Below are 143,659 nucleotides of genomic sequence, written 5' to 3'. Positions count from 1 at the left end.
CAATTACAGGTTGTTTTCAAGTCACAGGCACATCCCAAAAAATGTTTAAAATTGAATCCCCTTGTTGGATCAAAACCAACCTCCATCTAATGAACTCATTTCAAACAGAAGTCAGTTAGATGTAAGAAAAACGATGGCCTTAAGGGTTTGCTTTTAGCAGGTGATATTCAGAGGTAAATGGAGGCTTTGGGCAAGCCAACATTCATTCACAGAACTAGCCTTCATAAAGTTTTAGGGTGTTCTTAAAGCCATCACCACAGGATGGCAGAAAATTTCATAGATCAATTGCACATTGCTCTAACACTTTCTTCAAATCTTTTATGCATGGAAAATTTAGGTGAGGTAGCTTATTGCTGAAGAATCACTTTGAGTAAAAAGGAATAATAAATAAATAAATAAATAAATAATAATAATAATAATAAATTTTATTTATATCCCGCCCTCCCCAGCCGAAGCTGGGCTCAGGGCGGCTAACAATCAAAATAGTCCGACATTCTAAAAACATTCATTATAAAATTAATTAAATCAAATTAAAATCAAATTAATGGCAACCATCAAGCAAAATTCTGTGCAGATTGCAGATTGCCAGAGGAGGGGGTCAGGCTGCGCCCTGACCAAAGGCCTGGTGGAACAGCTCTGTCTTGCAGGCCCTGCGGAAGGATGTCAGGTCCTGCAGGGCCCTAGTCTCTTGTGACAGAGCGTTCCACCAGATTGGAGCCGCGGCCAAGAAGGCCCTGGCTCTAGTTGAGGCCAGCCTAACCTCTCTGTGGCCTGGGATCTTTAGGATGTTTTTATTTGCAGACCGTAAATTTCTCTGTGGGACATACCAGGAGAGGCAGTCCCATAGGTACGAGGGTCCTAGGCCGTATAGGGCTTTAAAGGTTAAAACCAGCACCTTAAACCTGATCCTGTACTCCACCGGGAGCCAGTGCAGCTGGTATAATACCGGATGGATATGATCTCGCAGCGAGGACCCCATAAGGAGTCTCGCCGCGGCATTCTGCACCTGCTTAATACACTCTAGTGTGATCTTTTGGTTAATAAAGCCTGTTATGTTATTTACATAGAAAGCCATCTTTAAACAACACCATACTTGCAATGAGAAGTAGTCTCTCCGCTTCTGCTTCTTCTTGTGAACCCTTCCCATGTTCCTCATCAATACAACAGTTTAGAGCTTGGCTGGCTTGATGTATTACTGTTTGTTGCAGATTGATTTCATTATTCAGCTCCTAAACATGTAGTCAGATAAGTAGACTTAGTAAAACCTCAAACCATTATTTTGTCACATTTCCTTCAGTTTCTTTGGAAACACATCCACCCTGAAGTTTCTCATCAGCAATTTAGGCTGGTGCAGACATAGCTCATGTTATCCAGTTACAGGATTGGGCTGCAGGATTATACACTCCCCTCCTTATGAGTAAATTCTCTCAACCATGGACAATCAGCCATAGTTAATTCTAACCTGGCATTCAAAAACTATGCTGAAATCCAAACTGCTAGTGGCCCCAGGTAACTTCATTTTTACTCCTGATGTATGTATGTTGGCAGTTTATAATCATTGTAGGAAAAATTAAATAGATAGAATGATCAATCAGTTTTCTAGGATTGGAAGGCAGCATTCTAAGCACCTGTAATTTGCGTTTGATGTTAATTTGATCAGACGTTCCATTCCTTCTCTCCTCAAGCCTGGAAGAAACATCTTCTTTACGAACAATCACTTGCTTTATTGAAGGACGATCTACTTCTTTAAATCGCTGTGATCGATAGGCGTCGATACTTCAAAAGGAAAGTTCAGTTTTAGAAAGATACAGAGCAAAGTATTTGACCAAATAAAGTTAAGAAAGTGAAGAGGCAAGAAAGGCTTTACAACAGAGATTGACTCATCCTGACCAAATTGAGATAGAGGCACAACCAGCTTTTAGGACCGCCCTTAGGAAGATTATAGCAATGTGGATTTCTTCAAAGACACAATGATGGCTAGGTTAATTTATCCAGGAAGTGCCAAAGTGCTGCCCTTCTATATTTCCCATGAGGCCATTTTCCAGAAAGAAATCTAGATTAGCCTTAAATCAAGCATGGGGAATATCAGGCCTAGGGGCTTCTCTATCTGGTTCCCAAGACTCTCCATAAGCCACAAGTACAATGCTGGCTCTTTCATCTCCCACCACTGACACCTGAATCCACCCTTCTGAATAAGGTTTCCCAGAAGTGTATGTAGCCCTCAGGCTGAAAAAGGTTCCCTACACTTGGCTTAGCTGTTTTAGTCCTCTCTCTGCATTGTACTAAAATTTAAGAGGCCGAATAGAACGTTTAGCCAAGTGGTTACCTATACAGATTACGCTCCTCTGACAAGGACCCAATGCTGCTTCCAGATTCAGTTCTGCAGACAGATGTTCTTTGAAACTTGTTGGACTTTGGACTATCATCACTTGCATTGCTCCCCTCATCAACCAATTTACATGGGGATGCAAAAACCTGGAAGAGACATAGATCTTTGGTCATTCTATGTGTAATTAAAATTCAAAGAAATACGCTATAATGTTGAGAATTGGATTTTAATATCAAACTGAGAATTACAAGTTTGAAGGTGTGTTTTCCTCATTTTCTAGAATTTGAGTCTATGACAACCTGGACATACACATTAAATTAAGCATCTGTTCTTACCTCTGGACTTGCAACCGCAACAGACTCTGTTAAAGGTGTTAGGAGGGACATTGAGGAAATATTCAGCGGCTCCTGTTCATCCTCACAATCAGCTTCCAAGGTCATACTCATCTCTTTTTTAAGTTTCTCTATGTCAGGCCCATCCTCTTGAAGAACTTCATCAAAGATGTCACTTATCACCTGTGAACTATTCATTTCGTCATTCGCTTCAGTCTCGGGCTCTTTGTCTGGAAAGTAAAACAAAGTCTTAACTTTATTTATTTTTAAAGGTAAACAAAAGCCTCCACATATTGACAAGGGACAGGAGGGACCAGAAGACTGTTGTTACTATTATTATTATATATATATATATATATATTATTATTATATATATGATAGTTACTGTCCTCACAAAAGTGACTCAAAGCGACTTACATTCAAACCAATGGAAACAAACACAGGCAACAAAGTCTAAAAACCGATCTAGGTCTTAGTGGCCTCATGCCCATAAAAAAGGCCACAAATATCTGAAACCCTTCAACTTAAGGGCCAAAAGCCTGGGGGTAAAGAGGAAAGGTTCAGCCAGGTTCCTACAAATAAATGTGGCACCAGGCATGCCTCCCATGGGGAGAGCACTGCATGAGCAAGATGGCGAGGCACCATTGTTCTTGTATCACCATCCTCCAGACCAAAGAAGGGCCTCAGATGACAACTGCAGGGTCCAGGTCAGTTCATGTGGGCAGAGACAGTCCTTGGGGAATACCTAGGCTACACAAGCCTTTACAGGTCAAGCGGGCATTTTGAATTGAGCCTCAAATAGCAACCAGTGCAGTTGTTCCAGAATTGGCATTATATATTCAGACCATCCTGCACAGTTCAACAATTTGACTGTCAAATTCTGCACCAGCGGAACTTTCCAAAGCATCTTTAGAGATTGTCCCACATGTAACATATTGCAGTAATCAAATCTAGAGCTTGCCAGAGTATACACAACAGAAGTTAGGCTGTACCCGTCCAAATAAAAGGCACAGCTGGTCCTCTAACTCTAAGCTGATGGACAGTACTCCATGCCATCGAGGACACTTGACCCTCAAGCAATAGTAATAGCTAAAGATGGAATATAACTCCATCCAGACCAGGCCAAATCCCATCTGTTTGTTCAAGAGAACAACCCATTAACTGTGTCTCTGTCTTGTCTGGATTAAGTTTTAGTTTATTGGCTTTCATCCAGTTCATTACTGAGGCAAGAGGTTAAGCTAGCCCATACATTGTCACACCTGCAAATGTAAAGGAGCAGAGCTGTGTGTCATCAGCATATTGTTGATAATGCACTCCAAAATTATGGAGGACCCCTATTGACACTGAATGCCGACAGCCTTTTCTCCCTAACTTTCCTTCTTTGGAAAGATAATGTTAGTGCCTTTCTTCACACAAATACTAAAAACAGGTCCAGTGACTCAAGTTTTGTTTTTATTTGCCCTCCGCCATGAAGGGTATGATATAAACTTATAGAATTGTAGAGATAGTAGGGACCCCAAGGGTCATCTAGTCCAACCCTCTGAAATGCAGGAATCGCAACTCAAGAATTCAGAACAGATGATCATCCATCCTCTGCCTAAAAACCTCCAAGGAAGGTCCACCACCTCTCCTGGGAGTCTGTTCCACTGTCAAACAGTGCTTACTGTCAGAAGTTTATTGCTGATGTTTAGTCAGAATCTCCTTTCTTATAACTTGAATCCACTGGTTTGAGACTACCCTTCAGGGAAGGAGCAAACAAGCTTGCTCTATCTTGCATAAGACAGCCCTTAAATCTCAGTCTCTTTTCCAGGCTACACATATCCAACTCCCTCAACTGTTCCTCATAAGGTTTGGTTTCCAGACCCTTGATCATCCTTGTCCCCCTTCTCTGCACACCTTCCAGCTCAAACTCATTCTTAAATTGCAGTACCCAGAACAGGATACAGAACTCCAGGTGTGGTCTGACCAAGGCAGTTTTCCAGATATGCATTGTCACTAGGTAATATTTTCCAATCACTATCAAGGAACCTAGCTGCCACCAGTCGTTTAGGGCTAAGACAGACAACCTTTGAAGCACAAAGCCTAGATTAACTAGACCAATTTAGTACAAAGAATTAGGAAATACAAACCTTTCTGTTCCTCAGGAAGTTGCTCAAGGTTTGAGTTGGAAAGTGTTTTTACAGGAGTCTGTGGTGAAACGATTTTCAACGGACTGAGCTCTTCTGTCTTTTCATGTTCTGAAGCGCCTGTAAATTTCAAGGAATAAGTTACTGAAGTAGAGCAAGCAGTTATTAAATAAAGTTCATAACTAATCTATGTTAGGCCATTTTACCATGGACTTGTACTAGGCTAGACTTTGAGACACGCAGCGTCTACTTGCTGATGAGAAATCTCGCTCCTCAGGCAGCAATATGTAGTAGTCCTATTAATCTGACATTTCTATCTCAAGTTCTAAGTGGCACGCCTTACGATTCTTAGTAATTTGTATAAATATTGGAGATAATAGACAATATAGTGAACACACACACGCCCTTCCCAACTTGCCCATATGTCATTTTCATACTGAATTTGGAAAGTTCCAAGTCCCAGGGATGGAAATCACAATTATCCAATCACCCAGGCCAGGCATTATTTTCTACCAAGGGAGAGGATGGATGGGGGCAAATGTATGTCTCACATGGCATTTACAGAAGTAGTGGAAAAGTTGCAGCTGTCCAGGTAATGCTGAACAATGACTCCTGTAATCTGACAGAGGCAAATGGAGTCCAACAGCATATAGAGTGCCATACGCTCCCCACCCGCCGTAAGGGAAGCTATTGGCACTTTGAAACATAAATTAGGCTTCTATCAAACAATTTACTAGTCATGTTTTAGACTTATTCTTTCACGTTTAGATAATTTTACCATGGAGCAGTTTTATCATAGAGCATTCTTACCAGAAGTTATGCCTTCTACGGCTATCTCTACAGCCTTTTCTTCGGCTACCTGTGAGCTGTCATCAGAATTGGGAAGGTGCTTTGAGTTAACCTGAACCAAACTCTCCTAGAAAAGTAAGATAATTCAGGCCTTTAAGTCAAGTCATCAGGGTATATTAGACTGGTGTCCAATTAGTTTAGTTGTATTCAATATTACCCGTTATTATGTTCAATATTTGGGGGAATTTTTACTGTATTTTTTTGATCTTTGGATGAATAGTGATTTAGAAAGAAATTTAATAATAAATAACCTAAAGCAGTCTTACAGATTCCCTTACAACAAGTTCCAATATGTTACCGATTTTGTTTCTAGGTGTTTTTTCTTGGAGTTCTCTTTTCTTTCAGCGCTCCACAAGTTGCCCCTGTCAAAGCGGCCTCTGATGCATGCAAGTTCTTTTTCACGTTCCTAAAAACATTCAAGACAAAAGTGGATGCAGTCTCAGCTTATGCACTCCATCTCCAACAGATGTCTAATATTCAAGTCTAATCATTCCATGTTCTTACAGACAAGTAGAAACTCATACCTGTTTGAGCTGCTGTGCTAAACTAGCAGTAGAGGATACTTCATTCTGTCTGAAGAGTCTTTCTTGGATTGTCTTTGTATTTGGAGTGATAATGGGAGTCCTGTGTCCTCCAGTGATAACAGGACTTTGTGTACTACGCTCCTGGCAATGCTCTCCAAAACGTTCCAGAAAAGGCTTAATCCCTGATCCTCCTAGAAGAACAATGGATTTTGTTTCATTAATGAGTTAGGTTCTTCATTATTTAGAAGTAACACTGAAGTGCAGCATTATTCTTTTCTTCTTCATACACATAGTTATACAACTATACTAGATTCCATATCTGAACATGTTCTGATGAGAATTGGGGCAATTAAGAAGTACTTCCCAAAAGACTATAATTATACACATAAGCATCATTCTGCAGCAGTATCCAACTAAGTTGCACTCATAACCCCATTGAAATTAATGGTCTGAAGTTAATCATGTCCATTATTTTTAATGGGTGCACTCTGAGTGGGACTAGGGTTATCTACAGCCCTTTCTATCCATCCCAAAAACTTTTAATATAAAAGACCCTAATTTTGCAACTGAGGTAAGGTACACAAATTCTCAATCTAGGTCTCTGAAATCCCTAACAGATGAGCTTTCCAAAGCGTTAACAGAAGTGCTTTCAAGCTGTCACCCATGGTTCAACAAGAGTTAGTTTCATCCAATTTAGTTCAGAAGGTCAGACATCCATAACCAAGTGAGAAAGCAGATTTATTGTAGGAAATACTAAGCTGCTTAACATTTTTAAAACTTTTATCATTTGGAAATGCACAAAATTTTCTTAAAAGCTGCAGCCCAATATCAAATACCACCATGCAGAATCTAGACACTCTTTTATCTTGGAAGAAACCTAATTGCACAGGCTGATGTAACTGTGTGAAACTAGTTTTGAATAATGCTCAGATAATTATTCTTCGTCTCCAAAAAAAAATAAATGGAACCTTTTAAATAAGTCTTAATTCTTATGACAAAGAGGTCTTCCAGCACAGTAAAATAAAAGAATTTAAGCGATCCCGAATCAAAAGGCATTACCCCATAGTATGTTCAAATTAACACACCAGGAATTGCTTCTAAATAAACATGAACTAGATCAGAATAGGTGGAGATAGAGAAATTAAGGGGTCTGACACAGTAGCATGGAGGCTACATGGTACCAATACATTTGAGTAGATTTCAACAAGTCATCTCTTAAGTTGCCATCAATTCATGTGTAGAACTACACGAAACTTTACTCACTACCAATTAACATATATGCAGATGGAGGATCTGTTTATTTAAAGCTCATTTTTGCAGTTCTTTAATACAACTTATAAATTGTGAAATTACAAAAAAAATATATATTTTTTTCTCATGACTTAGCTAAAACTTTGCACACAGTATATTCCAGGTATGCTTAAACCGTTCAAATTTCACTCTGACATGGCCATATCACTTACGTCAGCTAATTGCAGAAATCATTTTCTATACAAAATTCTGGTTAAAATCTCTACAGCATATGCTGCTTTAAATAATGGTGCAACCCTTCACCTGGTGTGGCTGGTTTATCCTTAGAATCAAATTGTACATGTGTTCCCTTGAGTCGCTCCTCTTTGGCAGAAAGTGGCTGAGATAATGCAGATTTCAATGGTGGTTTAAGGTTGGCCTTTTCCTGCAGCAGTCGTTTTGGTACCTCAGTCTCCTTAGAATGGTTGCTAGTTGTTCCTGAAGATTTTGCTATGGAATTATTAGTTCCCTGAAAGGGGATTAGAGAGAACAGTTAGTTGTCACTCTCAGCTCAGAAAGACAGCAAAGATTATTATCCACCTAATTTTTTAATGTTGCCAATGGATTTCCCAGATGCAGCACTAGCAATTGTGGTTTTGCTGCTCTAAATTATTCTACTAGGATAGCTAAACAAATGCTTCCATCTCCTCCACTGCTGTTTTCACTAACACAGCTAAAACAGCCATTTGCAACAGGATCAGAACTTTACATCGTCTCTGTAATATCTTTATGTGCATCCCTTAATACTTGCCATTTACAAGAGGATCTCAGTAAGTAACTACCTGGTGAAGTATGCTTAGATATGATTTTATAATTGACACTAGACTTTTCAGCCTCGTTTATCTTTTAAACATGTTACAATTGTTCACCAATTCCCCAAAGCCTGACTCAGATTAGGATTTTGCTACATTCTGATGTCTGTTAAGGATTGCACTCTACAAACTCGTATTTCCTTTCCTGAAACTGCCACTTCTATAGCACCATCTTAAATGTGCTAACTGCTAAAGTAAACTGTTTTCAATGGGGCCAATTCTCTAGGAAGGGTTGCAAGGCTACATCTTCATATTGTCAGCCTCTCCACTGTATGATAGAAATAAACATCAGATTAAATATGATCACTTACCAATATCTCAGAGTTTGCCGACTTATTCACAGATGGCTCAACAGCCCTTTGCAAACAGGATGCAGCATCCTGCTTCACACTGTCGCTATTGATTCTAGCAGATGCTCCACTAGTAGTGGACAATTTGGATAAACAAGTCGTACCAGGCTGTTCTTGTGTATTGTTTTGCCTTGCAGATGGATGACTTAGGTCATTTTCCCAGGAGCCAATTGTAGCAGCAAGGTTAGCTAAACGGCCTCTTCGACCTATTGGGGTATCAGTTGTAAGGGGAGGTTGTTTGGGTGGGGAAATGACGCATTTGTTTGATTCAATAGGAGAAATACAAGAACTTTCAGACACATCTGAAAATTAAGAATACAGAGAAGCAGAGTTATGAAACTATATGACACACGACTATTAAAGCAATTCTTACTAAAAAAAAAATACCAAATGAGATAAAAAATGTTCTGAAGCAAGCCAGATTGCCCAACTACTACTAAACATTTCTATAGCCATCACCTGTGGAATATTACAAGAACCCACAGGGGAGAAAGGCTACTTTGTTCTTCTTGCCCTCCCAACAAGTGAGACAAAGATGTTGGGAACCATGAGAGAACTCACACTTCATATTTGACCTATGTACCAGAGGATCCCATGAAACTGAATACAATAGACATAGCGCAGGTTTGTGTAACAACCAAGGATTAACCTGTGCTAAAAGTATGGGATAAACTTTCACAGTTGTCTGCATCAAGTAAGAATCGCCTTGAGGCGATCAGACAATTTTTTTATGAGTTGGAAATGACAGCTCCTTTTCCTTTCAAGTCACTGATTCATGGTACATATGTGACTAGTATAGCTACTTATGGGCAGGCAAGCCAAACTAGCTTGAGCCAGAAAACAACTTCTTACCCCACCCAAGGAAAACATTTTACACATATGAAATTTAGATGTATGGATGCCTGCAATTAGGTATCTCTTTTTAAACACCACAATGGCATGAAGACATACTGAACTTTCCCTTGCTTATGTCTTGTGCATGATATGCATAGCTTAAAAAATCTCTGCAAATACAGACATACCATTGTCCCAGCAGCGTCGTTGTTCAGCCAACTTTTGCATGCGTGTTTTAACTGAAGCAACAGGAGTTTGCTCAGATTTCACATCCTGCTCTTCAGTCTCAATGGATGGGGCAATAATCTGAGAGGTAGGAGCCATTTCAGAAGCAGCATGGTCCATTGAAGAAGAGTTAATTGGATACCTATTCTCTGAATTAGAAAGTGGAACATCCACATTGTCCGAACAACGTCTTTTGGATGGTGATGGCTTTGTACTCTCCTTTGTTCCAGCTGTTTTGGGGGAGAAAGGGAATCAGCTGGGTTGGCTTTTAGGCTAAAGCTACAATGGCAGTAAATACAACAGTCAGTTAAGAAGAAATTTAAAATTATCAGACAAGAACAAAAGTTTACCCTCCTTTTATTCCCCTCAGACAATTTCCAGTTATTACTGTCTCCTCCTCCTTTATCTTGCTTTAAAAATGATTTAATGAGTCAAACTGTCTGCTTAGAAATTCTAAATACTGAGTACTGTAGTACAGTGGTGCCTCGCAAGACGAAATTAATTCATTCCGCGAGTTTTTTCATCTTGCGATTTTTTCGTCTTGCGAAGCACGGTTTCGGAAAAGTTTTGGAAAAGCTTCAAAAATCACCAAAGTCTTCAAAAACCTCAAAAAAGGCTACCACACCGCGTGCTATGAGTTGCTCCTCGAAGTCAAGTCGCAACTGTATTAACGGTGTTAAGAAAAAGGAAACAAACTTGCAAGACGTTTCCGTCTTGCGAAGCAAGCCCATAGGGAAAATAGTCTTGCGAAGCAACTCAAAAAACCAAAAACCCCTTTGTCTTGCGAGTTTTCCATCTTACGAGGCATTCGTCTTGCGAGGTACCACTGTATATAAATACTATGATACAAATGAATAAACATGTGACAGTTTTGTTTATAAAATGCCTGATATAGTTCAGCATTAATTTACATGGTATTTGTTACACTTTAGTTCCAGAATGCAGCTCCATAATTAACCAAATGAGCTTTGATATTACTTCATAATGTTTATTATTACTAGATATCAATATCATTTAGCTACTAAATGAGAAGCAAGACAACTGAGCAAGTAACTTTACAAGTTTGCCCACACAAAACCCTGTACACCTGAGTATAATCACACACAATCTCATGCAAGTGAAAAATACCTTCTTCGCTAGGCTGAAGCGGTTGGTTACCAGCTTCTGACAAAGGTTCTCTGCTCCTTTTCGTTTGTGTTGTAGGCCGCACTCCTGCTGTGGGCCGCCCAGCCATCTTCTTCTGCAAATTTTCCCTCCTCGCACGGGTTCGCTCTAGAAGTTTCTAAATATTACACAAAGATTATTATGGGTAAGTTGATAATGGGACTGCACTGCTTTCAGGTTGTTAATACAATCAGTTCCTTGATGAAAGTGGGATGTCAACAAGTAGCATGTTAATTTCTGCAGCTTCCTACAAACAAAAGCTTTTTTTCCCCCTTGGTCCAAGGAGGAGATAGGCAGTTTCAGTGCATAAACCAACTGGAATGTCTTAGTTGTGTTTTGAGTGACACCGTTGCAGGTGGCTCTTATTCACACAAAAAAACCTGAGTGGACGAAGGCAAATCCCATGCTCTTAAACCCAGCTCATTATTTTATGCTGTATATCATTTCAGAATATTATTGTTTTTAATGAGTGTGTCCTGCACGTTATCCAAAATTTGGTAGAAGATTGGGTCAGAAAGAATTAAATACAGAACAAGTACAACCAGCAGGGGGAAGTATTTGCAAAATGAAGGAATTTTCCAGTTCAGGAAAGCAAGACAAGCTTGTAGGCAAAGGTTTTTCTCAAATTACTAGGAATGTAAAATAGTGGCTCTAACTGTTTAATGCTGGTCTACTTGCATGTTGAAGACTATCCAGATGTGAGATTAAATAGCAAATATGTTGCAATGCAATAGCTAAACAATAGCAATTTAAAGCTGGGAAGCCTGCCAGTCACATTCCATTTGGATCCATCAGCCTATTACTTCCAATTATTTTAGTCATTACACATCAAACGTCATTTATTAGGAATTTTCAACTCTATAAAACTGGCCCGGAACTGCAGAGCTGAAGCAAAGGGACACTCTGGCCTCTGCCGCCAACTACGGGACTAGTGTCCCAGGAAGAACATCACAGCAAGGAGAAAACCAACCTGGCCCACCCACCAACCAATTAAGAAGCATCTGCTTTCCTGCAAGAAAAGACACTTAGTTCCAAGTGCCAGTTCCCCTGGGACTGCAGAGCTGGAGGGAAGCATGATCTGGACCTATCCATCAGCTAAGGGCAGTATGCATTTTTGGGGAGGGGGAGGTTTGTATTAATGTAAGCTGTTGCTTGTAAGCTGTCTTGAAGATGATTTGATTGAAAGATGTGGTATAAATCTTTAGAACAAAAATGCAACTTTCTAGACCTTAAGCAACCTTAGCCTCAGGACAGTTGTCAATACAATTCAATTATCAATCAGAATCACTTGAAACCTACATAAATAAAAGTAGCACTCGAAAATGCTCATTTCTTTATTTACTCAGAAGTCCCAGAAGCTAGATGCAGTTATTGAAAGAGCCCCCATTTTCCTATTTTGGGTATACTGGGTGCAGTAATATGTGCCCCTGGCTGACTAATGATCATAACAAAACACAGGTCTCTGTGGCTTGTGGAGCCCAAACTGCTGGGAGCTGAATATCTAAAATCAGCAGGCTAGAACCCTAGAAGCAGTGTCATTATTTGGTCTAAATGACTAGACACTTCATGTAGAAGTAGGCCAACACGTTGAGCGCAGAACCACTGGCAGAGGAACGGGGGGGGGGGGAGCACCACCATTGGGGAGGGGGGTACCATCACGGCCACGCCCCCGCCGGCAGCATGCAACGCCCCCATCTGCTCTCCTTCCCTGGTGTCAGAGCATGTAGCTTCACCACTGCGTAGAACTGAAGACAGAATATGATGCAGAAATGCTCCCTTTTTGCTTCCCTTCCATTCAAAGTTTGTCCATGGTGATACGTGTAAGGGCACAACTTTCTCCGTCTCTTTTCTACCACCAGACCTCCACCCCTGAACACACTCATCCTGCTGCTGAATTGGGACACAGGGCAGAAGAGAAGCGGCATATAGGATATATCTTTGCACGCACCCATACCGATTCTCAGCTAATCTGGAGAACTGTAGAGATATACAAGAACATAGGAGCCTGCTGGATCAGGCCAATGTCCCATCTTGTCCAGCATCCTGTTCTCACAGTGCGAGACGCCTGTGTGAACCTTGCAAGCAGGATTCAAATAAAAGAACACTCTCCCCTCCTGTAGTTTCCAGCAACTGGTATTCCGAAGCATTACTGCCTCCAGCTGTAGAGAATAGCCATCATGGGAACTATCCACAAATGTGCATTATTAACAAACTCTAAATGAGACCTATAAACAAGTGGAATGCATCAACGGTACTATATCTTCAAGCATGAACTCAAGTCATAGTGTGCAGACTGCTTTACAATCCTTACCAAATCCCTATGAAAAAAGGCCATTATTGCCATATTACAAGGAGGAACAAATATTATGAGTTAGTGGGCATCTGGAACAGAGCTTGAAAAAATTCAAGGTCAAAAGCTTTCATTTGAAAACTGCTGACACTGCAATATCAAGAGTTAAATACAATATGCAAACCAAGCGATGAGAATTCAGGTCCAAGTAGATAGAAGCAATACTGGACTTCAGTGTAGATTATGATGATGCCCAAGACAAAGGAAGCAAGAAGAATATGAAACCCAACTATTAATTCAAAAATTAAAAATGCACTTTTCTATCTTCTAATGCAGTATTCCCATCTCCATAAGCCAGTTCTTGAATTTGACTTTAATAGTTTCCTGCTAATTAAAAACACTATTTAGTTATTATTCCAAAATGTGTACAAGAAAGTAGAGCTTACAAATGTGTAAAGTATTCTGCTTTACTTCTCTACATTAATACAAAAGTGTAAAGAAAGACTGCATGCAGAAATCAAGATACTACTTTTTCCATGTGTTGGGAGTTGTTTTCCTTCACATCAGAGAACCCCACGGGGAAAAGCATAAGGTTTCCTTGAGGCAATAAGTTTTAATAAAAGCTTGCCTGTCAAAGCAACCTGCCTTTTCCATTGTATTGGAAGGAGGACTTTTGGCAGAAGACTGGCATGGTTATTAAAAATAAGATGAAGTTGTAAAAGTAGTGAAATTTCCTTTTCAAGTTCCAGGTGCTTTAAAGATTAGCACAGCATCCAATACTGCAAACAATTTTAAATCAACAATTCAAATCAGGTTTGATTGCTCTGAACTCAAAAAGAAGTACAACTGCATCTCTAAGAAGGGTGTGGATCAGCTGGAAGATTTCCAACACATAGCACACTGAAGTTGTTTAATAGAACTTGAAAAGGGGATCTCTTCAGAACTAGTCTCATCAAGTCATTCACTTCCAATTATGGAGAAAAACCGAACGTTTGAATGCAGCATCAGAAGCAAGAAGATAACCGTCGATTCTGACACACCCCTCATTGTGTAAGCTGAAAGACCGCTTAAATATAATTTAAATTCAGTTAGCACCGAGCTGCTGAGGGCACCTTGAGAGTGCTCCACATATTTACTCAGAGTTAAGTTGTGCTGTGTTCTGTTAGCCTTACTTTCAGAAGGACTACAGCTTTGAAGTAGTAAAGAACACAAGGAATTTGTGAAAGTTTCAAATTTCTTAAGTGGTTTTCTTACAATACAGACTTTATTTCAGAGGTTTTGACATTTTAGAGATCTGTCAATCCTATGCACTTTCTTGAAGTAAATCCCACAAAGCTGCACGGGACTTATTTTAGAGTAAACACAGTATTGCACTGTAAAGCTGTTTCAAATTAAAGACAACATAATGCATCAGTACCTTCCTTTCTGTTTAAGAGCCTGTAGACAGAGACAGTCTTACCTTTATTTATTCAGCACTTAGTATACTTTGGGCACTTTTAAGTGGTAAAGAGTAATTTTCATGCTCTGTATGCAGACACTAATATCATTTCATTCCACATTTGAATGTGACACGTGTAAAGGTCAACAGGTGTTTTTTTTACAGAAATGTATTTTTACATGACACCTAGTAGAAGATTACCGTTTTTAAAAAATAAGCATTAAAAATAGGCTGTGCTTGATTACATAGTTCCAGAATCTCATCGACTTCCCAAATGTTTAAGTTACTTTTAGAAGCATTTAAGTGAACTCTTGGAATAATTCAGGAAAAAGTGAGAGCGACATCGTTTGCTTCTGTATTCCTGCAATCATTCTGAGGAGCGCAAAAGAACAGCTCTTTGGAAATGCCACACCCATTAAGTCTCATTTCCCTCCTCTGAGTCACGGCAAGAGAAAAGAGGCAGTTTGGAAAGAAAGAAAGTGAGAAATCAACGTGCTTGGAGTTAGTTATTTGAATTATGTTGCTTTGCCCTTTTCCTTTGCTGGCTATTGTATTAGGACCCGGAGCAAGGAATACGGCCAGGGATTCAAACAAACCAACCAAGAGCTCCAGGTCCCCAGGAGTAACCAGATCCTCAAACCCTCTAAGCCAGATCACTGACTAAGCGCCACTTTCTGCGGGGTCGACTTTCAGCTTTACAACTGGGATTCGTTTCAGAAGCATTACTTTGTCTTTAACCGAGGGGGACATATATCGTGTCCCAAAAGCCCCCCGCGCCCCAGGCCAGGCAGAGAACGGCAAAAGGCACACAGACTTGGCATTAAAACCAATAAAACTTTCCGGGGGCGGAGAGGTCTAACTAAGGGGCGGAGAGAGGAACCCAAACTGAGCTCAAGGGGGCTTGCAAGCCCAGAAAGGCAGCCTCGTTGGGGACCAACTAGGTTTACTCAGAGGTGCTGCCACGACTCCAATGCTATTACTCTCGAGTAGGGACGCATCGCAGCAAATGGGCCGCCAGGGCGAAGTCCACTTTCCAACATTCATTATTATTTACTACATTTGTTACTCGCTGTATATATTATATGTTATTATATTATACTTTCTATACTTCAGGATCAAATCCGCTTTCCAACATTTAATTTGGTTTATTAAATCTGTTAATCACCTGATTATGATGGACTGGCTTTCTATTCCGCCCTCCATCCGAGGGCAACCCGAAGCGACTTGAAAGCAACCCCCCCCCCCAAAAAAAAGACCCCCCCACCTGGGCCCAATTAAAGCCAAGCGGGAGGGAGAGGAATGCCTTGCCCGCCTCCTGCCCTCTTCTCCCAGGGAGTTAAAAGACCCCTCGGCAAAGCTGAGGCGCCCAGAGAGAGGGGACGAGGCGCCCCGCTCCCTTACCTCCCTCCGCGGGCGCCGCTCACCTCAGTGAAGGGGTCCATCTCCGCCACCGAACTCCCTCGCCGCGTCTGGCTCCCGAAACAGCCTCTCCCTTTTGAGCCTCCGCGGCGGCAAACCGCCGCCCAATTTTGAATTTCAGCGCCTGCCACAGCCGGGGCGCGCACCGCGCATGCGCCGGCTCCGCCCGGACCGAAATACGCCTAAGGTTAAAACTCTCAAGAGACTGTAGGCGGAGGGGAGGGGCACTTCCCCGAGAACGCATGCGCATTTCCGCCTCCCCGCTATTCCGAATAAAACAGCGCGCTCCGCCTGAAGGGAGCGGGTGGGTGGGTGAAGAGGATGACGGACGGGAGCGTTAGCCATTCAGGCGAGGCTGTTTTTACGAACTTCGTTGCAGGCCTGGCGGCGTTGGACTCCAACTCCCATCAGCCCCAGTGAGCGTGGCCAATGGTCAGGCGTGATGGGAGCCGTAGTTCAAAAGGCCTTGCAAGCTCTATCCGTCTCTTCGCAAGTCTAGGTTTAGAAACTGACATTTAAGGTTGTTGTTTTTCTAACGAAGCGCGTTTCCTTCCAGGAGGGAGAGGCACAGTCCAAGCCTAAACCTGTTTGTTGTTGTTGTTGTTTAGTCGTTTAGTCATGTCCGACTCTTCGTGACCCCCTGGACCAGAGCACGCCAGGCACCTCTGTCCTCCACTACCTCCCGCAGTTTGGCCAAACTCATGCTGGTAACCTCGAAAACACTATCCCACCATCTCGTCCTCTGTCGTCCCTTTCTCCTTGTGCCCTCAATCTTTCCCAACATCAGGGTCTTTTCCAGGGAGTCTTCTCTTCTCATGAGGTGGCCAAAGTATTGGAGCCTCAGCTTCACGATCTGTCCTTCCAGTGAGCACTCAGGGCTGATTTCCTTAAGAATGGATGCGTTTGATCTTCTTGCCGTCCATGGGACTCTCAAGAGTCTCCTCCAGCACCATAATTCAAAAGCATCAATTCTTCGGCGATCAGCCTTCTTTACGGTCCAGCTCTCACTTCCATACATCACTACTGGGAAAACCATGGCTTTAACTATACGGACCTTTGTTGGCAAGGTGACGTCTCTACTTCTCAAGATGCTGTCTAGGCCTGTCATTGCCCTTCTCCCAAGAAGCAGGCGTCTTTTAATTTCGTGGCTGCTGTCACCATCTGCAGTGATCATGGAGCCCAAGAACATAAAATCTCTCACTGCCTCCATTTCTTCCCCTTCTATTTGCTAGGAGGTGATGGGCCCAGTGGCCATGATCTTCGTTTTTTTGATGTTGAGCTTCAGGCCATATTTTGCGCTCTCCTTTTTCACCCTCATTAAAAGGTTCTTTAATTCCTCCTCACTTTCTGCCATCAAGGTTGTGTCATCTGCATATCTGAGGTTGTTGATATTTCTTCCAGCGATCTTAATTCCGGCTTGGGATTCATCCAGTCCTGCCTTTTGCATCTTGAATTCTGCATATAAGTTAAATAAGCAGGGAGACAATATACAGCCTTGCCGTACTCCTTTCCCTATTTTGAACCAGTCAGTTGTTCCATATCCAGTTCTAACTGTAGCTTCTTGTCCCACATAGAGATTTCTCAGGAGACAGATGAGGAGTCTCCTTCTTTGGAGGTCTTTAAGCAGAGGCTTGACAACCATATGTCAGGAGTGCTCTGATGGTGTTTCCTGCTTGGCAGGGGGTTGGACTCGATGGCCCTTGTGGTCTATTCCAACTCTGTGATTATATTATATATATATGATCAGGCACTCCCATTTCTTTAAGAACTTACCATAGTTTGCTGTGGTCGACACAGTCAAAGGCTTTTGCATAGTCAATGAAGCAGAAGTAGATGTCCTTCTGGAACTCTCTAGCTTTCTCCATAATCCAGCGCATGTTTGCAATTTGGTCTCTGGTTCCTCTGCCTCTTCTAAATCCAGCTTGCACTTCTGGGAGTTCTCGATCCACATACTGCTTGAGCCTTCCTTGTAGAATTTTAAGCATAACCTTGCTAGCGTGTGAAATAAGTGCAATTGTGCAGTAGTTGGAGCATTCTTTGGCACTTCCCTTCTTTGGGATTGGGATGTAGACTGATCTTCTCCAATCCTCTGGCCACTGCTGAGTTTTCCAAATTTGCTGGCATATTGAGTGTAGCACCTTAACAGCATCATCTTTTAAAATTTTAAATAATTCAGCTGGAATATCATCACTTCCACTGGCCTTGTTATTAGCGATGCTTTCTAAGGCCCATTTGACTTCACTTTCCAGGATGTCTGGCTCAAGGTCAGCAACCACACTACCTGGGGTATATGAGACATCAATTTCTTTCTGGTATAGTTCCTCTGTGTATTCTTGCCACCTCTTCTTGATGTCTTCTGCTTCTGTTAGGTGCTTTCCACTTTTGTCTTTTATTATGGAAATCTTTGTACAAAATGTTCCTTTCATATCTCCAATTTTCTTGAACAGATCTCTGGTTTTTCCCATTCTATTGTTTTCCTCTATTTCTTTGCATTGCTCGTTTAAGAAGGCCTTCTTGTCTCTCCTTGCTATTCTTTGGAAATCTGCATTCAATTTCCTGTATCTTTCACTATCTCCCTCGCATTTTGCTTGCCTTCTCTCCCCCGCTATTTGTAAGGCCTCGTTGGACAGCCACTTTGCTTTCTTGCATTTCCTTTTCATTGGGATGGTTTTAGTTGCTGCCTCTTGTATAATGTTACGAGCCTCCATCCATAGTTCTTCAGGCACTCTGTCCACCAAATCTAAATCCTTAAACCTGTTCCTCACTTCCACTGTGTATTCATAAGGGATTTGACTTAGATTGTATCTTACCGGCCCAGTGGTTTTTCCTACTTTCTTCAGTTTAAGCTTGAATTTTGCTATAAGAAGCTGATGATCTGAGCCACAGTCAGCTCCAGGTCTTGTTTTTGCTGACTGTATAGAGCTTCTCCATCTTTGGCTGCAGAGAATATAATCAATCTGATTTCGATGCTGCCCATCTGGTGATGTCCATGTGTAGAGTCGTCTCTTGTGTTGTTGGAAAAGAGTGTTTGTGATGACCAGCTTGTTCTCTTGACAGAACTCTATTAGCCTTTGCCCTGCTTCGTTTTGAACTCCAAGGCCAAACTTGCCAGTTGTTCCTTTTATCTCTTGACTCCCTACTTTAGCATTCCAATCCCCTATTATGAGCAGAACATCCTTCTTTGGTGTCACTTCTATAAGGTCTTGTAAGTCTTCATAGAATTGGTCAATTTCAGTTTCTTCAGCACCAGTAGTTGGTGCATAAACTTGGATTACTGTGATGTTAAAAGGTCTGCCTTGGATTCGTATCGAGATCATTCTATCATTTTTGAGATTGCATCCCAATACAGCTTTCACCACTCTTTTGTTGACTATGAGGGCCACTCCATTTCTTTTACGGGTTTCTTGTCCACAGTAGTAGATATGATAGTCATCCGAACTGAATTCGCCCATTCCCGTCCATTTTAGTTCACTGATGCCCAAGATGTCAATATTTATTCTTGCCATCTCATTTTTGACCACATCCAACTTACCCAGGTTCATGGTTCTTACATTCCAGGTTCCTATGCAATATTTTTCTTTACAGCATTGGACTTTCCTTTCGCTTCCAGGCATATCCGCAACTGAGCGTCCTTTCGGCTTTGGCCCAGCCGCTTCATCAGCTCTGGATCTACTTGTACTTGTCCTCCGCTCTTCCCCAGTAGCATGTTGGACACCTTCCGACCTGAGGGGCTCATCTTCCAGCGTCATAACTTTTATATGCCTGTTGTCTTTGTCCATGGAGTTTTCTTGGCAGGGATACTGGAGTGGCTTGCCAGTTCCTGCTCCAGGTGGATCACGTTTGGTCAAAACTCTCCACTATGACCTGTCCATCTTGGGTGGCCCTGCACAGCATAGCTCATAGCTTCTCTGAGTTATTCAAGCCCCTTCGCCACGGCAAGGCAGTGATCCATGAAGGAGATCCCAACCTGTTTACTTGGGACTAAATCCCGCATTAATTAAATTTGTATACCGCCCTGCGCCTGCAGGCCTCAGGAGGGTTCACAACATAAAATCATATGCCACACTAATGTCTCACAACAAATGAAACTGATCTGTAGAAAACACAACTTGAAAAAAGAGACAGGGTACGTGTTTTTGTAAACTAATAAATCTTTAATAAAAAAATTTTGGGGGAAAAACCCACCACATAAAATCACAATATAAAAACACAAAATACGTCATCAAAATAAAAAGAACCCCATAATTCCCCCTGACACATTTTAAAAGAGCATTGCATGTCAATCAGTGAAAGGCCTGTTTAAAAGAGGGCTGTTTTTGCCTGTTGGGAACTCTAGCTCTGTGAGAGGAAATCGTCGTCACCTAACGCCTCTCAGCACCCTTAACAAACTGCAGTTCCCGGGATCCTTTGGGTGCAAATGGGGCGGGTGATGCTTGAGGAAACCACAGTCCAAATTAGGTGTTTAAATTGTTGAAAAATTAATAAATATTATTTTAAAAAAAACAAATTATGGCCTTCAAGACAGATTGTAACTGCAGAAACCTCCATGGTTTCTCTGACAGTGCAACCCTGTTCTTGAAGCCATTAGAGAAATCTGAATATAGGACAAAGAAAGAAAAAGAAAAAAGGAGAGAAAAATGCCATGTTCAATCAACCTTATGAAAATACATTAAACAGTTGCTTATCATCACAGATTCCTAAGGTAAGCGGTAAAGATTCCTGCCTCCCATCTCTTGCATTATTTTTTAAAAATGAACAATGTCCATCATTTTCTGTTTTTTCTTCAGGTACAAAAATATCTATAACACAAGCACAAGAAAAGGAATGTATTCTGCTAGGAATAGCTAGCTGCGCGACCAGGTATTATGTTCAATGTTACTCAGCTGTTTCCCTTGGAAATAATGTTTTGCCCAAAACCCGACATCGACGTCAAACACCAGCAAATTGCCCCCTGCAACGTTTGGCCGTAGAAACCCTGACTTTCACAGTAGGCGATAAAATGAGCCCTCGGTGCCCTAACTCGTCCTTTTAAAGAGGTCTGAACGAGGCTTACTTCTGCTGGACTCCATAGCCATTTTACAAAGATCCATAGCCATTTTACAAAGATCTCTGTACAGTCGTACCTTGGAAGTCAAACAGAATCCGTTCCAGAAGTCCTTTCGACTTTCAAAATGTTCAAAAACCAAATTGTAGCTTCCGATTGGCTGCAGGAAGCTGCTGTAGCCAATCGGAAGCTGCAAAAGCCCTGTCAGACATTCGGCTTCCAAAATAACGTTCGAAAACTGGAACAGTCACTTCCGGGTTTCGATCGTCCAGGAGCCAAAACATTCGAGAACTAGGCTGTTTGAAAACCAAGGTACAGTTGTATTGACTCTCTATTGATTTACCATTCATTAGATAAAAGGCTAGTGCTGCGGGAGACAAAAAAACTACTTGCTGAGGTATAAAATTTTGCTTTCCATTCTTTGTCATTCATCAAAATAAATTTTGCTGACTTTACTTGGCATGCATTCATGGTTCAACCAGAAACAATATAGTGCCATTTCTAAAACAGCATTGCACATCTGTTTTCCTCCCCTTTAATCAAATTATGATGATTTATGTATCTAAATTTGCATTCATAGAGCTTTGCCAGTGTAGGTCACACAGATTAATCATGGGAATGTGCCTTTCAGTTCTATAACGGTCTACTCTCACAATCAGTTCAGTGTCTGAATGGCTCCACTTGACCTTGGCTCTCCAATGCAGTGGAGTCATTCAGGGATATGAAGCTGCCAAAAAGCATTCTTTATATAATCTTGGGGATGGTGGAGGTGGGAGGCATCAATGCAATCACTTGATCAGGAGTGCATACATTTTGGAAGAGGTCATGTTTCATGTTGTGCATATTAACATGTTCCACAAGGAAGAAACATAAGAAGAGCAGCTATGTGCAAACAATGCAGACAATTGTTTCTGTGAAGCGACAGGAGCAAGGTCCCCCCTCTTCCCGCTACTGGGGCATCTCCCTGCAAATAAAATAACAGAACAAGAGCCGGGGGAGAGCAGTGTGCACTTGATTGTCTGCTTCATGACGGACATTTCCTCACATCCCATTCAAGTCAGAGTAGTGGGGGGAAATCAGCAAGGCTGGATTTCAAGCTGTCAGTTTCGTGCGCACACTCACACAAGCATATAGAAAGTGGGAAAGAGTTTTTTTTTTAAGTGTTCTTGAACGCAGCACTTTTTGGAGAGGGATAAACCTATTTATTATTTATTTAGAATGCCTGTGTGCTATCTTATAACCCTAAGAGGTTCTCAAAATGTCTTGAAAAAGATTCCAAATAGACATGGTCTATTAATTCTTTGGAGACACGGGTGGCGCTGTGGGTTAAACCACAGAGCCTAGGATTTGCCGATCAGAAGGTCGGCGGTTTGAATCCCTGCTACGGGGCGAGCTCCCGTTGCTCGGTCCCTGCTCCTGCCAACCTAGCAGTTCGAAAGCACGTCAAAGTGCAAGTAGATAAATAGGGACCGCTCTGGTGGGAAGGTAAACGGCGTTTCCGTGTGCTGCTCTGGTTCGCCAGAAGCGGCTTAGTCATGCTGTAGGCTGAGCCTAGTCCATGCCAGGGAATCGTTAGCCCGCGTCCCCAGATCCAGAGAGAGAGCAAAAGAAAGCACCAGGAAAGATTCTTCTTTGGAGGAAAGCAGTTTATTCTCTGTGCACAGAGACAGCCAGCAGAATAACTTCTGGAAGACTGGCTGCCCAGAAATACGCCTCTGCAGACTTTCTTATACCTTGAGAAAGCTCCCTCCCTCCTCCCCCAATCGCCCTCCAGAAACTTCCCCAATCAGCTGGAAAGTTTTCAACTTATTTCTTTATATGGCATGTCTATATTGCTAGCCCTCTAAGCAGCCCCCTCGCTGGCTAAGCGTCCTGCATCCCCTCCTCCCGTCTCCTTCATATGTGTCTTTCTTATCTTGCATTCCTAAAATAGGAAAGCGAGGGGCCTCTTTTGCAGGTCTGGTTATCTTTTGCTAGCTGCTAGCTGACCTTGCATTCCTAAAATAGGAAAGCGAGGGGCCTCTTTTGCAGAAATCAAATTAGCCCAGAAATTTACTTAGATCCAAGGTACAGAGAATATAGAAAATCCTTCTTAGGTACAAGGTATAGAGAGCATATAGAAAGCAACCCTTCCCTCTCCCTTCAATGCTGGCCACATGACCCGGAAGCTGTACACCGGCTCCCTCAGCCAGTAAAACGAGATGAGCACCGCAACCCCAGAGTCGGCCGCGGCTGGACCTAATGGTCAGGGGTCCCTTTACCTTTACTATTAATTCTTTACACACACTTTTTAATGGGCTGTGTGAACACTGATATGTGAACATGAGCCATTTGCTCCCACTAAAAAACAGGTGTGTTATTATTGTAATGCTTAAATAAAGTTCCATAAACTATCAAAGGCATGGGAAAGTGTTGATCATTGCGGGAGTGCCTCCGCAGATGGAAAGACAATCGCCTCAATGTATATATGCAGTATGCACATGTCTCTTTTGGAAGTGATGGTCATACTTAGTTTGCAGAGTTCTGCTTGAAGCTCTAAGAAGCTTGCAAAGGCATTCTGATCGAAGAGACTATCAGGACAGAAATAATTAATGTCTTTACAATGGGCAAGGATAGCTCTACAATGTTGCTTTCAAGTCTGAGAAAAGCTATCAGCTGCACCTAGTCTAGGTTTACATAAAAGCCTTGTGACGTGGCTCTATTCTCCCAGCAACCAGGGTGAGTAAAATGCAAGTCATGATATATTATAAGTCGCATGACACAGTCTCTCTGGCATTTAGAGAATCCTCGCTTTCAGAGTGTATCCAGCTTTCAAAGAGGAAGGTCTGAAAATTTGTGAGTGTATGTATAAACTACCCTGCTATACAAAGGTAATGCAGTATTTCCATTCATACTTCTGCCCACCTTTGTTTCTTCCTCCATTCACCACTTGTGTGTGTGTCCTGGGAAATTACTCAAGAGTTAACGCTGCTCTAAAGTTGAAATATGTTCCTTTTTCCTGACCCATAACCTTACGAATGTACATTCTGAGCTGACTTTTTATTTGATGATATGTTAGTGGGTTCCTTTCTTTGCAAATGCACCAAAAAAGTGTACAAATTTTGCAGAGTGTAACACAATAATAAAAAATATGAAATAGCTACGTCATAATGTGATTCTTTATTATACTCAAAACCATTAATGCAATAATGACATGTTTACACCAGAAGGCATTGAAACAATATCCTTTTTCATATTTCAAAATAAGTAACTGTAGCTGAACTGAAGCCAAAATGATAAAGTTGAAAGGATGAACATTTTCTATTATTTGAATCAATTCAGATATCCTTTATGAACATGGAAGGTAAACTCCATCTTTGTTTCACCTGTCTCTGAATTTTTCCGTATTTGTACACATACACATAAAGAAATCCGTAGACAAGCACTGTAATTATATGCACTAATGATAACATAACATAACATAACAGTTGTATGAAAACTTAAGTTGGCATAGCTTTCCCATTAATATATGGTGGAGAAAACTATCCTTTTCAACTTTTGCACATTCTTCTTCTACAAAAAGTACTGAGCCCCTGTAAGAGAGCAGGGAAAGTGGCAATTATATCAGAAGTTTGTCTTGTGTGTCTCTGCAAAAGGCAGGGGAGAAAAGATATTGCAATCCTTCTCTTTACTTACATTCTTCAACAGCCTTTTTAAATACAATGGTTCACATCTGAAACTTTAAATATAGCCTGGGTTTTCGTTGGCCAGTTTTAGAATTCCCGAAGACGGGATAGAATTCAAAGACATGCTGGCTAATTTCTTCTGTGTTAGTTTGTTTCTCTTAGAATCTATTTGCCAAACACATTCCAGTGTTTTCAGTAGTGTTGGTTTAGTAAGGCCATTTGGCAGTTTAAAAAAAAAAGGAGAATTATTGTGACTCAAGTGATAGGATGTGGTAGGATGAAGTCACAACATGACATCATAGAAGCTTCAACGCAGTGTTCTAGAAAAGCAGGTAGAGAGAGTGTCAGTTAAGATACATGGTCAGAAACTAGCCAGCCGGTAACACTTTAGAAGACCTTCAAGTCAACCGGTAGAGAAATAATGAGGACTTTGAGCCTGTTCCCAAAAATGGCAATCCTAGGTCTGGTCTAATATTTCAGTAAATGCAAAATAAACACAAAGGAGGAACTCGGGAAGAAGAAAAAGAACTTGTATTCAAAATAATAGTTTTAAATACAAGGTTTGCTAATTTAACAGGTAAAAAAGCAGAGAGGAATAGAATGTATCTCTGCAATTCTGGACTTCATGTATTCCAGAAAATACTGCTCCTGCAAGAGTGTTATATTAATTTGGTGAACTAGCCTTATTGTGCTCCGGTAAGTAAAATTTCGTCCTAGGCATCTGTAGCAAATATTGTTCCTAGAGACAAAGACTCTGTTGTAAGATGGGGGTGAGGTTTTATCACTGCATTTCTATGTTTGTCTACCAAGAAGTAAGTTCCACTGAATTCGATGGGGCTTACTCTCTTAACAGATTGCTAAAGCAAAGGGAGGAGGACATACAATACCATCAAAAGAAAGGAAAATGAAAATTAGGAACAATAATTATTAGGAGGAATGGAAAGCTAGCTTTAGGCTCAGAAAATCAGGAATGCTATTTTATTTAGATTTTAACAGTAACTATTACAAGACTATTTAAAATGTACATTTGGGTAGAGAAAGGAGGCAGGTTTCCTCATATTTATCAGAATGAGATTTAGCACAAATGAACATTTCCTTATAAGGTTTGTAGCAGCAAAGCTAACTGCCGAATAGAGGTGATAAATTTTCAAACTATTTTAAGATCAAGACACCCTCCAGAAACTTACATGAGCCAAATAAACGCTACTGGATCTCACCCAGTAATAACAAGGGGTTGTGAGGGTAGACTACTGGGAGGCAGCTTCACAGTGAAATGAATTTTATATATTTATTTGATGGAACATTTGTTAACAAGTGGCTGAACTATTTTAACTACGTACAATGAGAGCAAATTTTGTGATACAGCTGGACACATCAATATACGTCTCCTACTTCTAAAAATGAAGGGGTCTGTTCCTTTCCTAGGCCATTAATTGCATCCATTGTAACAATCTGGCTCAGTTCTCAACATCTGAACAAAGCCACAGGTTGTATTGCTTCTTTTGTTCTTATGATTGCCTGAAGAGATAACAGAAATTCTTTTAGAAGTACATATGAAACCAGAGGTGATAAATAAAGCATGTGCTAATTAATCATCTATGGGTTCTCATATTACACCAATAGCACAACCCTATGAATGTCTATCTACTCAGGGGGGGAAATATCCTGCTGAGTTCAGTGAGACTTCCCCTTGGAACATGTGCATAGAATTGCAACCTGAACTATTTTCCAAACACAGCCGAATGACACCTGGTCTTCTCGTTCTGTTTAGGTGCTTTATCCATGTCTTGGAGATTTCCAAAGTGCAAAACTACTTCTAGAAAGAAACAAGGTACCTACCATAGAGTGATGACATAGCACACTTGCTTCATCTAGGACCAGGATTGCAGTGGTACCTCAGGTTAAGTACTTAATTCATTCCGGAGGTCCGTTCTTAACCTGAAACTGTTCTTAACCTGAAGCACCACTTTAGCTAATGGGGCCTCCTGCTGCCGCAGCGCCACCAGAGCACAATTTCTGTTCTCATCCTGAAGCAAAGTTCTTAACCTGAGGTACTATTTCTGGGTGAGCAGAGTCTATAACCTGAAGCGTCTGTAACCTGAGGTACCACTGTATAATGTTCATAAGACCATAATTACGTGGAACAAGTCTGCCAGTATATATTTCATAGAATCATAGAATCATAGAGTTGGAAGAGACCACAAGGGCCATCGAATCCAACCCCCAAACAATTGGTTCAGAAGATTCATGGATCTCACTTAAAATAGGGTCATGTATACACAGTGCTTTTTTCCCCCAGCCAGAGTGCTGTTCTGGCACCTTTCAGGTGGGTGCCTTTGAGGGCTGGTGCTCCCCACATCTGCTTCTTGCCTTTACGTACTTTGGAGAAGCCCAAAATGAAAATTTCAAACTTTATTTTTTACCTTAAGGAAACCAAGATAAGATGCATATTGGTAGCACTCTGAAGAGCTGCTAATCTGGCAACTGACATTAGGTTTACATACATATTTACCAGGCATGCATGGAAAAGGTTTCTTCCAGTGTAAAGAAATGCTACTCTGAAGGGTACGATCAACTTTGAGTTCAGTGTTGAAAAACGGAAGCTGCTTAGCATGTACGAGCATAGGCATAGCCAGGTGGGTGCTAAATCAAGCAAATTAAAAAAACAAACTTAACTAACTGACCAATTGTGCCACAGATAACTTGGTTCTGCCCCCCCCCTAACATAATGCCTGCCCCCCATAAATCCTGGCTATGCCCATGTGTGTGAGTCTATATTTTTTAGATCTATGATTGCACCTAGCTCCTAGCCACAATAGGTCAAGCTATGGGGCAGGGCCATTTCATATTTCCTTTTATTCAATCCATTTCCCATGTAGCAGCGGCGGGTTTTAAGCTTTCCAGGCAGGACTCTACCTTTGCACGTGTGTTCACATGAGGGCCCTTCCAAGCTGCCCTGAATCTAAGAGAACAAGGGAGGCGGGGGCACATTTATTTGACCTGCACCAGGGGGCAGCCATATCTGTTCAGGGCTGCCCCAAGTCACCCGGCGACTTACTGCAACAACTTCATGGTGAGTTTCGGCATCTAATTTTATTGCAAAAAAAAGGCACTGGGTATACAGATATAGCATATAGGGAGAGGATGCCTTGAGTCATTTTGAATCGTGATTTTTGCAGAATGGTAAGCTAAACTTTGGCATACTGGGACCATGCCAAACTTCCGGCTCCCACAAAAGACCTCCCAGCTGCTTGGTGCTCCCCAGTGTTTTTCAAACTAGAGGACATACCTTGGCAACAGCTCATGGTTAGTGAGGAGGGAGCTGAACCACAAGCTTGGCTTCAGATGACATGCTAAGCCAGACATTGACTTAGATCAGCACAGTGCAGGAATAAAAAAAAAGACTGGAAAAGGAGCGTTTTGGATTTTGAGATATCTACAGATACTGCGCAATACCGCTGGAATTCCAGTTATTGAATTGTAGCAATCTTGATTATTTCCTTGCTGCTGTCTGCTTTATTTATATGCTACTGTGTTCGCAACGCACTGGTGTTTTTTATATTTTATGGCAACTGTGATTATTGTGAGCCGCTTTGAACTTTGTCCTTGGAGAAGCGGGATACAAGCCAGACCAAACTCCCTTTTGCTTCCCCATCTTCTGCAGAGCCTAGGCTCGCTCCTACAGGTTCGCACCTTCCCAGACTACAAACCCCAAGATGCTCCCAGGCGCGCCTCGGCGCGTTGCATCTTTGGGAAGCGCCGTCTCCGTGGAGATGCCTGCACTGCGCATCCATTGCGCATCTGCAAACTCGCGTCGCTTCTTCCCCCCGCTTTATAAGGTTGTGTGCTATATGTTTAGGCGGAAATGGGAGCGGGTGTCCTAGCAACAGACAGCGCCTCTCTCTAGCCGGAGTCTGCAAAGTCTCCTTATAAAGCAGCAGCGGCAAGAGGGAGGCAGGATGGCGGTCGGTGCTGGTGGTGCGCCATGGTGAAGGCAGCGGGGACGCACGGTGCGCAAAAGGCGCGGGCACCCTTTTTTCGGTTTGCGCTTTATCCCGCGGCTTCAGGATTTGCATTAAGCCAGTGCATCTAAGCAGAAGGGCTCGCTCGCTCGCTCGTGTGTGTCTAGCTGTGCATGCACGAAGAGGCAGGAAGGACTTTTGGGTGCAAAGGGGCTCGGTTTGGGTTGGCTGGGGAGACCCGAAGTGCTCGAGGCGAAGGATGCTCGAATCCATCCGTGTCACTGGTGAGTAATCACGCTCATTGCTTTCCTTGCTCCGGTCCTTGCAGCTGCTGACATTCTTCCACCGCAGCAAGGCAGGGTCTGTGCGCGCCCAGGATTTGCAGCCACGGAAAATGGAACTTGCATCCAATCAGAGATAGCATTCTGCACGAGAGTACTTAAAACGCGAGGGTTGTCGCTTTAATGTGATGTAGCAAACACGCTTGGCCGTGGTTAAAAGAGAGTTTCTGTTTACAACAGAATAAATATACCCCCCTTGAACAAAGAACCAAATACATAGGCTATGGAGTAAGATGACTTTTTGGGCAACTGATCTTTCGCTTTTGAGCATAGCCTGCCTTTCTGGAAGGAGATGCCATGATGAAAAATTGCTACTCGTGTTTTTCAAGACTGCAATAAGGATTTCAGTTTTCCTATAAATATTTATGTACATTCATTTCACCATTTTTCTAGCTTGGGTCTGCCAAAGTAAGGTGTGTGTGTGTGTGTGTGTGTGTGTGTGTGTAACAAATGTAAAAGGTGCGTAAAAGGACTTTCTTTTCTGACCATTAAAATCAATAGTAGTGCTCTCATGGAATCATACAGAACTCTGTGGTGGGAGAAACTACATTTTATGGAGTTTCTTAAATGCTGATGGTTCTTACCATTCACTTTGTGTCCCTCATTTGCAATGTCTGTCCCTCATTTGCAATACTGAAAGGAAAATTGACAAATGAAATGAAAAGTTCAGTAATATTGCAGATATTTTGCCTCTGAATCACGCGTTTGTCTTCACCACTGATTAAAAGGAGACCACCCAAAATGTAAAGGATGAAAAAACACAGCACAGATAGAGACTGCTAGTTGATTTTAAAAAGTGCAAGCCGTAATGCTCTTCTACAGAAAAGACTGTTGCTAGAGTAAATATTATAGAGCAATAATTGTATAAACCACAGCGGCATAGAGACTACAAGCTAATAATATAGCTACAATAATTTGTATTTATTTATGATAACATGTAAATTATACACTTCTAGTGTTGTTGCTATATATATATTTAAAGATAGCTTCCCAAAGACTTCTTTCCAAAGCCATTTTGATGTTGGAAAAGCCTGCTCAAACAGGGACAGATGTAATAAGTTAATAGCCCACTTTGACAGGATGTCATTATGATAATTTCAATAATTCCTGAAGTGATTACATGTACAGGACGGCTTTGGGTTGGTAGTGTTACAAAAGCATAACAGTGTTGGAGATGCCAGTACCAGGGATCTTAAATGGAGCTGATAAATACCAGAGATTCAATGGGACAGATAACTAGACAATATTTAATTCAAAATTAATTTTGTCTGTGTCACAAATAGTTACTTATTTTAACCTAATCTGCTGCAGCCTGCAGATTAGAAAAAGCAAATTTCTAGCCCTCATCATTTTGACAGCTTTGAGATATTTTTTATTTCAAAATCCAGTTTTCAAGGGGCCTTACGCCTTCCATCCCTCTTCCCCTGTGTGGGGAACTGTACCTGAACCTCGCTTACCTTTGATCTCCTGTCACAACAAACACTTCTTGTGGAAACAAATAGATTCAGTTATGTAGTTCAGGTAAGACATTCAAATAGAATGTGTATTAAAATCAATGTATCCTTGCATAATTTAGTTTGAACATAGTACCATATTCAGGCTTCCTTGACAGGCTACATACACACTATACCTTTAAAGTGCATTTGAAGCACATTTGTTCCCTAAATAATTTTGGGCACTGCAGTTTGTTAAGGGTTGGTGGGAACTGTGTTCCTGCGACTGGTAGACTACAGTACCCAGAATTCTTTGAGGGGGACGTGTGTTCTTACCCCACTCTCCCTCTGGGATGGCTACAAGGATTTTGGAAGTTTTTTCTTCGGTTTTTGCTGAACCACAGCATGTTGTATCACTTGTGCCAACAAACTGTGGTTAATATTAACTATGGTTTGTTTAAACATGCCACATTGAAACCATGCATTAAGGAGACAGCTTGCTTCTGCTTTCATTAATCTTATCTATGGTTAATGAAACAAACCAGCTTTATGAACCGCTTTGAAGTTGCTTTGTTTCCACTAAACATGGTTAAGAGCTAGCATAGTTTGTCTGGGTTTGAGCGGCATGGCAAGCTGCAGTTGATCTAAAAAAGAAGCAAGAGTGCCTGCAGTCCTTGCAGCCACACTGGAGGAGGAGAGGGGACCACACACTTCAGATTCACTGCAGCTTGTCTTCATAATGCTAAAGTGGTTTGTTGTGGGATGGGAAGGTATTTGTGAAACCATTACAGTATTAAGAATCATTGGTGCAGTCCCATCAGTGCACAGTGCTAAGCAGAGTAGATTCTAGCCCCAAGGACATGACATATTCTAAATTTCAACAGCAAGAGAAGCAAGGATAATACTGAGGAGGATTGAGAGGGGCAAGAGTGCTCTTTAGCATGTGCAAAGTACACTGTAATCACATACCTACCATTAGGAAGAGGGGCTTTTAAGTTGAGTAGGCATGTTTTGCATGTTGTAGGATTGTGGGGAAAGCCAGTGTAGGCCTCATATAAGTTATATTTTGAGCCATCATTCTTTCCCCATCGGAGTTACTTCCTTCCATTATAGTTTAAAATGGCTCTGTACCACATATTTCCATTTGAACGTATCTTTCTATTTACTTTATGTCTCATGGTGTTCCTTGAATAGCAGGACTCAGTGGGAAAGTTCGGACAGCATGCATAACCATAGTTTCGTGTGACGTCAGTGAGCCACCATGAAGCTCTGTCTCCTAGTCTCCCTCTCATTGATTCTGGCACAGGCACCAGAAGGATTTGGGAAGCTTTCATTTCGGTTTAAGCACCGTTCATTGAGTCCCCTGACCTGACAAAGTCTGGCAACTGTTAACTATTAAACAAGACAACTTTGAATGTGGTTTATGAAGCTGGCTTGTTTTAGAAAAACAGTCAATATTAACCATGTTTTAGGGCTTTGATGAAATGCTAAACTGTGGTTAATGGCAAATGGAAGTAGACACTTTGAAACACCTTCTCTCTGCTGTGATGGATGAGGGGAGACCTGTGAGCTGTGGCTTGTTCTCGTCACATTAAACTATGGCTTATAGTTCCATTCAAGCAAGATCTTCCCCAGCGGAAGTTGAGAAGTGGCTCTTACAGTGCAACCCCACGCATGTTTACTCAGAAGTAAGTCCATTGGACATTCTTGTTTTCAGGTAAGTGTGCACAGGATTGTGCTATTAGATCCCCAAAGGGTATTCTGACTGCATTGTTGTCAGGAGATTTTTGCTGATGATTGCTAGAATGGCAGTTTGTCAAGTCCTCTGGTGCAGGCCAAAGCAAAACACTCTGGGTAAGCACTTTTGGGCTGACGCTGACTAAAATGACCAAATCAGACTTGAACTGTTATGCCCTGTGGTGCTTTGCTAAGCATAAAAGTGAATGTTTCTCAAATTACCCTTCGAGCCAAACTAACATCACACGTCATCTTGCACATGATTGAATTTAGCACTTCTTAAACACCTTTGCAGTGTTTAAGGGAAACACGAACGTAAAATATTGCTCCCCCCGACTCTTCTGAGGTATTTTATATATTATGCATTGCATACAACAGCATGGTATGCTGATCTTACACTCGTTGTGTTGGCAGCTTTGACAGCATTTTAATGCAAGAATTTATGGGGGTAAAGTAATTACACTGAAGTCACAGGAATGAAAGCTTTCACAGTGTTTTGTGTTTGCTGGGAAAACAGAATCTACTACCAGAAATTTCATTATCCCATTCTGTGAGAGTTTTGCTTTTGGGCAATGCATTCCATAATTTCATTCACTGAGAACAAAATAGCCCCTTTCACTAGAGCTCTTCTATAGCTAAATGTGGGCCTAATCTAAAGAAGCATTTCTCAGTCTTTTTGAACTCTTCCTTCTTTGGATATACTCTTATGTTTCACCCACACACGCCAAAAGAGGATTGAGGCAGTGGTTCTATTATACACAGCTGTAGAAGTGCCCTCCATGTAATAGGGAAACATTTCCCAGCTTGAAGGTGTTACATAGATAGATAGATAGATAGATAGATAGATAGATAGATAGATAGATATATTTAAGAACTGTATTCAGTCTCAAAATACGGGGTTTGACACAGGTGAATTCAGCCCTTTGTTTGTATGCAATGTATTCTTAATGATTGTGCATTGAGGTGCCACAATCCAAGCTCTTGGAGATATGTTTGTATTAGTAAGTATATATATTAAGGTTGCCTTTGTGTGTTTCTTTGTGTGATCAACCCAAGCATGGTTTCGTCTACAGGGTCCAGCTTGGGGCAAATAAATGGTTCTGGAAGTTTAAAGCAAGAAACAGCCGTGCACGGCACAGATTAGCTCCCCACCTCCAATTCCTTTTCCTCTCCAATATCTAGAGCAGTTGCCTTTTAAAATTCCAGTAATGGGCAAGCAGATGGATAAATGTATTCATGTGTTTAATTATTATTTTTAATGTGGAGCTGAAGTATTGAGCATAAGGACAACAATTTAGTGCTGAGCTAGGGCTGGATTCTGTGGCACGTAAGCATGGAATTTCCATGTGGAGCTGGGTTCTTCCAGTGGTTAAGAGACAAGCAGGCCAGGAGTTTTCATCCATTAATCTTAAGACTGGAGTGGGCCAGTTGTTTCCAAAGTCCACTACCTGGATCCAGTTTGGGAGCTGTGGGCTTCTCTTGTACACAACCACACTGTTAAGCAATGTCTTTTCCATTTTTGAGCAGGAGGAGGGAGATGCCAGCTCTATTTTTGAAGTTTCAAGAATAGCCACAATTTGCTCAACTATTTATTTTATCCAGCAAACACAAGAGGGGAAATTACTTGTGCACAATAGCTTTGGAGAAGCAGGAACTGCCAAATGACACTTGTGCCAGAAAGGGCGGGAGAGGAAGTCCTTCTCTCGTCCCCACTGAGAGGAAATGTTTAGTGCATAACATTCTTTCTGTGTAGAACCAAGAGGCAAATAAGGTGACAGTTTTATGACTGTTCCAATAAAGTGGGTAGAACAATTTTGCTTTGCTTTCTCTCTTAACCCCCCCCCCCGGCTGTGCAGAGATATTTGTGGCACTTTCAGGACACCCCATGTAATAGGGAAACATTTCCCAGCTTGAAGGTGTTATATAGATAGATAGATATATTTAAGAACTGTATTCAGTCTCAAAATACGGGTTTTAACACAGGTGAATTCAGCCCTTTGTTTGTATGTAATGTATTCTTAATGACTGTGCATTGAGGTGCCACAATCCAAGCTCTTGGAGATATGTTTGTATGAGTAAGTTTGCCTTTGTGTGTTTCTATGCCTGCACGTTCCTAGTTGCACAGAATCTGAAAACGTCATGTTGGATTGGATTGATTTTCTAGCCCTTTTCTTTCTTCTTAATTTACTGCAGAAAAGCTTCACTGGCCAGAGCAAGAGCTCTCAAAAAAGACAGTCTTGAGTCCGGACGAGTACAATTTCTTTCCTAAGAATGAAAGCAGCAGCATTCGGCGCCTGTCCCAGTCAGGAATCCTCAAGGACACATTCACCACGGGGACCAGCAGCTACAACGTCCTTCTGCAGAGCAAAGAGGAAAAAAAGCACCTTCTCCAAAAGCACCCCTTGGCCCACCACAAGAGACACCGGAAGCCGGCCAAGCCCCCTAATGCTTCGCGGGGCAGCGAGCGCCAGAAGATCAAGGCCCCACCGCCTTTGCCCCGGAGTGGGTGGTGTGGCCTCAGCCGGCAGCCGTCCCTCTTCATCACAAGCCCAATACCCAGCGGCATCAAGTTGGCACGCAGTATTTCCGTAACGGGGAGCAGCATTGGCTTGCCCAAGACCAAGGCGAAAAGGCATTCCTTCTCCAGCCTCGCCAAGCCAAAACCGCTGCAGAGATCCAAGAGCTATTTAAAAGAGGGAGACGCCGCTGGGCGGAAGTTCTGTATCCTCACTGCCATCAAGCCTTCCAACGTGGAGAAGGAGAAGATGAAGTTCTTCAAGTCGGACTTCAGCTACAACCCGCAGTTTGAATATGCAAGCTCTGCATTGTCCAGCGTGATAGCAAAGCACAGCCAGGCGTCCAGCACGTTTCTCAAGCAGGTAAAGGTGCACATACTGCTGCTTCGCTTTTCCCTTGGGTTTAGGTCTCCTGCTTCTTAAACGTTTAACTTGCTTTGCACTCTTAAAGTCACTCTGCCTTTTGCCCTCCACCACCACCTAAAGACGGGACGCAGGTGGCGCTGTGGGTTAAACCATAGAGCCTAGGACAGGGGTCTGCAACCTTTAAGACAAAAAGAGCCACCTGGACCTGTTTCCGAAGGAAAAAAAACCTGGGAGCCACAAAACCATTGCGACATTTAAAGCATGCGCGCCGCTGCCCTCCGATCTAACAGTGGGTGGGAAGGTGACGTCGAAATGGTGCATGACTAATGCACACACTGCCCCCATGCGACGTCACAGCCAGTACAGCGGCCGCCACAGTGGGGAGTGTCGGGGCGCACAATGCGCCTCCTCCCCTCGCTAGTATCCACCCCGGAGCCGCGGCAAAGGTGTAAAAGAGCCACATGCGGCTCCGGAGCCGCAGGTTGCAGACCCCTGGCCTAGGACTTGCCGATCAGAAGGTTAACGGTTTGAATCCCTACGTCAAAGTGCAAGTAGATAAATAGGTACCGCTCTAGCGGGAAGGTAAACGGCGTTTCCGTGTGCTGCTCTGGTTCGCCAGAAGCGGCTTAGTCCTGCTGGCCACATGACCCAGAAGCTGTACGCCGGCTCCCTCGGCCAATAAAGCAAGATGAGCGCCGCAACCCCAGAGTTGGTCACGACTAGACCTAATGGTCAGGGGTCCCTTTACCTTTACCTTTATCACCTAAAGAATATTACCACCTTCCAGTTTCCATCATCCCTAACCACTGGGCATGCTGTTTGGAGCTGAGGGGAGTTGGAGTGCTAAGCTGCTCTATGCTGTGACCCAAAAGGCAAGAAGAAAGTGACTCGTTCTTCAAATGTTGAGTTGGCTTTCAGGAAACAGTCCCCTGTGGTTGTCTTTCCTCCAAATGAGGAAAGGAAGCAAATCCAGGTTTTGTCCTCTTTTACCTCCCAGGTCGAGAGGGCGACGGTTGATTCCTATATTTCATCTTACTTTATTTATTCAAGTTATTGGTTAGAGGGGAGAAAAAGAGAAATAAAGAGGCAGGTTCATAAAAGGGTTTTTCTGGTATAACAACAACAATAACAACAACAATAATAACAATAATAATAATAATAATAATATATTGATGATGCAAGAAATCAGAGAAGGAAACTGTATGCTGATGACTGGCTGCCTGCAGTCAGAGTTAGTATTGATTTTGTTGTTGTTTAATTAACTTTGGAGAGTTTTACATAATGCATTTTGTTGATTTAGGCAGCACAGAGTCTTCTTTGCCCTTGACTTTGACTGAAATGTGGCAGGGACTGGTTAGTAAATAAGGTTGGGTCTGTGCAGATCAGTTATTGTGTAGCCAGAACATTTCAGAAGAGAAGCCCTGTTTCCCCCTCATTTCCATTGTGATGCATCCCCTCAAAGAGATCCACATCTCCTTAGTTAGAAGCAGCTGGGCTTAGGATTGCAGCCTTCATACAAGAGCCTTGTTCCTGCAAAGGTGGGCTTCCTCATTTCAGTGGAGGGGATAGCGCCACAGAAACATAGGTTTCAAGCTGCCTTCTGCACTGAGGTGGATGAGGAAGACCTTGCAAGACCTCCTGAGGGGTGGAGAACCAGTGTCCCTCTAGAATGCCAGCAAGGTGTATTGGTTAAGCGTGTGGGACTGGGACCTGGGAGACCAAGGTTCGAATCTCACTGAGTGACCTTGGACCAGTCACGGTCCCTCATCCTAACCAACCTCAATAGGTCATAGAATCATAGAATAGAATCATAGAATCATAGAGTTGGAAGAGACCACAAGGGCCATCGAGTCCAACCCCCTGCCAAGCAGGAAACACCATCAGAGCACTCCTGACATATGGTTGCCAAGCCTCTGCTTAAAGACCTCCAAAGAAGGAGACTCCACCACACTCCTTGGCAGCAAATTCCACTGTCGAACAGCTCTTACTGTCAGGAAGTTCTTCCTAATGTTTAGGTGGAATCTTCTTTCTTGTAGTTTGGATCCATTGCTCCGTGTCCGCTTCTCTGGAGCAGCAGAGAACAACCTTTCTCCCTCCTCTATATGACATCCTTTTATATATTTGAACATGGCTATCATATCACCCCTTAACCTCCTCTTCTCCAGGCTAAACATGCCTAGCTCCCTTAGCCGTTAGGTAATTGTGGGAATGAAATGAGGGAGGGGAGAACCATGTACACCACCTCAAGGTCCTTGGAGGAAAAAAGGTGGAATGTAAATGCAATGAATAAATGAAATGTTGTTGCTGCACTCCAGTTCCCATTATCCCTGACCTGACCATTGGCCATGCCAGGTGGGGTAGATGGGAGTTGGAGTCCAACAACATCTGCAGGGCCACAGGCTCCCCACTCCTATTCTAAGTGCACATCTGGCTTCCCATAGCCCACCGGTACCAAAGGATCTAGGTTAAGGCTGATATTGATGTCTCATCATCTACAGACATCAAGTTAGAACGATGTATGTTTTCATTTTCACATGGGGAAAAAAGTTAGGATTGAATGAATGGGTGGTTCACATGTAAAGGTAAGCCATGGTTTAGTGTTAGGAGGAGAAACCTCAGTAATTCCAAGAGAAATGTCAGGCACAAACAGTGCCTTTCTCATCCCATGCAGCTGAGAGGAGGACATCTCCCAAATTTGCTTCCAGTTTTCAGCTTGGTGTTAAATGGGGAGAAGGGGGAGAGGCAGGGCATGAATCTGCTGCTTTGCTGGAAACCTGTTGAGGCTCATCCGAGTAGCATTAATCCATAGTTTAGCGTTGCATGCAAAAAAACATGTTAAGTTGGCAAATGGATGATAGACAGCAATAAATAAACGATCCAACTAAGCTGATTTTGCAGGAAGAAACACATGTTCCCACTGACAAATTTCCTTTCCTATCCCCCCTTCAACAAGTCTTCCATATCCTGGATTCCTCAGTCAGCTTAAGTGCTAAGCAAGCCAAAGTTAAATCACGCAAACCTTTCCCAAAAGTTTTGCTTTAGGAATATTGGATGTGATGCTTCCTTGTTTGTTTTCAACAGAATACAGTGGATGATGGTATTTCTTTTCCTTTCTACTTCTTGCATGCTGCATAAAGGAAGCCCAGTTCTTATGAAAATCTCAGTTTCACCGCAGAGAGGGATTTTCCAGATGACTGAAAACAGAGTTGGTTGCTGATTAATTCTTCCAGTATGTTAAGGCTGCAATCCTATACAGTGGTACCCCGCAAGACGAATGCCTCGCAAGACGGAAAACCCGCAAGACGAAAGGGTTTTCTGTTTTGGAGGCGCTTCGCAAGACGAATTTCCCTATGGGCTTGCTTCGCAAGACGAAAGCCCATAGGGAAATCTCCGGGGACCTGTTTTAAATTGCTGGCGGTCGGGAGCAAAGACTTTCGCCCACAGCCGGCCTTCAGAAGAGGTCCTGGACCTCTTCTGAAGGCTGGCGGGGGGCAAAAGTCTTTGCTCCCCCCCGCCTGCCTTCCCGGGACAGCGGAGACTTCTCCGCTGCCCCGGGCGATCTTAAAATGCTGGCGGGCGGGAGCGAACGCTTCGCTCCCGACCCCCAGCATTTTAAAATCTTTGGGCGAGTGTCTGCAAGCCTCGCGCGCCCGGCAGGAGGTCCCGCCGGGTGCGCGAGGCTTGGGGCGGCAGCCTGTCACCCGAAGCACGGGGAGCCCTCCGGAGGGCTTCCCCTGCTTCGGGCGAGTGCCTGCAAGCCTCGCGCACCCGGCAGGAGGTCCCGCCGGGTGCGCGAGGCTTGGGGCGGCAGCCTGTCACCCGAAGCACGGGGAGCCCTTCGGAGAGCTCCCCTTGCTTTGGGCGAGTGTCTGCAAGCCTCGCGCGCCCGGCAGGAGGTCCCGCCGGGTGCGCGAGGCTTGGGGCGGCAGCCTGTCACCCGAAGCACGGGGAGCCCTCCGGAGGGCTTCCCCTGCTTCGGGCGAGTGTCTGCAAGCCTCGCGCACCCGGCAGGAGGTCCCGCCGGGTGCGCGAGGCTTGGGGCGGCAGCCTGTCACCCGAAGCACGGGGAGCCCTCCGGAGGGCTTCCCCTGCTTCGGGCGAGTGCCTGCAAGCCTCGTGCACCCGGCAGGAGGTCCCGCCGGGTGCGCGAGGCTTGGGGCGGCAGCCTGTCACCCGAAGCACGGGGAGCCCTCCGGAGGGCTTCCCCTGCTTCGGGCGAGTGCCTGCAAGCCTCGCGCACCCGGCAGGAGGTCCCGCCGGGTGCGCGAGGCTTGGGGCGGCAGCCTGTCACCCGAAGCACGGGGAGCCCTCCGGAGGGCTTCCCCTGCTTCGGGCGAGTGCCTGCAAGCCTCGCGCACCCGGCAGGAGGTCCCGCCGGGTGCGCGAGGCTTGGGGCGGCAGCCTGTCACCCGAAGCACGGGGAGCCCTCCGGAGGGCTTCCCCTGCTTCGGGCGAGTGCCTGCAAGCCTCGCGCACCCGGCAGGAGGTCCCGCCGGGTGCGCGAGGCTTGGGGCGGCAGCCTGTCACCCGAAGCACGGGGAGCCCTCCGGAGGGCTTCCCCTGCTTCGGGCGAGTGTCTGCAAGCCTCGCGCACCCGGCAGGAGGTCCCGCCGGGTGCGCGAGGCTTGGGGCGGCAGCCTGTCACCCGAAGCACGGGGAGCCCTCCGGAGGGCTTCCCCTGCTTCGGGCGAGTGTCTGCAAGCCTCGCGCGCCCGGCAGGAGGTCCCGCCGGGTGCGCGAGGCTTGGGGCGGCAGCCTGTCACCCGAAGCACGGGGAGCCCTCCGGAGGGCTTCCCCTGCTTCGGGCGAGTGTCTGCAAGCCTCGCGCACCCGGCAGGAGGTCCTGCCGGGTGCGCGAGGCTTGGGGCGGCAGCCTGTCGCCCGAAGCACGGGGAGCCCTTCGGAGAGCTCCCCTTGCTTTGGGCGAGAAGTCTCTGCTGCCCCGGGCGATCTTAAAATGTTGGCGGGCGGGAGCGAAGCGTTCGCTCCCGCCCCCCAGCATTTTAAAATCTCCCCGGGACAGCAGAGACTTCGCTCCCGCCCGCCAGCATTTTAAAATCGCCCCGGGACAGCAGGGGCTTTTAAAATGCTGGCGGTCGGCAGCAAAGCCCTCCTGTCCCCGGAGCTTGCGGGGCGGGAGGTGGGAAGAAGGGCTTTTTTTCCCACCGCCAGCCTTCAGAACAGCCTTCTGAAGGCTGGCAGTGGGAAAAAAGCCCTTGTCCCCCCCCCCCAGCCTTCAGAAGAGGTCGGGGAACAGACTGTCCCCGGACCTGGTCTGAAGGTGGTTTCCCTAGGAACGCATTAATTGATTTTCAATGCATTCCTATGGGAAACCGTGCATCGCAAGACGAAAAACTCGCAAGAAGAAAAAACTTGCGGAACGAATTAATTTCGTCTTGCGAGGCACCACTGTATTCACTTCCCTGCAAGTAAATCCCATTGAGCCCAAAGGGATTTACTTTTGATTAAACATAGGTAGGATTGCTCTGCAATTCAGTATTGTAGCAAGAAGGAAAATAGCCCACCCATTGAAGATATCTGTTTCGGCAGATGTTTGCATAACCTGATGCTGTTCCCTCAGTGGTTTACTGGTTCAAATTCACATTGGCTCTAAGAGTTTTGCTTATGCCAAACTAAACCTAAGGGTGACTTACAACAGAGTGAGGAGAGGTCTTTTTTAACAACAGGTGGGGTGTGGGCGTGAGGGGATTATATCTTCCCTTTTTCCATAGGCCCTCCTTTTCTCCCTGCTTGACAATGCAAGGAAGAAAAGGGTTGTGCTGGAAGATGAAATATTAAAGGGAACCGTCTATTTAAATGAAGCAATTAATTTTTCTCCCCAACAGAAACTGGATCTGTGTAATGAGCAATGGGTGTTCCAAATGTCTCTCAAAGTTCTAGGACTTTGTTAGGGAAACTGGAGAACTATCACTCTGAATTATTTAGGTGACACATTGCAAAGTACATTGCCCTCCTGCGTCACAACAGAGCACAAACTTTCCTGTAAGTCTCTGGTAGATCACAGACATACGTGTCAGAATCTGAAAACGGATGGGAAACTCACGAAATGGAAATCAAAATAGTATTCTTCTACTTGTGCTCATGTCCAGAAATTTAACATGTAAGCATGGGAGGTTTGGGTGTGTATGTGGTGTTCCTCTGCCTGTAAAGGAAGCCCTATTCCCCTCAGTGGGAGGAGACAGTATTTTGTGTAAGTCCTTTTGCAATTGCCAGACCGCCTCTTCTTTTGAAGTGAACTGTGCAAAGCCTCCATGTGCATTCTGGAGTGCACAGGTGACTCTACTTGGGGCAGAGATGTTTTCAGGATAATGGCAGACTCTATCATTTTTGTATTTGTTGTGAAATATCTATACAAACTTCTGATATTGTGCACATTGCCTGTGTATCGGTGTCCAGCACAGGAAGTGCGAGGGAGCTCTGGCACTGCTGCAGTGCAGGTGGCCAAGGGTGGCACTGCCGGCTGAGCAGGAGTCTCATGACATGAAGGGCCAGTGGGATCCTGCCCAGAAGCTGCCTAGAGCCTCAAGATGATTTGTTTTGGGGAATACCCATTGTCAGGGCTGGAGTCGGATTCAGGGCTCCGTTGCCAGTGAAGTTAACTCTTGGGAACAGCATACAACTCAGCAATACTTCACAGCAGGTCTTGTGAAGGTTCCTGCCTTCTTCCCTGACTTGTCCTCTTCCAGATGTATCCCAAGCAGTCTCAAACTGCATCTGTGTGCCTCTGGCTTTTGTTTTGCCCTCCTCATCATTCTGCACATTATTGGAGACCGAGGGGGAGGGTAGCTTATCACAGCAGGAGGGGGAAATTCCCTGGATTCTTCAGCAGTCTCTTGAGCCGCCTCCTTTGCTTCAGCCTCGGGGTCTGAACTGCTCTCTGTCTCCAGCTCTACCTGCTCACTAAGCCCCTGATCAACAGCTTTTGCTCTGTTTTTGTCTCTCGTGCAGGCCATCAAAATCATGGAACTGACTTTGCAAAAGTATGGAAGCTACGAAAATTTTGAGCAAGCCACCGGAGGCAGCCTCCTGCCCAGAAGTCGTATCTGGAACCATGTCAGGAAATACATGATGAAAGAAGGCTGCCTAGGCGAGGTTGGATCACTTGTAACAGCATTTATCTATTGATCGATCTATCGGTTTATCGATCTATCTAACACCATAGAGTCAGGGTCACATGCCCCAGTCTTATCCAAGTTAAGGTATCTGGGAACTTTAAGAAGAGAGGAGAGGAGCTTCTACTGCAGCCCTGCAGCATCTGTCACCTGAGGCATCTGCCTCTCTTTGCCCAACACTAGGGCCAGGTCACGACACATTTCACCTGGACATCCCAGTGGCAAAGGCCATGCCAGCAGGGAGAGAAATCTCACCCTTCCCGTAACTAAATTGGCTTTCTAGGCTTTCATTCATACTGTTTTACTTCAGCTAAACCCAGCAGGGGAAAAAATATAATCCATAAGAATTCACCAGTATTCATTGTTCCCAACAGAAATAGCACCTCTGTCGCTTTCTTTTCTGTATTCTTGGTTATTTCTCGCTGGATGCTCAGAGGCCGGGTGCCCAAACAGCCCCAGATGGGTCCAGCACAGGATTGCTCTGTCTGGGGCCTGTATTGTGCAGTCTGTATTAGACATGGTTGTGACTGGGTGCTGGACTAGTGAATCTTCACTGACCCTTTGCAACAGTCACTTCCTGTTGTATCTGCAGTCCATTGGCATTGCGTTGGGTGAATCGACATCTTGAACTTTTGGTTCACAATGACTCTATATATGTGGTGGTCTTGTAGTGAGGTTAAAGCTCACTGGGAAATGATATATAATGAATTGAAAAAGATGTTTAAAATAACGTTTGTAAAAAAAAAACCCAGAAGCTTTCCTTTTGGGAATTATAAGGACAGAACTACCCAAACAGTATAGAAATTTATTTATGTATGCGACTACAGTGGCAAGAATGTTTGTTACCTGTCCAAAAAATGGAAAGAAGAAGAACTCCCAGGAAAAGAAGTATGGATGCAAAAACTTATGGAATATGCAGAAATGGTGAAACTTGCCAGAAAAATAAGAAATCAAGATAACAATATTTTTAAAGAATGGAAATGGTTTATTGAATATTTACAAACAAACTAAACAGATAAGAACATTGGCAGGATTATTGTAATAACCTGCAGTTTTATAAGAATATATATTTAAAGTAGATGAATAAATGAGCAAATTAAGCTCATTTGGATATGCAGAAAATACTAAAAATAAATTTAAGGAACCATAGAAAGAGGGGGAAAGAAGTCAAGTTTTGAAGTGTTAAAATGATTGTAAAATGATTGAAATGTATAAAATTGAAAATCATAAATTAAAAAACCTGGCAATGACTCTATACAGAATTGGAAATGTGTTGCTGGAGCTAGGAATGCAAAACCTTTGATTGTTTAAAGGTTTAATATCTAATTTCTCTTCTTTTTTATTCAGATTGTGGTCCATCTCTCCGAAGACTTGCTTTCTCGAGCCTCGATGACGGTGGTGAACGGCCGCCCAACTCTTACCATCAATATTGCCACGGCACGTGAGCATTGGCTGGAAGGAATGCTGAGGCACGAAATAGGTACGCACATAAGGGAAGCCGTTGCGCAGATAAGTCGTGCAAGTATGCCCATCTCTAGGCATTTCTTATGCGACTTGCTAAGCCGGATGCTGTTGAGAAGGGTGCTGATATTACCTATCATGGCTGAATGGCTGAATGGTTACGATCCCAGTCACCTGACAAAGGATGAGGGAGGTCTTCTGGTTTGGAAAACCGGAAGCCGTGGTTGCCATGCAAGGAGGCAGTTCCATCTGCAGATGAGGAGCTGACAAGGGATGGTGGAAACCATGGAGGTCAGGTCAACAGAGAAGTAGCTTGCCGACTAAGGACTTTAAGTCCATCACAAGACTAGACCAGGAGCCAATCAGTACTGAGGGATCTTCTGATCAGCATATAAGTTTCTTAAGGGTCTGGGTGAAGATAGTGCAAAAAAATAAAATAAAAACCACCTGGTCTCCATCCAACCGTTAGCAGTGTGGTGAGAAAAAAAGATTTCAGGAAAGTGCTTCGCATTAAATGATGCCTCTCTTTCCTTGTTCCTAATGATATTCTTGTTCTGTAAAGCTCATTGGGCGACAGAGCATTTACTGAGGACGTGATTGGACAGGAAGAGAGCGCTTAACCCTTTGCCCACCCCCTGTCAATTTTTTAACCTCCCTTCCCTCAGCCAGGGGGAAAGTAAGTGTCAGTGACCTAAAAGTGTCAGTGACCTAAAAGAAATATTGGGCGATTTGCAGGGGGAAGTCATTAGACACAGGAAGACGTAAGCACATATACACAAGGCCACATGGGTTCTCCTGCAGCTATATTTGGATTACCTCAGTAAATAGAGGGCTGGAATCCTCCGTTTGCCAAGGCAACGCAAATGTGCCCTTAAGCAATGGGTGCAACCCACCAAGTCAAACTCTAGCACAGGGTTCAGAAAACTTTTTCAGCAGGGGGCCGGTCCACTGTGCCTCAGACCCTGTGGGGGGCTGGACTATATATTTTTTTTTTGGGGGGGAATGAACGAATTCCTATGCCCCACAAATAACCCAGAGATGCATTTTAAATAAAAGCGCACATTCTACTCATGTAAAAACACGCTGATTCCTGGATTGTCCGCATGGATTCAGAAGGCAATTGGGCTGGATCCGGCCCCTGGGCCTTAGTTTGCCTACCCATGCTCTAGCACAATTCTTACTGACATGAACTTGAGTTCCAGAGGCAGAATGCTTGCCCACAGTCAAAATAACTTGCATTTGTCATCTCTCACTGTCTTGAGAAGTTCTGAACTTGAGGCTAAATTTGGTTATGCTTGGGTTTTGGGGGTGGTGTTGTTTTTTTTGCCGCGGTAGCAGTTTGCTTATTTGTGGCTAACATTCTGGCAATGCCTGCATGATTGTGCGTTTGTATTCTTTACAGGAACTCATTATCTGAGAGGCATTAATAACAACAGCCAGCTGTGGAGCACCTGGAATGGGCGAAGAAAACATGGCCTCAAACCCATCAACCCCACGGAGGAAGGCCTGGCAAGTATCCACAGTGTTCTCTTTCGGAAAGATCCCTTCCTGTGGAGGGCGGCACTTCTGTATTACACGGTCTACCAAGCGAGCCAAATGTCCTTCCAAGAGCTCTTTCAGGACATTGGGAAGTTTGTCACAGACCCCAACACTAGATGGGACTATTGTGTTCGAGCCAAGAGAGGCTGGACCGATACTTCTATTCCAGGTAAGCCTTTTTCCCCCTCCCCTTCGGTTTGAATGTTTTCTTTGAAGCTCTGGTTCTTTAAAAAGGCCCCCTGAAAGCTCCAGAAGCAAAAGTTCAGGCTAGGGCAGAAATTGTTCTTACAAGTCTTTAAAAACGGGAGTCATAAAAAGGTAAAAGTAGAAGGAATCTCTGTTGGGAATGAGATCTAGGTACAAAAACGATACAGAATATTCAAAATAAAGCTTTGTTAAGTACAGTTGAGATGTTTGAGCTTCAAGACCACCGTAATAGTCATGCACAAATTGCTGCCTCACAGGTCACAGAAGGAGGTGGCTCACTCTTTGAACCATTTATGATGAAATAAAGAGGATTAGACTTCTGTCCAGGTATATACCTGCATCATGTCATAGTTAGTGATCTTAAATGTTTATGCTAGGAGCAGCAGCAAATTTTAGGTCTGGCATGCTCCCCTTATTTCCTTCAGTAGAATTAAGGTGGGCTATATCTTAAACCAGAGCTTTCCAAATTTCTCAGGTCGGTGACACACTTTTTAGACATGCATCATTTTGCGACACAGTAATTCAGTTTTACTAGCAAACTGGTAGGCTGCTCGCTCCCTTATTAGCCCCAGGAGGAGTGCGGGGAGCGTTTGTGTGACACACCAACACACTGAAGCCGACACACTTCACATGTCGCGACACACAGTTCGGAAAACTCTGTCTTAAACATTTTACTTAGCTGAGGCATGGATTGATCTATTAATCTCCTCATATGCTAACTTAAGCATATTTACTCGGAAGTAATTCCCACCAAGTTCAATGAGACTTAATATGTTTAGGATTGCAGTCTTACAAGCTTGTGTGTGCTTTGTCAGAAGAAAAGCCTGCTGAGTTGTTCCCGATATATATATATGTGTGTGTGTTGTTGTGTAAATATACAAGGATAATTGTCATTTGTGCATTGCTAAATCTTTTGCTTTTTCCTAAAATTGGGCTCGCCACCAATAAATCCAATTACTTTAGGTTGCTTCAGTAAAGATCAGGTCTACTTGGATGGCATCCTCCGGATTCTGAGATACCGACATACCATCGACTTCTGCTTGCTGACTGCTCTTGGAAAGGTGGGTGAAATTGCTGGGTGGAACACTGATCTATAATAGATCAATCACGAATCATAGATTTTCCTGCCAACTGTGTACTCTTGAAGATTTGAGAACATGGAAGTGCAAGTGGGAGATGCATAAGCCGGTTTATAAGCCAGGGGCGGATTTACGTCCATTGGAAAGAAGTGGGTTGGATTCTGACTCTACTTCTAGCACTGTATCTTGGTCTCTTGGGCCATACCTAAGTTGGCCTAAAGTTTCCCCACCTTGCATGGTATCTGCCTTTCCAAGGTTTTCTTCCTGTGCTTTTGGTTTAGTGCTAAAGTGCCAAACTAGGGCATGCAAGGTGGCACTGAGTCCACGTTTGGAGAACTAGATGCTCGCGCTGCATTGAACCCTCTTTTTCTACTATCCAGGTCTCCTATGAGGATGTGGATCGCCTGAAGGATTTAGGAATGATTGAGAACATGAGGGTGCCACACTTCTTGCAAGACCACACAAGGTACATGGAACATCTAGAGAAGATCATGGAAGTCAACGAGCTGTCTGACACGGAGCTTAGGCTTCTTCTGCCCTAAACCGCCACTCTTTTTTTGCTTGACGCCTGCGTCATTTATACCAGACTGGAACGCAGTGAGTCCTGACTCACAGAAGTGGAATAACTAACCTTATTTTTGATGCCTGGCAAAAATCTATATTCTTTCAACCTGCTTCTCTGGTGGTGGTAGGTTTTTTTCAGGGGGTAAAATGCGCAGGTGCAGTCCAGACGTTGTTTACGTTCAAAGGAAAAAAATATGCTCCTTTCCACCCCATTCTCAAGATATATGAAAGATTTTGTAAATTTTTGAGATTAAATTATAGCTGGAACTCGCGGATTAAATTATAGCTGGAAACATCCTTTATGAAATTCTTTGTGTAGATTCTTTCACTGTGGCATTTGCCAGTTCTACAGGCTTTTGAATGATTTCCTTCCTAGCATATTATTATTTGCAACATAATACTTAAATGTTTTAGAATGTAGCATTTTCTAATTTGTTGACCCCATTCAGTTGTTGGTTGGTTTCCGGGTCGCGCAGTATTATAGCTAAGCGGTTTTCTAAGGGTTAAGTAATTTGCATATACACTTTACTATGCCAACTGTTCTTTGAACCCATCTTCCATGTTTCTGGCATCTTCTTCTGAAGAAATATACGTGCAATGTGCATTTCTCAGTTCTAATATAGAAAAGTTGACTACATTCCCCTATTAGGCTCCATTCATGTGTTAGCTAAGATTCTTCATCAATGGTCCCCTAATAAAGGGGCTTTTAGTTGTGGGGTCAGCCTCTTCCCACCCTGATTCTGTGTCAAAACTGACACATCATGACTCCCAGTGTGCTGTTGTTTCTGAGGAGCGGTGGCTACCTACAATGTGATCTGACTTTCAGGGCTCAAGGAAATCTGTGCTTCTTAGCTGTGGCAATTGGAAGACTGCCTTGGAAAACCAGGACACTACAGGCAGCCTGGCTCCATGGGATGCAACTCTGGCCATAGTTTATCATCTTTAATCTGCATGCATACCCTTCAAAGGTCTGGTTGGAATTCGTTGGAACGTTCCAAAAGTAGGTGGTGCAAAAATTAGGTTGTGGTGAAAGTTCACAAGGCAGTTGCAATAGTATAGTCCTGTTGACATCAATGATTTCCCCCCCCCAAAATGCATTTCAATAACGGTGGAGTATATGTGAAGTGGTAAAAGGTGCTTTCTCCCATTGTTCATAATACTCCATTAGAGAGCTCCGTAAGAGGATTTCTCACATATTTCGACACTTTTTTTTTTGAGCGTGCATCAAGAGGAAATCAGGAAGGAGAGTGTTTGGAATTGGAATTTCATACAGTAAGATGCAGGTATCACAGATCGTTATAATTCTGCGGAGCAAAATATCCATTTTCTGTATTGTGAAAATGCTTCATTAATCCATATAGGAAACGTGCAGATATATAAAGATATGTAATTCATGGCCCTTATATGTATAATGCTTTTCTCAATGCAGATATAAATTCATCGGCAATGGCACAACCTTCCTTAGCAACTAGTTTTCTACCTGCCAGGTACAATTGCTGGTTTCATCAGTTTAGCACCTCCTAGGTGCAGCCCCCAAACCCACCTATTCTGCCTTTACACCATCACTCCCTCACCAACAGCCGGAGTGGCCGGGGACAGGGGCAGGAAGCAGCAGAAGTGCTCAGGATCCATCCTAAGCATTTTGGTGCTCAGGACCCATCTACGAGCACCATAAAGGCAGAACACATTTCTCTTCTGCATGTCCAGATCGCTCAAGTACCACAATGCCATTTTTGTTTCTAAAAAAAAAAAAAGGTTTTCAAAAACCCCAGAGGAATACACTAGGATAGAATCTCCATATCCTTCCACTCTTCTACAGAGTTGCTTGCAATTTTTTTTTTAAAAAAAGAGCCTGGAACTCAGATGCAATAATGGCATAATCACCCACCATGAATTCAAGCGCTGTGAAGACCACTCCTGTTTTAAAGTTATAAAAATTGGCTTATAATAGCCTGTCATGAAAATCTCATTTATCATGGGCAATGGAAAGAAATGAATATTTTCCAGTTTAATAATATACGTTGAGCTAGATGCCTGGACGTAGTGTTCTGCAATGGGGTGATGAAGTACAATTTTTAACCAAAATATTTTACAAAACATGGGCCAAGAACACATATGACAGCCTCAATTTTCTATTGTTAGTACAGTTTCTGTCTTTCATTCATTGAATTCAAGAGACTCCTCTTGCTGTAAGTGCATCTAACTCATACAGACTCTTTTGAACAAATTCCTATTCCCCACAGATGTTAGCTTTCATGTCTTTGTAAATCAGCTCCATAACTTAGTGGATGTCACATGGCTATGCGATTAACACAAGTTAACACATCAGCAGCCTTATACATGTATTAATCAAAGGAACAGAGCTTAAATAAGCTTAGTATAAGCCTCCACATTAGTATTTACTGGGTTTTTATAGCCATGTGGGCAATAGGTTGCAGGATATTGTACCAGAAGTTACTACAGCACAGAGCATTAGTAACTTCATAGTATGCTGGGGTAACAACTTGAATGATAACGCGTTTAGCGCATTAGCGGTTTGTACACTCCGGCCGCCTTGGATGTTTACCAAATATGTTGATGTACAATTTTAATACAAAAGCCTTTGTCTCAAGAAGATTGCTGAGTACTGTAAATAGCCGCAACATTAATTATCTGTATTTCAACTAGCACAATGGTTCCTGTATACTATTTGTATCTACCTAAACCTTAGCTACACGAGGTGGATTCACACATTCATGCGCTGTACCTGATCTGTGGTCTTTTCCGTAGCATAGTTGCTGTTAACTTTATTTATCTAAACAATTATGTACTGCCCCTCATTTTAAAAAATCAAGAGATGTTTACAACAATTAATTGCACATGTGGCAATGTGTTGCTGTTTATGGCACAGGCAGAAATCATCCTCATAAGACAAACAGAATAACTACAGTACATAAAGGTACAAACCCTGTGTTCTGTCAATGCAGTCATCTTATTTGCAGTCGACAGCGGGCCTTACCAAAAATTGCTAGTGCCATTTAAATGCTTACTATTCACTTCACATTATTCCTAACGTGTTACGATAGTTCAGTGCAAGTCACAATTCTTGAAGTCAGCAAATCACTTGCCCAGCAAAAAAAAAAAAAAAAACCCACCTCAGGCGATTTTTCCAGCACCAATGTTGTTATATAAAGTGTTGTAGATTTGTAACGGTGCTTTTGTAAACCTTTTGGGATTTTTAAAAATTGTGACAACCTGTTGTTAAGTTCCAAAATAAATAAGGGTTGTATGTGTACGGGTCTCACCAGAAAGTCTCACGCTGTTTATTTATAATTGACAAGACATCTTTGCTATTAGATCTGTAGCTCCTCTAAAATTTAATGGGGGGGAAACTTCAGAGTTTCAATAAAGAGAGCAATTATACCTGCGTTTTATTGGTGGAAAAACCTTATACTACTAACTCAATGACAAGTGTCTCTAATTCTAATAATAATTAATAATAATAATAATAATAATTTTATTTATACCCCGCCCACCTGGCTGGGTTTCTCCAGCCACTCTCCATACTCTTTACCAACAACAGCTGCCCTGTCATCTCTGGTTCATTCAAACGTACAAATATGTCTCAGCAGCAAGTTTATTTCAGGCCGACTTCGTGCTTTGTTCCACTGGGTGGCTATTGATAGATAAACAATTAAATGAGTCTTAAGTACCAGCTATATGTCCTCTTCTGGATGAGCCCTCATCCCAAAGCATGCTAAACCAGATCTGGTTAAGACTGATCTTCAGCAGAAGTTACGCAGTAGTAGAAAATAGTACAAGTTTCAGCTAAAAGAAATAGGCTCAGGTGTTGGCTCTGTGGAATTTGGAGATGTTCCTGATGAAGGTTGAGGCTGATCCAACGTAGTCCAAGTCTTTATATCCCTGATGGGTGTTGTAGTTCAGCATCTGTGGAAGACCAAAGGTTTCCCCGGCCTGCTTTAAAGAGTAAAAAGGTTTGGGTGTGATGGTGGCCCAATTCCGATTCCAAAAGGGCTGAGCTGTCGCTTGGTAACACTTTGGGAAAAAGTCTTATCTGAGACTCCAGCCGCGGCAGATTCACAGGCTGTAAAACCTCATGGGCAGAAATGTCTTAGCTTGAGAGCAGTGTGGCCTGAGTTTCTTGCAGAATAATTTAGGTTATAATGCCATGTATGCCAAATTCGCAAGTCCCTTACTTCACAAAGGATGTTGCTTCATGTTTCTAAAGCCTTTTAACAGAATATTTCAAGAGGAAAAATAATAACTGTGTTTGAAATGCTTTAAAACGAAACAATTCAGCCTCGCATCCTGCCCTACTCTGAAATCTGAAATGGATTCTCTTGCCGGTTATCAAAAGCCTTTGGCCTGCTAATCTGTCATGCTTTCGCCTCATTTCAAGACATGCATCCTTTTCTATGAATATCCTCATCTGGTGTATATCGGAAAGCATATTCGACTTTTCACAGGACCAAACCACCTACGACAGAAAGTTGGTTGTAGCTGCTCAAAAATGAAAAATGGGATGGATTAGAAAGACAGTTGAATACAAATGAAATGACAGGAACTAGTCCCACAAACCTATGATTCCTGGGTGGCTGGTCCTAGGGGCTGTAGGATGTTTTAAATCTTCCCCTCTGGGGGCAGACACAGAGGTCTGACAGCACAGCGCTCCCCCATGCTGCTGTGAAAATATCTGAAGTTTTCGGAACTCAGGGCGCTTCTAGAGGCTGGCAGGAGCCTTGCCAAGGGAGGTATGGCGGTATGAGGGGGCAAGATCGGGGAAGGCGTGGATCTGAAGGATTCATAGCCTTCCAAGTCCCCTGATATGCCCCCAAACCAGAGGGACAACCACACCAGACTGTCAGGAGCTTGTCCTACACTCGAGTAGGATCCTGGCAGAGACACATTCCTGACTGGCACGTTCTCTCCCTCCTGGTCGATTGTTCGGGAGCTTCAAAAGCTTTCTTCAGCCCGAATATCACAGCGACCTTTGCCAACAGACATCAGCACACTAAGGGATCCGCAGTCTTCGCAGCTTGCGTGATGGACCTCAGCAACTCAGCATTTTGGCTAATTGACTTTATTTACATATAAACATACACGGAGCACTGAAACATGGCTCCCTCTCTCTCTAGAATCAGACAGCAAAGAGAGAAAACAAAGGACAATAGTCCCCCTTCACGGAACACAGGAACACAAACATCCTGCCTCCGTCACTTCCCACTTTGTGGAGTCAAAATATACACCGTCATGTGGTAGACAAAAATCCCATGACTGCAGTCATGGAGCAGGAATTCTAACACGGACTAGGAGATGCCACATGTATTTTCCTCCCACTGTTCTCAATGGTGTTGGACTCGGAGGGGGGGAGATGGAGGAGTGCGAGATGGCTGCTCTGCCACCAGCAGGGCACTAGAAATGGCAGATCCTCTGTCTTTGGTTTTCTGTCCAGTTGTCCTTTCGATTACAGCCTGGATAATCAAATATTACCGCATTCTCCCGTCTATAGGACGCCCCCATGTATAAGACATTCCCCCCATTTTGCAGACTCAATTTTAGGAAAATGAGGAGAGATGGCCCCAAATTGTTGAGCCTCTCCCCCCACGCAGCTGCGGGTGGGAAACACTCCCTAGATCGTTTCCCATGCGCAGCGGCATCTGGGAAATTTGCTCTCCCGTGGGAGCGCAACCTCCCCCAATGCCGCCGCGCGGGGGAAACGACCTAGGGAGCGCCCGCCCCACGCAGTGGCGTTGGGGGGGTTTCGCTCCTGCCAACAAGCTGGCTGGTGGCATGCAGCTTCACCCCCCCATGCCACTTTCTGTGTATTGGACGACCCCAGTTTTTGGACGCGATTTTTGAGTCAAAAAACCTTGTCCAATACATGGAAAAATACGGTATTTTATGCCAACCTATGCTGGTGGCCAAAATAAGCGTTTTACAAGGCTCTCTTTTATGCCTCTAAATCATGGGTAGGCAAACTAAGGCCCGGGGGCCGGATCTGGCCCAATCACCTTTTCAATCTGGCCCACGGACGGTCCGGGAATCAGTGTGTTTTTACTTGAGTAGAATGTGTCCTTTTATTTAAAATGCATCTCTGGGTTATTTGTGGGGCATAGGAATTTGTTCATCCCCCCCCCCCCAAAAAAAAATAGTTCGGCCCCCCACAAGGTCTGAGGGACAGTGGACTGGCTCCCTGCTGAAAAAGTTTGCTGACCCCTGCTCTGAACCATCTCGTTTTACTTTTTAATCTAGAGATGAACACATCTAAGCATCCTATAGTAGACATAATCTTCCTACCCCTAAGACACCTCTGCCTTTCAGAGTTTTGGGAGGCACCGAAACTCTCAGATAAGCCTGTTACTGGATTAACATCTGGTTAGTGCCTAACTGATCGTGAGTGCCCAAGTGAACAGTTTAGGGCTCAACTTTTAGGCCATTCAACTTATAATGCTTAAGAGCAAATCAAACCATGGCAGAAGCACTTTATTTATTTATTTATCTGGAGAATCACCCAGACATAATCCAGTTGAATTATATCCATCGATCAAGCTGAGATAGCTGGATACACTGAAATAAATAAGTTAGCTGAATGCCAAAAAGATTCTTTCTATTAGATCTGTTACTAAAAGAGTGGACAGTGCTCACGACTCTCAAATAGTTAACACAAAGTATATGGATTTAAATCAGTTTAGTCCTTTTGAGTCACAGTCCTAGGGCTGGCGTGTAGCTGCGTGCTTTGTGGATTTATCTGATAGATAAGATACTTCCTGATGAAAGATAAACATGAAAGACTTAAACCTAAACCATACATCAGTGGCACCAATACATTATTTACCACACCTTACAACTGTTAGACATGGAAGTTTCACCTTCCAAGCCAGGAGTTCGCAACCTACCCCCATGGGGCAAGGCACTTTTTTTCTTTGGAATTTTTCTTTAGGGCAATTGTTTAAGAAAAACAGAAAACCACAGCAGGGCACCATCAGCATTAAGCCAGTATCTTAGCCATTGATCTACCTCAGGCATAGGCAAACTCAGCCCTCCAGATGTTTTGGGACTACAACTTCCATCATCCCTGACCACTGGTCCTGTTAGCTAGGGATCATGTGAGTTGTAGTCCCAAAACATCTGGCCCCCCCCCCGAGTTTGCCTATGCCTGATCTACCTTAAAAGAGCTCAGTCTTTATGTGTCTTCATACACTAGTGTCAACAAACTATCACAGGAGTTACATGCAGAATTCATCAGTGAAAAGATGCCAGAAGGATATCATGAGCTGCGGTCTAAACCACTGAGCCTCTTGGGCTTGCTGTTCGGAAGGTCGGCGGTTCGAATCCCCGCGACGGGGTGAGCTCCCATTGCTCTGTCCCAGCTTCTGCCAACCTAGCAGTTTGAAAGCACGCCAGTGCAAGTAGATAAATAGGTACCACTGTGGCAGGAAGGTAAATGACGTTTCCATGCGCTCTGGTTTCCATCACGGTGTTCCGTTGTGCCAGAAGCGGTTTAGTCATGCTGGCCACGTGATCCGGAAAGCTGTCTGTGGACAAAGGCCAGCTCCCTCGGCCTGAAAAGTAAAATGAGCACCGCACCCCAGTCACCTTTGATGGGACTTAACCGTCCAGGGGGTCCTTTTCCTTTTCCTTAGTAATTTATGAAGGAATGTCTGTCATATATCTCCAAGTTACTTTGCTAGAAAAGCTTCCATTTTACCAAAATGGAAAAATCTTATCTTGGTATATGGGTTTAACAGGGAGTTATTAGTCTGCAGATCTAAACACAAGGCTGTATTCTGCTCAGCAGGCTTGTGGGTTTAACTTTTTCAAGTTTTAGCAGCTACTCCTTACAAACCATTTTTGCATACCTGCCACTGATGGACATCTGAAGTGCATGCGTAGCCAAAATATATTTAGTTATTTTGCTTTTAAAATTTATCAGCTATGTTTCTAGAAGAACAGGGATATTCCGTGAAGTGAAATATGAAGCCAGAAGTACATTTCAGAAACACACAGTAAAAACCATAGGGCAAATATTTATTTTCAAACAAGTCTTCACTTGTTTCCTATAATAAACAGATCAGGAATGGCTCTGGTGAGCTTGATTAGGAAGAAACTTCAGAGAGCTGAGTTCATGCTAGAGAACACTCAGGACTATTTTTTCCCATCAGTAAAACATGCTGCAGAAGAACCAAAGACCAAAGTTTTCAATGTGAAACTTAGCAAAACTCTGGAGTTCAAATAAGTGAAACTTCCTCCAAACGGGCCCTTTCCATTCAGACCATTTTAATCTTGTGTTTATAAACTGTGTTTATGGAAGGCAATCTTACTCGGCTACGAGTGATCACCAAAGAAGACTACAGGAATAATTCTGGTCAAGTATATTTATGCAGAGATCAATACTTTTGAAACATGCAGGTATTTTTCAAATGTTATAGTTTCAGCTATATAAAATACAGCTTGCAGATGAGAATTGGAATATATGAAGTAGCTCTTATGAAAGCCTAAGTTCATTGTGAAAGTTTATCCTTTTCCTTACAATGCCCTACACGCTCTGGAGCAGGCACCCCCAAACTCAGCCCTCCAGATGTTTTGGGACTACAACTCCCATCACCCCTAGCTAACAGGACCAGTGGTCAGGGATGATGGGAATTGTAGTCCCAAAACATCTGGAGGGCCGAGTTTTGGGGTGCCTGCTCTGGAGGGCTTGACTGGAGAGATAATAGTTGTTCAGGTTTCAGTTTTGCATGTAAATGGAACAAGTTTTTAGAGCAATTGCTTAAGCCAAGTTGCAGACTTGTGTGTTTCCTATTTTGTGAATACTCCCAACACATGTTCAGTATGCTGCCACAATTCCTACTGAAAGTGATAGGATAGCAAACAGACAGCATTCACTAGTCTATCACTAGTCTGTTTATCACTGAAATATATTACATATGCTATACATATGCTATAAATTAATCTGCCCTTTCATGGGCTTCTCTGTATCTGTGATTGTGCGACATTTCATTAGAAATCAGAGAGGGAGATCATGACTGTACAGTATTAAAAAGTGCATTTTATTTGGAGTTGTCAGGTATCCAAGCACATCCGTGTCCACCAAGTCCCCGTAAAAAGTCACAAAACACAAAAGATGGGATACCCTAAAACATCCATTAAGGGACACAGAGGTGGGAATGGAAAAGGGAGATGTTAAAAGCAGAAGCTGATTCTTTTTAAATGAGAAAAAAGGCAGTTCCGGTTCACTGTCAGGCCTTGAGCAAAGGGATCTTCTGACCATCCCTTCGAGGAAAGGACATGGTTTGCATTTTCTTTCATCATCGCTCATGTTTTGCATTTGAGTCGCTGCATTCCACTATCACGCCATTTCCGTTCCGTGTGATCTCCTTTCTGTTCCAGTCCCTCTCGGTGTAAAATTCAGCTAAGACGGGGCAGTGGCTTGATGCAACTCCACCCCACGACCAGTTATCAGGGATCCAGGGGTTCGTAAGACCTTCTCTCACAACTGCCCAATGACCTGTGTAAAGAAAAGTTTACAGAGGAGAAAGATGGATGTGAATACTTGGGGGAAACCACAAATGGCACAAAGCAAAGGGTCTGGAATATGAATGTTGACCTTTGAGTGAATATCTTTTAGGAGCATCTAATGGCTTTGCACCTAACTAGTTCCTCAGAGGACCATGAGAAGACTCATGAAAACTGCTCATGCTTTCAGAAGAAGATCATAAAGTGATAGAAAATAAAAAACCAACCCCCCAAAATGAGTGTATCACTGTTTCTTCTGCCTATAAAGGCATCTCCTAAAGGCAACTAATGCATTTCTTTAAAAATCAGGAGGAAATAGTACATTTCTAGGCACTCTTAAAAGCTACATTTCTAATCTTCGTGACCCTGAAGGAAGTCTTGACAAAGGTAAACGTGTAAACTGAGAAGGAGAGATGTGGATCTGCAAACATGGGGAAATATGTAGAAACAGACCCAGAGGAGCTGGGATGAGTTTCAGATCCCAGTTGTGTGCACGCTATTTTTATAAAGAGACACATCTCTGCTTCATATGTTTACTCCAACAAACACAGATCAAACTCTGTGAACATACACCAATAATGAATATTGTGTATGTTGCTTGTAAAGTGTAAAATAGGCTAGGAGAAGACATGAAATTTGCCACTTAACAAGCCACTTACAACCTTTTGGCTATCAATCCAACCATTGTCATACACATTAAGGTATTAAAAAATATTAATCAAAGCTTGATATTTTAAACTTCCTTCCAAAACGAAACCTTACCAGTGAAAACCTTTTTCAAGCTACGGCTGATCCAGATGTTGTCCACGGACTTGGAGCCCTGAGGGTTCTTTGTGCTGATGTTTGTAAATGTGCTGGCAGGGACCAAAGGATGGAACTTCTCCTTCCTCAAGAGGTCATGGTCGCCACTGTCGGGGGCTTGACTGAAGTCGCCTAAAATGATCATGTCTTTTTCTCCTAGGAGTGCGGAGAGCAAAAATAAATACAGAAAGAGTTAAGTGATAGGATTGTGGAGCATGTCAAGAAAGCAGCTGTATTCTTGGTCCAGGACCTTTATTCCTCAGACTCTGTTAAGGGTTGCTCGATCTTCTGGGTTCCTCAAGAAGTGGGTTGGAATAGGCCTACAACAGGAGTGGGAGGTTGTGGCCTTCGGGGTGCTGCTACACTGCAACTTCCACCAAACCTGACCACTGGGCAATGCTGGTTGGGTCTGCGGGAGTCCAACAGATTTCCCATGCCTGGCCCACAAAATACCCTACCATGCTCTTATTCTTCCACCCTCAACTGCTCAAAGGTCTCTCCAACTCTGCCCCTTTTTTCGTGTTGCTCCCCTGAGCATGGAACTTATGTGACTGTGGGTGTGAGGCCATCAACTCATCCATCAGATCTTTCCACAAAACCCACTGTCAGAGCTGCCCTAGGTCCCAGCTCACAAAGGACCAACGCCAGTTCGTTGTTATATACAAAAGTCTTTATTGAAGTTCAGTTTCGCTTTCACAGCCGCGGCGCGCAGCTCTACGTCTCAAACTCTAGACCGCTGAAGCTCCGTCTGAATCTCCTCCCCCCAGACACCAGTTTAAGACTCTAGCCTTGCTCCACCTCTTCCTTTGCTCTTTCCTCCTCTGGTTCCGCCTGTCCGCTGGGGTCTTGCCCTTCCTAGACTCTTCTGATGCTGAGTCCCCTGAGTCTTCCCCCTGCCTCCGGCGGGCTTTGGGACCTGGTTCCCAATCCGGGTTTTCTGCTGTCCTGCGCGCCTGTACATTCGAACTTGGCGCGCGCGCCCAGCCGGCAACCTTCCTCCTGACCGTTACACTGCTCCTGTCACTGCTTCCCCCTTCGGGGAGGCTAGCTGGATCTGACCTCCCCTCTGTTCCCCCACTCTCCGACAGAGGCGTGGTCAGCCCTGACTCATCTTCTCTCCCTGCTGGAGGAGACGCTGGCCCTGACACATGGGACTCTTCCCCCCCACTACGCTCTGGTGGGGAAGCTGGTCCTGATCTCCCGCTGCTGCTTTGGGAGTCCCCGCTGGCCCCTTGTTTCTGGTGCGTCCCCCCTGGGACCCCCCTTGCCCTGACCATCGGCGCCCCCTTCTGGGAATCTTCTGATTCGCTGGAGAAGCTCATGGAATCTCTCGGGTCACTGTCATTCTGCCCTCCGCTGCCCTCAGATTCTTCCCCTTCGCTCTCCATTTCCTCTCTCCCCTGTGCCTCCGCTCCTGAGCCCCTGACACCCACCTTTCCCTCCAGCAAGACCTCTGGCTTCTAGCCTGCTGTTGTTACGTATTAATCATATTCCACATAGGTCTGAAGGCGATGTACCAAATATAATGAAAAACAGCCAAGAAGCCATTAATGACAGCGCAAAAAGTAACAGAAGGTGGATTTAAAAATGAAGACACTGCGGACACTCGTGGCAGAGGCCTATTTGTCCACCTAGGAAAGCCTGTGGGAGCAAAAATGTCCTTTCTGGAAAGTACAGATATTGGGCACCTGTCACAACCTGACAGCAATGCTGCTCCACAGAACAGGGGCAGCTACGCTGAAGGCCCTGCTTCAGTGGGGTGTTCACATCTACAGTGGTTGCAGACCTCCCAAGTGTCCCTATTTTCCAGGGACAGTCCCAAATTTACATAAGCTGACCTGGTTTCTGATTTGATCCTGGAATGTCCCACTTTTCCTTAGGACATCCCTATTTTCATTGGAGAAATGTTGGCGGGTATGGAGTTATCTGACCCCTGATCCACCTAAAGGAAACTTTTAAAAAAAGTTTAATTTTTTATTATGTCTTTATATGTGTTGGAAGCACCCCAGAGTGGCTGGGGCAAGCTAGTCAATTGGGTGGGGTATAAATATTATTATTATTATTATTATCATCATCATTAATGACATCCATATTTTCATCAGAAAAATGTTGGGAGGGTATGTGGTTGCTCCAAGACTTCATCAAGAACCAATTTTATGTAGACCTTTAACCATCTACAATGCTATAAAAGAACAATAAGCTTCCCTTTCCCAACTTTTAGATTGGTTTGACAGGTCTCATCACTAAAGTGTGCTTTGTACACCTCTAAGAACCAAACCTCTAAGGATATAAAAACTGTGGGACCTCCATTCTTGTTCCAAGTTACACAGGCCGCAGACACACCATACATGACCCCCCCCAAAGGCTGGGAACTGCAGTTTGCCTTATGGGGCTACAATCCGCAGCATTATAGTTCCCATGATTCTTTGGGATGTACGGTGTACACACACCATAGTTAGCTGAAGCCAAGTATCCAAATAGCTCTTGACAAAGATCTGCTGAAATACAGTGGTGCCTCGCAAGACGAAAATAATCCGTTCTGCAAGTCTCTTCGTCTAGCGGTTTTTTCGTCTTGCGAAGCAACCCTATTAGCGGCTTAGCGCTATTAGCGGTTTAGCGGCTATTAAAGGCTTAGCGGCTGCTATTAGTGGCTTAGAAAAAGGGGTGTGTGAAAAAAATCGCAAGACTCGCAAGACGTTTTCGTCTTGCGAAGCAAGCCCATAGGGAAATTCGTCTTGCAAAGCAACTCAAAAACGGAAAACCCTTTCGTCTAGCGGGTTTTTCGTCTTGCGAGGCATTCGTCTTGCGGGGCACCACTGTACCGTATGTCAGTTGATCAATTGCCCAACAAGCCCCTGAATTTTTAAGACAGACAGAGAGACAGACACAGACACAGACACACACACACACACACACACACACACGTCATCCCAACAGTGCAATCTACTCAAAAGTAAGTCCCATTAAGCTTTATGGGGCTTCCCTGGAAGGTGGGTATTGGATTGCAGCCTCTGTGGCTCAAGCCTCCTGTTTCAATTTATGGTGTCCCATGTGACCATATAGAGAATACAGATTTTTAAAAATTCCCTCCGAAGGAACACCACCCACTGAAGATGTTTAAGAGTCAACTTTCTAGTAGCTACTTCCTCCATGCTTAAAACGACGTTGTCATAAATATTTGTAAACTTCCTATAACTAAATACCTTTGGTATATCATTTTATACTTATTTTGTCTTTAGATTTCGATTGCTAAATTTCTGTGAATAACTCTGTTCCTCCAACTGCAACACTGCGGCTGAATTCTAAGTGAGCCTGCTTTGTTTAAATTTGATCTTTCCGTATAATCTCTAGCCAACCCTCCTTTCCCCCTCCGAGTTTCTTCATTTGTTCTCAGAGTGGACAGCGCTGGCCTTCTGCCTGGCAAGACGGAGCCTCATGCTCAGCTCCCAGACAACTCCAAATGACAAGCTCAATAAGGATGCCGTGCTGACAAAAACCAGAGCCTCAAAATTCGATGAACGTCCCTAATTAACATGCTAAGAATCCGTAATACTGTACATTGTGAAATGCACCCACGCAATGCAAATAGTGACTTCTGCTCGCATGATGTTGTTGTTGTTGTTTAGTTGTTTAGTCGTGTCCGCCTCTTCGTGACCCCATGGACCAGAGCACGCCAGGCCCTCCTGTCTTCCACTGCCTCCCGCAGTTTGGTCAGACTCATGTTTGTAGCTTCGAGAACACTGTCCAACCATCTCATCCTCTGTCGTCCCCTTCTCCTTGTGCCCTCAATCTTTCCCAACGTATTGGAGCCTCAGCTTCACGATCTGTCCTTCCAGTGAGCACTCAGGGATAATTTCCTGAAGAATGGATGCGTTTGATCTTCTTGCAGTCCATGGGACTCTCAAGAGTCTCCTCCAGCACCATAATTCAAAAGCATCAATTCTTCGGCGATCAGCCTCCTTTATGGTCCAGCTCTCACTTCCATACATCACTACTGGGAAAACCATGGCTTTCACTATACGGACCTTTGTTGGCAAGGTGATGTCTCTGCTTTTTAAGATGCTGTCTATGTTTGTCAGTGCTTTTCTCCCAAGCAGAAGGCGTCTTTTAATTTCGTGGCTGCTGTCACCATCTGCAGTGATCATGGAGCCCAAGAAAGTAAAATCTCTCACTGGTTCCATTTCTTCCCCTTCTATTTGCTAGGAGGTGATGGGCCCAGTGGCCATGATCTTCGTTTTTTTGATGTTGAGCTTCAGACCATATTTTGCGCTCTCCTCTTTCACCCTCATTAAAAGGTTCTTTAATTCCTCCTCACTTTCTGCCATCAAGGTTGTGTCATCTGCATATCTGAGGTTGTTGATATTTCTTCCGGCGATCTTAATTCCGGCTTGGGATTCATCCAGCCCAGCCTTTCGCATGATGAATTCTGCATATAAGTTAAATAAGCAGGGGGACAATATACAGCCTTGTCGTACTCCTTTCCCAATTTTGAACCAATCAGTTGTTCCATATCCAGTTCTAACTGTAGCTTCTTGTCCCACATAGAGATTTCTCAGGAGACAGATGAGGTGATCAGGCACTCCCATTTCTTTAAGAACTTGCCATAGTTTGCTGTGGTCGACACAGTCAAAGGCTTATGCATAGTCAATGAAGAAGAAGTAGATGTCTTTCTGGAACTCTCTAGCTTTCTCCATAATCCAGCGCATGCTTGCAATTTGGTCTCTGGTTCCTCTGCCTCTTCTAAATCCAGCTTGCACTTCTGGGAGTTCTCGGTCCATATAACTGCTTGAGCCTTCCTTGTAGAATTTTAAGCATAACCTTGCTAGCATGATACCAGGTGGCAAAGACTATTAGGTGCCTGTTTCGGAGGAAATTTATTGCTTTTTGAGTAGGATATATTTTTAGAATATCTCCTGTTGATTCATAAGGCTGTAGGGGGAGTTAGGATGAAGGGCTGTAGCTCAGCGCTGAGAACAGCTGCTTTGCACACAGAAGGCGCCTGGTTCAAGCTCTAGCATTTCCCCATAGGGCAGGGGAAAGACGGCTGCCAGCCTGTTTCTGCAGCCACCTGCTGCCAGTCAGAGAAGCCAGGACATACTGAGCTCAGTTCAAGGCAGCTTCCTAAGTTTCTGCTGCTATGCCGGCCTTCAGCCAGCAGAGGGTGTTCCTACTCAACAACACTATCTAGTATTATGCAAAAACTTCCTACACAGATTGCATTTCTGTGCAGCGGGGAAGCATGCAAACCCTATTCAGATTTCAACAGGTGGCAAAACACACCTCTCTGTGTGCATGGGGTGCACGCTGCGAAATAAGAAGAATGTACAAAACTCCCTGCTGAATGCAACCAAATCTAAACCCAGCCTTGCATCCCTCTGCCCACAGCGGCCAATGAAATGTCTATGAGAAGTCCAGAAACAGTAGGACAACTTCCCTCTCCCCATGCCGCCTCTGTTCCTGCAGGCAGTACACAGTCATAATTACAAACCACAGATACCTGTATACCTGAAGGAGCGTCTCCACCCCCATCGTTCTGCCCAGATCCAGCGCTGAGGGCCTTCTGGTGGTTCCCTTGCTGTGAGAAGCCAAGTTACAGGGAACCAGGCAGAGGGCCTTCTTGGTGGTGGCACCCGCCCTGTGGAACGCCCTCCCACCAGATGTCAAAGGGAACAACAACTACCAGACTTTTAGAAGACACCTGAAGGTGAAGGGAAGTTTTTAATATTTAACGCTGTATTGTTTTTAATACTTGATTGGGAGCCGCCCAGAGTGGCTGGGGAAACTCAGCCAGATGGGTGGGGTATAAATAATAAATTATTATTATTATTATTATTATTATTATTATTATTATTATTATTATTATTGCCTTACAATGCACTCCTGTTGGTTATCCTTTCCTGGATCTTTCCCAGCTCTAAATATCATTTCTGAGACACAGTGGCTGGAACCATCCACTGTATTCCAAGTGTGCTCACGCTATACTTGCTACAAAGGCATAACGATGATGCTCGTTTTATTTCTGACAGGCATGCGATTGCCACATGGGATTTAACTTTCCAATACGGTGGGCTTCTCTAGTCTAATCTTCCAACGTAAATATCCATCCAAAATTATCCTATGACAAAGTAAGACCGATGGGGGAAGCTAGGGGGCGGAGGGGGGGGGACTAAGAAAAAAGAAATCAGTATTTGACTAAGGACCAGTAGGTAAGAGTTTTGTAAATATCACATGGTCTGGTAAATATCCTATTGTCACAACACAGAGTCTTGTAAATATCACAAAGATGTTAAATGAAAAGCGAAGGCACATAGCGGTTTTCAAAAGATATGCACCCATTGCATTTTCACCCTCACAATCTATGGAACACCCATCATTTCATCTTAGGTTTGCTCCTCCTCAGTCGTGTTGGTTTTTTTAAAGGAAAAAAGTGCTGGGACTCAGCATTAATTTGTTACAGTAAGTGTCACACTTTAAACATTTGGGGGGGGGGGAGCTGCTGGTACATTGTACCCATAAGTAAAGGTAAAGGGACCCCTGACCGTTAGGTCCAGTCATGGCCGACTCTGGGGTTGTGGCGCTCATCTCGCTTTATTGGCTGAGGGAGCTGGCGTACAGCTTCCGGGTCATGTGGCCAGCATGACTCAGCCGAACCAGAGCAGTGCACGGAAATGCCGTTTACCTTCCCGCCAGAGTGGTACCTATTTATCTACTTGCACTTTGACGTGCTTTCGAACTGCTAGGCTGGCAGGAGCAGGGACCGAGCAACGGGAGCTCAACCCGTCGCAGGGATTCAAACCACCGACCTTCTGATCAGCAAGTCCTAGGCTCTGTGGTTTAACCCACAGCGCCACCGACGTCCCTTAAGTACCACCCCCTAAAAAAGTACGGCTCTTCCTAACTCTTAACCATGCACACCATTTGACAATAGCAACTCCACATCCAACATGAGGCATGTAACATGTGTGGAAGTAATCAAGCAACATAAAGTCTTTGTTTTCCAAGGTACCACGTCATCCTTGGGGCCCCCCAAAAAGAGATCCCATCTCTCTGGGCTGTCAGATTAGACCATGCATAGGCAAACTCGGCCCTCCAGATGTTTTGGGACTACAACTCCCATCATCCCTAACTAACAGGACCAGTGGACAGGGAAGATGGGAATTGTAGTCCCAAAACATCTGGAGGGCCGAGTTTGCCTATGCCTGGATTAGACCGTTGAAGTTCTTGATGCCCTCCTACAATGGGGTCTTAGGGTAAGGCTTGCCTTCATTGGACTTGGAGGTGGGTGAAATACAGAGTTCTTCGACATTGTAGGAGACTAATCAGATTAGAAAAAAAGATGTGTTTCCTCTTTCCTAGTCATGGATTGGGATCAGCTCCATCATATTTGATCAGATCTCGATGCAGCTGGGCTGGCTCTTAGTAACAGCCAATGTGGCCAAACTGATACACCTGGCTGACAGAAGGAGAGGTGGCTTTGTGGTGCATAAACGTATTATGTGACCCAACCAGATGGGTGGAATATTTAGACATTAGCCAGAATAGCAGGGGGTGGGGGGCAAGGGCTCAAGGGGGGTGCAGGGAGTAGCTGCCCCCCGATCCACAAATATTATTGAAAAGCATTGAAAGTGCTAAATTATCTGAGGTTCTGGATCACCACCCCCAGCAGGTGGTGTACTTTTACCTGTGATTTCCGAAGAAGAGCTCGACAACTTTGATTGTCTAAAAAATGCTGAACACCTTTGGCCCCCACAAAATCTTGGCTACATCCATGGTGGGGAGCAGCCACGAAAGTGGGAGCAACCACCCTGCCCTGGGAATGTGAAAACAGGAAAGCATTTACGCTAACTCATTTCAACGTTCTCCCCTCAGCTATTTAAATAATTTTATTTAATTTCAAGATTTAACCGCATTCCAGATCTGAAACATGTATGTCTGTGTTATAGTGAAGAGTTAGGAATTGTACCAGGCGTGTTACTACAGTGCACTTTTTATAAATTGCCCTCACTGTATGGAATCAAACATTTTGCTTTTGGAAACTGAAGGTCCGCAGAATACAAATAAATTTGACTACGGCTCTTGGGTGGGGGATGACGACTTGAAAATGCAACTTTGCAACCACCATCGTACTAAGCGCCACTGAAGTCAGTGCAACTTTCTTCTGAGTAAATACACTTTGGACAGCGTTGAAAACCTCACAGACCTCAGAATGTTGCTGAGAGTGCTTCCATTTAACAGAAAGGACATTACTATTTTCAACTCCATTTGAACCAGAAAGAAATCAATACTTGCCTAATGGAGAAGAGAAAAACAATTCTGGAAGCTGTTTTCTAACTTTAAAATAAATGTTAAAAAAAACAAACACAACACCAATGGAGGTAGGCACTAATTAAAGTGTGACACAGCGTACTTGACTTCAGCTCCAGTAGCTTCAGTCTTTCAATGTATTACCGAGTCCATATCAGATCTGCAGAACTTTCTATACTTCCCCTCCCCGCTAAAAAAATCTCACAACAGGGTAATCAAATCCAGGAAAACGCAATTGATGCCTCGTAACTCAAAACAAAAATGACAAGTTGAGTATTTGTTAGCTGTACTCTTCACACACCTCTTCTGAAACTGGAGATGGGTGTTGATTCAGAATATTTTAAGCTGCTGACCTTGGGAAATGGAGCTAAGTCATCCAACATTTTTGGCCTTTGTTAAACAGTAAACAAAAGTGCTGGTCACTCCTGTCCCCCAACAGAGGCCCAAGGGCTACATTAACTAAGGTGAAATCAGGATGGCTTCCCAGAAGCTATCTGCATCTAACTTAGCAGATTTAAGGTTAAAAAAAAAAAAAAGGAATAGTTCAAATGCAATTGCTTATCAAAACTGTCATTGACAAGCACCATTTTGAAATACCATTCTATCTTTTCCCTAACACTGGGGAGATGCTATTTTTAAAATCATGCCTCCTAAGACACATGGGTTTGCCATCTAAAAAGGAAGACAACTTTTTTTTTTGAACAACTGTTCCTTCCCATATTCAAATTTTATGCACATTTAATCAATGAATTGACTAAAATGTATGTGATTCATTGACTGGCTTTTTAAATTGGATACCAGTCTACTTGATGTAGATCTTCTGAGGATGCCAAAATGTCACCTCCTGGGTATTCCCAGGGACGTGGGTGGCGCTGTGGAATAAACCACAGAGCCTAGGGCTTGCTGATCAGAAGGTCGGCGGTTCGAATCCCCGCGACAGGGTGAGCTCCCATTGTTCGGTCCCTGCTCCTGCCAACCTAGCAGTTCAAAAGCACGTCAAAGTGCAAGTAGATAAATAGGTACCGCTCCGGCGGGAAGGTAAACGGTATCTTCATACACTGTTCTGGTTTCACCAAAAGCGGCTTAGTCATGCTGCCCATCTGACCCAGAAAAACTGTCTGTGAAAGTGGACAAACGCCAGCTCCCTCAGCCAGTAAAGCGAGAAGAGTGCTGCAACCCCAGAGTCGTTGACGACTGGACTTAACTGTCAGGGGTCCCTTTACCTTTAGGTATTCCCTACAAAGCCAGCCTGCAAAAGGTAAAACGGCTGGTTGCAGGGGCGGTTTGGATCTAGCCTGCAAATGGGCAACTTCTAAAGGGCCTTGTGTCAAAGAAGCACCCCTCGCCAAGGAACTACTGGGGCATATGAAACTGCTGAGAATTGACACAGCTTTTGAAAATAAACAGTGCAATTCTGTGCATATCTACTCAAAAATAAATCCCACTTAACAGGTAAGTGTGTGCAGATTGCAGCTTAAGTAGATGAAGAGTCCCATCTGCTAGTTTTCATTGTTTTTAAGCAAACTGGTTGACGCTGAAGAAAAACATGGCCTTACCTTTCAGTGTTTCCTGCAGCGTCTGTGCAAAGGCTGCTAATTTATGACTATCGTGGTTTTTCACAGCATTTTCTCCCACTGAGGGCAAAGGAGTCAGATGAAGGTTAACCAGAGTTAGGTCATTCAGTCCGACCTGGATGGGTGCAAGCAATGTGTTAGTATTAATTACATTTATTTGTTGCTTACTACATAAAATGTCTTGAAGGAAACACGACAAAAGTGTTGGCAGCCACAAAACTCTGTCGTCTAAGTTTCAAGAAAACTGCTTTTTGTGCCCAGTTATGACATGCACACACATTTGAATAACCCAAATTTGTTCCCTTAAGAATGAAGCCCTGAAACAGACATCGATTCCAAACTTTAAACACAGCACCTTTAAAAAACATTCCCTTATTCACATTCACCCATCAGCAGTTACTATCAAGATGACCATTCCATATGTACAAAGAGACAAGTGTATTATTAAGCAATCAAAAGTAAATGGCTGTTCTGTTTGTATATATATGAGAAATGATATACAGTGGTACCTTGGCTTATGAACTGAATCCGTTCCAGAAGTCCGTTCTTAAAACTAAAACCGTTCTTAAACCGAGGTGCACTTTCCCTACTGAGGTCTCCCGCCGCTGGTGCCCTTCCACCATTCAGATTCTGTTCTTAGACTGAGGTAAAGTTCTCAAACCAGGACACTATTTCTGGTTTTGCGGAATTTGTAAACCAAATCTTTCTTAAACAGGACTGTTCTTAAACCGAGGTGCCACTGTTTACTAATAACAATCTCCATTCTCCAGCATTGGCACCGATTTCTGGCGAGATCTTGTGAGATCTCACAGTTTTGCCTCAAGCCCTTGGCTTGTGTTGACAGACCTTTGACCAAGCGTGGCGCTTGAATTCCTCCCTCGAGGATGTAATATAACTGAGAACATGCCCATGCTCTCGATTTCTTTCACTCAAGAACTCTTGCGCACCGTTACCTTGAAATGTGCAACGTAAGGGTGAGGATACGTCTGCCTCCCATTGCCATTCGTGGGGGGGTTCTCGTGGGAGACGGCATCCTTCAGCTCTACCCCTGCCGTTGTGTCCCACAGGAAGCCGGAATATTCGACGCACTGAGAGGCAAAAGAAAGACAATCCGATATTCAAAGATATATAGGTCCACTCACACTCTGATCCTTTCCTTTCCCCTCAGCCCGCTTAACAATGAGTTTCCAAAAATGAACTGAATTGACAGCAATGTGGTCCAAAGCAAGTATTAGTTGGGTATCCATAGCTGAATCCATGTACAACACAGCAAAACTGAATTTGTATGAGTGTGGGTGGTATCTACTCTTAGCAGACCCATTTAAATTCATGGACCTACATTAGCTGTATCTATGAACCTCAATGGGTCTACTCTGAGTAGGAGAGTGCTTACATCTTATCAGGGTGCTGGGTGTTTTTGTGTGTGTAAATGTATGCTTTTATTACCATCTCCAGAAGGATATCACATATTTATAATGTTATATTTACTAACAGGATATCCTCTTATGCGCAGGTACTTTTTATTAGTTGTTTTCACAGTGTCAGTGAGCCACTAGATTAGTCGTTTCGAAACCCATAAACAAATAAATATACTGTCTGGGTTTGTGGCTAGCAGGGACATTATACGCACAAATACATTTTATATTTAAAATGCATTGACAATAAAACTCTTTGCTTTCCTGGCACAAAACTTGCTGCAGTCGGACAGAAATAAGCATTTCCAAAATCAATAACAAGGTCCAGGAGAAAAGCCAGTTATGAGTAGTCAGCTCAAAGCAGAACTGAAATGCAGTCCTTGGCAAAAACAAAAACCATAGAAGCTTTTTGCTCAAAACAAGGGGGTAGCTATATCCTCAGCTGGACAAAAACACAATGTTGTGGAAAGGTCACGGCATGCAGACTAGAGTACCGTATTTTTCGCCCTATAGCATGCACTTTACCCCCTCCAAAAATTAAGGGGAAATGTGTGTGCGTCCTATGGAGCGAATGCAGGCTCCTTGGCTTCAGCGATAGCAACGGGAAGCCTCCGAAGCGCAGAGGGAGCGCTCCCTCCGCGCTCCGGAGGCTTTGCGTTGCTTTCGCTGAAGCCTGGAGAGTGAGAGGGGTCAGTGCGCACAGACCCCTCTCATTCTCCAGGCTTCAAGGATAGCCGCCTTAAGCCTTCGGAGCGCAGCCTGAGTTCCCGCTGCACTCCGCAGGCTTCGGGTTCCTTTTGCTGAAGCCAGGAGAGTCTTGCTGGATGGATCCCGCTGGCTGTCTTGGTTTCTTTGCTCTTTGGGGCTGGGGGGGGGGGACCCGGGCTTCCCCCGGCAGCCCCAAGAAGCTTTGGGAGAAGTGGACAGCCTGTCCGCTGCTCTTTGGGGCTGGGGGGAAAATAATATTTTTTCTTGATTTCCCCCTCTAAAAACTAGGTGCGCCTTATGGCCCGGTGCGCCTTATGGAGCGAAAAATATGGTACCTTGTGAGGCTGGCCTGAGGGCTTCTCAGAAACCGCTGTCTTCCAGCATCCTCGAGGGCCCTTCCATTTCCGGATGTTTGGCAGGGTTGGCTGGTTCAACTCCATGCAAAACTATAAAGGGACCAAGCAAACAAATAACAGCCATTACATATGGGGAGACATATCTTGTGAGAGAGGAGAGGATTAACCCAGGCTACCTGGTGAAGAATATTCCCAAAAGCTTCATTTTTTAGCTGGCTCACATCCTTTTTCTCCGCGCGCAATTTTGTCAGCATTGCTATCTTACGTTCGGCATCGCAGACCTTCGCGTTGAAAGCAAATGGAAAGCCTTTAAAATTGCCTCGATTTGCAAATTAACAGGAGGCCAGAACGTTTAAGGAAAATAAATAGGTGTAAGAAAAGCTACAGGGAAGCGGAGAAGGAAGAAAGGCTTCACAGCAAGAGCATCAGCGTCGGGTTTTTTTAAATAAAAAAACCCCCGATTCAACAAAATTCAAAACACTGGGGAGAAGAATAAAGCTGCAAAGGCAACTCTACAGTTTTTCAGTGAAGCGGCGCTGCTTTATGTCAGGTAGAAGGCCAGACTGAGGATTGTGAGGCGACCTCCACAGTCAGAACAAGCCGAAGAATAAAGAGACTGTTATTTAAAATAAAAATAAAAAATGAATGCCCTCTCCATAGGAAGGGGAGCTGGCTAGTCTCCCAAGTGTTTCAGTCCAGGCTCATGCTCTCTGAACATCCCACCCAACCCTTTTTAAAAAGAGCTGGCTGCTAGAATATTGAATATTGCCGACTGGGCTCAAAAATGGGATTCTCAGTTAAGTCAAGAGCAGTCAGTGATAAATGTTAGCCACTAAACTCCTAGCATCCATTTCTGGCAACATAAACCAAGGTCACCTCTCTTCTTAAGTCTGATCACCAGGACTGGGTTTACGCTGAACCAAAAGCTACCAATTTATAAGAAATATAGACCTGGATCCTAAATTGCTCCTTTATTCACTGGGGGGGGGGGATTTCCACCAACTCCTGCCTTCACCTGAAGCCCCTCCCACAGCATATTCTACCCCATTCGCAAGGGCCCCCCAACTTTCACAAGCCGATTTTCAAGGAGACCATAGAGCAAAGAGAAAGAAAGGCTGAAAAGAGCAGTTTCATGAACTGTGTTTTGTTGGTGGGAGGAAAGTAAGGATCCAAGCCAAGCTGAGGATTACTGGAATATTGTCATTAATGTACAGTGTGCTTTACACAAGACACAACAAAGGAAAACATGTTCCTGCCCCAAAGATGTGTTGTCTGTTCTGTCCTAGGCCATAAGTGACGTGCAGTGCTAATGTTAATGGCTCCAAAAATAAAATAAAATAAAACATCTCGGAAAAATGATACAGGGACACATATTGGCACATCATGAACTCTGTGAAGCAATGCTAGCCATCCTTGGGAGTTACACTCAGCAGCAGTTCAGATCAGCATCGCTGACACATTTCTGAACTTCAGGAAAGACTGTCGGCTGTTACAAAGTGAATTCTGCAGCCCTGCTGCACAAGAAGCATTGGCAGATTCAGGGGAACCTCAAAGTTTGTAGGAATAGCTCCCCCCCAAAAAAAAACCATGGCAAAGAAAGCTGGGAGGAGCAAGGAATCAAAACAGCCCCATAACAACTCATTTATTTAATTTATTTGGTTTGTTTGTTTATTTATTTATTGTAAATGCTTTTCAACAGCTTATTATTACAGCACATAAACACACGGCACTTAGAAAACTAACTACAAAAGAAAACACAAAACAAATGATAAACATATATCCATAAATCCGCAAGTATCTGCACACGGACTTACGTTATCCAATCTTTAATTCTTATTCTATTCCAATAAGACTTCCTCCCTCCTCAACGCGGGTCTGATTTTGAACTTGATAAACTGTTTCTTTCTCATTTCGTCTTTTCTACCCTTCTCCGTATGTTGTATTTGTAAACCGTAATTTGTTTTGCAAAAATAATTCGAAGCAAGTCCAGGGTTTAATTTGAGGGCACTGTTTTTTTTTTAAACAATCTCTGTACGTTCCCCACTCTTTTTGAAATGTTTGTTTAGACTGTCCCTTAACTGCATCCGTCATTTTTGCCAACTCAAGGTAATCAAATAATCTTTCTTGCCACTCTTTTTTCACTTTTCCAGTTTTTTTGCAATTAGTATTCTTGCTGCGTATGAGCCCCATAAGAACTCAATAGTGGGGAATTCCGGGAGACGAGGGGAGTTGACAGCCAGAGAGAAGATTAAAAGTTAAGAGCAAGTCTTTGATTCTGTCGTCCCCAAACTCCTTCAGCCACACACTCAAGGTAACACGCATTCACCAGGGATGCCCCTCGTCACCCCTCTAATATTTAATGATTTTATGGCGCACAGAACAAAATTTGAGATAAGGCAGCTCCGTTGTAAATGGGAAAAGGGAATGTCCTTATCTTTATGGTGCAGGTGCCTGAATGAGCAACCCAGAATACAAACCAAGAGACATTTGACTGCTTTCTCTCTCTCTCTCTCGCCATCTGTCACTACTATGAAGCGCACCTGCGGGCTACACATCCAAAGACATTGGTCTGAACAACAGGCTGGCACTTTTGAAAAAAAGGAGACCGGTTTGCTCACAATGGATGGAGAACGAAAGATAAATCGACGGATCCAGAAAAGAACATCTATTTCTGTCAGACAATATCAAAAGAGACTTTGATAGCTGTTTCTTAGCAGCAAAGAAAACTCCTTTTCAAAGACCCTGTTAGGGAAATTTTTAATATGATGTTCTTATTGTCAGAGGCCAGGATAGAGAAAGCGCGACAAGAGGAACCTTAGCTGAGTGGTTGCTGGCATGCTGAAGGCCTCGTGTTCAACTCCTGCCAACTCCAGCTGAAAGGATTGGGTTGCAGGTGATGCCAAACACCTTTCTGCCCGAGACCCTGGAAGGTCACTGCCAGGCAGGGTAGACCATAAGGGGCTAGATGGACAAGACTTTGACCACTTAGACCAGACGCAGCCAATGTGGTGCCCTGGTTGGATGACAAATCTCACCCTCCCTGATTATTAGCCAGGCTAACTGAGTCTGAGATGGAGCCCATTGGATCTGGAGAGTAAAATATTGATTAGCCCAATCTAGACTATTAAAGCAGTTCTCAGAAAAGAAAAAGCTGACGGTCCTTTCTCCACCCCAAGATGGCTTTTTCCTAGTCAGCTGGAAAGCACAGACTTTTGTTGTCTTGGCTGGCTATATTCCAAATGCCAAAGTGTTCTTTGCCAGTTCTTACCCAAGCAGGTCAAACGTCTTTGCTATTTTATAGCCATCAACCATCTAAAGTCATTAAAGAAAGATCTTTCACTGCTAGATACACTAGAGCCTAGAGGTGGCCACCTTTTCTCTCGATATCACACAATGGCACTCCTCTTACAATATCCTCGCATTTGTCATGCCTGGTGCAGTGAAGGTCAATATGACCCGACTTTACTCTTTATTTGCTTGTACACGTCTTGAGGTTCAAGCCTTAAATTAAAAGTGGGAGATTGATGTAGGCATTTGCAACGATGCAATTTCCTCGGGTCAACTGGGTTTAATTAATTTCAATTCGCTTCAACTTTGATAAACCAGCAAATTGCAGAAATCAAAGACAATGTGTACTCATTCGGTTAGTTTTGGCTGGATGACTAAACAATTAATCTTGGCTAGACGGAACATGCAAGCTAAGTGAATTACACAAGGCTGATGAGAGCATTTGCAATGTTTGCAAACTTTGAAGTTTTTCTCATGTAGTGCAATTTTTAAAAATTTGTTCTGTAATTTCTGCAGGAAACCCATTCTCTTTCTCAGATAGGTACAAGAGGAAGGATTCCAGAGCTAATGCCAGTCATCTGCTGAAGAACAGGTTGGGAGTTCAACTCTTTAAGATCTCAGCTGAGCTAGGGACATGCTATGTTGCGTAGTTACTACACTGGGAGCCTTGTTACAGGAATTTAGTAATCACCATTTCAAAGGGTGACCTACTACCAGGAAAAGACTACCAGGAAAGGCAATCAGATAAGGCATTATTAGATAACCTGCCAGACAAGGATAAACAATGCACTCAGATTTCTGTTGTAGACCACCCTTTCTGTGATGTAGGTATGATGTATCTGGGGGGTGGTCTTGAGCTACACCCCTTCTGTGATATCTGTATAATGTATGGAGGGGTGGTCTTGAGCTCCAGGGCAGGGAATTTAAAATGTCTATATAAGGCCTTGCACGCCATGGTTTGAGGTCCTCTTCCTTTCCTGCATGTGAGGGGAGCACCCTGTTGCAACAGATCAATAAAGATCAGGCTTACTAGCTGCTTTGCTTCTCAATATTCTCTGGTTGGCCTCTGTTATTTTCTCCTACCACTAGGGAACTCACGTAAGGACTCTATACGGGCTCTTGGATAAGGGGAAAAGGGCAGTAAGACTAGAACTTAAGGTCATTCAATGCAACACAACGCTGCAAGATTACGTGCAAAAAGTACTTCTTCTCCGGTTGGCATGACACAGTAAGCCAAACCATTGTTTACCAGGAGGGTGCAACTGTATAGGCTCCCAGAGAAGAGCTTGCAGCTTCTTCGCTCTTCTTGGGTCCTTTTTACCTCCACCCTGCACCAAGCTAAGCCACGCTTTTGCTTAGCGTATGGTCCGAACCTGGGCTTGTCCTTAAGTTCTCTCTTCACGACATACCCTGCCTGCATTATAAATATAATATATACAGGAAGAAGACCGAGAAGCTGCCTAATCAGTCATTTTGTTCTTCCTGAGTGAAAGATGGTCACAAAACAAGGCTGGAAAAAGGAAAAACCTAGACTGGAAGTATCACTGAGAATTGCTTCCGACAAATAAAAGTGTCAGTATAATTTCCCTCTCAGTGAGGTGAGTGAAACCTAATGCAGCAAGTCAACTTGAGCTCTCCGGCCAACTGTGATTCCGCTTCATATCTTTCTTGCTTTTTTGCATTTGGCATTCACCAGTTTGTTAAGCCTGAGACACATGATTCAGCCTCACTCGGTGAAACCCGCTTGGTCGGAAACACCCACAATAAAGGCGAAAAATTGTCAGGTTCCCATAAAAGGTACTGTTGGGACAACTGGCTGACAGGCAGGCAACGGCTCTCCAAAGCAGTTACAACTATTGGCTTCTCCTGCCTGTTTGCTTCGGCAAATGTCGTTGTCAGTTCCAGCCACTGACCTCAGGGACGATGAACTGGGAGGACATACTTTCCAAGGCTGTGTATGCATTATATCCTTAAATAACACTGGGAGCACATTGCTTCCCTTAACGAATTATGGGCACTGTATTTTGCAGAGGGTTGCTGGTTCACTGTAACTCTGTGATGGGAAAACTACAGTGCCCAGAATTCTTTGAGGGAAAGAGTATGCTTCAGATGTGCTTTAAAAGCATAGTGTGTATGCAGTCCAAGTCCAGATTTGGCTATGTGAGTCTATAGCTCCAGCTGGCTCTGATTCCATTTAGCCTTGATGAACTCTTAGAAAAAGGAGTCAGTGGAAGACCAAAGAGAAGACAGTGGTCACTTGGGGGTGGGAGAAGCACTTAAAAGCAGAGGTGGCGTTGAGTGGAGAAGGCTTCTGTGGCTAGGAGATGCTAACTCATACCTACCGTACTTTTCCGTGTATAAAACTACCGTATTTTTCGCCCTATAGGACGCACTTTCCCCCCTCCAAAAATGAAGGGGAAATGTGTGTGCGTCCTATGGGGCGAATGCAGGCTTCAGGAAGCTCTCCGCAAGCCCTGGGAGCTCCGCGGGAGTTCCCATCGGGCTCCTAAGGCTTGCGGATAGCAGCCTGCGCCCCGGGCTTCATGCAGATATCGGGCAGCCCCACAAGCTTGGGGGACAGCGGGGAGGTGCAGCGCTGCCATCCTGCTGTTCCCCGACCTGGTTTGGATCCCCGACCTGGTTTTGGGGGGGAAATAAAGGAAACATTTTTTCCCTTTATTTCCCCCCCCCCAAAAAAAATTAGGTGCGCCCTATGGGGCGAAAAATACGGTATGTTATTATCTTTTAAAATCATGCTAAAAAGTGGGGGTTGTCTTATACATGGGTAGTGCATAGTGTGGACATTTAATTGGTTGCTGCCACAGCTGTCAGTGGCTATTGTGCGTGTAATTGGTTGCTGCGTCAATGGTTCATGTTGATTGGCCGACACGTGCAGGTGAGCAATTTTGGGCACCCCCCCCCAAAAAAGCTCAAAAACTCTGGGCAATCCTTCCCAGAGTGCAACATTGTGCCATCTCCCCTCATTTTCTGAAATTTCATGGGGGGACGTCTTATACACAGAAAAGTACAGTGCATTTAAATTTTAAAGAAAAGCCGCAAAAAAAATCAATTATTGCGGCAATAAAGCCTTGCTATGCACCAGTTCCATTTCCCAAAGTTATTTATCTGCGCATGAATATATACGTTACACACAAGCATGCTGCGTGTGCAGAAAAAGTTATATGTTCTCTCACAGAACTGCCAGGGCTTTGGCACTTTTGAGTCCGTAGAAAGGAGGAGCGTTATTTGGGCAGGGTATAGCTCTCTCTTCTGCTTAACAGTCGTCGCATGAACAGTCTGCTTTGCTGTGAAAGTGATTTAGGACTAACAAAGATAACAATGGGTTTAATCACGATGAAACACTGATCTGGCTGAAATGTATGGAAGTTGATGTGCCGGGGAGACAAGAAAGCCACTGAGAGCGCATTTGTCGAATCTGTTATGTTCCATGCCAGACATGGGAGAAAGAAATGTTCTCTCAGAGCGAGGAAGCTGCGAAATCCATCCATCCTAAACTTGTTTTCACATGTCTATATTTTGTTAGGCGAAGGACAGAAAGCCGGCCAAACGATACAAAATAAGTTTTCGAAACTTTGCAAAACACGCACACACACACCAGTTCGTATGTAAACAAATATACGTTTTCATGCCACTCCTTCTTATAGTGAACTCAGGTGGTAAACAGGAAGGCATCCAAAACGAGGCCAGAAAGGTGGGGAGGGAGAAAGGGAGATAGCAGTATGCTCAGAGGAACAACCATGTTTGCAGAAATACAACATTTTGTCAACAGAAAACCCAAGAGAATCCAGCCTCCTTGCACTCTAAACAACAGCAGCCACGGCCTAATGAGGACTGAGATGGTCACTTGCCATGATCTGTTGATAGACACTTCTAAAAGAAAACATGAAAATGGGGGGTGGTCTGCTACAGAAGAGTAGGACTGGCTGGATGGCATCCTATGGCCCATGGCAATTGTGGGACATTTCCCACAACAATGCGGAAAGCTGCAGAAATCAGGAAGCTTCGAGAAAAGCTAGTTTTTGTACTGTAGCATCTGAAGAGGGATCGAAAAAATCACTTTAGGCAAGCCCAAAGGATTACATGCACCCAGTGGGGATTTTTTATAATAATAATAATAATAATAATAATAATAATAATAATAATAATAATAATAAATTTTATTTATATCCCGCCCTCCCCAGCCGAAGCCGGGCTCAGGGCGGCTAACAACAGTCAAATAGTCAAACAGTCAAATTCTAAAAACATTCTAAAAACATTTCATTATAAAAATTAATTAAAATCAAATTGTTGGCAACCGATTAGGCAAAATTCTGTGCAGGTTGCCAGAGGAGGGAGTCAGGCTGCGCCCTGACCAAAGGCCTGGTGGAACAACTCTGTCTTGCAGGCCCTGCGGAAGGATGTCAGGTCCCGCAGGGCCCTAGTCTCTTGTGACAGAGCGTTCCACCAGATTGGAGCCGCAGCCGAGAAGGCCCTGGCTCTAGTTGAGGCCAGCCTAACCTCTCTGAGGCCTGGGACCTTGAGGATGTTGTTATTTGCAGACCGTAGGTTTCTCTGTGGGGCATACCAGGAGAGGCGGTCCCGTAGGTACGAGGGTCCTAGGCCGTATAGGGCTTTAAAGGTTAAAACCAGCACCTTAAACCTGATCCTGTACTCCACCAGGAGCCAGTGCAGCTGGTATAGTACCGGATGAATGTGATCTCGCAGCGAAGACCCCATAAGGAGTCTCGCCGCGGCATTCTGCACCCGCTGGAGTTTCTGGGTCAGTTTCAAGGGCAGCCCCACGTAGAGCGAGTTACAATAATCCAGTCTGGAGGTGACCGTCGCATGGATCACAGTGGCTAGATCAGGGCGAGAGAGATAAGGGGCCAACTGCTTAGCTTGGCGGAGATGAAAAAATGCCGCCTTTGTTATAGCTGTAATCTGCGCCTCCATAGAGAGGGAGGTATCGAAGATTACACCCAAACTCTTAACGGACGGTGCTGGCACTAATTGCACCCCCGCAAGAGATGGGAGTTGCCCCCTCGATCCCATATCGTCCCGCCCCAGCCAGAGGACCTCTGTCTTCGAAGGATTTAACTTCAACTGGCTCCCACGTAACCATCCAGCCACAGCTTCCAGACATCTGGTCAGTGTGTCTGGGGCCGAGTCAGGATGGCCATCCATCAACAGATAGAGTTGGGTGTCATCAGCATACTGATGGCAACCCAGCCCAAAACTCCGGACAAGCTGGGCGAGGGGGCGCATAAAGATGTTAAAAAGCATTGGGGAGAGAATCGCACCCTGAGGCACTCCACACACCAAGGAGTGACGTGGTGACAATTCCCCCCCAAGCGCCACCCCCATCTGAAGTCCCCCCATCTGAAAAGACACAAGAGTTTCTCCCTATGTCTGTCTGTCTCTGTCTCTCTCTCTCAAACACACAAACACAGTCATATCGCAAGCTCTGAAACTCAGCTCACTTTCAAACGTGGTCTGCTGTGCAGCATTGTCAAAGATCCCGTGAGCATGTTGAAAACTCGTATGAACAGTACATAGTCATGTGGTTAATAATTGCAGTCCAGAGAATGGTAAGAGAAAAAAGAGCAGAATACTCTTACTCTTACTCTGCCTTGGAGCACATAATAATAATAATAATAATAATAATAATAATAATAATAATAATAATAATAATAATAATAATAATTTTTATTTATTTATACTGTGGGTTAAACCACAGAGCCTAGGACTTGCCGATCAGAAGGTTGGCAGTTTGAATCCCTGCGACGGGGTGAGCTCCCGTTGCTTGGTCCCTGTTCCTGCTAACCTAGCAGTTCGAAAGCACGTCAAAGTGCAAGTAGATAAATAGGTACCACTCCGGCGGGAAGGTAAACGGCGTTTCCGTGCACTGCTCTGGTTCACCAGAAGCGGCTTAGTCATGCTGGCCACATGACCCAGAGGCTGTACGCCGGCTCCCTCAGCCAACAAAGCAAGAGGAGCGCCGCAACCCCTGAGTCCTCTGCGACTGGACCTAATGGTCAGGGGTCCCTTTACCTTTACCCCGCCCATCTGGCTGGGTTTCCCCAGCCACTCTGGGCAGCTTCCAACAGAATATTAAAATACAATAGTCTATCACACATTAAAAGCTTCCCTAAACAGGGTTGCCTTCAGATGTCTTCTAAAAGTCTGGTAGTTGTTTTTCTCTTTGGCATCTGGTGGGAGGGTGTTCCACAGGGCGGGCGCCACTACCAAGAAGGCCCTCTGCCTGGTTCCCTGTAACTTGGCTTCTCACAGGGAGGGAACCTCCAGAAGGCCCTCGGCGCTGGACCTCAGTGTCCGGGCAGAATGATTGGGGTGGAGATGCTCCTTCAGGTATACTGGGCATAAGAATGAACCAAATTTCCTCTGGCACTGACTGCATTCAGTTGTCATGTTAAACCATGGTTTAGCACTACAATAATAAGTCTCAACAAACCCTGAGGTTATGCACTGTCTCCTCCCATCTGGCACGGCTATCAGAAGGAGATGAGAAATTTGGATTAACTACAGTTTAACAGCTGGGAGAGCTCAGTTGGTAGAGCCTGAGACTCTTAATTTCAGGGTCATGGATTCGAGCCCTACGTTGGGCAAATGATTCCTGCATTACATGGGGTTGGACTAGAATCTCAGTGTTTCCCAACCTTGTGCCTCCAGCTGTTTTTGGACTACAATTCCCATCATCCCTTGCCACTGGTCTTGCTAGTCAGGGATGATGGGAGTTGTAGTTCAAAAACAGCTGGAGGCACAAGGTTGGGAAACACTGGACTAGATGACCCTCGTGGTCCCTTCCAACTCTACAATTCTATGAATGTAACATGTTATCTGAAACTTAATCTGTGGCTAATCTTAACCATGGTCTGTTGAAACAAGCCAGCTTCATAAACCATAGTTTCAAGTTGGCCGGTTTCCACTAACCACAGTTAAGATGAACCAGTTTGTTCAGGTTCAGACAACATCGCAAGTTGCTGCAAATTTAAAACAGAAATGAAAATGACCAAACTCCTCCTCACAGTTGCACAAAAGAGAAGGGGGAGGAGGTGCGGCCACACAAGCCCAAAGATCACCGCAGTCCATCCTTACCATGTTCAACTAGCATTATATCTGGTGCAATATGTAGTATGAAGTGAAGGGGATCCATACTATATGAATCGCAGTAAACATGGAATCCTATAGCTAAAAGAAGAGTTGTGCTTGAAAAGATGTGTGCAAGCTCTACAAACAGGTGGAAATACCTTTTCCAGTGCATCTCTGTCAACCAGCTCCTGCACAGCCAAAAGCTTGATGCTAGAAGAGAAAAAACAGCAAAAGAAGTCATTTTAAAACCAAGTAAAAGTAGCTCCTGAAAGTTTGAAAACCCTTATACGGCATGCTAGCCAGCCATTTACAACGGTGCAGTCCCACGCAGTCATTAAATACCCATCTATCTTGCAAAAGAATGATCTGCAAGAGCTTACGCTACTTCACTGGACACAGCTGACTTTGACTGCTCTGATACAGTGTGCGCAAGCAGGTTCTTGGCTGAGAACCCAACTATCATACCAGAATGCTGCATGCAAGAACTAACAGCGTGAGGTGGGAGTTGCTTTATTTACACCTGAAAGGCAGCTCCTTGACTGCTAAGTTTGCTTGAAAAGCTGCCTTGCTAGATCAGCCAGAGGAGCCAAGTGGTGAAGCGTTTCTTTGTCAACCTTGGCTCACCAGGTGCTTCTGGGAAGTTCACAAGCAAGACGTGCAGGGGGCAAAACAACCCCTGTGATTTATCCTGAAAGTCAGGTCTTAATAGGTCTACCGTTTTGAACCTAGAAGCTCCGTTTTGCTCTCACAGTTAATCAAAATATATTCACCCCCTACAAATTTGCCTGATCCTTGTCTTTTGGTTTTTTTAAATTTATTTTTTTAAAAAAATTATTTAACACAATTGTTACAAAATATAAGCAAAACACTGCAAATACGTACACTTCAAATAAGCACATATACATAAAAAGGGAAAAAAGAGAGAAAAATAAGATAAGAAAAAATAAAGAAAAAAGAAGAAGAAAAGTTGGAAGAATTTCTTCCAAATTTATTCTACAAATATCACGATATGAAAATAATAATAAAATTTCATTGATTGACTTCCATTACTTACACTGCACTTCCTATATACGTTTTAAGCAAGATTGTATCTGTTATTTCATATTTTCCCCATACAATCTCACACAAATATTCTAATCAGTATGTTTTCTAAATCTTTCATAAGTCTATTCTAAACACAACCAATACCTTACATTTAATCCTTGTCTACATAAAGAATTATTTAGACATTTCCATTGTTTCTGGATTATATTTTTTGGTTTTTGTCTTATCAAATCAGTCAACTTTGCTAATTCCAAGTATTCGCAAAAGATCCTTGTCTTTTGAAGAGTCACTCCAGCTACTGCTAACCACCACTTCTAGGGATAATGGTTCACAAAAGCACATCATATGGTCCACAGAATCACAGACATGGCGGTCAAGGGAGGAGGGCCCTGCCACTGGAGTCCATAAATCTTCTCTTACATACCAGGAAACTTCTCCACCTGGTATTGAGGGCCTGGACCTGGTGCTGGGCATAAGAGACAGACTGGGGATGCTGCTGAAGGCCATCTCTGGCACAGTGGTGGCGAACCCAGGGACAATTGGAGATGAGGGATGGAGTTAGACCAGCTTTGCCCCAGATACCTCCCCAGGAGGGGAGCCCTCTTGGCTAACGGGAGGGCAGCAGAGGCGGCTCCTTGGTGGGTGATACTGGGCTTGGAGTATTCAGCATTGTGGGGCTGAATACTTTTGTGGCAGCCCTCAAGGCATGTCCCTGGGATCTGGGCCTCCTCCTCTCAGCCTGCTGGGGCCCTTCTCTGAGTTGAATTTTTCTTGGGATCCCATCTTCTCATTCCCCAGCCTACTGTGACCTTCCCTGTGGTCATCCACTTCCAGCTTCCTGATAGCCTCTCACTTTCCTTCCTTTCCATGACATCTGCAATAGACTCAGGACACCCTGGAGGAGAAGGTACTTAGTCTGAGGCTGCTTCTAGATCCATCACCGTGGACACAGTTGTCCTCAGCGGCTGGGGTACTGTTTAGCAGCTTTGGCTTTTAAGACAGCTAGGTTATTCCTGGATCTTGATAGTTTGACCACATGCACTGGTAGCCTCAACACTGGATTACTGCAATGGGCTCTTTGTGTGGCTACTCTTGAGGACCTGTAGTCCAGAGGCTACAGGTGCACTGGCAGAACAGCACCTAGGCTGCTTATGGAGACAGACCGGCACCAGCAACAACACCTTGTTTGTGGGATCTGCATGGGCTCCCCATCTGCAGTTCAATATTTTGGTGCTAACATATGAGGTGCTACAGAATCGAGTTGCTTGAGAGACTGCCTTATGCCTTAAATACTCAGAAGGGCACTACAACCTGCAAGGGAGTTTCACCTTCAAGTTCCTAACATACCAAAAGCTCACGCCACAGTAATTTGGAGAAGGGCTTCCCCTGTTTCGTGGAACAGCATCTCTGCTGAGATAAGACAGGTGCTCAAAATCTGTACTTTCCGGAAGAAGAAGAAGAAGAAGAAGAAGAAGAAGAAGAAGAAGAAGAGGAGGAGGAGTTTGGACTTGATATCCCACCTTTCACTCCCCTTAAGGAGTCTCAAAGCGGCTAACAATCTCCTTTCCCTTCCTCCCCCACAACAAAAACTCTGTGAGGTGAGTGGGGCTGAGAGACTTCAGAGAAGTGTGACTGGCCCAAGGTCACCCAGCAGCTGCATGTGGAGGAGCGGGGAAGCGAACCCGGTTCACCAGATTACGAGACTACCGCTCTTAACCACTACACCACACTGGCTCCAGCCAGTGGAAACAGCCAAAGACATTTTTTTAATTCAATTAGCTTTTCCAGCTGGGTGAAAAGATTTCTGCCATAGATGTTCCTTTTTGTATGATTTGTAAACCCAACTTTGGTTGTTTTTCTCCTATTTTAGAAAACTATTTTTAGTTGTTTTTATGCTAGGTTTGTAAACCACCCTAAGACTCACGTGAAAGGTGATTCCTGAATTTATAAAATACTATTAATGACAACAACAGCTGTTATTGCATCCATTTGTCATTACTCGAATAGGCTGCTCTGTATAATTAAACCCATCTACAAAGTTGCCTAATAAAAACCAAATTGATTCTGGCAACCTTTTCTTATAATGGGTGAACGCAGATAGAGCCCCAAAATGCTGTAGAAAGAGAAGCAGAGAGACAGAAATGAGAGTTTGCCATTGACTTTAGCCCAACCCCTGTGCTGACTCATGAAAACACAAGGCTCGTAAAGAAGCGTAAGCACCAAGCGAGGATTTATAGCACTGCATAGGGAAGGAGAGATCGTTTATCTAAACGGCGCAAGGCAACCTGCCATCCATGGCTGGTGTAGAAAGCAGAACTGATTGGCTATCCTCTGTGGTTTTTACAGGACATGCAGTGCAACGGATCTAAAAATAGGAGGCAGTTATTGCTGGCTGTCCAATAGATTACACTCCTCCAAGGGCTACAAAGGTTGACTTTAAAAAAATAATAATTCAGCAATTATATCGACAGCCTTAGGGAATAATCATCCACAGAACAGGCACAGTTTAGAGTCCAGAACTCAAATCCACATTGAGTCTCCAACTGGCAACTTAAGAAGGATCAGAAATTCCACCTGTGTGCCACCAGTCAACTGTGGTGAAATGGTGAGAAATGCAGAGAGACCAGTTGCACCAACAAGGAAGCCTCATATTTATTCTAGTAAGCCAGAGCAGATCAGGTGGGTAACCTTTTGGCCCCTATAAAGGCTTCTGGGTCAGGATTGCTCCGCGCTGCTCACTAATCAGAGCAACTAGCTCTCGCTGCTGCCTCAGATTGCCTTGGCCTCACCTCCTAAACTCAACCGTAAGCCCAGTCTGCCAAGTTGAAGAAAGACAAGTTCATTCACACTTGGCCAGCTGGCTTCAACCCACCAAGGAACAGGGTGTACCTGGAATGTACCAGAGAATCCACAGAGACCCAAAGTCATTCTCGGCACAATATACTTGTTTGTTTCATCCTGGTCAAACGGACAGTTCTGAAATTTTGACACAATGGAAACCCCTAAATTAAGGAAATCAGAGCAGCTCTCTCTGTGTACAAAATGAAGATACTTGCATCCTGGCCTGGTACAAATGCGTTCAAGGGGAAGGAGTCAGTAAGTGCCAAGGGAGAGAAGAATCCCCTTTGAACTGGGAAGAACAGTGTTTGTCCCAATGTGTGAAGGCAAGCAGCCTTCACACACCTGGCAGGTGCAAACATTATCCCCCAGTCTGCAAATACTTCATATGGTCAGTTGTCACATGGTCATTTGCCTTCATCCACTATCAACCAGCTGATGGAAGAGGCAGGCATAGCCACCTGCCAATGTTGTACTGACTGCAGAAGAGATCCTTAAACTCATTCATAAAAAGTAGGTGTAGACTTAAAAGCAACAACTGGGCTTCCTTACTGGATAACTGCAATCGGCTAACACAAGCCTATTGTCTCCCATAGCTTTCAGGGACCAGGCTTGTAATATTTCGTAGCCCTGTATCTGGTGGTACCAATGGCACACCATCGCCCAGAACAGAAGCTCTTCTTACAAGAAGCCACTGTATCTGCCCATCAACGAAAGAGCAGCCATTCATAGCTGAAAACGTTGCATGGGTGATGGATGAGAAAGAGATAAATCATGTCCCTGAGCTTTGCATCAACGGGTAAGGGAAGAATAGAAAGAAAGCCATCAGTTGGAAATATATTTTGAATATGGTGGGAAGTTTGGCAAAGGCGCCTAAGAAATTCACAATAGTCAACACAGTAACTCACTCATTTGACACTGGGAAAACAAACACAGGCTTTCAGACAAAGATAATATATTGTCTGTGTCATGTTTCAACATGGCAACATAAAATTACTCACACATTTTTCACAATGCTAAGAAGGTTCTTAAGCCTGATAATGTATGAAGTGGGATTTGGTGTGTTTTTTTTCATCCATCCCTAAGTAACTTGTTCAACTGGCGATTGAGCCTGAGGTTATATGATGTCACATCAAACAATTCTTATCCCACACTTTCAGGGGCATTTCCTCATCACTTTCCTTCCTGCAAAAAGCGGGGCTTGGAAACAGGTTTGTCGTGCAACAGCAGCAACTCCACTTAGAATCACCGAATCTTTAATTGAACAACATGACTTTCCCTGGATGCAATTAAGCCTCTCAAAAAGTAGCAACAGTCTAGAAGTAGTTACACTCCCTGCCACACAGTTCTCATCATTTTTATTCTTCTTGGATCTTTGTTTAAAAAAACCTATGGTCTCCTACACACACCCGGTAATGCAGATTGCATCAGTTAAAGAACTGAAAGTATGACTTTTTAATCCAGTACTAATAAATTTCTTCATAGCAAAAACAGGCAAAGGAGTTAACTATGACTCAAGCAGTTAATATAATAAAGAGAAAAAGGAAGGGTTTTTTTGGGTTTTGGGGGCGGGGTACACTGAAGTTCAGATGAAATGGGGTGGCTTTTTGTAAGGCTGTCTGCAGCAGATGAATATTACTACTCCTTGAGTTCTTCCAACACATTTTGCCTAGGGCCGGTAGTGATGTGCTTCTCTGTCAGCTAATGAGGGATTTCTCCCATATTATACAGACACTGCCCATTTAGCACAGGGGCTCCATTCCCGTCCCCAGTACGTGTCAGCAGAACATGGACAAGCATGACCCCCCCCCTGTTACGTTGCCCCACGCCGTCGTATTGCCTTCTTCCGGGTCCAAAAGGACCCACGTGTTGGCTATTGCATGCCATTCGGACACACCTAAAATGGTTGCCATTTGTACTTAAACAATACCAGAAAGCCCCCAAGAGTTCTTCCTTCTGGAACGACAACAGTGCCTTATTTAACTTTGCCACAGGGAGAGCAGAGCATAAGACCCCAACTATTCTGATGTTCATACTGTTATAGTTTTTTTGAGTGGGGCTCAAACCCTAGTGGTAGGATTTTGATTATCTGGAGCATTGAATGGAAGGATGGAGGCCAGTGGAAAAGCACAGGCTAAGCTTCCTGTCTAGTGAGGGCCTCACCTGCGACAGAGGCATGAACCTGAGAAAAAGTGTTGACAGCCCATCCAAGAGGATTTCTTGGGTCTGGGCAGACAGAGTGTGCCATGGTGATGAGGGGTGTGCTTGAGGGGACAGGAGAAGAAAGTATTTACAGAAAGGCATGCTGGGAAGAAGAGGGAGTGGACAAAGAGAGAGATCCATCTTGGGCAGGCTGGCTGAAGGCTGGCTGGGAAAGATGCTTTTGACTCCAGTGCTACACTGACATGGGGAAGAAGCCCCTCTTGAGAGGACCATGCTGTAAGATCTGGACTCTCTCCATCTAAACTCAGGTGTAAGTATGTGAATAAAGCACATTTCTTAAAGCTACGACTATCTCTGCCGCACCTTCAATTCTCCAAAGGCACACAGCCCCTGGTGAGTGCCCAGAATCCGCTGGAATCTTGCTACTGCTCAGCAGAGAGTGGGGGCGGCACCCAACTTTGGTAACAATACCTAAGTATCGGCTACCATAACTTGAACCCTGTTGAAGGATACAGAAAACAGAAGCGACTCCTTCCTCCTCTTCTTCTAAGAAGCTAAACCAAACATCATCAACCTTTCTTGGCCCATGGGAACATTTTGTTTTTCTGATTTTTGAGCAAGTGCCATGGGTGCTGTCTCCTTGCTCCATCAGCATGCCACACACACACTGAATGAATGTGCACACAAACTTCATTTTTCCAAATATAAAATGTTGTTGTTTAGTCGTTTAGTCGTGTCCGACTCTTCGTGACCCCCTGGACCAGAGCACGCCAGGCACTCCTGTCTTCCACTGCCTCCCGCAGTTTGGTCAAACTCATGTTCATAGCTTAAAGAACACTGTCCAACCATCTCGTCCTCTATCATCCCCTTCTCCTTGTGCCCTCCATCTTTCCCAACATCAGGGTCTTTTCCAGGGAGTCTTCTCTTCTCATGAGGTGGCCAAAGTATTGGAGCCTCAGCTTCAGGATCTGTCCTTCCAGTGAGCACTCAGGGCTGATTTCCTTAAGAATGGATAGGTTTGATCTTCTTGCAGTCCATGGGACTCTCAAGAGTCTCCTCCAGCACCATAATTCAAAAGCATAAATTCTTTAGCGATCAGCCTTCTTTATGGTCCAGCTCTCACTTCCAAAGGTAAAATAAGAATGAGCAAACACACCAAAACTAACCGTATTTTTTGCTCTATAAGACGCACCAGACCACAAGACGCACCTAGTTTTTTGAGAGGAAAACAAGAAAAAATATATTCTGAATCTCAATCCCTCTTGCTGTTCTGGCTTCTGGGATAGCTGCGCAGCCTGCATTCACCCTATAAGACGCACACACATTTCCACTTACTTTTTAGGAGGGAAGAAGTGAGTCTTATAGAGCAAAAAATACGGTAATATGAACCTTGAAAAGCATCTCAGTGGGAAAGAGGCAGTGGGAAAACATCCCTCTTCCAACTTAGCTCTATGTACTTTTAAAGGGAGAAAACGGTAGCCACCCGAGGCTCCTCGTGACCAAGGGGCAGTGATGGAAGAGGGTGCGCCAGAGGCTTCATGGGTGCCAGGAGAAGAGCTCACGGGTACCCTTGCGCCCACAGACACCATTCCAGCAGCCCCTGTGCTATAAACACTAGCTGCAGGGATTCCTTTTGTTGGGTACGCCAAACTGTACAGGATAGGACAAAGTCCGCAGCAGCTTCAGTAAGCCTCAGTGCAGATAAGCAGGCTTGTCACTGAGTGCAACTAGACAGCTGGCCGACTTGGGAGATGGCCGTTACGCCTCCTGGAAAGCAAAGGCAATGCCTCTGCTACAACCTCGACATGCAGGGAACCACACTGCCCAGGGCAAGAAATGGCACGCTCTTAAGCAGAAGCATCCAAGTAATAAAGAAGGAAAAGAGGGATCATAAAAGCTAATTAGGAGCGCCAGAAGAGTACAGTAAACTAATTTCCTGCATGTGCTTGTTACGGGAGTTACATGTGTTGTATACACCTTCTAAATCAGGAGTCAGCAACCTTTTTCAGCTGTGGGCTGCTCCATCGTCCCTCAGACCTTGTGGGGGGCCGGACTATATTTGGGGGGCAGGGGGGGGGAATGAACGAATTCCTATGCCCCACAAATAACTGAGAGATGCATTTTAAATAAAAGGACACATTCTACTCATGTAAAAACACGCTGATTCCCGAACCATCCGTGGGCTGGGTTGAGAAGGCGATTGGGCCGCAGCCAGCCCCTGGCCCTTAGGTTATCTAAAGGTAAAGGGACCCCTGACCATTAGGTCCAGTCGTGGCCGACTCTGGGGTTGTGGCGCTCATCTTGCTTTATTGGCCGAGGGAGCTGGCGTACAGCTTCCGGGTCATGTGGCCGGCATGACTAAGCCGCTTCTGGCAAACCAGAGCAGCGCACAGAAACGCCGTTTACCTTCCCGCCGGAGTGGTACCTATTTATCTACTTGCACTTTGACGTGCTTTCGAACTGCTGGGTTGGCAGGAGCAGGGACTGAGCAACAGGAGCTCACCCCATTGCGAGGATTCAAACCGTTGACCTTCTGAGTCCTAGGCTCAGTGGTTTAACCCACAGCGCCACCCACGTCACGTATTTAGGTTGCCTACCCCTGTTCTAAATCTTATTTCCAGCATGCAGTCTGATGAAAAGAACTGGCATTTAAAAACACATGATAATGTTAAAGTACTTTTGAAACAATGCATATACAGTAATCACTTTCAGCTTTTCCCGAGTTCAACGTAGCTGACTCCCCACCTGTGAGTGAGCTTAGGATTCTAGCTGTGAGACTGGAGAAGATACAATGCTGGCAAAGTAAAACAGGGAAGAGCCTTCGGGAGACATGTTTTGACCCTTGAGTCCTCTGCTCAGCGGCATGAATTCCCCTTCCCCTCCGCAGATGGCCTCAACTATGGTTTAGTAGATGTACAGGCAGGCATTCCTAAGACTGACTTCTGATTTGCAAACCATGGTTTCCAGACAGACGGCATCACACTGGAACTGGGCCTTGAGCTATCAATAGAGCATCCTTTCATAAAAACAAAATTCTAAATTCCTTTCTAATCTAACCTGTATTTGTTTGCTATTACGTTAACGGGGGGGAATTAATCCCATCTTACTGTGCTCTAAAATAGTCTACTTGCAATTATGAAATAACCGCTCTATCATTTTTTAAAAGCAGGGTTTGTCCGTTTTTGCCAGACAGATTGGGGGATAACAGTCTTTGTGTGTCTTCTGACAGAGGCATTTACATTGGGTTTGGATGTGTCATTTAACTGATTAAAATAAAATTAAAATCCTCTCTCCTGGAAGAGGTAAGGCCAGCATTCAAAACAAAGATCTGAAGGCCATAAAAACAATAGTTGGCTTACAACCTCCAGAAGACTGAGCATGATTATTTTGCAAATAAATAAGCTTTTCTGTTTGGCTCCTTCGCTTTGTTCTTCTGAATTTCCCTTGCGGGTTACACTTTGATGCTTCTGAAATATCTTTTCCTCCCTCTGATTCTCCCTCACTGCCCCAATGGAAGGACTGGAGAGCCCTTTATTAAATTGTGTGATTTATTATTTTTAGAGGATGTGCAAATTTTGAAACGTGGCCAGTGACGTCTCATCGTTCCTTGATATAAAACAAAGCTAAAAATAAAATTAAAGGGCTGCATGAGGAACTCAGGAATAGCAGGGATTGTTTCTCTTAGGAATTTACCATTTGAGGAGCTTAGTTTTGTGTGATGCCAAACGGCTTTAAACCCTGGAAGTAATCAAATGTAATTTAAGGTTGTCTAATTCCCTGCTTTTACAGAGCGCCTCAGCTAAATCCTAAATCCTATGGAGTCTTTCAGTGAGAAAACTTTCATCTTCTGTTAATTCTCAACAGTTTTACGCTCCTTAGGCTATATTTTTGACCCACTTGCACATTACAGACTTTCAACAATATTTTCTCTTCTGTGACATGAGTGCTGGGGACCATGCCTTGAAAGGGACAGAGCACAAAACTGCTGCTCATCCCATGCAATGTCAAGTGTGACGTTTTCCCCTGTGCATACACACTGTGGAGCCGCCATCAGTCAGCGCTTCCACACATATTTTCACGTGGATAACAATCAGGCATATAAAAATCAACTACAGCTTTATTGGTTACTAGCAGTTTCATACCTAGCACTGGCTGCGAATGCTAAGAAACAAACAAACAAAAAATAAAATAAATCAGTGTAGTTTTGAAAGGCTCAGTCTACAACATGGGTAGGCAAACTAAGGCCCGGGGGCCGGATCCGGCCCAATCGCCTTCTCAATCCAGCCCGCAAACGGTCCAGGAATCAGCATGTTTTTACATGAGTAGAATGTGTCCTCTTATTTAAAATGCATCTCTGGGTTATTTGTGGGGCATAGGAATTTGTTCATTCCTCCCGCCCAAAAAATATAGTCCGGCCCCCCATAAGGTCTGAGGGACAGTGGACCAGCCCCCTGCTGAAAAAGTTTGATGACCCCGGTCTACAACCTTGATTCAAAATGGCACCCAACTGTATCCAGACTCAGCTTATAAACATGTGACACCAGATGGCGCTGCAGAGCAGTGATCCATCGCCAATGAGATTTTGCATTCAGAGTTTTTATAGTGTTTTTCCCTATAGTGTTTTTTTTTTTATCAATACAGATCCAGTCAAGGACCCAAACCTGTTCCCTGATCTCAGGAACTACAAGGCAAAATTTGGTTACAATATCTGGAGAGGTATCCAAATGCAGAGAGAACAAACAGACAACTTCCCAAAATATACGTTTGTAACAGCTTTTCAGTGTATTATGTATTTAACTCTATCACCAGTCCATTTCTCTGTTGTAATTTGTAACTGCAGGCACTTTCAAATTTGCAATGGCACATGCCTTTTTCTTTTTAATGAGACCATGAACAATTTTAGCTAGAACTTTCCAATTTTGCAAACGTCTCCCGAGTTTCATGTGGGAAGCTGCGTGACTGTTAAAACCAGCAATAGAAAATTGAAGCTCGTGGCCTATACTTAGTGGGCCATTCTAATTTTTAAAAACCACAAAATAAGCAATAGGACTTCTCCATTAGGAAGCAGATGTCCCTCTCCCCACAAGGAGAAGCTAGATGGTGCCATATGGAATTCAAGCTGCAGTTAGTAGCCAGAGCCCCACACAGACGTTGCTCTGTGTACTACTGGCCAATATTGCCACGGCTTTAAATATCAAATGTCAAGTGCTTCTGATTTAAACATCAAGGACTGTCTCTCAGCTTTGTCTGTAATTCTAATCCACAGTAACATATAATTTTCTCCCAGGTCTGCAAGGAGGAAAATAGGTTGAATCGACATGACCTTAGCCAAATGATGCCCCTTTTCTTTGTGGAGTTACACAAAGCAGGTCCTGCCAATTTTAATGTACGACACAGTGGCTCCAACTTAGGTTGCAACAAGAGGGAAAGAACAGTGATCTGCAGAGTTCTCCTATGCAAAGAAAACTCTGAAGAATAGGGAGTTTCTCTCTGAGGTACACCATGGATAACCACATTCAGAATAAATACATCTTTTGTTATATAGCTACGCTTGAAAGCCGGAGGTTCTGCAAAAATAGTTTGGGAACAACCACTTGCAATTGGGAATGTTCAAAATTGCTTCTACACAAATGCTACCTGATAAAATTGAAATTTGACGCCAGGGCACTTGGGATGTATGTATCTATAAAAAGGTAAAGGGACCCCTGACCATTAGGTCCAGTCGTGACCGACTCCGGGGTTGTGGCGCTCATCTCACTTTATTGGCCGAGGAAGCCGGTGTACAGCTTCCGGGTCACGTGGCCAGCATGACTAAGCCGCTTCTGGCAAACCAGAGCAGCGCACGGAAACACCGTTTACCTTCCAGCCAGAGCGGTACCTATTTATGTACTTTCACTTTGACGTGCTTTTGAACTGCTAGGTTGGCAGGAGCTGGGACCGAGCAACGGGATTGTGGGATTCGAACCACCAACCTTCTGATTGGCAAGTCCTAGGCTCTGTGGTTTAACCCACAGCGCCACCCACGTCCCCCTATATATCTATACTGTAGACCTAAAACAGGGTTCCTTCCTTCCTTCCTTCCTTCCTTCCTTCCTTCCTTCCTTCCTTCCTTCCTCTCTCTCTCTCTCTCTCTCTCTCTTTCTTTCTTTCCAGAGAATACTGGGAACAGTAGTTCAGTGAAATCGGATTGTGGTATAGGGTTCTTCCTTTGCACAGAATTTCCTTAGCATTGCCAATAAACTACAAATCCCACAATTCTTCGGAGGGAGCTCTGAAGCTGATCTGATATAAAACCAATATAAGTTTGTAGTGTAAACTTTTGTAGGGAAAGTCCGTCCACTGACCTATGCTCTCCATGTTGTCTTTCATGATTCATTCACTTTGCCCTTCGTTCAACTGCTGCATTTATCTCTGTAATAAATAGATTGAGTCCCCTGTGGTGAGAGTCTCCCAACTGCCCAATCTGATAACCTATCAGAGTGGGAAAGGAATGACACACGCATATTGATGACGGAGTATCACTACATAGCAATGATACTGTAAAAAGTTATAAAGGCAACTTTGTTCAGCAAGGGCGAAAGCGTTTCAAGCCAAAGTGCCAGACCTTTGCTCCCACAGCTCAGCAAGATTCAGTTTTGCGCGGACAGGCGGAGACCCCCCCCCCGACCCTGGGCGACACCCGCGTGGAATAATGGCTCAAGACAACGTGTTATGGGATTAAAATTTGGCCACAACTTTATTAAAAACTTCAGATGCAGGGAGACCTTGGCTTAGGCATTGGGCGTTTATCCCTCCCAGTCCCCGGCCGGGGATCTGGGGAACATCAGGATATGTGGGGATTGGGATGGCTCTGGAGAACGTCTGTTCAAGCAGAGAGAGCCCGCCTGCCATTTTGCTACCGTCGCAGGGGAGAGCAATGACAATCTAACGGCGTATGGCCAATGCCTCCCCTCAAAACACCCCTTTAGTGGGGAACCCTGGGGTCGCCGCTGCAGGTGGGGACGTGGGTCACCGCTTCACGCCCCCCCCCCCCCATTTAGGGAATATAGACTAAAGAATTCTGCCCAAGGCCTGAAACAGCCAAAGTTGTGACGTTTTGCTACAGGGAAAGCAAAACCTGCTAATGCAGGAAAATTCCTTTCTGGCCCTTCAACAGCGACCATAACGTAGCAGCGCCCGCATACCTGTGGAGAAGAGGTTAACCTGCAAAAGAAGGCTTAACCGAGGGAGGGCAGGGAAGCCAGCCTAGCAACCCAAAGCAATCACTTTTGGACCGGCATGGTCTGAGAGGCCCAGGGAGTTTCCCATGACAGGCTTAGCACAAGACGTCTAACCACCAGTTTCTGAAGTTTATTCCTCTCTTCTATATGCCTATCAGCAAAACATGAAATAGTCTCCTGGATTTTATGTAGCAGAGAGAGAAAGCATATTCAAATCTCTTCCCCCACCCCAAGAAAGATAGCCTCTCTGTACACAGGGAAATAGGGACGCGGGTGGCGCTGTGGGTTAAACCACAGAGCCTAGGACTTGCTGATCAGAAGGTCAGCGGTTCAAATCCCTGCGACGGGGTGAGCTCCCGTTGCTCGGTTCCTGCTCCTGCCCACCTAGCAGTTTGAAAGCACGTCAAGTGCAAGTAGATAAATAGGTACCGCTCTGGCGGGAAGGTAAACGGCATTTCCGTGCGCTGCTCTGGTTCGCCAGAAGCGGCTTAGTCATGCTGGCCACATGACCCAGAAGCTGTACGCCGGCTCCGTCGGCCAATAAAGCGAGATGAGCGCAGCAACCTCAGAGTTGGTCACAACTGGACCTAATGTTCAGGGGTCCCTTTACCTTTACTTACACAAGGAAATAGCACACACGTCAAGTCTAGCGTGCAATTCCTCTATTTACAAGATTTATTTATTTTTGAGAAGTGGTGGAATCCATTTGGGCCTTATCACTTGATTTTGCTGATGTCACACAGCCCCATGAGCAGATTGGCAAACTGCTGCACTTGTGTAGCAATTACTCATGCAAGTGGGGATCCCTGTCATCTGTCAGATGCAGATGTGACAGATTTCCTGCTCTCTGCACATCCTTTTATTACTTGCGTGCCACACAAATCATGTGGTGGCATGTGGCAATGACTACCTGCATGGCTCAAATCAATTAGCCAACTGCAGGTATATTTATGGTGCTATGTCATTGATGATGACTAATTTGGGGGGAATGGGACCTAATTTCACTGCCTTCAAACTCTGGGAAACAAAACGGCCAGTGTCCCCAACCCCAGAATCATTTTTCATTTCCCCTTGGTGTGGTATGATGGAGCTCAATCTCAGCAGCTAAATCTCAGGGCTTTACTTCTGGGTTATCTGGCTCCTCTGTTTTCAGCCAGGCAGATGTTTGTTTCCAGACATTCCTGAAAAAGAAGGTAGCACTTTTCAGCAATAGTGGAGATACTTTGGATGAGAGGAAAATTATGTCTGCAATTGACACGGGCTGCATCTTGTTGTACAGGTTATGTAAAATAAAAACATCTGTACAAACAGCAAGGGAACTCCCACTGAGTGAGAGAGAGCAAACCTAAATTTCAAGTCCTGGAAAGCAATATAGCAATCAAAGGCTCAGAAGACAGAATGTAAGCAAAATTCTCTCTCTTTTCTCTCTAATTTTAGGACGAAACATTATGTTTGAGATGAACTTTTTAAATTTAAGAAGGCATACCTGCCTTTCTAGAACCTCCACTGAAAGTTCATGCAACATATATGAACCACAATATATAAAAACATGCCCACACAAATACTATAACTGGAGGTTTTTAGAATGGTTACCATGCACCTCAAGGCCTCTTACCTTTTAACATAATTTACTTGCTTAAAATGTCCCAAAGATGGGTGACAACACTTATTTGAGGTTTGAATCAGCTGGGAACTTTAGAGAGCCGAACTGCCTGATGACACTGACGTTTTGCCAGAAGGGCTAGCCAAATAAGTCAAATTAAATCACCTCCTCATTTTACCTACTTGTTAACCCATCAACCATTTTCCAGCAAGATGACAAGGACATCGCTTTCAAACCATGACCCACCCATTTATTGCAAACAGAGAATTCATTATAAATTCCTAAGTTTTAACCTGAGGTTTCCTGTTAATGATTTCTTTTTATGTCGGAGGAAGTACTACGAATTTCTTGCGAAGGAAACAAAAAAAGGGTGCAATGTGGCAATTGTGTGGTTTCTCTCTCTGCCTTTGCCCGGCTGTTGCTTTACCAGGCAGAACTGTAAAAACTGCCTGAGGACACTTTTCAGGCCTGTATGAACTTTGCTAAGAGTGAGTTTGCTGAACTCAAGTAACTCTAAGATGGGCAGAAATCCAGACAGACGTCTCAGAGGTTACTAGGATTCCTTGTGGAAGAAGAGGAACATGATTGTTTTGTTTTTAATCTACAAAGAACAACAATTTCTGAGAAGAGAAGTTCTGTGTCTGTGCCATGCATAAGGCAGTGTCTTCAAAAAATAAATCAAGAGTCTTCAGTTATTTTAATAACTTGAGCAATGCTAAAGGGATGATTTCTCCATAGAGCCAGGATGTTCCCCCAAGTTCTTTAGCCAAAGGGGGAAAAGCATGAACCTTTTTTTTTTGACATCAAATAACCCCCAGAGTCTGCCAGTCCATTTCATTGGGTTACAAAGTCCTATTTCCTACCCAGAAAGATGGTCCATACTGTGCATTGCTATGCTGCCAACATGCTCAAATCCAGAACTCCAGTACGCTGGTCGGATATTATTAGCACCGCCCTCAAATCCCTTAAAGGAAGACGTTGAAAAATCAAATTTAAGACTCTTCTAAGCAGCATATTAAGTCTGGATGTAGGGAATACAGGTTCGAAGCCCAGCTAGAAAGTTCACTGGATGCCCTTAGACTGAGAGATTTGCCCATGTTGGAACAGAAAGCCCATCTGTTCCAACAAACCTTCCCTGACTCTTGCTATGTGTTTTCTAGAATTTGATTATACAAAACGGTACAGTCATACCTCAGGTTGAATGTGCTTCAGGTTTGAGTGCTTTCGGGTTGCGCTCTGCAGCAACCCGGAAGTAATGGAGCATGTTACTTCTGGGTTTCGCCACTTGCTCATGTGCAGACGCTCAAAATGACGTCATGCGCATGCGCAGAAGCCGCAAAACACGACCCGCGCAGATGCATCGTTACGTCTTACGTTCCATTCAGGATGCGAACAGGACTCCGGAATGGATCCCATTCGCATCCCGAGGTACCACTGTATTTAGTTTCATTGCTCTGTATAGAAAGAGAGATACAAGATTTGTTATCTGAGGTGTAAACCACTTACAGCAGGCAAAGCCAGTGTGGTGCCTCCAGATCTTGTTGGACTACAACTCCCATCATCCCCGAAACAGCGGCCATGCCAGCAAGGGATGGTGGGACAACATGTGGAGGGCACCACATTGGGTACCTCCGACTTAAGTGACTATTCTAGGAATATGCGGCATATAACTATGTGAAACAGCAGCCACGAAATTAAAAGACGCCTGCTTCTTGGGAGAAGGGCAATGACAGGCCTAGACAGCATCTTGAGAAGTAGAGACGTCACCTTGCCAACAAAGGTCCGTATAGTTAAAGCCATGGTTTTCCCAGTAGTGATGTATGGAAGTGAGAGCTGGACCATAAAGAAGGCTGATCGCCGAAGAATTGATGCTTTTGAATTATGGTGCTGGAGGAGACTCTGGAGAGTCCCATGGACTGCAAGAAGATCAAACACATCCATTCTTAAGGAAATCAGCCCTGAGTGCTCACTGGAAGGACAGATCGTGAAGCTGAGGCTCCAGTACTTTGGCCACCTCATGAGAAGAGAAGTCTCCCTGGAGAAGACACTGATGCTGGGAAAGATGGAGGGCACAAGGAGAAGGGGGCGACAGAGGAAGAGATGGTTGGATAGTGTTTTCGAGGTTACCAGCATGAGTTTGACCAAACTGCGGGAGGTAGTGGAGGACAGAGGTGCCTGGCGTGCTCTGGTCCATGGGGTCATGAAGAGTCGGACACGACTAAACGACTAAACAACAACAACAACAACTATGTGAAACAAACAAGGGCTCCCATTGGAAGTCAATCACACAGTGGGCTCCGGGAGACCACCAACTGCTCCTACCCCAGTGAGGGCTCAGCACCTCAGCAAAAGAACAACAACTGCCTGGTGGTGCTTTGAGAACATCTGCCTCACACCTCAGCAACCGGGCCAGCAGTTCTTCTTTCACTGTGGTGGGCGAACTCTATTGCCTTGGCCAGCAAGAAAATGGTTCTGTTTTATTTGGAGCAAGAGTTTCCATAGTTACACACGGCTCTTTTGCAGTGCTTGACCTCACAATGCAGCCAGCTAGACCACATATACCAGCACACACACACACCCCAGAGACCTCGCTTGATGTCCACGGGGTCTCCTCATCCTGACCAGATTAGGCTCAAAGTATTGCTGAAACCAATTCTGTAAACCGCTTTGAGGTTTCTTTTGTACAATCAAGCGGTCTAGAAAAGTTATGAAACAAACAAATCTGCAATAGAATTAAGTTGTGGTGTGTGTTTGGTTGTGGTTGTGCGTGTGTGCGCCCACAACAGTTTTTCCGGTTTGCAAATATGCCCCTGGGCCCAAAAAAGTTGGCCACCTCAGACGCACTCCCCAACCACTTCCAAATTGGCCTGGCAAAGTTAGGAAATAGTGTGTGTGTGTGTGTGTGTGTGTGTGTGTGAACACTGGTTCACTTTCTGCTCAGGCCTGCCACTAACCAGACCACCCCACAATTCATGTCAAAATTGTGACACAAGAGAAACGTGTTTCCTCAAACGTTTTTTTCAATTTCAACTGCACCAAGGCAAACTGTTTGAAACAAAGCAGAGCAAAGTCCTCCATTGTCTTTACTCTGCTATTAAACAGAGACGTGATATAGAAATAATTCCCCCTTCTTCCTACTTGTAAAAGTATTAAACAAAGAAAATTTATGTTACAGATACTTAATGCGGCAGGGAAACTGGTGCTTGCTGCAGCCCATAACCTAAGATGTTTACATGCGTGGGCTTGGCGGCGATGGGTGAACTCACAGCCTGTTGGTGTTAAAATCTCAGCAGGAAGAGCTGTTTTTAGATATCAAGCAACAGGGAAGGCAAATTAAAAAAGCATTGTTTTTTTAAAACAGAACAAAAGAAAGGGAAGGCCTTTTCTACAATGATTAAAATATCCTGTGGCATTTAAACCAGGATTTCCTATTTTAGGGAAATGGCACTGGGAGGGGGGACTGTTCACACAGAATAAAATTACAGCGTAGCTTTTATAAGAGAAACACTCCTTCTGCCACAAAATCTTTGAGGACTGTAGTCATGGGTGCTCGCCCCTTGTTTCAACACCCAAGCAGGGAAGCAGAGTCTGACTGAAAAGCCTGTAGCACAAGTATGTTCACAAGCCATGGCTGGAAAGGAGGCTATGTCCTGTCAACCTTATTGGAAACTGTGCAAACCAGAGAAATATGGTTGCATTCTCTGGCTACCTACAATTTATTTTTTCTTTGCAGAATAACGAACTCGGCTGTCGAAGGACAAGGGTCTTAAAAATTGAAGGAAGATGATTTCCTAGCACTCAAAAGATGTGATTTAACTGTCGAGATCACAAGTCTCCGATCACCACCCAACTTATCTTCTATAGGCCCAGGGCACCATCTAAAATTAACCCCCAACTTTAGCAATATGAAAACGGTCACATTTCTTTCTACTTCTGCTGTCTGCCTCACAAGAGACCCAGCTGTTCAGCTGAGTGATCATTCAATGCCAGATTTTATATGGAGAAGCTGTAGTTTTTCCTCACCCGAGCAACACAGTTCAACCTTGAAATCTGTTTTGCATCTAGCAGAGTCCAATGCAATGAGCACTCCATCGTAAGGCAGGAATGAACTGCAGACTTAGGAATTTGAGCATCATGCCCAGTGTCTTCTTTCTCCTTCATCCCACTGTTTTGTTGAACATCCAGTCTGAATAAGAGCTGGAAGGCTTGCTCACTATTTTACGACATTTTAGTTGGACCTAATAAGGCGGTGATCCCTAAAGCCACTCACAGTGTCTGCAACCAGGATTCAATACATTTATTCGCTTTGATTGTGGGAGGCAGGGACTATTGTATGGAGATGACAATTCTTACTCACGTGTCTTTGATGTTAGTGGACTATAAAGTACTGCAGATCTGGATTTTTAAAAATACCCAGTGCATTGTAAGGTAACTTTTTTTTTGCTGTGCAGGAAAGATCTATTGATTTGACTGCAGCGGAGAGTAAGAATTTGTTGCAGTTTATCAGGCCAGGAATTTTTTGCAGAATGGAAAACGGTTGGCAGGTTTCTTCCTTAGGGGATATTCATGTGCCACATATGAGCAAAATGGGAGGGTGAGGTGAGGGGAAGGCAGGCTCCTGTGTTTCTGAGGGGAAACAAATCTGAATATTTATTTGCAAGACTGCTGTACATCCCACCATTCTCCATCATTGACCGAACAACAACAATAGCAGCGGCAGTCCCCACGCTCTCCCCTTTCCCCTCTCTCACTGGTAACATTATTATCCTCCCAAGTCATACATTGACAGTCAGCAGCTACAACAGGAGACCTCCACTGTGTTTCATTATTTGCATGAATGCTCCTGCATTCTCCTCAAGAGGAGAAATTCCATTATGCCTGAATTCTGGCCTCTTTTTGCTGCTCTTCTAGGATATCATGAGGATGTAGGCGGGCGGGAATAATCATTGGGTAATCATTGCTCCAAGAAAGAGATTCAGAGAATGTTTAAGAAGCAATGTTCATGAAAGTTTTATCAGCATAACTACTGGCTATTAGAAAAAGAGCGGGGGATGTTTGTGTCTGTTCAGGGTGAAGGTTTTGACAAAAAGCACAGAGCTGGAGCAAGCTTTTAGAATGCAATCAATATTTATGCATTTGAGAAACTGGTAAAAGGCCTCAATGTACAAGTTCCACTGAGGTCCCTTGACGATACTTGTGAAACAGACCCCCAGGTTGGAAGAAAATAATCAAGGCTGAGGTGGAACCAACAGCTGAGAGCAACAGAATTAGGAGACCGCTTCTCTGGAAAATAACTTCCCTGCCCTGCCCACAAAAATGCTGCTCAAGCCAAGAGTGTCTGCTAAGGAAAATAACAATATTGTAAGGCAGCCCACCCCCAGCACCACAAACAGATCTCTTAGTATTACAGCTCCCACAATTCTTTGGGGGGGAAACTGCAGAAAGGAAAGTGTTCTAAAAACAATTTAAAAGCCAGTCCTTAAAATCCATTTACCTTGGAGTAGACTCTGCCATCGAGACAATCTTGAGTAAGTTATTAAAGGTATATATCATATGGCCTAAGGAGATGCTACGTCTTGTTTCCCAAACAATGTCTCCCCAAATTGGTCCAATAATTGAGAAGGCTTAAAGCAATTATAAGGAACAATTCTGTTGGCGTACATAGATGTGCATGTATACCTGGAGGAAGTAAGAAATTACATGGCCTTTTCCAAGCTGGAAACCCGTCAGGATTGTCACGATGATAAAGGTGTTTTCATTTGTACGGAGAGTGCTCGTGATTTTGTTTATACGCTATTCTAGGCCAAGGAAACTTGTTCAAAATAAATACAAAAATGCTATCAGCTCTCCAAAAGCATCGGTCAATACCAATCAAATTTCACTCCATGGTGCATGGATTTGCAAGAGGAGAAACAGCAAGAAGTGCTTCTGCTTTGTTCTCATTCACACATTGCTGATTCAAAAAACCTTTCTGTATTGATACCATTTTTGAAGATGAAGAAGTAAAATAAAGAGAGAAAAAGTATCTTGCTCACTGACAGACCACAATGATGAAGGATCCGCGTGTGTCCTTCAGGGAAGATAGCCAGACTACAGTGAAACAAGGCTCTAGTTCACACTGGCTTAAAGCTTGAAAGTCTGTTGTTATTGTTGTTGTTTAGTCGTTTAGTCGTGTCCGACTCTTTGTGACCCCATGGACCAGAGCACGCCAGGCACCCCTGTCCTCCACTACCTCCCGCAGTTTGGTCAAACTCATGCTGGTAACCTCAAAAACACTATCCAACCATCTCGTCCTCTGTTGCCCCCTTCTCCTTGTGCCCTCCATCTTTCCCAGCATCAGTGTCTTCTCCAGGGAGTCTTCTCTTCTCATGAGGTGGCCAAAGTACTGGAGCCTCAACTTCACGATCTGTCCTTCCAGTGAGCACTCAGGGCTGATTTCCTTAAGAATGGATGCGTTTGATCTTCTTGCAGTCCATGGGACTCTCAAGAGTCTCCTCCAGCACCATAATTCAAAAGAATCAATTCTTTGGCGATCAGCCTTCTTTATGGTCCATTGTCTTTGTCCATGGAGTTTTCTTGGCAAGGATACTGGAGTGGCTTGCCGGTTCCTCCTCCAGGTGGATCACGTTTGGTCAAAACTCTCCACTATGACCTGTTCATCTTGTGTGCCCTGCTCGGCGTAGTTCATAGCTTCTCTGAGTTCTTCAAGCCCCTTTGCCACGGCAAGGCAGTGATCCATGAAGTGATCCTTGAAAGTCTAAATCAGCCTTAATCAGTGGGGGAGAAACTGTGGCTCCTCCACCAGACGTTGCTGGACTCCAAATCCCATCAGTCCCAGCCAGAATGCCCAATAGTCAGGGATGATGTTAACTGCAGCCCAACAACACCTGGAGGACCATAGATTTCCCATCCTTGGTTTAAAAACAGTCTAGGACTAGGCTGTCTGAAGAACTATCTGGCAAATGCCCCAGTTATTAAGATCCTCACCAGAGATTCATCAGTACATCCACTTTCTCAAGAACGGTGGCTGGCTACCAGCAACAGAAGCCCTCTCAATCATGAACATCATCTGTGAACTTACTTCCCTTTATCCATTTACCTGGAGCCATGTTTCATGATTTTAAGGTATCAGCTATGTTTGCTTTTAATTATCTTGGTGATGTTCTGAATAACATAATCTAGAAGGCCACAAGTTTTGATACGATTCAAATGCATATTAATTGCTGCCCTTGTAATGAGTCATGAAACTGGCTTTGGGTTAATCAGAACAGTACTCTTCATGGAACCTGGGGGAGAAACATCCATTTGCAAACAGACCAGAATCTGTTTTGGACCTCCTTATGGCTTGGTTCCCAAGGAAAATAAGCAAAGCTTAACTGTTGCAATATCCATATATGAACAAGTGTTTTCTTAAGGATTTACACTCCCATTTCCATACTGCAAAAAAACAGAAGTCTCTAAACACAGTAAGGATTGTGCTGATGGATCCAAAGGTTCAAAACTGTAATCTCTGAACTATTTCGGCTTGTTGCTAAGTAAATATTTCAGTGCTATGCGGGTTATTTGCAGCCAAAACTGAAATATTCCACGCTGCCTGCCAGCCAGGGAAGCGTTTCAATGTAGCAGAGGGAGAGTCGGCTTTCAAAAACAGAATTGATTTGTAAATGCTGAAAATGGACCAATTTAAAAAGCTGAAGTGTCCATTAGGCTAAGCACACCACGGAGAAGGAACTCAACCAAATCACAGTCCGTTCTTTGTGCTTCGCTCATCCCGTGAGCGCATGGAGTTGCATCATACCAAGACCATTGGTCATGCTAGCTTAGTGGTAACTCCTCTGCCTGGCAGGGACATTGCAAGGTTTCAGGCAGAGCTCTCCCCAGGCCTGCTACCCAAGATTAACTGGAGATTATAGGAGCTGAATTATAATTCAGCTCCTGCACACAGAGTATGGGCTCTGCCACTGAGCTCAAGGGCACTGGCCATATTCCACAACTAACTCTGAGTGGTTGGATCTAGCCAACATTTTAATTTCCCACAATGCCCTCTGCACAGCATCATCCGAGGCCATCATGGGGAATCAAAACAGTAGCTAAACCCAGGAGAAGCTCAGAGCCCTGAGTCAAATGGGTTTTTTTTAGTGGAGGAAACCCACAAATTGTATTGTTTCGTGATGTATTGGTTGGGTTCCCCCCACTCCGGAGGTTACCAGATTTTTTTCAATGAATCCAGGGACACTTTTCAACTTCCCACTAAACAGATGGATTTTGTCAGGGGACTGATTTGTCAGGGAACTGATTTCCCCCAGGAAACGGGGACATCTAGTAACCTTATTATATTAGCCACCTTCAACACTTTGCTGTGGATCAGAAAGGCAGGATACAAATCTTAAAATAAATGAGTACAGCACTCAAAATATGTTTGAATGACAGATTTGACAATGACATGCATTCCTTAATTGTCGCCAGATCCTATGCCATTAAGTCACTACATATCTGCAGTCGTTTCTTCTTACATTATACAACAATATTGACTATGGACTGGAGCAAGTACTCCTCTTTCAGCTGTGGGAACAGCTGAGTCTAGAAAGAATTTTGGTGGCTGGGCAGAGCAATTTCAGAGGCCCCAAGGCAGGCACTGACGGTGGAACCAGAAAATAAGAGAATAGATCCAGGCAACAAGGGTGGGGCAGAAAAAGAGGGAAAATAAGCTTTCCTACATCGTTGTTGACAACAGCATGCTAGGCTGGCTTCATCATAGCAATGACATGTCCTTGAATCTAGAGAAACAGGTTAGGTGCCTTGCACTCATTTGAACAGCAAGACCTTAAGTATGTTAAACATTACTTTTCACTGCTAAGGTTGGCAGGTCTATTCCATAGCAACCCACAGGCTGCTTATGAAAATAATGCTTCGTCATCTCTCACTGCATCCTCCTCCTGTATGTAGCCAGCATATACATTTTCACAACTGCATTACAGGCTGATGACACCATAACTGCCCAAGTGGAATGCAATCGCTGCCGCTTGCCTGTTTAGAATTCAAGCAGCTGCCTTGCCAAGGGTGGATCATTTTTTCCAGCGTGTGGTTATAGTCACCACTGATAAATTACACCAGTGAAATGTTTGGGTTTCAGCATAAGAGGCTAAAATATTTTTTAAAGTACAGGATTAATTGAAGCTGAACGGGCTCTTCCAATGTTCAAAACAGATTATCATAGTGTTGGAATTGACCCCGGGGTCATCTAGTCCAACTCCCTGCAATGCGAGAATTTCAACTAAAGTATGGTTACCATTTTTTTTTCAATGAATCCGGGGACCCTTTCCCCCCCCCTTTTTTTAAGCTGAGTAGCAACAGGGTGGCGCTATGACGCAGGTGGCGCTATGGGTTAAACCACAGAGCCTCTTGGGCTTGCTGATCAGAAGGTCGGCAGTTCGAATCCCCGCAACGGGGTGAGCTCCCCTTGCTCGGTCCCTGCTCCTGCCAACCTAGCAGTTCGAAAGCATGTCAAAGTGCAAGTAGATCAATAGGTACCGCTCTGGTGGGAAGGTAAACGGTGTTTCCGTGCGCTGCTCTGGTTCTCCAGAAGTGGCTTAGTCATGCTGGCCACATGACCCGGAAGCTGTCTGCGGACAAACACCGGCTCCCATGGCCTATAGAGCAAGATGAGCACCGCAACCCCAGAGTCGGTCACGACTGGACCTAATGGTCTGGGGTCCTTTACCTAGCAACAGGGAGTCAGTAGTGGGGATGGTGAGGCAAAAGACCCTGGGCCCAAGCACACATGCATATTGTATAAAGGTGCAAAGCCCTTCTTTCACACCCTGTGAAACATAAATGCGCAGTTTTTTAAAAAACTGGGCAACGGCGCACTGCCTGCCCGCCTGTGACTCCCGAGCAGTTTCTCTGCTGGGCAAGGTGGAAAGCCCTTCTTTCGCACCCTGTGAAACATAAATATGCAAACATAAAAACTGGACAACTGTGTGCCACCTGCCCATTACTCCAGAGCCTCCCCCAATCTTCTGCCCCCTTCCCCCTTTGTTTTGAGTGATCAGGGGAGGCTCGGGAGTCGCGGGTGGGCGGCCGTTGCCCGGTTTTTTTAAAAAAACTCTGTGCATTTATGTTTCACAGGGTGCAAAAGAAGGGCTTTGCACCTTGCTCGGCAGAGAAACCACATGCCTTGCACCCCTCCTGGGCAACAGCCGCCCACCCGCAACTGATCAAGCCTCCCCCGATCTGTCAAAACAAAGCGGGGAGGGGCAGGAGATCTGTCCCGCCAGATGTCCCCGGTTCACCTTCGGCAGCGGCAGCGGCAGTGAGCAGCTCCTGAAGCCAGCCAGAGCCAACTGCACTACCAGGCTGGCTCCTGGCTGCTGAGGCTGCCGCTGCCATGTTTCCCGGTGACAGATTTGCAAATCTGGGAACATTCTGGGGACGGAATTTGTCCGGGAACAGATTTGCAAATCTGGGGACTGTCCCTAGGAACTGGGGACGTCTGGTAACCCTAAACTAAAGCATCCATGACAGAGGCCATCCAACCTCTGCATAAAAACCTCCGATGAGGGTGAGTCCCCAAACACTCAGCTGAGGGAGACCGTTCCCCTGTCGAACAGCTCTTACTGTCAGAAGGTTCCTCCTGATACTTAGTCAAAATCTCCTTTCTTGTAACTTGAAGCCATTGGTTCAAGTCCCGCTCTCCAGAGCAGGAGAAAACAAGCCTGCTCCGTCTTGCATGCGACAGCTCTTTAGATATTTGAAGATAGCTATCCTATCTCCATAAAGAAGGCTGATCGCCAAAGAAGTGATGCTTTTGAATTATGGTGCTGGAGGAGACTCTTGAGAGTCCCATGGACTGCAAGAAGATCAAACCTATCCATTCTTAAGGAAATCAGCCCTGAGTGCTCACTGGAAGGACAGATCCTGAAGCTGAGGCTCCAATACTCTGGCCACCTCATGAGAAGAGAAGACTCCCAGGAATGAAGACTCCCTGATGTTGGGAAAGATTGAGGGCACAAGGAGAAGGGGACGACAGAGGACGAGATGGTTGGACAGTGTTCTCGAAGCTACCAACATGAATTTGACCAAACTGCGGGAGGCAGTGGGAGACAGGAGTGCCTGGTGTGCGCTGGTCCAGGGGGTCACAAAGAGTTGGACATGACTAAACGAGTAAACAACAACAATCCTATCTCCCCTCAGCCACTTCTTTACCAGGCTAAACATACCCAACTCCCTCAACCATTCCTCACAAGGACCTGGTTTCCAGACCCTTGATCATCTTGACTGCCGTCCTCTGCACACATTCCAGGTTGTCAACAACCTTCTTAAATTGTGGTGCCCAGAACTGGACACAGGATTCCAGGTGTGGTCCGAACAAGGCAGAATAGAGTGGCACTGTTACTTCCCTGGATCAGAAGGGAACAAAATCTTCTGTCTAATGCAACAATTATTTCACATTAAAGATGGGGCAGATTTCTCTCTTGCAAAGGAACAGCAGTCACCATCACAACAGGGATGGGTTTGTTCTTTAAAAAAAAAAGTCCCATGATATAGAAGTTTTTCCACATCAGCAATTGCTGCATGTATGATGACAAGCCTCTTCGAGTTCAGAATGAGCGCACTAAGCCAGCCCCGCCGAGGTCAATGACCAGGAATGACTGGGAAATCCTGGAACAGACCCAACCAGGCGAGAGGAGAGCGTGTATTTGGCAATCACAGGCATGTGATGAAAGGGGGAGAAAGAAGCCTTACTACGACAATATTTCAGAGCGATCTACTCAGCTGCAGATTTAATAGACTCGTTTTTTCTTTTTCAACGAGTGAATCATTATAAGCTTCCAATTCCATTTACATATAAAGTAGAGCCTCACAGAAACACCTGGAACACCAACACAGTTTTGTAGCAAAATCATCATTTTTAGCCAGCGGGTGTTCACAAGCAATCCATTTAACTCTCTTTTCAAGAATCAACAGATGAGATGCCTTGGAATTATTCTGCAATAGGGAAACACTTTTTTATTTTATTTTATACTTTATTTATCAACTGCACCAAACCAAACCTGATCTAAGCTTTAATGAAAAGAAAGCTGCCGATATCATAACGCCATTATGCAAACGGGGAGACTCAGACAAAACTTGGAATACTGTACCGTTCTGGTCGCCTCGCCTCAAAAGAGATACCGAAAAGCTGGGAAAGGTTCAGGAAAGGGCAACCAACAGGACCAAGCAGCGGGAACAACTCCTGTTTAAGGGAAGGTTACTGCATTTGAGGTTTTTTAGCACAGAAAAAAAGGGAGAATGCTGGAGGCGGATAAAATATGCATAGTGTGGAGAGGGTGGATACATTCTTCCTCTCACAACATTAGAATCAAGACCATCAAATGAATCACAGGATCATAGAATTGTAGAGCTGGAAGGGACCCCAAAGGCCATCTAGTCCAACCCCCTGAAACACAGGAATCTCAACACATGGACATTGGAAGATTCAGGACAGGCAAAAAGAAAGGACTCACTCACACAGCACGTAGCTAAAGGATGGAACTCCCTCTAACTAGATATAGCAAAGGCTGCCAACTTTTAAAATTCATGGAGACGAAGGCTATGAAGCTAAGGCATAGTAGCTAGGCTCTACCGACCACTGTTGGAGGCACTGTGCCTCTGTATCTCGGAAGCTGAGAATCGTAAACACTGAGAGTGCGGCTACTTACTTTGCCAAACCTTTATTAGGCATTATAAATACAGTCAAACCTTGTTCTGCATCTGCGTCTGCTTGGGCAAACGTCAGCAGCAAACCCGGAATTACTGGAACAGGTTACTTCCAGGTTTGCCATTCGCGCATGTGCAGAAGCACTAAATTGTGCATCGCGCATGTGCAGACGCGGCACTTTGTTGTGCGTCATTTTCGGGTTGAGGCAGGGCCTCTGGAATGGATCCCTGTCGTAACCCGAAGTTCCACTGTATAAATAAAGGTTAAGGACCCCTGACAGTTTAGTTCAGTCGCAGACGACTCTGGGGTTGCGGCACTCATCTCGCTTTACTGGCCGAGGGAGCCGACGTTTGTCCGCAGACAGTTTTTCTGGGTCATGTGGCCAGAATGACTAAGCCGCTTCTGGTGAAACCAGAGCAGCGCACGGAAACGCCATTTACCTTCCCGCCGGAGAAGTACCTATTTATCTACTTGCACTTTGACGTGCTTTCAAACTGCTAGGTTGGCAGGAGCTGGGATCGAGCAACGGGAGCTCACTCCGTCACGGGGATTCGAACCGCCGACCTTCTGATCGGCAAGTCCTAGGCTCTGTGGTTTAACCCACAGCGCCACCCACGTCCCCCTATGTATCTATATTGTAGACCTAAAACAGGGTACCTTCCTTCCTTCCTTCCTTCCTTCCTTTCTTTCTTTCTTTCTTTCTTTCTTTCTTTCTTTCTTTCTTTCTTTCTTTCTTTCTTTCCAGAGAATAATGGAAACAGTAGTTCAGTGAAATCAGATTGTGGTATAGGGATCTTCCTTTGCACAGAAATTCCTTAGCATTGCCAATAAACTACAAATCGCACAACTACAAACTACAAATCGGATTTGAACCGCCGACCTACTGATCGGCAAGCCCTAGGCTCAGTGGTTTAGACCACAGCACCACCCACGTCCCATTACAAATATAGGCCACCATAAAACACCCATATATATCTAATTTTAAAATATATACAGATAAGCAGCCATGTAAAATATGTAATAACGGGGATTTTCATTGGAGTTTCTTCACAGTAAATCATGGGTAGGCAAACTAAGGCCCAGGGGCCGGATTCAGCCCAATCGTCTTCTAAATCCGGCCAACGGACAGTCCAGGAATCAGCGTGTTTTTACATGAGTAGAATGTGTGCTTTTATTTAAAATGCATCTCTGGGTTATTTGTGGGGCATAGGAATTTGTTCTCTTTTTTCTTCTTCTTCAAAATATAGTCCGGCCCCCACAAGATCTGAGGGACAGTGGACCGGCCCCCTGCTGAAAAAGTTTGCTGACCCCTGCGCTAAGAGATACTATCAATAAAAACTCAGTGCTGCTATTCTCTGGTTTTGCTTGAGGACATCTGGTTAGCTACTATGAGGGCCGGATGGTGGGCTGGATGAAACTTTGGCCTGATCCAGCACGATTCTTCTTGCACAAAAAGTGTATAAGGCTGCAATCCTATTCACACTGATCTGTGAATAAAGCCCCATGGAACTGACTTCTGCCTTGACTTTACACTGTAAACTGCAATCCTAGGCACTCGTTCCTGGGATGAGCCTCAGCTGGGACAGACTTCTGAAGAAACCTTGCACTCAATTCTGCTGTCAGGCTGTGATACAATGAACACTTCCCTTAGGATTGAATGCCTAAGTCCTGTTAATAGTAAACAGAGAACAGGGTGCTTTCTGCAAGCAGATCCTTTTACAAAGGAACTATTCAGAGATGTTTGCCTTCACTAAAGTCATTGGATCTTAAGAGAGCAGGTAATTCTATCTGCAAGGCAACAAAGAATACGTCCTGCATCTTGAAGGAGAAGAGAGCAGAGCCCAAGAGAAAAGGAAGATCCTTCATCTATGTGACCTTACAAATAGAATTGCCCAGTTTCTTAAAAATAATAATAATTGTGCCGCCATATGAAACAACACATGAGGAGTTGCACTTCATACAAGTGAAGGAGAACCACAAATTAAATGCTTTATTAAGATCAAACAGGAAGAGGTCAGAAGGATAACCAAGGGCAGAGAGAGTATTTTTAAGAAATCTCTGTATGTGCAATCTTCTTACAGTAATTGGAATACTTGCAAAAGGGCAGACTGCTTTAAGACAAAATAAACACTGTACTTTACAGAAACAGTCATTAGGGAAACACGAAGCATGAGAAATCTATTTTTCACTACAACTGTGTTTCATTTCCAGCAACGGTCATTCTGTTAAAAGCCTCCTCAAGCTGTCCTCGCATCCTTACATGGTGTTCTGCAAGTGTGCTGTGACTACCCATTGCAGAATAAAGAAAAGTGAGTAAAGTGCAGGGGGAAATCAGACCTGTGTAACAATTGAAGTTTAAATGATACAACCTGCACTTTGGGACTATTCCTTACTTCTAAAGTGCTCTGTATCTTTACGTCTTCTGCTCTTGTTTCCAGGTGTAGGCCTGCCACACCAAAGCGTCCTGCTCTTGCCAGTGTTTCTCTCTCGTCGTTTCTCATGCCTTGAACTCCCTCCCAAGCCACCAGCACAGCAGCATCTCTCTCTTCCTTCAAATCTGTTATGTACTGAGTTGAATAGGATCCAAAATGCAGCAGTCTGATTGGTCCTAGAACAATGCAGCAGTGTGATTGGTCTGCAGGAGCCACCCAATCCAGCTCCAGATGGAAGTGAATCCACAACCTGATTGGCCTACAGGAGAATCCCGGAATTAGCCAATCACGTGCAGCCCATTGTGTAAATAATGTACAGTGGTACCTCAGGTTACCTACACTTCAGGTTACATATGCTTCAGGTTACAGACACCGCTAACCCAGAAATAGTGCTTCAGGTTAAGAACTTTGCTTCAGGATGAGAACAGAAATCGGGCTCCAGTGGCGCAGCAGCAGCAGGAAGCCCCATTAGCTAAAGTGGTGCTTCAGGTTAAGAGCAGTTTCAGGTTAAGTATGGACCTCCGGAACAAATTAAGTACTTAAACTGAGGTACCACTGTATATAAAGCAGATATTGTGGGGGAACTTCCACTATGAGCTGAATAAAGAGCATGAAATCCACTCTCGACTCAGAGTATATTTCAAAATCCTTCACAGAAAAAAGGTTACGTTTTGAGCCCAGCCTTCATCTCCAACTGCGACAAACGATGCATTCAAGCCTTGCACCAGCGGTTCTCCCGCCGATGGAAGATTCTCCCTGGGTTGTTGTGCCTTTGTCAACCTGCAAAAAGGCACTTTGCGGACAACTGGTTTAACGTGGACTGCACATGTCTTGAAACAGAGCTGTCCATTTGCCAGCCACAGACACCACTGCCTTAGAGCAGGGGGCGGCAAGGTTTACCTCGCCTGAGCCGGTTCATCCCTCCATGGACCAGACTGTGTGCCCATGATTTCTGGCGTCGGCCTCTGCACAGCCGTGATTTTCGGCATCAGCGCATGCGCAGACACAATTTCCAGTGCTGCGGAAGTGAGTCCTTGCACTGTGCTGGTTTAGCGCACTGCGTGGGGACTCGCCAAGTGTGTGGCTCGGTTCGAGGGCAGCTCGTGGGCTGGTTAAACTACCCCTGTGGGGCACTTGTGGCCCATGGGTCTTAGGTTGCTGACCCCTGCCTTAGGGGATGCAATGTGTGCTTCTGAGCAGCTCCTGCTCCTTTCAGTGTAGCCATAGTCGGTTATCAGCAGCCAAACCCCTGGCATTGAGAAGCCAGACCGTTCCCACAGCGGACCGTGCCCAACCCAATCTTCTGAGGGCCTGAAAGAAGGATTGGTTCAGATTGACAAGGAGCATTTGGAAACTGGTTGACTCACTCATCCAGCGCCGAGAGCCTTCTGGTGGTTCCCTCACTGCGAGAAGCCAAGTTACAGGGAACCAGGCAGAGGGCCTTCTTGGTAGTGGCACCCGCCCTGTGGAACACCCTCTCACCAGATGTCAAAGAGAACAACAACTACCAGACCTTTAGAAGACATCTGAAGGCAACCCTATTTAGGGAAGCTTTTAATGTTTGATGTATTACGGTATTTTAATATTTTGTTGAAAGCCGCCCAAAGTGGCTGGGGAAGCCCAGTCAGATGGGCGGGGTATAAATAAATTATTATTATTATTATTATTATTATTATTATTATTATTATTATTATTACTATTACTATTACTATTATTATTATTATTATTTCAAACTGGTTTGCTTTATTTTGTTGATTTTTCATCCTTTCCTCTCAGGACCAGAGCTCCTTCCCAGGACTCAGAACCAAATGAGGGACCAGAAACCGTTCTCTCCTTGACGTTCTTTCCTTTTTGTGCTACAGATGTGTTCGTATGCATGCAGCCGTTGTTAAAGACATGCTAGTTCTGAGTCAGACGACTATTCTCTGGAACAGGTCGATGTTGCAAAGCACTTCCCCATAGCACAATGTCTGAGCTAAATTCCCCCTGTCGCCCGTGTTCCTAAAGAGATTATTCCTCTAAACACGGAGAAGTAGCCTAGCAGAAAGCAAGACCAGCTTGACAACAAGATGCTTTGTTCTTAAAGTCTCTCAATGAACGGGAGATGCCAAGACTGCAATGCAGAAGAGAAAGGGGGGAGAAAGAAATGCTTGAATTTTTGCAAAGCAAACCACAAGCCTTAGGAAAAGGGAAAGCAACCCTGTACTGCTGGTTGACAGCACAGAAAGTTTCTACAGCACGTGAAGCACAATCCTGCACATGTCTACTCTTATGTAACTGAGCTCAACCAAAGTTAGTGCCAGATCATGGTGTTTAGTGCTGCATCCTGAATAATCCATAAGAACATGGGAAGTTGCCTTACAATGAAGTCAGACCATTGATCCATCAGCGTTTACACCCGGACTGGTAGTGGCCCTCCAGAGTTTTGAGACACAGGGGTCTTTCCCAGTCCTACTGGAAGATGTAAAGGGTTGAGCCTTCTGCATGCCAAGCAGGTATTCTACCTGTTATTTACTGAGATGAATATGATACAAATTGCAGCACTCTGATTGGTCCTAGAACAATAGGATTCAGAATGCAGCAGTCTGATTGGTCCTAGAACAATAGGATCCAGAATGCAGCAGTCTGATTGGTCCTAGAACAATGGGATTCAGAATGCAGCAGTCTGGTTGGTCCTAGAACAATAGGATCCAGAATGCAGCAGTCTGATTGCTCCTAGAACAATAGGATCCAGAATGCAGCAGTCTGATTGGTCCGCAGGAGCCACCCAATCCAACTCCAGGTGGAAGTGAATCCGCAACCTGATTGGCCTACAGGAGAATCCCGGAATTAGCCAATCATGTGGGGCCCATTGTGTAAATAATGTATATAAAGCAGACATTTCAGGGGAACTTCCATTCCTCCTCACTACTATGAGCTGAATAAAGAGCATGAAATTCACACTTGACTCTGAGTATATTTCACTACCACTGAGCCACAGCCCTTCCCCAAGAGTACATTGAACAGAAGCTCTGCTATGCAAGCTTAGGTGCCGGCATCTGGCACAGAACTGGCTGCCTTTTCCCACCACGACAGGGCAAACCCTGCTGGCTCCAGAGGAGATGGCAGCAGCATTGCTCCTCCCTGGTCCTTTTTGCACAGGGTAGACAGACAAACCTAGGATCGTTTGTCCTGGTTCCAGTTCATGGTTAAAGTAGAGACACCTTAACCACAAGCCTGAGTTTCGAAGACGTAAGTTGCCCTGCACTGAGCGAAAAAGCCCAGAGGAAGGAACAGAGAAGCTACAGCCTCTTCTCTGCTTGCTCAGTCACAATAAGCCATACTCTATGCTTTCCAAGGTGCATGGACCACTTCAGCATAGCATCCCAAGAATCTCAGACACTCTGTGCTAAATCAGCAGGTCATTAGTGCTAAGGGTGAGAGAGAAATTTGGAAATGTGGAGAACTTTTTATCAAATTGCAAGGCAGATTCCACTGGTTAGTTACCCAAGTTTTATATTTCCCAGCACAGATTTTTTCCCCCAGTCTCCTGTGCAGGCATGCCAACTTAAATGAAATATTGTGGGGGCCCAGGTAAGCCCCAGCATAATCGATCACATGACACGGTGCACACACACCATTTGAATGGCAATGCCCATCAACTGGGGGGGGGGGACGGGACACCAGCCCCCTCAAATATTTTATTGCGTTGGCTAAAGCCCCCCCAGCCCCTAGGAGTCGGCTCCTATGCTCCCATGACTACTTTGCCACTACAAACAACAATTATTTGCCCTCTGACACTCCTTGTCCAAAGTTTTCGGATTCTTTGACAAGCTGAATTCTTAAAGATTGTGGAAAGCAAGTCTAAGGTTGCATGCAGTTCTTCTCCTCTTCTTGGAAGAATGTATTTGCAGAATGTATTCCGAGTACAGCATGATTCTGTGTTTCGACACAGGGAAATCTGAAGGGTTATTCTAAGTGTTTGCGTTTCCAGATTATCAGGGTTCCCACCTGCAACACAGCTTCTAAGTGCATACAGGCCTCCGATTTCCTCTCTACAAGTCAGCCTCCCAGAGTGGCTGGGACAACCCAATCAGATGTGTGGGGTACGAATAATAACATTGTTATTAATTTTGATTTTCAGAGCTTAGACTTGAAAAATGATAAAACAAGAGCATTTTTTTTAATTGCATGCTTTTGGAGCTAATGATTTCTGTGTGTGCTCATGTTATTAGGGCTGTGCTTTTTCCTGCTCTTTTATTACAGCCGAGTTTGTCTTGGATGTACTCCAGAGTATTATTAGAATGGGTACAGGAAAATATACAAGGAGATAAAGGAAGAGATAAGGAACAAAACAGACACACCTTACCACTCTGCCAAGCCACCAAGAGCTGAGCATACAAAAATAAACTAACAGAAGCACACAGTCTTTGTTGGTGCTTTCAAACATGGATATTGTTGGATTAGCAGCAGAATGGTATCGGTCCAATGCATGAACATCACTCCAGTACGGGGCCAGGAGAAAAGAGGTGCTCTGAAAGCAGCTCTCCATTGGTTGAGAATGTTCATTAGCCCAAGACTTGGAGGCTAGACAAGTTTCTAGGCATGATATTTGCAAAGGGAAGTTTGGGATGTGTGGGCGGACTATGTACGCAGCTTCCTCTCAGCTTCAAATAAAACTAGCAGTCCCAGGCCTTCTGAGTAAGACGACTGCCACTCACAAAGCGTAAAGCTTTGCATAATTCAGCTTTTCTGGGAACAGCGTTTTAATTATTCTTTAATTTTCACCATTTTTTCTTAATCTCAGGCTGCCCACAGCCCTGCCTAGATCTCACCCTGTGCCTTTTGTGGCAGGGATCCTTGCAGGGAGCAACTTGTTCATTTATCTGCCCCAGGAAATCTATTGCAATCTGGTGTCGCGATGAGCTCCTACCCACTGGACATGTCATTTTGAAGCCCAAAAGATGTAGGCATGGGGAAGACAGCACACATTAGAAATACAGTGGTACCTTGGGTTAAGTACTTAATTCGTTCCAGAGGTCCGTACTTAGCCTGAAACTGTTCTTAACCTGAAGCACCACTTTAGCTAATGGGGCCTCCTGCTGCCGCCGCGCCGCCGGAGCACGATTTCTGTTCTCATCCTGAAGCAAAGTTCTTAACCTGAAGCACTATTTCTGGGTTAGCGGAGGCTGTAACCTGAAGCGTATGTAACCTGAGGTACCACTGTATGTCCAACACAAGGAACACCAGCAATAAAATAAAATAAAAGCAAAAAGTGAAAGTCTCATTACCAATCACACATACATTTATTTGCACAAATGAGGGAGCCCTTTTTGAAAAGGGAGAGGGGGTCAATACTAACCCCCCAAGGAGGGACAAAGGATGCAGCTTTTTCCTATCACAGCTTAAGGCAATGCCTACAATACACATTTTAAAACCAGTTTGAAATTCGCCTTGTTGTCATGGCTTGGAACACGGGACTGGGGCGTGTGGTTTTATAAAGAGGTTTGAATCTCTGGCTGCATAGACACCATCCATATAAAGCACGTGATCTCCCCCAAAGAACCCTGGGAACTGTAGTCTTCCCGCCACAGAGCTACAATTCCCAGCACCCCTTTAAAAACTACAGTTCCCAAGGTTATTTGGGGGAAGTTGCATGCTTTAAATGTAAGGCGTGTGTATATAGCCAAAGACTTTTTGGTCCTTGCACAAAACTGCCAGTGCTTGTCGTTCTTTAGAGGAAGCCAAAAATCATCCAAGCAGTTTTATATATGTGTTGAAATATGCCCTTAGGAATATCACTTGTAGAACAATCGACCGCATAGTTATGGGAACGCTTCTGATCCACTAGTCAAATGGCTCACCATCACTTTTCGACAAGCCAGTCTCCGTTCCAAATCCAATATGAGAGAAATAGGGGTGGAAGGGAAGGGTGGAAGTGCTTTCCTTTTTTAAAACAAACAAACAAACAAACAAACAAACAAACCACAAATGCAAAAGACATCCACCACGATCTTTTTGAAGAAAGAAGATGCTGTTCACAGTCAAAGACAAATGCCAATCTCATCTTCAGAACGGAAAAATCAGAAAGCTCAAGAAGAGAGATTCAAAGGTTTACTGCAGGTCAATAGCACAAGTGACAACCTTGCCAACTGTCACCTCAATAACCCCACCATGGACTAAGTGTTAAATACTGCAGCTACCAAAAAATGAAAGGGGGGGGGGAGGAAAGTTAGGAACCCACCATTTAAAACAGAGGGAAATGATTCATTTCAAAAAAATGGGGGAGGAGAAGACCGTGCTGTCTGTGAGAAGCTGGCATATTCATTCATAGGATAGAAGAAGCTTTTGAGAAGGATTAACACAATTGATGTGGCGGAGAACATTGAGCGTAAGAGGATTAAACAATTTATCAGCCTTCGCCAAGCCGGTCGCCTCCAGATGTTTGGGATTGCGACGGCTGTGCTGGCTGACGGGAGTTGCAGTCCAAAGCCTTTGGAGGGCACCGGCTTGGAGAAGGATGCTCTGCACCACGGGAAGACAACCAAACCCTTCTGCGGGCTGTTCAGAAAAGCGAAGGATTCCTTTCAGTCCCAGGAGAGTAAATGGTGGTGCATGTTTTGTTTTCGCTGCTCAGGAGCAAGGCACCAAACCAGCCCAGGGAGATGCAGGATTCAAGCTAAGTCATCTAAAGGTAGCATATTGTAAAACAGAGCAAATGCCTTGAGGGGCAGTTTGCTTCCTGAACCTAAGAATAACTATATCAAATATGCATTAGCAATAAGCGCCAGCTGTTGCAAGAAAACGATAAAGAGAGAGCAGAACCGTGGGTTAAATATTACCATTACGTTCGTTGGGGTTTGCAGGAAAGGTGCGTGTGTTTGGGCCGAGGGGATCAAAGATCCCTTGTGTTTGTGTTCCCTCATACCCAGAAAAGCTGCACCTACTGAAATTTCTGCACATCAGGATGCTGTGGGTGGCAAAGGAGCAGGTCCAGTAAGGAGAGAAAAAAGTAAAGAGATTCTCAATTCTGAAGAACAATTTCGCCCCAAGTAACCAGGGCCAGCCCAAGACATTTTGGCATCTGAGGTAATCTACAAAATGGCACCTCCCTCCTTGCCAGGGAAGATGGGGTGAGGGAAGACCTACCTAATAAACAAGGAGGGAGTAAATATCTACATTGGGGTCTGCTGCCCCTGTGGATCCTTCTGCCTGAGGTATTTTGCTTCACCTTGCCTCATAGGTGGGCTGTCTCTGCCAGTAACAATGATCAGGGGCTAGGGTGAAACTTCTTATAGGTCAGGTTCTCTCCCCCCATGAAAGTTGATGTCCTTAATTAAATAGATCGAGGTGCCCCGTTGTGCCCAGTCCCTTCCATCTAAAAGTGAAGGACATGTTTCAGATGCTTCCCTCATGTCATGTTTCCCTGCTCACAGAAAGCTAGCATGTCAGGGAGAACAGTTCTGGCTTGTCTTGTTCCCTGACATGCTAGATTTGGATCTTTTTCATGGGGTGGGGCAATTTCCTTTCGCTTGACACAGTACAGTATGGGAAGGGCTGTACAACAAGATCAACACTTCTGTTCCTAGGCACATTTACTTGGGAGTCAACGCCATTAAACCCAGTGGGACCTACTTCCGAAAAAAGTGTATGAACTCTGCTACCTGGCAAACAGCAGAAGGCTAGTCATATTTGTCTGTAACCGACAATGAGGCTATTCGAGCACAATAAATTCAAGAGTAGCTGGTCTAATCTTTCCCTCCATTTAGGCTTGGTGTCCTAAGGTGTGGGAGACCCACAAGCAGTTGAAACTGTTTATCGAAATCTCAGCAGGGCTGTCAAAGGCAGGGTGCAGAGCACTCCTCTCTCCGTTTTGTGGCTTAAAAAACAAAACACAATTTGCCAGGATTTCCATCTGAAACCCTAGAGAGTTGTTGACAGTTAACTTGGACAATGCTGATCTATATGGAACAATGGTCTAACTCATTTTAAAGTAGCATCTAATGTTTCTATGTATTATAGGCCCCGGGACACTGCAACATGAAGATCACGAAATAAGTTCTTGCAGCTGCCAATCCCTTTGTTATTGGGTGATGATATGTAATTGAAACTTCTGAATCCTGTGCGTGAGACGAGACTGTCCGAACCTGCTTGCAACCCAGACCAGGAACTTTTGAAAAGGGGTGTGTTCTTCTGTTTTCCTGAAAGTTTTCAAGGCAAGGACTGCTATGTGTACGTTTTTGATCACTCACGGCCCTGTGTTGCAAGGGAGGAAGATTGCAGCACAAGCTTCACCACTGTAAACACGAATTGCTCATTCCTTCCTTTTGGTCCAACCCACAGAAGCTTCTCAGCGCTCCAGCATGCTTCTGCTTGTGGGAAAACAAAACGTACCGCAATATGGTATATACCAAATGCAGAGTTTCATCTCTGCACTGCGGACATGTGAACAATGGCCGTTACTCAAGTTCAGATTGCAGTGCAGGCTGGAGGAAAAAGTTCTTTGGCAAAAATACAGTAAATCACAGGTCTGAAATCACTCCTACGAAAAATACCCCTTTAAGTCTTTTATGTGTACTTTCTCCATCTAGAAACCAAGACAACTTTATCAAATCAAGCTTTTCTGAAGAGAGAGACAGAGGGGCTATTTTTCCACGAAAGAACAGAAAGGGAAAATGGGGTTTGACACGCAGCATTACTTCAGTTTCAAAATAATGAGGTCACTTCTCGCTGAACCTCCGATGAACACAGCACGGTTTTCAAGCAATGCTTGCCATGGCAACGTATATATACACAAATTCTTGCTCACTGTGCTTCTTTCTAAAGAAGCTGCTAAGCACAAGAAGTTGCAGCAATAAAGTACTCACTTCTTGTTCCTAATGACTATTCAAAACTCTTGACCAGACAACCAAATCCTTGCCCTGGAGCTTGCCTTGATTGAAACACATGGACTAGTAGACTGCCAGGGCAATTTAAATTCGATAGGAAATTCTCATTGTCCGGAGGCCCACCTCCCTCATTCATTAGCCTTAAGACTGATTTAAACACGAATGCTTCCATGCAAAGGTCCTGAGAGGGCACTTACTTGTGTTGTACACACAAGGAGGAACACAAATGCACAAATTTGAGATCAGTGTGGACACCACCTGGCTGCAGAATGCTGGCATGTTAACAGGTGAAATGGATGAGCCGGCACGCAAGATGTTATCCACACTTTGCGAACACCTACATGAGCGCATGCTTTTCACTGGCCTCTGCATGGCAGCTCTCATATTTTGGGGCTCCCAAGTCCATGTGATATGCCCAAGACCTCCAAAATCTCAAGTTCAAACTTCATGAGAAGCTGGCTGCAGATCTGCATGTTTAATCCCGGATCTACCCAAGCCACACGGAAAACAGACAGCAGGGGATCCAGATGAGAGTAAAGGGGGGAAATCGGGTGAAGGGGAAGAAAAACCCTACACACCTCGAGTGTTTTTGCCGCACAACCAAGCTCACTTTCAGTAATGGGAAAAGAGACACCAGGAGACAAGAAAGCAAGGAGGAAATTGCGGACAGGAGAATGAGAATTATGCCCCCTCTGATTTTGGCTCCATCCACCCACCTTTTGCTTTTTAAAAATTGTTAAGGAATTGCAGCAGATTCAGGCTTAAATGCACACATCTGCTAAGAGATAAGTAACAGAATGGGGAGCGTGGAAATATTCCTACTTATGTATACTGTTCTCGGTTGCCATTCATGGGACACTGGCCCAGATGAGTCAGTTTCCGAACTAAATACCACATATCTCAACAGCATGAGTTACACCGAAAGGTTCAAATGGTAGGCTGTGGCATCAGGATGGAGCATACATAGCATCTCTGAATATGTCCAATGGGCATTATTTTGGGCCTATAGGCAAAGGTTGACAGGATTAGCTATGGGCTTACAGATAAACAGGGAACAGTTGAGTTCAGTTTGTCCCATCATATTTTGTTTGAAAGCAGCGGTGGGGAACCTGCTGCTCTCCAGATATTGCTGGACTCCGGATCCCATCAGGCCTGGCCAGCATGGCTAACTGTCAGGAATGATGGGAGCTGCAGTCCAGTAACATCGGGAAGGCCAAAAGGTCCCCCATTCCTGGCTTGAACCAGGAAGTCATCACAAAGCCAAGGGAAGCATGAAACAAAAAGGCAAAGGATAACTCCCCGCAGTTACTGCACAAGAAGTCCCATACCTGTTCTCCAGCAGCGTCATGCACACGACCTCTCGCACACCAGGATTGTTGGCTTTTTCGACGGAGCAGCTCTGCAGATTCCAGGTGGCCAGCCTCAGCACAGGCTTCCCATCCCGCACCCCACCAAACATCTCCACGGTGGGCCGCGTGGAGATAATCTGCGTTGGTCCTCCAGGAGGGAAATCCAAGTCCTCGCTCTGGAGGCTCAGCGAGGTGGGGCTCGGGTGAGGCTTGACCATGAAGTTGAGGCCGCCATTGGTATTCGTAGAAGGAGGCCTTGAGCGCTCGGCAAATATCTGGTGCCGGATTTTGTCCAAGAACGAAGAGTTGATGCAGTCCATCTTGACCATGTCCTCAATGTTCTTGAAGGGCCCGTGCTCTCGGCGGTACTCGACAATGGCGTTGGCTATTTTTTCCGTGACGCCACGGATGCTCATGAGCTGGGCAGGGGTGGCCGTGTTGATATTGATCTTCGCAGCTGAAAGGTGGTCGAGGTTCTGGTCCTTCCGCAAGGAGCTGGGCGAGTGCTGGGCCGAGTTCCCTTTGCTGCTCACGCAGATCTCAAACTTCACCTGCTCCAGCTTGGCAGCTCCGACTCCGCTCACCAGGGCCAAGTCCTCCACCTTCTTGAAGCCCCCAATATACTCCCGGTATTCCACAATGCTCTGCGCAACCGTCCTGGTGACCCCGGGCAGAGTCATGAGCTCCTCCTCGGTGGCCGTGTTGATATTCAGCCTCTCCTGGTTCACGAGGATGTTGCTGAAGTTGCACGCCGCGCTAAATTTGCGGCTGTGGCACAGGTCCGAGGGGTCTCTGGGGATGGAGCGGTGGCAGCCAAGGTTGCCCCCCATTCTGGCTGGCTTCCTTTAGCAGCGGTGCAATAATCCACGGTCGCTCTGGAGGCTCTTAAGGAGACAGCTGGCCTGCACAGCAGTAGCGTGGCACTCTGCACCGTCCAGGATTCCCTCCTTAGCAGGCAGGCAACATCAGAGGCAGAGGACCTTAAGCGTCTCATTCAAGAAACTGGCATCAAAATATTCCTCCTCGGAGGGAGGGAGGGAGGGACGGAGGCGGGCTGTAAACACCGGGCTCCAAAATCAAACTTGGCAAGCGGCTGGGATATTCGCGGGCTGCTGGACGGCACTCCAAGCGCAGGGCAAAGTTAAAAATATTCCAGATACACACAGGCGCAGGCATGCGTGCCTGCAACCGAGAAGGGCAGCCGCAAAAGCTGATGGTCAACGCGCCGGCTGCAAATCTGGGAGAAAGCGCTTCTTGCTCCGGTTTCTGCCCCGGATCAGCGGCTGCAGCGCGGAGGGGGCGCGCAATCCCGGCGTCCCTTTGCCAAAAAAAAGCTGCGCTTAGCGGAGCATCGCGCCGGGCTGCAGCCGAGGCTCGGCAAGCCGTGCGCGCTTCCTTTCCTTGCGCGGCGTCCCTTCCTCACGTGCGGCTCCCTTTCCTTCCTCTCTGCCCGCCGATTTCCCCACCGCGTTGCTTTTTGGCCAAGCCAGGAAGGAGGAGGAGAGATGGGGCTCTGGGAAGGGAAGCGCCGTCCTCCTCCGGAGGGCTTGTACCGCTCGGCCAACCACTCCCCCCCGGGCGGCCCTATTCCGCTCCGGCTCCTACGAGATGGGGGGTCTCCGCTGCGATTCTCCAGCCGCGCTCTGCTCCCTCCGCCGGCGCGCCCGGCTTGTTATGAGCCGGGGATCAGCAAAGCGCCGCGGCCAAGGACCGGGCGCACGGCCCGCCCTCTCGGCAAGGCGGAGCCGGAGCCGCTGGGGCTGCTACCTTCGGGGGCGGAGAGTCGCCTCACGCCCAGCTGCGGGAGGGAGAAGCCAGCCTTTGCCTTCCACTTGTTCCCCGTCGCAAGCCGGGAAGGAGCGTCTCATCCTCCCCTCGGGCCACCTCGCCGATTTTTACGCACGGCGTGACTGGGGCGCATCACCCCCAAGGCATGCGCTGGGAATGCGCGCGGCAAAGGCGCAAATCCCGCGGCTTCCAAAGTAGAAGACGGGATGTCTCTTTTGACTCGCCTCTTTTTGTTCTTGTGCTGCATGGTTAGAGCTACTCGGGTAGGAAATAGGAGGAGAAGGAGTGCCTTCCATCGGCTTGGGCTGGTGGCCCAGCTGCGCTCCTATCTGGGCAGGGATAGCCTAACTTCTGTGGTCTGTGCTCTATTAATCTCTAGGCTACTACAACGCGTTATAACAACAACAACAACAACAACAACAACAACAACAACAACAACAACAACAACAACAACAACAACAACAACAACAACAACTTATTTGTACCCCGCCCATCTGGCTGGGTTTCCCCAGCCACTCATATACATGGAGCTGCTTCTGAAGACGGTTCCAAAAACTTCAGCTGGTGCTGAATAAAGCAGCCAGGTTGCTCAGTTTGAACATATTACACTGATTCTGCCCCAACTGCACTTTCCAGGCTCAGTTTAAATGCTGGTTTTGACCTATAACGCCTTAAAGGGCTCAGGACCACAGTACCTCCAGGACAGCCTCTCCCCAGATGAACTGAACTGCAACCATCATCTGGGGCCCTTCTTTCTGTGCCTCCTCCTCCACAAAGAAGTCCAGAAGGTGTCGACACGAGAAAGGGCCTTTTCTGTGGTGGCTCCCTGCTTGTGGAATGCTCTTCCCAGGGAGGCTTGTCTAGCGCCTTCATTACATATATTTAGGGGCCATGCAAAAGCATTCCCATTCTCCCAGGCCTTTGGCTAATTTAATAATCTATGGCCTTTTAAACTGGGCAGGAGGGGGTATTGGTTTTCTTCATTATTATGGTATGTATTTTTGTGTTTTTGTATTGTAAACTGCTCTGTGATCTTTGGATGAAGGGCAGTATAGAAAATTAAATCATCAACAACAACAATAGAAGAAATAAATAATCAGTACTGTATTTATTTAAGCATAAAAAGGAATCCACAAGTGCAAACAAAAAACAGGGTATTTGTTTGTTAACAGTTAAAGCTTTTGGGCCTTACTGAATAAAATCTAACCCCATCCAAAAACTTAACAACAAACTCTGAATTGGTACTGCAGCGGCAGGTACACTTAGCTGTTTCTAAGTCCTATGATTAATTTTGAAAAGGGCAGAATGCAAATATGTTTTGGAGACAGCGGTGTGGTTTCTTACCAATATCAAAACCCCCAGCCTCGTGCTGGCTTGTGGTGTAAATTAACTGAACCGTTTTATGCATTTATTTGTTTTTAGAGCTGGATAATCCTGAAAAAGAGAGAGACATTGGAACTCAATGCCACAAGGGGCATTGGAACTCAATGCCACTCAATGCCACCTCACCTATGATGCCCTGAGCTTCTTGGACAAAGAGCAGAATGCAGATGTGATTTGTAATCATTATCAATAGGCACATTCAGATCAACATCTGGTGCGATGAAGTCATTCCAGGGTGAATTTTTGGAATGGGAGTGATTACGCATGTGCATATGGTGTCACATTGCAAAGAAGTCGTGAGGTTGCAGCTGACTCCTTCTGGTTCCCGTTACACCTTACAAAGAAATTCCTGGTGAGGTTTCCTGTTTGTTAAGAACTGCAGCAGGACTCTGGAGTACTTATCTTTCTTCTCTGGATGCCCAAAGATGAAGGGTATAATTTTCATTACGCATTTCCTTTTCAGGTCCCCTGCCAAGCGGAAGCAACAACAGCAAGAAGAAGTTGTAAATATATATATATATAAGAATTCTTGGCATTCCGTCAGAAAATGTGGTGCAGGAAAAAAATGCGAGTGGGAAAATGAGTTATAATACTTCACATTTGTTATGTAATGCTCTGCCTTTTCAAAGCATTGAGTAGATACAAGCTAATTAATAGCATTCTGAAGCTATGCTAATTGAATTTAGTAGTCTTTCCACAAGGGAATTGCACTTAATCACTTAGGGGGGGGGCAGTTTGTGTTTTATATGGTTTCAGCATTTGAATAGCAGCCTTTGGACTGGTTTATTGGCATTCATCAGCACTTTGAAGTTAGAGAGCTAATACCATGATTTAGAAATCAACATGTTTTCCGGTAACCTGGGCTAGAGAAGGCAGCTTCCCGATCTCAAAAAATAAATATAATTTTGAATCTTGATGTGTCTGTGCAGGATCTGCACCTTATTGTGCTTGGGGCTGGGTAGGGAATCAAGGCTGTAATATAAGCACAATCACCAGAGTTAACACATATACAAAATATGTATTTTTTGCCCCCTGGGAATATCTGAGAAGGAGATGTGAGCTCTAGGACCCTGCTAGTGCCCTTGCATCTCCTTCTCCAAGCCTGGTGAGGGCTAGGGGGGCATCAAATTTTGACCTTGTACAGGATGCCATGGCACCCAAGTCTACCACTGCTTGCACCCTACTGGAGTCTTCTTACCCGAGTAAAATGTGTTCTTGAACTCTGATAATGCTTCTTGCTTCCCTGGGTAGAGGATGTGGGGGGCGAGGCGAGTGTGTGTGTGTAGAAACTAACAAATTGTAAAAAAGTAAAATTTACATTTCTTGCTTGCCCACTTCTGCCTCTGTTCCTGCCCATCAAATACGTGTGGACCCCTCGCCCCTCAACGTTGCCCACCCCTGGGCGATTAGAACAACTTAACCGTAAGTCTGAGAATTCTGCAATAACAAAGCATAACAAAACATAGCAAAGTAATAAGGCCCAACTATTGTTGGTTTCACATTTGACAGATACCTTCCACCAAGAGAACTTGAAATGTTTCCCTATTGTTAGTTATGTGAGGGGAATTTCCTGATCTGGACCTTGTGCAAAGTATGAAATCAATAAGCTCTCCACACCCAGATAGTTCAAAGTTCTACTGTCTTTAAAGGTAAAGGTAAAGGTACCCCTGCCCATACGGGCCAGTCTTGCCAGACTCTAGGGTTGTGCGCTCATCTCACTCTATAGGCCGGGAGCCAGTGCTGTCCGCAGACACTTCCGGGTCACGTGGCCAGCGTGACAAGCTGCATCTGGCGAGCCAGCGCAGCACACGGAACACCGTTTACCTTCCCGCTAGTAAGTGGTCCCTATTTATCTACTTGCACCCGAAGGTACTTTCGAACTGCTAGGTTGGCAGGCACTGGGACCGAACGACAGGAGCGCACCCCGCCGCAGGGATTCGAACCGCCGACCTTTCGATCGGCAAGCCCTAGGTGCTGAGGCTTTAACCCACAGCGCCACCTGCGTCCCACTGTCTTTAAACTTGTTACCAAAAAAAGTTGTAAGTACAAATCAACACATTGCTCTTAAACAGCTAGCGCTGCAGTCCAGTTTTTTTGTTAAGTTCCTTCCTTGTTAATACAGTGGTGCCCCGCAAGACGAATGCCTCGCAAGACGAAAAACTCGCTAGACGAAAGGGTTTTCCGTTTTTTGAGTCGTTCCGGAAGACGAATTTCCCTATGGGCTTGCTTCGCAAGACGAAACGTCTTGCGAGTTCTTGCGAGTTTGTTTCCTTTTTCTTAAAGCCGCTAAGCCGCTAATAGCCATGCTTCGCAAGACGAAAAAAACCGCAAGACGAAGAGACTCGCGGAACGGATTAATTTCGTCTTGTGAGGCACCACTGTATAGCCCAAGAATTATTCTCTCTCTGGTCCCAGAAAGAGATTCAGATAAGCCAAGTTGCTTGTTCAATATAGTGGCAACTTCTGAGAGAGACCCAGACTCCCAGTGATGAGTCATCACTTAACATAAACACTGAAGTGAAGACTCCACCCTCCCTTGTTGCAGCTTTCGTTGCAGAAGCATCTCTGCAAAATGGACATTCTGTGAATGCAATACTCCACTAACACAACCAGTGATGCAAGGCAGTTGAGAAATCACCATTACTGGGCAAAGCTCCTGAAATATTGCCTCGTAACTGACTCTCTTCAGAAGACAGCTCAAAGGAATCGAGAAGACAGCTCAGATGCAGCAACATCCATAAAAACGTTCGTATCTTTTGTTGATCTGGCCTATCAACTGATCAGCTAGTTCTCAGAAACTGATGCATTTCTTACTTAAGTCTTTTCCCAGCCATTAACAATGTTACATAAAAGAAAAGAAAGCTAAAGGAGCCTTTAGGTATTATTCCACAATGATAAGAAGTGCCCACAACTTACCCATTCGGTTCAAATCCACACTTGAATTTTATGCTTGGTACTATGTGCAGTTAGCTTATCTCCCAGCTATACTGTGAAAATAACAACAAAAGTTGTTTAGAGATGACTTGTTATTATTATTTTTACTTATTTATACCACCTTTCATCTGAAGATCACAGTTAGGCTCAAAAACCAAGGAAGAGTCTTGTGGCACCTTAAAAGCTAACCAATTTCCCAGTACATTTCCAAGCACAATTCAAAGTGTTGGTGCTGACCTTTAAAGCCCTAAATGGCCTCAAAGGCCCAGTATACCTGAAGGAGCGTCTCCACCCGCATCGTTCTGCCCGGACACTGAGGTCCAGCGCCGAGAGCCTTCTGGTGGTTCCCTCACTGCGAGAAGCGAAGCTACAGGGAACCAGGCAGAGGGCCTTCTCGGTGGTGGCACCCGCCCTGTGGAACACCCTCCCTTCAGATGTCAAAGAGAAGAACAGCTACCAGACTTTTAGAAGACACCTGAAGGCAGCCCTGTTTAGGGAAGCTTTTAATGTTTAATAGACTATTGTATTTTAATATTCTGTTGGAAGCCACCCAGAGTGGCTGGGGAAACCCAGCCAGATGGGTGGGGTATAAATAATAAATTATTATTATTATTATTATTATTATTATTATTATTATTATTATTATTATTAATCACGGTTAGTCATGTTTGTCTCCTCATCAGTGACTACTAAGCACAATGGCTTTGTAGTTTAATGCTTCTGAATGGCTGTTGCTGGAACCTTTGGGGTGCGGCGATAACTCTTGTACTCAGGTCCCTTTGAGAATTTCCCATAGGTCAGCCACTGTGAGAACAGGATGCTGGACTAAATGGGCCTTTGGCATGATCCAGCAGGCTTTTCTTATGTTCCTATGTTGCCCTGAAGCAACATAGGAACCAACAAAGCCACAAGAACCAGGTTCTTGAGACCTCCCCATGACTGGAGTTGCATTGCGATGGCAGTTTGGGCAGATCTATGCCAGTGGTTCTCAAAGAGTTTGATGCGCCACCCTGGTGTGGCAGGAGAGAATGGCAAGTGGGGCAGGAAGATTCAAGGGCAATCAAAGAAACATTTAAACATTTCAGTCTAGTCTAGTTTCAAAATAATTTGGGGGGATATGCAACCAGGAACTGTATCCACACCTGTCTTCCAGAGCATTGGCAATTCTTCTACAGTTCTCCCTGACACATTGTTTTGAACAGGAATTTCCAACTCTGACAAATGTGAAAGATCAGAAAAGAGAAAGGCTTCTTTGTGCTGATGATGAAATGAGAGTTTGTCTCAAATTAGACCTAATGTAAATGAGATTACCTGGAAAAGCAAGCTCACACCGTTCATTGAGCTTGTAGAGATACTAAAGGTACATATGTAAGAGGCTTGTATATTTTGGGAGTGTTTCATGTGCTTATGTAGCTCCATTGTTTTATAGTTCCTTGATGTCCCATAAACATATTATAACAGTAGTTGTCTTCTGTGTCATAAATTAATCGCTGCTAAAAGTTGTTCCTTTTTGCTTTCCGGTGTATTTCTTATCAATAAAACATTTGGTGTTCTGCGAGCAAATTTTTATTCTGAAAGTGTGGCCTGGAGAAAAAAAATGAGAACCACTGGTCTAAATTTAATAATAATAATAATAAATATTATTTATACCCCACCCTCCCCAGCCAAGACCAGGCTGAGGGCAGCTAACACCAGGTATAAAAACAATTGATTAAAATACAACTTAAAAGCAAGATTAAAATACAACATTAAAATGCAGCCTCATTTCAGTAGAAACTCAAATCAAAAACATTTTGGGATGAAAACGTCAAATCTTCACCAAGGCCAACTATCCAGACTGGTCCTACGTGGGCCAGAAAAAAGCCAGGGAAGTCCCCAAATAGGAGTTCCATCACAGAAGGAGAAAGGGAAAAGGAAAGAGGAGGTGTAGCACCCTGCTTGTGGTTAACGCTTAGCTGGAATGAAATATTCAACGCAGCAACAGAGAAATTAAAATAATAATTTATTTGTCAGACAAATAAATGTGAGGCACAGTGGTATATGATTACCAAGCTCTGGCCTGGCCTCCTGCCATTATGGCCAGCACTTATATTTCCTTAATCCAGCCCCCTTTGCTTCTCCTCTGGCTGCATCTGTCCAACCAGCCTGGTTGGAATTCCTATTGGCTGATTGGTATGACCAATCACAAAAATACACTCATTTCCTATTGCCTTTTATGGGAGACAAAGAGCTATATTTCCTTCCATTTATAATTGACAAACAAGTATTAATATATCTTTACATGTGTCTCAACAAGGAATCTTAATTACCAGCTCACCTCTTTGCCCTCCTTGCCCTATTGCCTTCTAAAACAAATGGTTAATCTTAAATTTTTATCTTGAACAGATGTCAGAGACCTTGGGTTCATATTCTCATGCATCATCAATGAAATATCTCCTTTTGGAGGTCTTTAAACAAATGTCTGACAACCATATATATCAGAACTGCTCGGATGGCGTCTCATTTCTGGCAGGGAGCTAGGCTCATCTGCCCCCCTGGTCTCCTACAGCAATATGACTCTATGAAATAAGAATTTAACATTTCTTTCTTTCTAGATCCTTTGCATAATTACATTTAAACCAATATATTTCATACATTATCATAGGTAACCTTTTAAAAGAATAAAGCTTCTCAAAGTAAAAAGGAAGGAACTCAGTAAAAAACAGCTTTTAAAAGGAACCTCTTCAGTTCACCCCCCCCTTTCACCCTCCTTTCCAGCCTCAAAATAAAATAGGAAGAAGCTTCTTCTTCCCCAGCCAAGCCAGTTGCCTTTCCCAACATTTATTGCTCTTTTTAACTCTCTCAGTTTAAGAAAGAAACAGTTTTAAAAGACTTCCCAAAAATGCTTTAAAAAGACTTCCCAAAAAGCCTCTCTTTCTGCCAGCTAGATGCTTCTCCATTTGGTCTTGGCCTTTTAACCTTAGAAAGAAGATCTGGCTCAAGTTTAAGGCACATGGTTTTATTTTCCGTAACCTTGCTCTTTAACCTGTAATTCCAGCTTTTATGACTTTGAGAATTGTTTTCTGCTATAAATCAAAGGGGGGCCCCTTGTCTTAGGAGAATGGCCAAGGTTTTCTCTATAAACAGTTGGCCTTCTTGCCTGGCATGAAACATTTGAAAATCTAAGCCCATTTAATTTAGGAACCTGATCAAATATAAGCCAATATATGCCTTGATTAAAAATGCAGTCTATATTCAGATGCCACATTCCCCCCTTTCAAGCTCAAGGACCTGGCTACAAAGCGTCCTTGATAGCTTGATCTTCCTAAGTTAAAGCTCTGTATAGGGCCATGATATGAGGTAGAGTTTCATTCGAAATCATCTTGCTAATTGTACGTCTAAAACATGAGATGATACATGGCATCATACATAAAACCATTATTACTACCGTCAAGAAAAACAAGCAAGACAATAGTATCCCTTTGAGTCCTGTGACATTAAGTAACCAATTGGTGAGCCATCCCATATCCCATCCTTCCCATGTTTATACTGGGACATGTGCTATATTCTCCATCTTTGTGGCCAACACACGGATTGCCTCACCATTATCAGAAATGTTAAAGCAACAGGCATTCCCTGTCAAGTTCAAGACTCCACATAGGCCTCCCTGCTTGGCAAGTACATAATCCATTCCCATTTTCAGCTGCAAAATGGCGGCTCTACTTTCATCCAACTGTTGTGCAATAAGTCTCAAACTCTGGGCCGTTGCATTGGTTACAAGTTCCACTACTGCTTGCAATCGAATTATTCTGTTTAGATTATAGATAGGATCCCGTGCCCCTTGTATGAGCTCACCAGGATTCCAGGAGGCAGGATCATAATAGGCTATAATGCGCTCTGGTGGCCAATCATCAGTACCGCTCCAACTTTGGGTACTTCCTCCTGCTATATGAGAAATATCAGCGTTTCTTCGTGTACGCTTGGCCAAATTAGTAGGCATAATCCACATTGGTGGTAATACCCATCCCAGGAAACAAGTCCCACTCCATTTGGAAGGGAGTTTCTTGTATGCCCATTCTCCACATATCCACCACAACCATCGGGTCTGAGGTTTTTTTGGTATGTGGAGTGTATAAGGCGAAATATCAAAAGGGGTATAGAGTTCACAGTGCAGTATGTTAGATTGCCTTTCTCTGTCACAGTTATGTTCCATACCACTTTCCATGCATGAATAAAAGGAGGTGCACAGGGCAAGGTATTCCGAGTTCGATAGGTAGTACCGTGTGCCCAGGTATGACTATTCTTAATATAATCCCAAGTATAGTGACAATGAGAAGAGCCTATCATGGTAGAATCAGCTGCATCTGATGATTTATGTACACAGAATTCCCCTTGTACAGGTATAGTTGAGTTCCATCCGGGGAAATTCTGTACTTCTGTTTGGTGTGGCATTTCGCTTACCATACCAATGGCATTTAATGGTATCAGTAATAAGGGCATACCTCCCTCTGAATCATCTGGCCCAAGAGAGCAAACAAGGCAATTGGTCCTATTTGCAACATTGGCTACCATTTCAGCTAAGCCTACCCACATATTGTGGTCATGGCTGAATCCATATTTAACAAATTTGGTCAGATTCAAGGACCCTTCCCCTTACCAAGGGATCAGGATTAATAATAAAATCATGTTGATGTCTAGCATATGCATTCCTTCCACAAAAGATTACCTTATTGTGATAGCATAAAACTATTAGTCCCAATATAATTCCCCCAGTGACAGAAATGGGGAACCACCAAGACCAAAACATATATCCCAAGGATCCCCAATGTGTAATATCTCTGATAATTGTTCCACAAGGGGGCAGTCAATCAATTGTATAAGAGAATCTTCCCTTTCACAATCGCTGGTTCAGATGCTCCTCAAGCTTCAGGCGTGCGCAGGTCAGCCAGCTTCCAAGTTGTGGCTGCAGCAGGCCGGTCGTCTAATGTTGCCCGTGACCTAGCCCGTTCCCCGTAGGGCTAGGTACAGGGGTTTTTGGAGAGAGTCAGTTTTAAAGGATTAGAGGGGTCACCTTTGCACGTCCAACTGCCTTCAGACTTCTTCAAACGAGAGTGATGAATCCAGGGGGTCACCTCAGCTACCTTCACCGCTGTTGGAGTAGAAAGCAAGACGGTGTAAGGTCTACGCCACTTAGGTGCAAGTGGATCACGTTTTCCACTCTTTCACCCATATGCTATGCCAGCCTGGAGCTGATGAATCGGCTTGGCAATGCTGCACGGCGTGTGCTTGAGGGCCCACCTGTTAAGAAAAAAACAACAACAAACAAACAAACACGGGAGAGAGACAAAAACACGGGAGAGAGATTGCACTTATCCCTGTGTCACATGGTCTCCTATTTGTTTGAGGTCAGTTGGAATATCCTGAACAAAGGAGGGCGGCCTCCCATACAGGAGCTCAAAAGGTGACAACTTAAGTCTTTTTGTGGGTGCGCACCGAACACGAAACAGTGTTATGGGTAACACATCTACCCTCCTGAGACTTTAGACATATTAGTGGGCTTCTGGCATGCCCTGCAAATACCTTGCACAAGCGTCTGGCGGTAGGTGGTAAGTCTGGCCAGGTAAATCGCATTGTTTGGATCCCAATTAGGATCTTCCAAGGGATAGTTGTCCTGGAGATGACGGTCAATATTATAAATATTTCCCACTCTGGCCTGCTCACGCAAATATATCTGTACCTTTTTAATTACGTCTCTCCTTTCCTCAGTGGTGAAGAGAGTATTCAGGAGCTGGCGACAATCTGTCCAAGTAGGACTATGAGTATTTTACTATTGAAGTCACCAAGTCCATCATAGCCTGAGGTTTTTCTGCGAAAGATGGGGCGTTTTCCAATTCATCAGACTGTAGTTGTGAATGGAATACATTGCAGGGTCGAAGTTCGAGGTGGCCGTGGTCCAGGTTGCCCATTAACCAGCACAGGCTCCTCAAGTGCATCAAATACTCTTCTAAGAGGGGCTACTACGTGACCTTTCTCTTCGCTTTGCTCTAGGGGCCTCAAATCATAGGGGATGGTATCTGTCCCAAGGCGTTCTTTTGGCAGCTCTATACGCCTAGCTGTATTGCTTGCTGACCGATTAAGGTCTCCCTGTAACTTCTGTAATAATAGATGTACAGGGGTTTAGGGTAGGCAATCAGTTGTTCCACTAAAGGAGACTGTAGATGGAGTTCTACTGGGACTCACAGGTGGAATAACCACTTCTGCTTGGGCTTCATTATAGGACTCCAATGCCTCCTGAAGATATTTATCATAATCTATCAAGGAATCAAGTTCTATGACTCCACCCCCATTATTCATTCCACTTTCTTGCCTTGGGGTTACAACTGGTGGAGGGTTTGAATTTGTTTGGCAAGATTCCTTTCCTAGCTTTGGCTTTTACAGCCAATAATTTGCATCGTTGGACTTTGCATTCCCTTATCCATGGAGGATTTTTATTTAATGTGCTCAGCCAGGAATCTATATATGAAAATTGTTCTGGGCACCCTCCAGTTTCTTTGGTGATGTTAGACCAAAGTTTGCTTACTAAATTTATATCAAAGGTTCCTTGAAATGGCCATTCAGTATTTTGTTTTGGCCATTCTAGTTCACATAACGTTCTCAAGCGCCCTGGCGTCATTTTGACTCCATATGCCCCTGAGAAGGCTTTCTTAAAATTATTTAACATACATTCAAGAGGTGTATTTCCCCCTTTGAACCCCCAATTCCCATTGTATGGCCCTGTGAAGTATCCACTCAGTCACTCACACACACACCTTACTGGGAAACGAAGTAGTACTCACTCCACACTTAGGTCAGTTACACATTGTACTTTCTCACACATGCAATGCGCAAGATACTTCACCCACACTCTACCTCCCAATCTTCCCTTTTGCCCTACACCAGATCACCATCTGATGTACCCAGCCACCTAGCGTACTCAGTTCCCCTTTACTGAGACGCAGAAGTTTGATCAGGACTTCTCTTCCTCCCAATTAATTGGAGGGCCAAAACCCTTTAGTGCACTTACCCTTAGCTGGTTCCGTTTCCCCCCGGTCCGTCGCCGTCGGTGGGCAGGGTATCAGACAGACGAGACTGCTGCGTTCCCCTGGAAAAAAATTTTCCATTGCGCGCTGAGTAGGCAGTGAGTGATCCTCTGTCTTGTACCCTGCTCAGTAGGCGAAGGGGCTGCGTTCCAGCAGACCACTTATCCGAGTCGCAGGCACCATAAAATGTAGCACCCTGCTTGTGGTTAACGCTTAGCTGGAATGAAATATTCAACGCAGCAACAGAGAAATTAAAATAATAATTTATTTGTCAGACAAATAAATGTGAGGCACAGTGGTATATGATTACCAAGCTCTGGCCTGGCCTCCTGCCATTATGGCCAGCACTTATATTTCCTTAATCCAGCCCCCTTTGCTTCTCCTCTGGCTGCATCTGTCCAACCAGCCTGGTTGGAATTCCTATTGGCTGATTGGTATGACCAATCACAAAAATACACTCATTTCCTATTGCCTTTTATGGGAGACAAAGAGCTATATTTCCTTCCATTTATAATTGACAAACAAGTATTAATATATCTTTACATGTGTCTCAACAAGGAATCTTAATTACCAGCTCACCTCTTTGCCCTCCTTGCCCTATTGCCTTCTAAAACAAATGGTTAATCTTAAATTTTTATCTTGAACAGATGTCAGAGACCTTGGGTTCATATTCTCATGCATCATCAATGAAATATCTCCTTTTGGAGGTCTTTAAACAAATGTCTGACAACCATATATATCAGAACTGCTCGGATGGCGTCTCATTTCTGGCAGGGAGCTAGGCTCATCTGCCCCCCTGGTCTCCTACAGCAATATGACTCTATGAAATAAGAATTTAACATTTCTTTCTTTCTAGATCCTTTGCATAATTACATTTAAACCAATATATTTCATACATTATCATAGGTAACCTTTTAAAAGAATAAAGCTTCTCAAAGTAAAAAGGAAGGAACTCAGTAAAAAACAGCTTTTAAAAGGAACCTCTTCAGTTCACCCCCCCCTTTCACCCTCCTTTCCAGCCTCAAAATAAAATAGGAAGAAGCTTCTTCTTCCCCAGCCAAGCCAGTTGCCTTTCCCAACATTTATTGCTCTTTTTAACTCTCTCAGTTTAAGAAAGAAACAGTTTTAAAAGACTTCCCAAAAATGCTTTAAAAAGACTTCCCAAAAAGCCTCTCTTTCTGCCAGCTAGATGCTTCTCCATTTGGTCTTGGCCTTTTAACCTTAGAAAGAAGATCTGGCTCAAGTTTAAGGCACATGGTTTTATTTTCCGTAACCTTGCTCTTTAACCTGTAATTCCAGCTTTTATGACTTTGAGAATTGTTTTCTGCTATAAATCAAAGGGGGGCCCCTTGTCTTAGGAGAATGGCCAAGGTTTTCTCTATAAACAGTTGGCCTTCTTGCCTGGCATGAAACATTTGAAAATCTAAGCCCATTTAATTTAGGAACCTGATCAAATATAAGCCAATATATGCCTTGATTAAAAATGCAGTCTATATTCAGATGCCACAGAGGAGGGGATCAAATTGGCTCCAAGCCAAAGGCCAGGCGTAACTACTCTGTCTTATAGGTCTTGCGGAAATAAATCAGATCCCGCAGGGCTCTGGTCTCATGAGGCAGAGTGTTCCACCAGGCCGGGGCCAGTGTTAAAAAGGCCCTGGCACTGGTTGAGGCTAATCCGACTTCCTTAGGGCCCAGGACCTCTAGTGTGTTGCTATTTATGGACCTTGAGGCACTCCGTGGGGTATACCGGGAGAGGCAGTCCTGTAGGTACGAGGGTCCTAAAGGAGTAGGAATGCTGAGAAGCCCTTTAGGCTGGTGGGAGATTTACATTCAGTTCACAGAGCTGAGTTTCTGCGGCAGCAGTGGGGAAACTTTTTCAGCTGAAGAGCTGCATGAGCCTGGAGGCAACCTCCTTGGGGTAGAGGCCGAGCGGTGAATGTCCGGGGGGGGGGTGTACGGTGATGTCACACACCCCCCGGGATGACACCCAGGGCGCTTCGTCCCCCCCACCCCCTTCCTCTGCCACTGCCTTGGGGTCCAGAGGGAAAAAATGGGCAGAGTGAGAGGTACGGCCCTTTATTTTGTCTCTGCATGGAGCCCATAGCTTGAGCCTCTTGCAATAGATTTTTAAAATAAAATTTTTATTAAACATTTCCTTGGTTTACAAAAGTACATGCATTGTCTCTTTGCCGCATTGCGCCTCTTATGACCTCAGTTTCGAGCTCAGTTTTGGGCCGCCGACAAAGATATGCAGAAAACTCCTCCTGCAGACATAAACGCTCTCTGCACAGCTGTAATAGTTCTCAGTCTGTCATTCTGGAGCAGGGATGCTCATCCAAGTGGTGAAGACTTTCCAGAGCCATTTAGATTTCCAAACTGTGGTGAAGACTGAAGCACTTTTCATGCATAGATCTCAGCAGCAGAAGCTTCTGGGTGAAAGTAACATTAGCATTAATAAAAACCCGAGGAGAGTGCTTTGAATAATAGGTGCTGTTTGGGAGCCGGAATGAAGGGGGAATTGCTGCTCCAAAATTGAATTTCTTCTCACTGCTGCTTCCGCAGCAAAGGCTGCAGACACATAGGAATATGCCCCATTAAACATCTTGGGACTTCTCAGTAAATATACATAAGAGTTGCATCGCACCTCATAGCATATTGCTATGCTGAAAAATTAATTCAATAAAATCCCTAAGGCAGGAACAGGAAATTTAGGGGCCACATGCAGCCCTCAGGCATCTCTGTCTAGTGCCCATAGCTGTCAACTTACAGATTTGAAAATAAGGGACCAGCAGCCTCGAAAATAAGGGATCAGCAGCCAAAATAAGGGATTTTAGTCAACCAGCTGAAATACAAAGTTAAAAGGGACCAGATAATTTTGGAGAGCAGCGCCGCTTTTTAGCCCTTCGTTTCCAGAGGTTGCTGCTCAAGACACCAGCTGATGAAACACTGCAATTAAATAACTACAAGCAGCAACCACTTTTTGTGCAAAACGAAGTCCAAGTTACGAAGATGCTGCTGCAATTCTGTATCTTTTCTCTCATGCTCCATCTGCAGCTCTCAGTTCCATCAGGCGGGGCGGGAGGAAGGGGGGTGGGAATAGTGCCCGAAGTAAACCCGCAGATCAGACCATCTATGCTAGTCTACCACTACAAATCTATGGGAGAAGCGTTTGCAGTCCTTTCTCCACTTTCCCCCTCAATGGTTAGCCCTTGGAACACCTGCCCGCCCCTCCACCTCCTCCTCCTCTCTCTGAACTGCTTTCTCTATGGTTGCCCTCACTCTCCTCTCAAGGCTCCTCAGCAATTCATAGGCCGTGCCAGGCTGCCCATCTCATCCGGGTCCTTCGGCGGCACAGCCGTAGTACAGCCTAGCGGGAACGGCAGCGGGCAGAGATGCCCAGTTCGGCAGCCGCAAGGAGGATGGCAGCGGAAGGGCCCGAGGCTCCTGCCAGTCCCGGCAGGGAGGGGCTCCCGGGGGCTGAGGCTGGTGAGAGGAGGCCGGAGGGGGGCAGGCCGGGCAGCCAAGCAACACAGTTGGAGCCTCCCTCCTCCCTGGCCGGCAGGAAGGGAGGGAGAGGAGCTGCTTCCTTTGAAACCCGGGAAATTTACGGGACATCATCAATCTGGGACAGCAACAGGAAGCGGCGCTGGGATAAGGGAGTTTCCCGCCAAATAGGGGACGGTTGACAGCTATGGCCATGCCCCGTAAGCCAAAGCCACACCTCTGTCTCTTTTCTACATTCTCAAGTGCTTTTGCCAGGCTGGAATGTGTCCTTGATCTGCAGAAGTGCCTCTTGCTCACTTTGATAGTTGTGCATTTGTGTGTGAGAGGAGCAAGCCAGCAGTAAATTGCACCATGCATATTGCAGTTAACTCTTTATTAACATGAACCGGATCAGCACAGACTTGGCAGAGTGCCAGGCCTAATGAGCACAGTAGGTGCTCCATGTGCCGGACTCTTGGCCTCCCTCATCCCATTCTCCTGCTTCAGCTGCTGCCTCTGATTCCGGACTTCTCTCTGCCACAGACTCTCCCAGCTCACTAAACCCTGTTACATCTTCTTCTCAAACTTCTCCCTGTGACCACTCATTGTCATCTCACCATCACTCCTGGGGCTCTGAGCTTTATTCCATTGGTGGTTCCCCACTGATTCTTCCCACCATTCCTCTGTGTCCAACCTGTCCATGATTCGTGTGTGTGTGTGTGTGTGTGTGTGTATCTGTGTGTGTATCTGTGTTGCCCACTCGCTGGATCATCACCTAGTCGTGGTAAGTGTGCTTGCACATTCTTATGACCCTTGTGAGTGAAGCCGTTGGGAATCTCGTACTCCCAACAGGGTCACCCAAGACGGTAAGGTCAAAGGGGAGGAGCTAGACAAAGAATGATCCAAGAAGTCCTCAATGGCAGAACAGGCAGATGATAACAAGCGGTATGTTACAATGTGAAGGCGGATGAAGGCTGCAGCAGAAAAGAATCAACCGGTCGTCATGATTACTCATGCCATCAGAATAGAACCTTACTGAGAAGACATGCATGCACTGATCTACACACATCAAACTAATTCACGTACAGGCGTCTTCCAAAAACACATCCCAAACCCAAACCCCAAAAGTCCCGTGGCAATCGGCAAATGGTAACAGGGGCAGGACTGTGAAATTTGGAAACCCCTAGTCACCGCACATGGGCGATGGATACAGATTCAGTCGTTCTGACTCAAAGAACGAGGCAGTTGAGCAGCTTGGCAGTTGTTTCCATGACTGAGCAGCCCTTTTTAGGATCCACTCTGCTCACCCCGAAAAGGGGGAGGGGCTAGAAAAGGTGCCCCAAACATAGTCTGCCTCCTTTTGTCCCTGACTGGAAAGACTGTTTAAAGGCAAATTTTTAAAAATGTTGTATAAACACCAACAATTGGGAAACGCTTGCCTGCGAGCGCTCCAACTGGAGAACAGCCATTACCAAAGGTGTCATGGGCTTTGAAGACATTTGAACTCAGGACGCAAGGGGGAAACGTGCTAAGAGGAAGGCACGCTTGGCAAACCCTCACCGTGATCAACTCCTGCCCGGGAACCAATGTCCCCACTGTGGAAGGACGTGTGGGTCCAGAATTGGCCTCCACAGTCACTTATAGACTCATTGTTAAAACCGTGTTCATGGAAGACAATCTTACTTGGCTACGAGAGATTGAAGAAGAAGAAGAAGAAGAAGAAGAAGAAGAAGAAGAAGAAGAAGAAGAAGAAGAAGTCTTTGTGTGTGTCTCGTATGTGTTTGTTTAGGAGTTGTAAAAACCTCTGGTGTTTGCATAGCTTGACTGTAGCCTACTCTACGAAGATTAGGGTCACATGCGTTGCTCTGTCTAATTTTGTCTTTAGCCCCCCCCCCCCCATGCGGCCCCTGGACAGCCACTCGTGGTATGATCCAGCCCTCCAAATTAACAATGTTCTGTGCGCTGCCTACCCGTTTCCTATCAATAAGGTGTTCTTCTCATGCGGTTAGATTTAAATCTCCATTTGTCACAAAAGAGTATCTGCGAACAGCATCGGAAGGTTGAGATAAATATATCTGAGTGAGAAGGAATGACTCAGTTAGCTGGTTCAATCTACAACTCCTGTGCAAGAAAAAAAACCCAAAACAATATTCTGCACCAGGGAAAGTAGAATGTTGCAAAATTCATAAATAATGGGAAAGTTCATATTTCTTTCTTCTGTTTTTACTCTTTTGCAAAATTTATTCTGCCTTTGGCAGGTGGGGTGGGAACTGGGAATGTTATTCAGCAATCTGTTAAATTTCACCAGGGCCCCAAAATTTTGAAGCATACCTCTGCAACCATGAAGGGTAGAATCTGCCTTTAAAAATAGCAGGGATTTCCAGGAAAGAGCACAAAACAAAAATGAAAGTATCGTCCTACTACAGGTCAATATGAGGTGGCTGCCCACCTTAAAAAACATTCCTTAGTGTAAATGACATTGAACCAAATAGGACTTGCTCTGGAACAGGGAATAGGGCCATGCTCACATTTCTGTTTATGGTGAGCTCATTTTCCAATGCTGGATTTGTAAATCTGTGTTCGTGTGACGTTATCCAAAATGCATAGGTGTCCGGTACTTGGTCATGAGGTACTGCTGTTTGATAAGTTGTTTCTCAGACTACTTTCACAACAATTGGAGTTCCTTAAGCTGTTCCTAGTTTGTCTTTCGCCAAGGTGTGAGTGCCTTTGCATAGGGTAAAGGCATCGCTGGCCTGTCAACACAACCCCACCCACCCAGTGTGGACCCAAACAGAAACAACTCTGACACTATTTAAGCCTTTCTCAACCTGTGGGTCCCCAGATGTTGTTGAACTACAACTCCCATCACCCCTAGCTAGCAAGGCCAGAGGTCAGGGATGATGGGCGTTGTAGTCCAATAACATCTGGGGACCCACAGGTTGAGAACCGCTGTTTGATGTTGAATGGGGGACAGGGCTGTGAAATGCTGGGTTGGGTGTGTGGAAACGGGACAACGACAGCAGCTTCACTGCACTCTGAAGTGGTCATGTGAACACAGCCTCAGACTGTGCTACAACAGTAGCAGAGCCATCTCAGCAGCTGCTCCTAGACTTTGGAGCTCTTTCCCTGGAGAAGCCAGACTGGCTCCCTCCTTGTTGTCTTTCCACTGGCAGGCAAAGACCTTCTTGTTCCAACAGCCTTAGAAGAACTGACTACCTTTATTGTGGGGAGCAGGCCTGGGGCTGTGCTGTTTTTGTTTCGCTTGTAAGCTTTTCATATATCTTACATCTATATCATAAGGTAAAGGTAAAGGTACCCCTGCCCGTACGGGCCAGTCTTGACAGACTCTAGGGTTGTGCGCTCATCTCACTCTATAGGCCGGGGGCCAGTGCTGTCCAGAGACACTTCCGGGTCACGTGGCCAGCGTGACAAGCTGCATCTGGCGAGCCAGTGCAGCACACGGAACGCCGTTTACCTTCCCGCCAGTAAGCGGTCCCTATTTATCTACTTGCACCCGGGGGTGCTTTCGAACTGCTAGGTGGGCAGGCGCTGGGACCGAACGACAGGAGCGCACCCCGCAGCGGGGATTCGAACCGCCGACCTGATGATCGGCAAGTCCTAGGTGCTGAGGTTTTACCCACGGCGCCACCCGCGTCCCTTCCACATCTATATCACAGAATCATAAAATTGTAGAGTTTGGAGGGATCCTGAGTTTCATCTAGTAGTCCAACTGCCTACAATGAAAGAATCCTGCCCACAGCCATCCCTGGGATGTGTGTGTGTGTGTGTGTGTGTGTGCATATACACACACATACATGCACACACATGCACACATCTATTAATGCTTATTTGTTTTTTAATGATTGTTTTCCCCAGCCTCATGTTTTTAGCCTTTCCGTTGTTCGGTCCCAGCTCCTGCCCACCTAGCAGTTCGAAAGCACACCAAAAAGTGCAAGTAGATAAATAGGTACCACTCCGGCGGGAAGGTAAACGTTGTTTCCGTGTGCTGCTCTGGTTTGTCACATGCAAACCAGTTTGTCATGCTGGCCACTGGTTTGTCATGCTGGCCACATGACCCAGAAGCTGTCTGTGGACAAACGCTGGCTCCCTCGGCCTATAGAGCGAGATGAGCGCCGCAACCCCAGAGTCGCCTGCGATTGAACCTAACAGTCAGGGGTCCCTTTACCTTTATTTTATCTGCAAGCTGTCTTGAGTCCCATTATGGGGGAAAATGAGGTGGTGGTGGTGGTGATGATGATGATGATGATGATGATGATAATGATAATGATAATGATAATGATAATGATAATGATATCATCAGTGGAGCACGTCCGTCAGAAGATGGAGAGGAATCCAGCAGAAGGGATTGTTGACATCTTTTCGGCAGCAGCTGTTTCTCTGCTAGAGCCACACGCCTTCGCAACGTTTCTTGCACAGTTTTTGATTGGCTCATCATTCCCAGCATGCCGGGAAGGGTGATAAAAGGATAACCTTTCTAACAGGTAAATCTGTCAGCTGAGTTGACTAAGAGAACAGGTATTACTCGATTGCGGTATTTCCTTGTGACTCATCTCGTTAACATAGGCCTGGTTCTCACTGGGGAAGCAAGCTTCTGTCCGAAACCACAGATGAAAGTGACCTCCTTTGTTAGTAGTATACAGCACCGGTTTTCAAGACCACTTGAGAACCACTTATTTTTATTGTGGCTTACACAAAGATGGCCAGTGGTCTGCCCAAAGGTAGCAGCACTCCAGGATTTTGGGCAGGGGTTCTCCCTAGTCATGCCTGGAAGTGCTACAGATGCCAGCTGGGGCTTTTACAGACATCATGTGCCGCGCTCCTGATCCACAGGTAAAACTGCGATGGAGTTCACAGTGGTTCATTTTTAAGCGCTTAATTGTGACCCTGCCTTGTGAAAGATGATCTCAAAATGCAGCCCAAAGGTAATCCCGGCTGGGAAAGAAGAAAAACACTCCACCAAAGGCCCTGTTGTTTGCAAGGAAATATTTAAAATTGCTGGAGTTTAATTAAGGCAATGATTAATCTTATGATTGTATCAAAATAATTCTATTGTAGTATCATACTGAGAATTGCACAAATGATATTGTAGGGGAAGCACAGCCACAATCATTGCTTTATGCCTGCTCGGTCATTCAAACAGCATGCTAATGGTGTTCATTGCTTATGCACATGCTATGCCTATGAGCTGCAGTGTTACAACTCATGATAGATCTCTGCGGTGGCTTCCTGAGTTGTCTCATCATGTTGTACATGAAGCATCATTCACCTGTTTGCTAATTTTATGGCACACCTTGTTCTGTCTCTGCGTTCTACTGTTTGGAGAAAGTGCATGTGTGAAAAAATTAAAACCAGAATTGTGCAGGAGTTGGCCAAACACGACCATGCGTTAATGCAGATAATAATAATAATAATAATAATAATAATAATAATAATAATAATAATAATTTATTTCTACTTCTCCCTATCTGGCTGGGTTTCCCCAGTCACTCTGGGCAGCTTCCAACAAAAGATTAAAGATACAGTGGTACCTCAGGTTAAGAACTTACTGTAATTCGTTCTGGAGGTTCATTCTTAACCTGAGGTACCTCTTTAGCTAATGGGGCCTCCTGCTGCCGCTGGAGCACGATTTCTGTTCTCATCCTGAAGCAATGTTCTTAACCCAAGGCAGTATTTCTGGGTTAGCGGAGTCTTTAATCTGAAGTGTCTGTAACCTGAAGCATATGTAACCTGAAGTGTCTGTAACCTGAGGTACCACTGTACATTAAAACATCAGTCATTAAAAACTTCCCTAAAGAGGGCTGCCTTCAGATGTCTTCTAAAAGTCATATAATTGTTTTTCTCTTTGAAATCTGATGGGAGGGTGTTCCACAGGGCGGGTGCCACTACCGAGAAGGCCCTCTGCCTGATTCCCTGTAACCTCACTTCTCGCAGGGAGGGAACTGCCAGAAGGCCCTCGGTGCTGGACCTCAGTGTCCGGGCTGGATTATGGGGGTGGAGACGCTCCTTCAAGTATACTGGGCCGAGGTACAACTTTGTTTGCAGCCAATCTGTCTTTTGTGACGCAATCTCCTTGGGGCATAATCCTGAGCAGTGTGCATGGAGGTCCTGGGCTGCCCCGTGTCGGCCTCACTGATGTGGACCAAAGGAAAGCAGAGCAGTATGTTTGGCACCAGCTTGGCTGTAGGAGTTGCTGGAAGGAGGTGTACAAGGCACCATGCAACGAGGGCCATAGCTAGGGGGTGGCGAGGTGGGCCCTTGCCAGGGCCGCAGGTGAGGGGGGCAGGCAAAATCAGCTTTAAACTATGTCCATAAAGATGTCTATAAATTAAAATATTGATTATTGCCTCATAAGAAAAGGTTTTAAATAGAGGGTGAGTTGAAGGGGGGGGGGGTTGGAGGAGAGGCAGAAAGAAGAGCTAATTTGTCAGTGGCTGGGGGCGTAATCTGGATCTGCCAGGGGCGCAAGATCACCTAGCTACGGCTCTGCATCCAACCATCTTAGGGACCCCAGATTTGTGTAGGGTTTGCTCCTCAGCCTTTTCTTCTCCCAAATATGTCTCGCAAGGCAGCAGAGGTTTAGCACCAGAGTTTTCTCCTAGATGGGCTCCCTTCCCAGGTTGACAAGCCCCATCTGCCCCTCACGTCCCTCTACAGTACGTGCAGAAACTGCCTTCT

General features: G+C 44.7%; 3 protein-coding genes and 1 long non-coding RNA gene across 8 annotated transcripts in view; 1 reads left to right on the top strand and 3 right to left on the bottom strand.

The window, feature by feature from the left end:
• ANLN (anillin, actin binding protein) overlaps positions 1 to 16,132 on the bottom strand; it is a 31,847-nt gene extending 15,715 nt beyond the window's left edge. For both annotated transcript variants that reach the window (XM_028749935.2, XM_028749936.2), the window contains exons 1-13: positions 15,988 to 16,132; positions 10,800 to 10,953; positions 9,635 to 9,901; positions 8,574 to 8,914; positions 7,715 to 7,919; positions 6,161 to 6,351; positions 5,935 to 6,042; positions 5,598 to 5,703; positions 4,791 to 4,907; positions 2,665 to 2,891; positions 2,327 to 2,475; positions 1,629 to 1,776; positions 1,094 to 1,229 (exon numbers count right to left, since the gene is read on the bottom strand). In XM_028749935.2, the coding sequence (XP_028605768.2) occupies positions 1,094 to 1,229; positions 1,629 to 1,776; positions 2,327 to 2,475; positions 2,665 to 2,891; positions 4,791 to 4,907; positions 5,598 to 5,703; positions 5,935 to 6,042; positions 6,161 to 6,351; positions 7,715 to 7,919; positions 8,574 to 8,914; positions 9,635 to 9,901; positions 10,800 to 10,953; positions 15,988 to 16,005 (2,167 nt within the window). In that variant the 5' untranslated portion in view covers positions 16,006 to 16,132. The remainder of the gene's footprint in view (positions 1 to 1,093; positions 1,230 to 1,628; positions 1,777 to 2,326; positions 2,476 to 2,664; positions 2,892 to 4,790; positions 4,908 to 5,597; positions 5,704 to 5,934; positions 6,043 to 6,160; positions 6,352 to 7,714; positions 7,920 to 8,573; positions 8,915 to 9,634; positions 9,902 to 10,799; positions 10,954 to 15,987) is intronic.
• A 10,330-nt stretch (positions 16,133 to 26,462) lies between these two features.
• MATCAP2 (microtubule associated tyrosine carboxypeptidase 2) lies at positions 26,463 to 50,319 on the top strand. Of its 4 annotated transcripts, none has more exons than XM_028750702.2 (7): positions 26,463 to 26,522; positions 34,358 to 35,043; positions 42,016 to 42,159; positions 43,527 to 43,659; positions 45,043 to 45,348; positions 46,350 to 46,447; positions 46,846 to 50,319. In XM_028750702.2, exons 1-7 carry the CDS (start codon positions 26,474 to 26,476, stop codon positions 47,005 to 47,007), a joined length of 1,578 nt encoding a protein of 525 aa, XP_028606535.2. In that variant the 5' UTR covers positions 26,463 to 26,473; the 3' UTR covers positions 47,008 to 50,319. The 4 variants fall into 4 exon arrangements, with proteins under 4 accessions (XP_028606535.2, XP_028606537.2, XP_028606538.2 ...); XM_028750703.2 differs by lacking the exon at positions 26,463 to 26,522 and adding an exon at positions 28,483 to 28,937; XM_028750704.2 differs by lacking the exon at positions 42,016 to 42,159.
• A 5,739-nt stretch (positions 50,320 to 56,058) lies between these two features.
• On the bottom strand, positions 56,059 to 121,973 carry EEPD1 (endonuclease/exonuclease/phosphatase family domain containing 1). The gene is made up of 7 exons (XM_028750707.2): positions 120,297 to 121,973; positions 80,260 to 80,311; positions 69,683 to 69,793; positions 68,178 to 68,312; positions 67,207 to 67,339; positions 57,308 to 57,502; positions 56,059 to 56,537 (listed from the first exon to the last, which is right to left on the bottom strand). The coding sequence occupies exons 1-7, from the start codon at positions 121,145 to 121,147 to the stop codon at positions 56,338 to 56,340; spliced, it is 1,677 nt and encodes a 558-aa protein (XP_028606540.2). The 5' UTR covers positions 121,148 to 121,973; the 3' UTR covers positions 56,059 to 56,337.
• A 6,431-nt stretch (positions 121,974 to 128,404) lies between these two features.
• On the bottom strand, positions 128,405 to 134,983 carry LOC144324955 (uncharacterized). The gene is made up of 2 exons (XR_013390266.1): positions 133,465 to 134,983; positions 128,405 to 131,699 (listed from the first exon to the last, which is right to left on the bottom strand). It is a non-coding gene; the product is annotated as an uncharacterized LOC144324955 (long non-coding RNA).
• Between the last annotated feature and the right edge of the window lie 8,676 nt (positions 134,984 to 143,659).

Source organism: Podarcis muralis, chromosome 12 (genome assembly GCF_964188315.1).
Source record: "Podarcis muralis chromosome 12, rPodMur119.hap1.1, whole genome shotgun sequence".
Lineage (NCBI taxonomy): Eukaryota > Metazoa > Chordata > Lepidosauria > Squamata > Lacertidae > Podarcis > Podarcis muralis.
The sequence above is the reverse complement of the archived record's forward strand: the minus strand, read 5'-3'. Positions and strand labels throughout refer to the sequence as shown.

Excerpts from the sequence above, each read along its gene's own strand:
- MATCAP2 (XM_028750702.2), top strand. The coding sequence starts at position 26,474 with ATGTCTTGGAGATTTCCAAAGTGCAAAACTACTTCTAGAAAGAAACAA. Across the intron at positions 26,523-34,357 it reads TACTTCTAGAAAGAAACAAG|AAAAGCTTCACTGGCCAGAG; the intron begins GTACCTACCATA and ends AATTTACTGCAG. Across the intron at positions 42,160-43,526 it reads AAGAAGGCTGCCTAGGCGAG|ATTGTGGTCCATCTCTCCGA; the intron begins GTTGGATCACTT and ends TTTTTTATTCAG.
- EEPD1 (XM_028750707.2), bottom strand. The coding sequence starts at position 121,147 with ATGGGGGGCAACCTTGGCTGCCACCGCTCCATCCCCAGAGACCCCTCG. Across the intron at positions 68,313-69,682 it reads CCTCAGGCCAGCCTCACAAG|TGCGTCGAATATTCCGGCTT; the intron begins GTACCATATTTT and ends TTTGCCTCTCAG. Across the intron at positions 57,503-67,206 it reads GCTGCAGGAAACACTGAAAG|GAGAAAAAGACATGATCATT; the intron begins GTAAGGCCATGT and ends CCGCACTCCTAG.